The sequence below is a fragment of the Anser brachyrhynchus genome, assembly GCF_964034855.1.
Source record: "Anser brachyrhynchus genome assembly, chromosome: 1".
NCBI lineage: Eukaryota > Metazoa > Chordata > Aves > Anseriformes > Anatidae > Anser > Anser brachyrhynchus.
In genome coordinates this window covers 131083300-131227478 of record NC_137694.1, presented here as the reverse complement: position 1 = coordinate 131227478, position 144179 = coordinate 131083300, and the positions used below count along the sequence as shown (strand labels likewise).

The following is a 144179-nucleotide window of genomic DNA, read 5'->3' as shown; positions in this document are numbered from 1 at the left end:
GGGTGAGGGTAACCTGACATGACAGCACAGGCTCATTCGCCAGCTTGCCAGTTCTCCCCTCTGCCGCTTGGATCTGCAGCATGAGCCGTGGCTCCCAGCTCCTGCCAGTCCCCTTGGTCTGTGTTGTCTGATATCTGCTTAAATAGCTGCCCACTGCTATGTTCAGCTGCATCCTGACTGTTAGAGCTGTTTCTGCCTCACCACTCATGTTGCTGGCTGAGCTGTGCTGTGAAACTAGGGCTGAAATAACAGAAATGCATTTAGGGCATGCCTCAGTAAGAAAGCACTGAGTTGCGTATTAGGCACCACACCCTTAAAATAACATAAAATACCATTATCAGGCCATTTTTTTTCCAGGCAGGAGTGCAGCTTAAGCTCTCTCCTATACTTCACCTTCTGCCTTTCTGCCCAGTGCATAAGAGTTGGACATAAGCATTACTCAGGGACTGATTTGCAGAGAGGGGCTCTGAGGGTCTGGGTGCCTGGCCTGGAGCATCCCCTGGGAGGACGAGCAGCCATGGGAAAAGCTGTCCCACTGCCCACACAGGGCTGCAGCTGCCCTGCTTCTCTGCTGTTTGCCGAAGAGCAGTTCACGTCAGTTAAATACCTGGCAAATCCTTGCTCTGAGGAGTAAAGTAGCTTTGTAGAGGCAGAGATGGTCCGGATGCAGCAGCGGTGCTCGAAGAGGGGCTGTGCTGCCTCAGCGTCTCCTGGGCATCGTTCAGGGGCAATCCCACAACCTATCGCTCATCCTCATGTTCCAACTTGGGGGCTGGGCAAATAGCCCTTTTAATCCCCAAAGCAGCCTGTTTCCCACATGAGTAACCCTTCTGCATGCATGGCATCAGACAGCTCTCAGACAAAAGCCCCTGCAACCAAGCCAGGGGCAGGGTGCTGCATAGCCGAATCCCGGTGACTGCCTGAGGCTACACCTTGGATAACTGACTGTACCCCCGCAGCCTCCTGTCCCAAGACAGGCTGTTTCACTCCCTGGAGTTCAGACCTAAAGAAAAATTGTTGCTTCTGCCACTTTTCCTTCTTGTTCCAAGGGAGGCATGGGCTGACAACTGTTTGAAGCGTGCTCAGCATCGCCAAGGAGGCAAGCACCTGGTGGGCAGGAGCACAGCCTGCATCTGAAAACATCAGGAGAAACATCATGTGGAAAGATGCTGGCAGCTGCCTGAAGCATCAAGAAACTGAAGTGTTTTTGCAAGTTTTAGGACAAAGCATTGAAGCTGAGTGGCTTTCAGAAAGGCAGAGAATATCTTACAACTAGCCAGGTTGAATCAGGATGTTATGAAGTGTCCTGCTTTGTACTGGGGAAGGCCAGTCATATTGAGACCATAGGTTAAGGAGACAGAGGAGAAGCCATGAAGGATCACAGTATGCTGTAATCCTTACACCTTGCAATTACAGAAAGCCACCTTGCCATAACAATGAAAGGGCAGGTGTTGATCCTGTGATATGCAGCTTTCTCTCTTAGGCAACCAGTGTTTCTCATTCCGTGCTCTCTAAGGAGGAGGTGAGTGGTCCCACTTCATTTTAAAATGCCCGTGTGTCCATACATCAGCATCTGCATTGTTGTTTAGATACAGCATTAGTCCAAAGTCTAAAAATCCCATTGGTCCACAACTGATAAAGGCTACATATGGTAATCAGTAGTAATTAAAATCTAAATGATAGGAGAGCAGAAGAAGCTGATAGAGGGATAATACCAGAACAGAAAGGAGCTCATGCAATTTCTCAGAATTAATGTTTTCTTTTTAACCATTGCTGAAGCTAATAAGATGCTTTGACAGCTTCATGTTGTCCTCTCTAAGGGAAAGGGAAACACAGCAGGAAGAAAGAGGACTGACTAGCAAAATCAAACTTTTCTGTATTATCTCAAGTCAAATCTGTTTACTACTAAAGCTGCTGACTTTGCTAAGAACAAGGTTGAACCCATATTGTAAAGAAGTAAGTCCTCCACACCATTTTAGAAATGGTCAGAAATGCAAACATCAATCCAGACACAGAATATCAAGCTATAAATGCAAATGCATTATGGTAAGTGCATCCACAGTGCTTAATGTAATCACAAAACTGAACATACCGACAAATTTCTGCTGGCAACTGCGTGCCACTGATCACTGTCAATGTACTTTAGCTTTATACAATTTGAAATCTGCCAAGTTTAGTCCTTCAAACTGGACATATCTAACAGTGCAAGTTTTCATTAGCAACTGTCCAGTAGCTTAGGAAGCTGCAGTGTCATTCTATTGCATACATCTCTTCTTGCATGCCACATTAAAAGGAAACAAAAACCATGAGAGGCCAAAAGAAACTGCTCATAGAAAACCAAGCACAGATTGCTCATTGCTAATGGATTGCAGACAGTTGGTCAATTTTCTGTAAAAACCTGGCACATTTAAAACAGGTAATTTCATAAGTCACAGGTTACTGCATTGGTGAAATGACCAAATGTCTGAGGGCATCTGAGATGTGTTTTTAAGAGTATCTAGAAAAATAGACACCCACTTTTTATTGGGAGCTATTTTAGACCTGTTTCACTTCTGCCCTAAACTTTAAAGTAAGTCTTTTCTTCTTTCCTTTTTTCTTTTCTTTCTTTTCTTTTCTTTTCTTTTCTTTTCTTTTCTTTTCTTTTCTTTTCTTTTCTTTTCTTTTCTTTTCTTTTCTTTTCTTTTCTTTTCTTTTCTTTTCTTTCCTTTCCTTTCCTTTCCTTTCCTTTCCTTTCCTTTCCTTTCCTTTCCTTTCCTTTCCTTTCCTTTCCTTTCCTTTCCTTTCCTTTCCTTTCCTTTCCTTTCTTTCCTTTCCTTTCCTTTCCTTTCCTTTCCTTTCCTTTCCTTTCCTTTCCTTTCTTTCCTTTCCTTTCCTTTCCTTTCCTTTCCTTTCCTTTCCTTTCCTTTCCTTTCCTTTCCTTTCCTTTCCTTTCCTTTCCTTTCCTTTCCTTTCTTCCTTTCCTTTCCTTTCCTTTCCTTTCCTTTCCTTTCCTTTCCCTTTCCTTTCCTTTCCTTTCCTTTCCTTTCCTTTCCTTTCCTTTCCTTTCCTTTCTTTGAAAAACTTTTATTTGAAAACGAGTTTTTCATGAAAAACTCTTCCTGTCAAGATGTGATAATCTTGCTTGGTCAAAACGGACACACAAGTTGTCAAACCAGAAGCTCTAATGCTAATGTAGTCATTTGCATTCATTGTGGAAATATTTTATTCCAACAGTGATGAAGGAACAAGATCTGAGTCTTGCCCTGAGGCTCCTTGTGCCCACATCACCCTTCTTTTCATGAACAGTGTCAGAAACAGTGAACTAGCTTCAGCTGTCTCCCCTCAAAATGCAGAACAAATGAGGTCCTTTGTGAAGGCATAGTCAGGAAAGTGTTCTTCATGGAGGCCAGTGTGACAGAAGCAAATGTCACCCCTGGAAGAATAAACAGGAGCGTACAGTCTGCAAGAGGGACATGAGGGAAGCCCTCCAGGATCTTCAACACCAGCAGAGCCTCAGGAGGAATACTGCATCCGGGTTTGAGTACCAGAGTGCAAAGTGGGCTAGTAGGGAAACATTTAGAGAAGGGTGCTGCAGACAGGCCACACCTCCAAGGACTTTGTGGAGGATGAGAAGCAAATGCGGAGGTGGCAGGACAGGCTTCAACCTGTTTTTGCCCAACGCAGAGTGAGTGTCAGCTTGTGGGATAGAGTTAGATTTCCTTACAGCAAGTGGCAGAATAGGTCTGGTAACGTATTTAGCATCTGCACACAGCTTGTCATCTTCCCTAAATAACTGAGTAGATGAATAAGGACACTACTAATTTCATTCACACAGCCAGTCCGTGGTCGATGCAATGCTCAAGGTTCTGCACAGGAAACAGACATGTCTAAATTTACCCAGTCCCCAGTCTACGAGCAGCATTTTAGAGTTCCTGATGTCTCTAGTGCTCCAAGCATGTAGCTAATGAGTGGCAGTGCAAACAACTTACTTGTGCATGGTTTGTGTTTATTCTAACCCACACATCAATACTGTCTCATAAGTAAGCTGAACAGAACTGCAACGTCTTTCCTAAAATGTCGACTCACTGGGGATGTGGAGCTACTGATAAACATTGCAGATCATCTTCAAACAGAACTTCTCTGCCTTTACTGCCTAATTTAACTGAATTTTCATTTTTTCTCTCCCTCTCTTCTCAAATGCAGCTCTTGAAAATAAAACAGTTCTGTCTGGGGCACACCACGTCCCTTTGAGGAAATTCATTCGCTCAGCACAAATGTAACTGAAAGCAGACCGACTCATTGCTTTCAGGAAGTATTTTACCATGAAGTATTCTATGTTGCTTGTTTCTCACTTTTCTGTTTATTATCGGGCCTTTCGATGGCAGGTGGTTTAGAGAAAAAAGCAAAACTTACAAACAGTGAAAGTTGCATAAAACCTCTGGGCCAGATCCTCAATGGATATAAATTGTCTTTGTACCATTTTCAGGCTCAGGAGAACAGGCTTTACCAAATCAAAGTGCTCTTTGTTTTCTAATAGGTTTCTGCTGCACAAGGAGAGTAGAAAAGAGATTTGTTTCTTCTGTAGCACTGTGCCCTTGATTAACCTCATTTGCAGGAGCTATTCCAGTTAAAAAGCTAATACCAACACTGACTTCTAAGTGTTGCTGTGTGATACCTGCCTGTTCATATATCATTTACTTCTCTCAAGCCATTTTCTGTCAGCACAGATGCAAGCAAGATGTATGCTGTAGCTGAATTCCATATCATCATTAGCAGAAAATTACACCAAAGTGCTATAAAGTAATTACACTCCTAAGAGGTGAGCCAGGAGGAAGTCAGTGATTAAATGTGTACCACCAGAGTCAGCCTACACCACTTGGTATTTTGTTCAGAGGCTTTCAATCTATTTTCCAATTGCTGGCTAGTGCCACGGGCTGAATCAAACCTTCAGTCGGGCCCTTCTTCATACCGAGTGAATTTTATTCCGGTCCCGTATAGCACAGCACAGGATAACAGTAATTTTTAAACGGTAGCTTGAGGTTGCTCTTGCACCACTAAGCTCTTCTTACTGAAATCTTTCAGAGGCTCTTGCAGAGGTGCTGCAGTTACAGCCATCCATTGTGGTCAGGCTGCAGCCTAGCTATCTGTCATACAAAGAATGTGAAAAGTGCGAAGGTTTAGAAATGATGTGATCTGAATTACCTACATAAAACTCTGCCTGAGTGAAAGACCTTGGAGCAATGACTGAGGAAGCAATAATAATACCGTACTCTGTATCTTCCCTCCAAATGATCTCAAACACCGGTAAGCTTAACCTTTGGCATTCCTGTGAGAAATACATATCCATGTTGTTGACAGTAATTTGAAGCACTGAGATGTTACCATTAATAACTGAGGAGTGAGCAGCACACCCTCTGGGACACAGGGAAGTCACGGTCCTCGTCCAGAGGGGCCCGCTATCAGGACACTGAAGACAACAATCAGAAAGGAGACGAGGTGAGGCAATTGATCTGTGGGCTCCATAGTTTTATTTCACATTTTGCCCTCCTCTCTCCCTCCCTCTCCCAGCTTTGAGTTCCACCCTCTCAGCCTCCTCCCTTCGGCTCGCAGTTTCCCCGATCTCCTCCCCATTCCTCCCGTTCTGCTCACCCCATTCCCAAGAGCCAGAGACAGGTCAAATGGACAAACAAAGATGATACAGCCAAAATGCCAAAGAATTTGAACCGTGGGAGATGAAAAACCTTCTCACCCTTCAGGACATTGGAGGGTCCTTTACGAGGAGCTTTTACCCAGTTTTACCCTGTTCCTGTGGGTGAAGGATCCAGATGCACAGAGTAACCTGAATAAATAAGTGGGCTTTCTAATATTGCCTCCAAACTTTACACTGAAAATGAGATGGTCAGATCCTACCTGTAGTGTTGTGGGCAGCTGTTTGGTGACTGCAGATACCATATTTTTCTTAACACCTTTCCATTCTGTGTGCAGTTACCCACACAGACAACTCTCCTTCACTCAGGCCTAATACTTCTGAAATCAGTAAGAAATTTATTACTGGTTTCAATGGGAACAGGCTTAGGGCACAGATCGCCTATTCTGCGTGCATGACTGATGTCAAAGTAATCCAGCAATGCAATTTAAGGGCTGGTATTTGGTGCCCTCAGCTTCCAGCCACATAGGAAATCCAGGTCTGAATGCTCTCTGCTGACTTACCACAGCCTACACATTATCATCTGGGTAGGACGCATGAAGACCAGTAGCCGCTGTTACAGGTGCTGGACCTTTTCAAAAGCTACCCAGCTACCACATGGAGTGTTCAGCTGACCCTGGGTTCACTACGTCCCTTGGAAATCTGCTCTAGTTTTATTATGAAAAAGCGTAAAGAATTTTCAAAGAACTGCAACATGCCCTCATAAATTTAATGAGAGCCGGACCACTAACCACAGGCTACAACTTTGGAAAATCTCCCCTTTCTTCCAACTTTTAAGTTCAACAAATTTTAAACTTTTGCAACTTTTAATTTCCAGGTCATGTAATCTGTGACTTTGTAAAGTGAAAAACCTGTTTAGTACCAGATCTTTGCTAGTTCTAATGCTATAGTTGACCCCACCACTTTTTAACCTGCTCTTATGGAGGCTGTGAAAGCTTACTTTTTTGTCCCCAATAAACTTAAACTTTCATGCACTGATCACTATTCAATCCAAAAGCATACTGTGAATGAGCAAACAGAAGTCAGCTTACAGAGAAACTTTTGCATATGGCTTAAAAGAAAGCCCAGCAAGCATTGACAATGATAGATGATCTCCCCTGTGACATTCAAGAATAATGTAGTTTCACATTTACATTAGGGAAAAACAACTAACAGACACACTTAAATAATCATTAAAAATTAAACACTTGACATAACGCAGATTTCAACCCTGTTTTGCCACACATCTTTTAGAAATCATTAATGGATATCATTTGAGGTCTTCTCATTTGCTTCGCTCATGAACAAAAGCTTTGTAATGGAGGTTCCTGTGTATCTGTTATCAGCAAAAGGTTCTCTCGAGGGAAATTAAGTGAAAGGACATTTTTCTTGTCTTCATGTTTGACATTCAGGAGTAGTGACGAGATAAGGTAGGCACGGGAGTCTTTCAAAAGAGCGCCAGATAGCAATGGCAGCATTTCATAAGGACGTGAACCGTTCATCATCTGCTGAAAAGACTCCGTTAATGTGACCTGCTTTTAAATCTAGTGTTTCGCAAGGAATCCCATTTTCTATTGTTATTGTTACTTCGCCTTTCTCTTCTAAATTTTCTCTCTCTGTTGACTCTTTATTCTTTCTAAAAACAAGGAAGAGAAAATTGTCTTATTCTATTGACCTGCAGCACTCCACCAAGCTTTCACAGACAGAAAATAGCACATTTAGTTAGAAGGTCATTGTAGGTTACGTACTGAAAGGCATCGTCTGGCGCAAAGGCTCCCCAGCGTCATTTGCTCTTACATCAACTTTAGCTGTATTAGCTCACAACCACCTTTACGTGTGAAAGCAGGCAGCTACCTGCACAGCCTCTTTGCTGCTGTAAATACACCACTGAAGAGGGGAGGCCTTCCCTTCCTGGGACTGGAAACTTTGGTTTAGTGGTTCAAGGTCAGGACTGGGAATCAGAAAACCTAGGGTAAATGCATTTTAAATATGTTATACGTATCACTTGGGCAATTGTTCTGTAAAAAGACTGGAGGTTGCAGGAGTAAAAGCTGGTGCAAGAGAAAAATAGAAAAAAAAAAACCTCTGAATCTGTTTTTTGCTTGAAGTCAGGAAGGACTGCACTACACATCTAGTCTGGCCCTGTTGTACATGTCATAGATTTCACCCAATGATGTGGATAAATTAAAATTTTAAGAAACAGATCAGCTTCTGACTGAAGCCTCTGCTGGTGGAGACTTGAGTGCCTTCAGACTCCTTGACAAACTTCTCCAGAAGTTAGGCACTCTTCCAACCTAGTATCTTTTTATACTTCTGTCTTCTAGACTAAACAATTTCATGGGTTTCACTTTCCTGGCTACAGTTCTCATGACAACCATATTAAAATAGTTAAATAAAATTATCTTGAAAAAAAAAAAAAGATATAATAGAGAAGTATCAGTCAACATGTCACAGTGTTCCTTCAATTCCAGATTTATTCTGACCTTGGAATCTACTAGTTCATAGTTGAAAAACCTGCTGTACTTTACAGCCTGCAGCATCAGCAGTTTCGGAGGATAAGAAACTCAAAGGTCGGCTCCACCGCTTCTTCCTATCCCACAACACATACTGTAACAATCTGACTCAGGACAATCATAGCAGCCTGACTCAGTATAATTTCGAATAATAGTGATATTAAGAATAATAAAATGTTATTGGCCTTTGGGAGATTGTTGGCATTACAAGATTGCTAAAAATAAATGTGGGGATAGTACTGGAAGCCTCTGACCTCTGACTGACTTACCTGCTCTTACAGGGATGAGAGTTCTTTAATTCAAAAAGTGTGGGCACAGAACATAAAGAATGATGGTTACTAAGGTGCACATTCAAAAGAAAAGAGAGGAATAGAAGAGGCGTGTAACTTGTTGCCATAGTAATTCAGAGAAGCTAAGAACTTCTTAGTCCAAGGAGAGACTCAGCAAGTCAAGGGAAGATAAAACATTGTGGGTTACTCAGGACATGAAGATCAAATCCATCGCAGGAAGGCCCCCAGCTGCAAAACAGGTGCTGGGTGAGTAACAGAGGGAAGCATTTGTGTGCTCACTCTGTCCTTACCCTTCCCAAGGCAAATGTTTTTGGTCTTTGCTGAAGATGGGATTTTGGAGGTAGGGCTGTCCTTCAGTCTAACACACCATACACAGTAAAGGATGAATAGGGTAGGGTAGGGTAGGGTAGGGTAGGGTAGGGTAGGGTAGAGTAGAGTAGAGTAGAGTAGAGTAGAGTAGAGTAGAGTAGAGTAGAGTAGAGTAGAGTAGAGTAGAGTAGAATAGAATAGAATAGAATAGAATAGAATAGAATAGAATAGAATAGAATAGAATAGAATAGAATAGAATAGAATAGAATAGAATAGAATAGAATAGAATAGAATAGAATAGAATAGAATAGAATAGAATAGAATAGAATAGAATAGAATAGAATAGAATAGAATAGAATAGAATAGAATAGAATAGAATAGAATAGAATAGAATAGAATAGAATAGAATAGAATAGAATAAGAGCAGAATAGTTCAGTTGGAAGGGACCTACAAAGACCATCAAGTCCAACTGCCTGACCACTTTGGGGCTGACCCAAAGTAGGGTCCTGCTCTGGGAAGACACCAAATCTATACTAGTAGAGAGAGAGGTGTCATACTGCTGTGATGACAGGAGAACAAACAACAAACAACAGAAGTTGCAAGATAACGTGTCTGATCCAGTTCACTGTAAAGTAAATGGCTACAGTCACATGGAGCTCTGCTAATGATTGCAAACTGCAGGCAGCTGTGGCTTGGATTTTTACATGTTGGCAGTGATGCACAGTGAAAACCTAATTAAGAAAATCTTCCAGTTCAAAAAATGACACGTGAGTCTAACTCATTAAGGAAGCTTCATTAGAGGCCAGTCATGTGCTTCCTTGATAACCTGTGTGTGAGCAGGCTGAAGCACTCCCTTTTGTGCTTATTTGAATTAAGGCATTTAACTGGTACTTTAAAGGCCAGTAAAGACAAAATGCCAGGTTTATGAGAAGTCAACACTGTCCTTGGGGCCAGATTTCCAACATAGCTTACTAGGCAACATAGCTGTCACTGTGTCAGCTCTGGTCAGGCTTCCAGGAAAACTCATTACTGGTTTTGCTGAAGTCTTTTCATGACTTATCACATACTTCAGTGCCTGAAGAAGAGATGAGCACTTTTGAAATTCTCTTCTCTAATGTCTGGCTCTTCTATCAAGAAGCCAAATAGCTCAGACCATCCATTTTACCTCTCCAGTCTTTCCAACAGTAGACAGAACAAATACATACTTGTTTTACTCTCTCACTCCCTCAGCTCTGCCTGCAGATGCCATTGAGTTGAAAGGAGGTTTAGAATTCAACCACGGATAACTCTGCTCTCAGGAAAGGCTATGCATAAAGACAAGGTAGGGAAACAGAGGAGGGAGTGAAAAGGCGCCTAACAGAACTGTTCAAGCTCAGCTGAGCTATTCTGTAAACAGGAGGGAAAAATGTTGTCTTTTAGCCTGATATAAAGTACAAAGGATTATTTTAGCTAGAAAAATCATGGCTATTTAGCACAATTTATTTATATTAGACTCATCTGAAATGTTCAGTGACCCCCTTTGAGCTAGGTGTTTTATAGACTCACAGAGCCATGATACTACACAGATACACTGAGGGTAAGTATGGGCTTCAGGAACCAACAGTCCTCCAGTTTTACAGATGAGGTTGCCTAGGTTCAGGGGATAAAGTAACCTGAAGGTTATGGAAGGCTGTGACAAGGTTTAAACTATACATGATCTCAAAGTGTCTGCCCTAACTCAAAATACTGTTTGTTGAATTTTGCTTTTTGATAACAGAAAGGGGGGGGGGGTCACAAATTCATGCAACTTTTCTGAATGCAAAATAAAAACGAAGGGATTCAGACTACCCATCTCTCTATGAAAACCACTTATCCCTCACAAAATATGCTGTTCTTCTGAGGTCTTTTAACATCGCTTTTTGAGGTGATAAGGAGGCAGAAAGGAAAAATCTCTGCAACATACTGCTTTTCACATGTGAATCCATTGCCCTGATATATCTGTGGATATAGTCCACCATACATTCAATAACTTTAATATCATCTAGTTGTCAGAACAATTTACCTTTTTTCAGCTCATCTCCTGTTCCAGTATGATCCTCTTGCTGATGTCAGAACTTTACATTAACCTAACCTTCATGGCAGCCTATGGTAGAAGCTCAACTACTTCTTACTTCCATGGCAGGATCTCAGCTCAGATGAGAAATTTCCATTCCTCATGCCCAGCTCTGAGCCAACAGCGATGGTGGGATCAAAACCTCAACTAATCTCTGACCCACTTCAACCTGCTCACACTAGGAAAGCATGAATAACCTTCTCTGTTTCACCACTGCTGCCACAGGGCAGAAAATGAGTGACAAAGGGAGTATCTCTCTCTCTTACCCTACTGCCAAAGAGCAGGCACCTAGGCTGGTGAGATGTGGTCATGAACCTGTGAAGGGCTAGGTTGCTCAGACTCATCAGGATGTGAACAGAAGGTGAGATGAGGCACCATCTCATCGGGCAGGCCTTCTTCAGCCATACCTTAACCATTACTGTGTCCTCTACTTAGGCTTCTCAAATTGCAGCAGCGCTTTTTCTACCCTTGTCAGTTTTTGACACTATGGCCTTGGAGGGGGCACAGTCATTGGCAGGCTTCTCTCCCTTGGTAGCTATTTGGCTACTCTGTGAGAGGAGATTCACCTACAGCATGCTAAATCTTGAGAACAAAAAGTTCAACAAAATGACAACAAAAGTCTGTGTAAAGCTATTGTCTCTACTTAGATGACCTCCAGGATCAGGCTGTTATCCTCCTTGTTTCCCATACCCCAGCATTACTAAGGCATTTAGTTCACAGTTAAAAAAATTTAAACCCTACCCTCAGAAAAGGACACAAAGGCTACCTTTACCTATGGATGGAGCAAGGACACAGCCATGATTTCTCTGAGGCAGATTTGAAAAGCACAACCAACCCAGCTAACTTAATTTGCCAGTATGTAGTTAGAAGAAAAGCTAAGCTGCTTACTTCTTGCGCTGTTGAATCCCTGCAACAACGAGGAAAACAATTGCAGCCACAATGAGACAAAGAACAACACCAAATACTATAAGCCAGACAGGTGTGGAGGGCTCAACAGGAGGTGCTAAAGTGGAGGATATCTTCAGGAACTGCAGCGTTTTGTCACTCAGTAGGAAGGCATTGTTGATTCTGTTCCGGTTCATCCTTCATAAAAACAAAAAGCATCACAGCTCTTTAAAAAGGTATTTTATAAATAAAAAGGATAGAAGAAAAAAAAATATTTTCATGTGTGTGCTGCAAGCCTGTCAGGGTTGAATTTGATCCAGCATGATGTTGGTAGGATTACACAGACCTTCACTTTAGCATAGATCCTGTCAGTAATCCATAGATACCCACATGCTTACAGGGTTTTGAATACCAGACTTCCTTATTTATTTATCTGAAAAATTGGAAAATACAGATGAGACTTGAAGTACAGTATTATTAATTGTTTCTGGTTTGGACCACATGCTGAAGATTTAGCAATCTAAAATGGTGGCTCTGTTGTCTTGTTCATGAGACATTCAAGGATAGCGTGGGACTGGTGGTGCCACTCTGCAATGCTCAGATGATTTTCTTATCAGTGCCCCTTGGTTCCATAAACTGAACTATCTTACATGTTATAGGCATGTACATCTGCTCTTGCTGCTGTAGATTCTCTTAGATCCACGAGGCACTAGTTATTATTTGGTCCAGAAGAATCCACACCCATTGCCAATACACCTTTCTTCCCTGTAGGATGTATCTAAATGAATTTGTACTTTGCACATGTTTTCTATTATGAGAAACACACTTTTTCAAATGAATAGTACAACTGCTACCCTTGAATGGATATCTTCACTCACATTCATTACTTTTGAGCATTTGCAGTAATTTATGGATCTGAATCTAAGCAGTCTCAAAAGTATTTAGCAGTATCTTTCACTAGCTTTTGCAAAACATTTGAAAATTTTGAGAAAATTTATTACACATATTGGTGTTCAGAGATTTTGATTGCAGTTGTATCATTCACATCATCTCTTTCTTTCATACAATTAAATTAATTTACCATAGAGCAAGTATTTCCTAAGTAATATTTCCCATAAGATATATGGGAAACAAAGGTAAAATTTTGAAAATTACTCTTCTTGGAAATCATCATGTTGACTATCTCTTAAGCAGGAAGTTCTTACCCTTAACGGAAAGCTAGCATTCCTGGAGAGGACTGAAAGCCATGGCATATTATAAGACTCATTATATGGTAAGCCACCTGTGATTTAAAGAGATTTTCACCCTTATTGATATAAATGGTTCATTGTGAGCAGCTAAAGTAAGCGTTGTTCTCCCTCCTCTAATGGCTGGAGTTACAGACTTATGTGCTCAAAGACATGCGGGTAACTACAGGTGCTTATTGTGTTATATATCCATGTATATTTGTGCAAGATCTTGGGAACCATACAGAGCTCTGAGAAGGTTTGCCTTCCTCTTTGTTCTTAGGTTCTGGAGAACCTCATACAATAAAATCCTGGTCCTCAGTAGCATTCTTACATGATGCAGTACTATACAAAGAATTAGAATAATGGTTTAGGATGGAAGCCTGCAATCAGAAGCAATTGAATTTTCAAGTATGAAGCTTTATAGAACACTTTAATTCTTGTTTCTGTGTTAGGTAGGAATTACAACTTTTTAAAAATAGCATATTCTTTTTTGGGTGAGAGACAACAGTTAAAAAAACAAACATGCTATAATAGTATCCAATTTCTCCTGCAAAGAGGGCATATAAAAGACTTAAGTAAATCAGCTTATGCTACTGAATGATTCAAAGAATAACAGAAATGAAAAGGAAAAAAAAATCTGCATTCCAGCACTCTTAGAGAGCTTCAGTGAATAAATAATCTGCTTCCTCCACTAATGCTATGAAACTATTGTTTGGTGTCTCTGTAGGAAACAGTTTAATCTACTCATAAGCTTAAAAGTTAATCTTTCCAAAAGAACGCATACTCATTCATCAGGAATTAGGCATTACACCTCCATAGAGATAACGTGAATTTTCAAGACAAAGTACAGAATGTCGAAAAACAAAGAGGTCTGTTTTCCACTCAGTGCTTGAGAAAGATATGTGAGTTATGCTGCCTGTGGGAGTCATCCCCATAAACCCCTTTCGTAGCTTTAATAGACCATTGAAGTCAGGTTTTTCCCTCTTCAACTCCACGCTCTTGCTTTTATTGGCTACAGAATGTGATATTGAGTAGAAAGTGAACTGATTTGTACCACACGGTATTTGTACAAGTAATGCTCAACTACTGTAGCAACTAGCATTCCAAAAAGAGCTGAAATGAGAATAACGTGAGTACAAGGTTATTTAAGCCAAGCTGGGACACAGCCAGCTCTTCTCATGAATAGCTCACATGAGCTCTTCTCATGTGAGCATTGACTTCTACAGGAAGCCTGAAAAACTGTACTTGATGAGAACCTAAAGGGAGCCTGTGGTTACTAGTCCTGGTGCATGCAGATGGACATATGACATGCAATGAGCCTGAAATGATATAAATCCCTCACAAAAAGGATGGAATTCTGTCATCTGAGGAAGAAGGCTTTCTCACAAATGTAGCAGCCGGATGCCAGCAGTGCTTCTGCCATGCACGGGATACGAAATTACAGTTTGGGCTCTGGGAAGGGGTCTAGCTTTCATCCAAAGCTCCAGCATTAAGAGAGACTCCTTCCACAGTTATAATCCCAAGGTTCACATGCTTTGAATTCTGTGGGCCTGTTAAAAATCCTGCTAATCTTACACGCCTGAAAGAGTACTGACCCCTTGGTGTTTTAACTACTTCCATTAGTTCGTCCTTAAAGAGGCAGAGTGCTTATTCATGGCCCCAGAGAGAAAGCATCCTCAGTCAGCAAGAAAGGAGAGGCTGCAGAAGCAGTGACTGTACCTGATGGCTGCCTCTACCTCGCTTCCTGGAACAGTTGTTGTATTTTTGGAAGAATCCGTGACCACAAACCAAAATGACACCCGATCCGTCACATTGCAGAGCAGCACATTGGAAATTCTACAGATGGTTAAAAAAATAATAATAAAAAAAAATTAAAGAAACATGGGATTAATTATTGAAATATTTCAGATTTTCCTAAAATACTGCTTTCATCTAAGGGGGAATAATCTTCTAAAAAATGTAACGGTTAATGCCCAAGGAAGAAACACCACCCACGGCATTTCCTATTTCCTGATATGATTGAAAATATGTAAGCTTATTGAAACCAAAGTTGAACCTACAAATGAATTTCTGAATCTACTACCAACCTGTCTGGTCTTGGACACACATTTAGTGTAATAAAACAGAAAAATAAATATTTGTATCTTAATCATCTGGGCTATGAAAATAAAGCCATATAATGACATAAACACATTGATGAAATAAGAATTTTATTTTTGACAGCCAGTGCTACAGGAGCCAGACATGGGCGATTCCCCATACAATCTTCAAGTGTGTGCAGTCCCTCTACAGGGTACACTTTCAGGAGAGAGGAGAGGAGGTCAACAGGGAGGAAAGAGTAAAGAAATTGGTGTTATTCTTTTTAACATCTTTCTGCACTGTCAAGCACAGAGTGGAGGCAAAAGGCTGAATATAAACATCATGCTGGGACTGATCTATGCCCTCTAGGATGTGCTATGGCATATTTACTTCATCTGTTTCAAAAGAAGATTACTTGGTTTTATGTGAAGTTAATAGTGGAAGGCTATAGGCATGCAGCTTCTCACGGTATACTATGTAAAAAGTGGGTGAAATGTCTTTAAAATGCCCTTTTTTCAGAACCTTATGAACTTGTAATCTACCACTGGTACTAGTAAGTGTGTTAAATGAACTATAATTAGAAATACCTCGCAGAATGATATCATCATGAGTATTAAAAATAAAGAATTGAAGGCTAATACATGTATAACATAGGGACTGAGAATAGATGGTGCCCTCATGTTCTTCTATCTGTTCCTATTTTATTCATACAACCGAGAAACCAGCCAAACACGTGTGCAATATACAGCAATTGCTGTAAATGTAGCATTTATTACAGCATGGCAAGGAATATGATATGCATCATAGAAGTACATCCAAAAACTTGAAAGACAGAGAGCTGGAGAGAGAAAAATAGAAAACAACAACAACAACAAAACATTCTGTATCATTAATAAATAACCCTTTGGCTCAGGATTCAGCTTTCCTGGTCATGCCCAAGCAGTGAGCAAATATTCCAAAAGCCCACGAGCAAGAGTCAGGACTACTTTTATTGCCAGGGAGCAGCCCAGCCTTGGTTCACCTTTGCATAAGGTCTGCCTGGCCACAAGCATAACAAAGCTGCCCTGACCCCGTCTTGTTGGACCCCACTTGGGACAACTGGACTTCAAATGCTACCTGCTGTTCCGGAGAAGGAGACCGTGCTGTGGGCCAGCAAAGACGAATGCAGCCTCTCTCTTAATTAACGACACTGATGCCCATTATTATCACTGCTTTCAAGGTTTGGAGTGTCCATCATCAAAATGCAAATTTTAACATTTTCTTTCCAGCTTCTGCAATTTCCCAGGCTGCCACAGAGCTCTGTTTTGTAGTGCCATCTTCTGGCTAATTACAAACTTAATTAAATGACTGCTAACAAGACTTCAGCAATGGTCTGAGGAGCAGAAAGCACAAAGTAGGAAAGAATGTAAGGTAACAAATGCTGCCCTTAAGTGCATAGTCTCCAGCAAGAAAAAGAAAAAAAAATAATAAAAAAAAAAAGACTGTTAAAGCAAGCATTGGCTTGTTCACAACAGTTTACTTTGGATATTTTATAGAAATACTTATTGCTAAAAGCTTTTTTGGGTGGTGGGTGCCTTTTTGGTTCAGGTGCCAGAGTGTTTGGGTAGGGCAACCTTTAATTTTACAGAGAAGGTATATATTCCACAGAGACATGCAATAAAGTGGAAAGCAATGATTTTGCAGAGCTGAAATACCCACTTTTACCTCTCAGGAACCATGTCAATTTTGCAAATACAGAGAATTTTCTTGGATAAAACAGGAAAGCCATCCTCTGGGATTTTAAAAGATGTTCACATCAGTTTGCTGGCAACAGTCAGAAGATGAAAGTAGATTTATTCCACTCAAAATAAAAGCAAAGCACAAAAATTACAGGAGGGGGGAAAAAAGTGTCTACTTTTGGCTGGTGGATGACAAACTCTTGCTGACTTCACAGAATACCTAAAAATGTATCTGTGGAGGAAGTTTTCCTTCAGGAGAATTTATAACAGTAGGACCTAAATCTTCACGCTGCTGCAGTTCTTAAAACCGGAATTTCTGTGGTGCACTCATAAACTGGTCCAGGCAGAAAATCTGAGTTCATATTGCTCTACAAATGTTCTCAAAATATGATGTGTGAGCAAAGCTCATTCCCCCAACAGAAAGACACGTTTGGTGGGCAAAGACTGGCAGAACACCCTGGCATTCTCTACAGCCTCAGAGACTCAAATGGACTCTTCATGCTGGGGTCTTCCCTACGTTGCCAAGGCTTTCAGCAGGAGATAGGGCAGTCAGACATCGCTGGGGGCAGTGTCTCCATCTCTGGATGGAACAGCACTGAATCAGCTGGGCAGCAAGACTCATGCTGAGTTACGGAAATTTTGCCTCCTCAATGCCCCCTGTTGTGTCTAAAATCCTTGCCTGATTATCAGCATCTAAAACCCAGCTTCACTGCTGCTTTTCATCAGGGGAATCTGAATGATGCAAATCCTTTCAGGCTCCAAAAAGAATAACACTGTTCACAAGAAGGTCAAAGAGGATTGCATAAACACCAAAATGGACTAGTTCAACAAGCACCAATGTGATCATTCCCTTGCAGCAGGTATGCCTTTTTTTTTTTTTTTCCATTGCTATTTGCACATAGGTTTGATTTGCAGCATGCTGAAGTGTTCGAATCTCCTTATGGAGATTTAGAGGATTATTTAGGGATAAGAAGATCCATCAGAGACTCAATGGGTGCTGGGTGCCTACAGTGGCTGTAAACTAGTGGGAGAAGCATGGGCCCTGAGTCCCAAGTGTCTGTATCTGGCTATCTCTACAAGTTTATTTTGTTGTTCTAAGTAGTCAGAATATTTTTTAGTATCAAAAATGCCTGTCTTAGGAGGACAGATAATGTTGATGAATGTTTTCTGATTAGTTTGTTAGGAAAACTGTATCTTCCTTACATAGAAATGGGGGGAAGATGTACCAAAAGTAGATCCTTTCATTTGAACGTAGGTAAATGTGATCACATTCTTTCTACTCTAAAGATTAACCAGTGTCAGGCCAAAAATAAATGCATATTATTTCAAATGAGTGACAGATTAGGGAAAGCAGGATTGCTAACACAGGCTGTGGACAATCATCTTCTAACACTGGCAGATCAAAGGTTGGCTTATGTAATTCATGAATGTATGTATTGAGAATTAATCAAAAAGCTATACAGAGAGCAAGAAAAAAATTACTTGTGTTTCTCCACTGAACATTAAACCTTTATTTTATCTCTATTAATAATTACTGAGTAGTTCCATGGATTGTGTTTTTTTTTTTTCCTGTTTCACACAACCTTGACAATTTATCAAGCCTTTCAAACATTAAACACAGCTCCACGATTTATTAAATTTTAGTTTAGAAATTAACTTTAGAGAAACTGAGATACAATGTGCCATCCTGTCCACTCCGAGTGGGACCACTTGGTGGTTACACGAGGGCAGCAGCACCAGCACCAGCTGCTCTTTCCAGCGGCACATTCAAATGCTTGCCATCACAGGCTGGCTTTAATCCAGCTTCAGAGTCTAACAAAAGATGACTTTGAATCTCAGACATGATGGGCAGGCTGCAACAATGGTTATGCTGATCCACCAGAAAATTATATGGGGCCTGATCCAGATTGCTGAAGTTAATGACGTTCAGTCTCATGTGGGAGTCAGCTGTGGCTGCTGCTGCAGCGTCGTGGCTTAGAAATTAATGGGATGTTAAAGGGGAGGTGTGTCACATTCTGGTTATGTCCCCGTGCAGAAATTATACTCTGTCAGAAACAGTGTTTGGTTGTAAAAGAGCAGTGGATTTTTCATAAAATTTTCTTTTGTCAAAAATGTTTAACTGACTGGATGCAAAATTTGGGTATATTTAGATGCTACCAGAATGCAGTCATTGGCAACTTGTTTCTTCTTTTATCACAGAATAATTGATCATCTTTTACATCTCATGAAGAAAACCTGCTGGCATTTACCTGTAAATGTGCCCATAGTGTAATGCAATTTATTTGCCACAAGTTCCCTCAGTAGATTAAAAATTCTACCTAACATGCAAAGTAGCAGAAAAAACTGCTTTGTGACAAAAGGTGTAAGATTTCACTCAGTCTAAAGCTCAGTGAGACTCTTTGGGATCGAGGTTGGGTACAGCCTGGCACTTACCTAACTTGTAACTATGTGGGGTCCTTGCCTCTGCCCCAGCAAGTTACACTCATGAGGAAGTTCTGTACTGTCTTAGAAACAGGAAAAGATGTCCACACCTAGCTGCTTGTAAATACTGTACTGACATCTCCTTTGACAAACTGAATAGCAGGAAATTGTTGATGTGTGCAAGCCCACCTCCAAACTGGAGTAACACTGCCAGTATCATATTTGTCCATATGAAAAGCTGTCTTGGTAGGAAATTGAGCTAAGTGAGCACAAATGCTGTGGTTTTTCAGAGCGGATAAACACAGCTTCCATTAAAATTTTAAGTCCTTTCATACTGGATTTTTCCCATTCCTATACCAGACTTTCTAATATTAGTTGAGTCTGCAGACAGCCACGGTACTTGAAGAGAATAAAGTTCACTGGTGTCTGACACAGGCTTTTTGCCATGTGAAAGCACCACAGATTTGAAGGAAGAGAATAATAATTTAAAAAGGGGACCTGGGACTAAACTAAATATATGGAAGCAAATCCTTATGGGTCAGAGACTGAATTAAAATTCTCCTTATTTGAAAACCTGAGAAAAAGCCCTGCATAATCACCTTTAATTAGCTTGAATCTTAAATTCATTTTTTGTAAGCGTCATGTTCATTGTGTGCAGTGGGAACATACTTGACTGTTTTTGTTAAGCTCGGCGTAATGGCTCCTTTGCTCACATAAGGCACCTTCTGAGGAACACGAATAAAACAGTAAGGAACCAAACAATCCCATGACGTGGAGGGGGAGCGCATCTTCTATTTACGAGAAAGTGCATCAACCACAATAGTCATCATATGACTAAAGATAACTAATGTCTTTGCAATTGTGCACTATGCTTCATCTGATGCAATGATGGCCTAAAGCAGGTTTTTTTTTGGAAAGTAAATTGAAAACCTTATCCTCATTAGCATACCAGAGCCATAAATCTTTCCTTTAAGACTGAAAAACAATAAACAAAAAAAAAAAAAGGCCTATAGAAATGCACTCACAAGGTTTCTTGTTTAAGAAAGGGAAGAACACACACACAGAAGATGCAGCCTGCTAAATGGTCTGTCTGATCTGGCATCTAATTTCATAAGTAGCAATGATCAGAAGCCTGAGAAGAATATTCAATGCCTTAGGGTAGATTTAATCCCAAAACCAATTAATGGCTGATTTATGTCTGAACAGCAACATCTGAAAATTCTTGATGCTAGGTAATTCAGCAGCTGTAATATTAGGGAGAGAGCACCAGCACAGCAATCCACCTTCCAGTTCTCTGGCTCAGCTCATCTTCAGCACAGCGCTGAAGCTACACGCTGAGTAAATGTGCACCAAAGCTGCTTATTCAAGGATCCACACCGCATTTCTTGACCTTGCCGATGGGCCCCTTCACCTCTTCCCAGTACGGCCTCCAGAAGGTATCATGTCTTACTGCCAGAGTCTGCTAGAGAAAATTGGCACGGCCCCACTGAGAATGACAGCTGTGCCACTTCACATCAGTGGGGACACTGCTCCAAGGACTGCACGCTGCTTAAGGCAGAGAGAGTGATATTTAACATGTATGTAGGTGTCAAAAAAATACACTGGAACAGTCTGCTTTTGGAGGCTGTATATAATGATTTCTACACGTCAGTACAGCAGAGAATGGCCCACTAGGTGCAGCACTGTTAATAGGTATAAGGCAAATCAGAGTAGATGCTTACTGAGTCGTAGTTTTGGTGGAATATCTTCTCATTGTAAAAGCCACCATTGCTTTGAAGAGGTACTCTTCATTTGCATCCCAGGCATACTGTAAAGGAAGATGGAAAATCATCAGTTTCAGCTTCGGTGCTTGCGGTACGGAGGGGGAAAAGAGTCACTGAACTTGGAATGCTATACTGATCAAGAAAATGAATAAATTCACTGGTTGTGCTATGAAAATAAATTCCTGCCTCTTATTTAGTGTGCAAGGATGACTTCTAATGGCTACCACGAAATGCAATACAAAGTGAAATGAACTTTTCCAAAAACTGAATGAATGGAATGTTTCTGGCAACTGGCCAAACTGGAAATGTAATGCACTTCATGGCAAAGACCAGGCACATTACCAGAATTCTCCCAACACAGCTGCACCAATTGCCTTGACTCTTTTGTTGGATCATCCATGTTAAAGGAGGTTTAAATTCACTCTTAAAGACCAGGCGGTTCTGCCAGAAAAAAAAAAAGCTAACGTTGAAGGTAGTCTGTGGGAGCTGGATGCCAGGACACCAGGAAAAAAAAAAAAAGAGAGAGAGATTGTGGCCTTCTTGCTGCATGCTGTTCTTACAACATGAAGATAGACTCAACTACAAGCTGAAGATAGGCTCAGCTACAGGGAAAAATACTACATCACATTTGAGATAAAAGAAAGAAAACTGCACCGTTACTATTTCAATAAAAAGTAAAAACGGTCTCCAAAAACTTTTCTCTGTTGTCTTGATGAAAAATCAAGCTTCCGTAATTTCAGGTTTCTGACAAAGCTTCCCTAGGTTCCCCTGGGCTTTCATTCCCACATGCAATTCTAATGACCAACAAGAACTGCACCTATTACATTTTTATAACAAAAGACGTGACTGAGGCATACTGATTGAATTTCCCCTTTCAGCAGATTATAAAGATTAATAGTTTCTTGGAATGATATTAGTGGAGGTTAGAGGCAGCTTTCCTCAGTCAATCAGAACACAAATCTAATCTTTAACTTTCAGCATTAAAAAAAATCTTCCCTGTAATCATCCAAAACAGAAAAACAGTGGAGTGGATACTTAATCCCGCTGACAACCTAGACCTACTTTTTCATGGGCCTTTATAACACACTCAAAAAGCATCAATACACGTCAAAAAACAGCAGACAGAACACCACTGAAAATGCCAAATCTTAATTCTGTTTTTTAAATTCTGATTTTGGATGCATGCAGCTGAAACCTCTCTGTAAAAAGGAGGAATCCAACTTCCAGACACCATCCCTCATTTTGCTCTGACATACTGCGGACTGGGAGCCTGAATAGGGAAGGAGGCAGACAGTTAAAGGGCAGAAAGTCATACTGATCATATTTATCATCCCTAAACGAATGACGAGTGGTGAAATGGGCTGAGATACGGTTGGACGGGGACAACAGAGCTGAGCAACAGACAGCTTGAGCAGCATGAAAAGCCAGATGCAGCACTGAGAATCAGGTTTCTGACTCACCACTCTTGCTTTGTGAATGAAGGGAGGTGTAAACCCACTGTGATAATGCATGCCAGTCGGGGAATTAAAGTGAAAACAAAAGAGGACTGTTTGCATAAAAATATTTAAAAGCCCATATTTTGAGCCCACTGCACTGATGGAAATGTAACAGTAATGTCAGCTATAGTATTAAAAGAAAAAGAGACAATGTAGTAGAGGAAGGAATACAGATAAGAACCATAAAACTATTTACCATAATTTCAAAGACATCTGTATTTAAACCACAGAGCACAATTTGCAGCAGTAAAAGGGCAGATCATCCTCTTTTTTGTGTGTGGCACTATTGACTGAATCCCTGCGTGCCATCTGTAGTCCTTGAGAGCAGGTCCAAAAGGACGGAAAAAGATCATTTGTTATCCAGTGGATTAAACCAGCTGTAGAGGTAATTCCCTCAGATGGATAATGGATCATGATGAAACTCCATTTCATGCTTACATGGACACAAATGCAATACCTGTCCTACATACTATATGTACTTGATATGTTTATGTTTAGTGCGCTACATGTATACATGCACAATGCATCATTATGAAGTAGATGGTTTTCATGATGAAAAAAAATAATGATGCAGTAGCCTAGAGCTTCTTTAAGACAAAGTAACAAGAAGGGTACCAGCTGAAAGAGTAAGCACTTTAAAACAGAAAGCATAAACTGCGAGAAATGGGAGAGGAGACTGGCAGAGAAAACCAAGCAGCACTCAGGGGTCTGCTCTAGTGAGGAGAGGGAGCTGCAGAGTGCCTTCTGGGCAGAAGGGTGAGAAGCCCCAGGAAAACAGGGATGAGACAGGAGGCAGAGGAGATGGAGATGGCTGTGGGCTCCATGTGAACAAGAACCTCTGAACATGACTGCTTGCAGGAATATGCGTGGTGGGAAGGCAACCTAATTAGGAGGAAGAGGGCGGCAAGAATGCCTTTAAGGTAATAAATGGTACAGACACAGCTGACTGTCAAAGCCAGTCTTTATTGCTTGCTAGTGAAAGAGGAGGCTGTTGAGACAATGGGAAAAAAAGAAAAAAAAAAAAAGAAAAGAAAAAAAAGATGAGTGTAGATTGTAAAATGCTATAGTAGTTCTCTAAGGAAGACAAAATGTATGTTAGTAGAACAAAATTATAATCTTATAAACTTGCCCTGTGCAACCTGATCCAAATGCAGTGTTGATTTGGCCTTGAGCAGCAGAGGACGAGGGACAACTGAAGGTCTCTTCCCTCCTGAGTGGCTCTATACTTTAATTACCTGGTCCTTGGGCCTTCAGTATAGCTACACACAAACGGAACATGCTTTCTGGGCCCCATTTGGTGGCAAGACACTGCATGTACAGCAGCCTTTCTCCCCCTTACCCTCTGCTGTGGAAGCATCCTGAACACGTGAGCCGGAAGGGAAGTGCACCTTGTTTCACCCGGCTGCAGCCCCTGATGCGCTAGCTCTTTTTGAACTGGTTGAACTAAGAGGTGACACAGAGTTACGCAGGCGTTTCTGTGGACATCACACCTGCTCACTCTGGTTGACTCTGGCCCTTTTGAGCTAACTCTCTACGGCTTTTCTAACTCCGTGCCTAGGAAGCAACCAGTGACTCCAGAAGCCACTCATAAAGTTAACACCATCCTCAGAGAGACTCTGTCCGTAAATCACCTTCCTTCTGTTTAGGTTTCCTCCCAACAGTTAGCCAGCAGTGTCTCTGTCTCTGACATTGTTTTCAAGTAACGTGAAAACAGCTAGATACGTACTATATCTTAGCTGCTATTTCCACTCCACTGTGACAAGAACAACATTAATACACCAAACAGCACTAAACAATAAAAGACTCCCCACTTACTGTTTTTTTCTTGTAATATAAAGTACCTTTAAGATGGTTTGTATCATACCTTTTTGGGGATGAAAAATAGAAAAATTACAAATGGTCAGACAAATCTCGCTTATTTTACTATAATTTCAGAACTAAAAAACACTGATAAAGAGCACTGCTGGGAGCTGCAGTTTTTATTCCTCGTTTTGAGCCTAATGTTTTGAACCAAGATTAAATCAAAATATTTGCAGTTATTATCACAAGGTGTTTCAATAATGATTTTGATATATTTTCAACGACAGCATTGCACTATTTCACTAATTTTTAAAACAATCTAGGTTTGCACAACTGTTTAATTAGTCTCTCACCCAAGAGGATTGACTTCAATACCAATTTCCACAGACAAATACTTTAGCATATACCTTGAACGTTTCTTCTTAATGTATCCGGTTTATGAAGTTCGCAGTGGAATTGGTCCCTCCTACTGTTAAAGTTACCTAATAGTCCAGGGTAGTTTCAGAATGGCTTTTAAGGTCACAGGGAGATTCTCATACCTCCAGTCTCTTCTAGAATGTAATTTATGGTGTTTTGTTTCCCAGGGCTCCTAACAATCAGACATTAGACTTCCAGTGGAGGTGACTGTCCAAGACATTTCATATCTAATTTTATTCAGAGCCCTGTAGCACTGCAGATTTGCTGTAAGCATTCAAAACCGAAAATGAATATTGCATTCGGCCATATCTCATAGCTTTTTAGATCAGGAAGGACCATTTAGTCACCTAATTTCCCAAACTCTTGCATATTACAGACCATTATTGCTCACACCAGCACTCATACATTAAGTCCAAGGACCTGAATTAAGCCAAAGCATTTCAGTCCTCATGAGACTAACCTGTGCACCACAGGCAGAGAAGAAAGGGCACTATCCAAAGCCTATATTAGTAGGGAATTGATGAGATATGCTTGAATGATCTCTACAGATCATGGTTGTCTGAGAGCCTGACATAAAATCCCATTTCATAAAGATCTAACAATCTTTTCCTGCTTATAATCTCTGACATGCTTGACTTTACAATTAGCACTGTCAGGAAGAAATGCTTTTCCCAAAATACAGACTTAGATTTATGCAGCATCTCTCATGCATGAAGTGCAACATCTCTACTGTTTTTTTTTTTGTTGTTGATTTTTTTTTCACGAAAAAGAGAAAGAAGAAAAAGGAAAAGGAAAAGAGAAAAAGAAAAACAGAACAAGAAAAAGGAATAGAAAAATAGAAAAAGAAAAAAAAAAGGAATAGAAAAAGGAAAAAATACTTTGACAGAAAATTATCTTTATGAAAAGGCAAGCTTTACACTTCACTTACAGGATGTCATTTTAAGGAGTGGGCTAGCCAAATGCCATGACTTGAGCAAGCTATTACAATTAACACTTCAGAACAAATTGCTTGTGCTGCCTTCAGAAATTTTACAGTGTGTATTAGTTCTTTTTTGGCAGATGTTTAGTTAGGAAGAATATGTGAAGATACTTTACTTACTGCATTATCTCCCAAAGCTGTTTTGATACTAAGGCGTACTTTGAAAGCATTCTGTGCATCTGACACAAAGAGAAGAAAAGCAAACATATATTGATAGTCACCAAGATAGGATTTTAAATCATTTACTTCTCTAATTATTTTACAGATCACAGTTTCTAAATTTGCCCTAACAGATTACCTGGTTAGGAGAACCAGAAGTTACTAGCATGAATAAATGCATCAGCCTTATAGATTTTCAGTCAGGTTTACCGTGACCTCTTTAAAATAGGTAAGATCAACTTCTGTACTTAATTTGCAAACTCAGCAAAGAAGTGAATGCTCAGAGTAACCATATTTAACATAGATGCAACCAGATAAAATAAAAAACATAAGAAGCCGACAGCTATGTAGGCATAATCTCACAGTTAAATTTCCCCGAGGAAGAGTGGGAAGCAGCAGCTCCAAAACTTACCTGGCTTGCAGAGCTCAGCACGAGCAACAGTAACTACAGAGAAAGTAAGCAGCAAAACCTGTAACATCCTTTCAGTGTGGAAAAGTTGAGGCAAAAAGAAGTAAGTCTCTGGTGTAAAGCACTCTTAAACTTTCTGTGACCCAGGATTAAAGCATCAGCAGCACAAGTGAGCAACCAAGTAAAAGGTTTAATAATTAACCCCCGTTATTTTAGCTAAAACGGGCACTAGAAACAACTGTCTTCTGTTAGTTATTTACTACCTTTATCTGTAGTAAAAGGAAAAAAAAAAAAAAAAGCTGTTATAAGGTTTTAATTTTCTTTCTTCCTGTACAGAATAATGCAAAGCATTACACAGTGTTTTTTTTTCCCCGCATGTGATTTTAGACACATATACACAGGATGTCTGAGACACCTAATGCCAGACCAGACTGCAGCTCTGGTGGCCAGATGCTGTGCTGTTACCCACAGCGCGTGAGGTTCACCTGCAGCGATGCTGTGCCAACAAAATCAACTTCTGAAACATTGCTTAGAACTAAGAAAAGTTATAAAGGCGGAGAAGTACTTTCTTGCTATTGGAGGGTCGCTACAGTAGAAACTGGAATGAGAGAACGTGCAATAGAAGGACTTGATGGGGAAGCATGTATGCATATCGAATAAAGATGTATTCTAGTTTTGTTTGCACAAGACGCTGTGTATACACACACGCACACATGTATGGAAATATGTTAATGATGTACTCTATGCTCTTAGCCAAACAAAGAAATAAATGCAGAGAATGAATTCAGCAACTGAAATGTCTCACGGAGAGGTGAACAGCCTTTGCAATCTAGGCAGCAAGACAGGATTATTTTATTGCACTCTGCTGCTGTATTCCCCCTGCAGCCATTATGATTAATGGTTAGTTCCTAAATTGAAGATTTCTTCAAAATTACTTTCAGTCGGCCCTTTAGCACTGAGAAATGTGTCTTGAGACTGCAGACCCAAAGACCTTCACAAGAATGGCTACCAGTGAAAATATTTTATGTAACCATGGGACTGAATTTATGAAGGACAGTAATCATTATTTACTACATAAGGATACTTGGACGTTCAGGTAATTGAGAATTTACTGATTCACTAATTTAATCTTGTTTTTAGAAGCCACTGTTAAAGGAATTGATACCCCATCTTTAAAAGTCATTAAATCAAGCTGATTCCTGGCCGTCTGTTTACTCTCTCTAGACAACCGGTTCTGAGTATAAAACTATTGGATTTGTTATCTGCTTAGATGTTCAATCTATGTCTATGAAAACAAAAAAGTGACCTATTCATTCCTAATGATGGCTCAAACTAACACACTGTGTCTACCTGCATCAAAAGGAGAGCACTAAAAATACACAGATGCATGAAAAACTACCATTTTTCTGTAGAATGTGTAATTTTAAAAAATCTAAAAAGACTCTGAGCCTCGTTAGCCTCATGCTAAAATCATATGTGTTGCTTCAATAACGAGAGCTTGAACTCTGCTCTCTCTGTGGAGGACATACTGCAGTACACGGGAAGATGGTGGAAAAACAAAGCATTGTTTTCCCACACGCAGATGGAGCCGATTGCCACTGTGATGTGTTGTCACCTCTCCCTGCTGTTGGCCACTGGAAATCAGTTCTTTCCTTAGAAACACATGGAGCCAGTGTCAAAGTACATTGCAGGCACGCAGCGCCCAGCGGGAACAGCCTCGGAGGGTAAGGCTGGATTCCCTGATCACAGCTGCTGACTTCCAGCCAGGATGGCTGATTTTACTGCTTTGTCACGCTGGCAAGCAGCAAGACGGATGATTTTCCTGGTGGTGAGGGGAGGAGGCCAGGAGAAGGGGTGGTGTGATGAATGCCCCAGCTCACAGCTCACGGAGAGTGACCTGGATGCGTGCCAGATGCACCCAACTGATGCCCCACGCGCTTATTCAGCTGTGCATACACAGACCACTGCACATAAACAACTGATTGCTGCACATCTATAAATCTTTTTCCAAAGCTGGCATGGTTTTCATTTATTTATTTATTTATTTATTTTATTTTATTTTTATTAAACAAGGCAGGTGGACACACCTAGACTGGATATTAGCAGGAAACTAACTTCTCTTCGAACCCACCATATTTTTTAACACTGCCGTAAAAAGCACTGTAACTTTTCAGGTTACAAATACCAGCATAATGTAGGAAGACACACATTTTGCCACTTTACATCCCTCCAATAAACCTACTTGTATGGGCTACTTTCTGCCCAGCCTCTTTTCTCCCATTTTGGCCAGATAACGTAGCACTGTTAAAGCACATCTGCCTTTGCTTGCTACTGATTAATCAGCCAGATATCAGTTTGCTTGAAAAAACAACAATCTACATGCAAACAGAACATGCTTTTAATTCAGTATTTTGATGTACTTGATCATTTAATAGTTCCTCTTTTGTATTAACTTTGTTTTTCCAACTGCGGCTGAGCTACGGGTGACAGCCATGCAGAATCCCATGTGCAATCTGCAACTTGAAAATAAAATTGAACTAGTGCAAGGAACTAGTTCCCTTCTTGCACGAAGTGAATTTGTCTGCTTCGCTGAAAATAGCAGTATCATTTTTTTCCGTCCTTGTGACCTCCAGAAGTTCATGCATTATCTGTATGTATATACTTAACAGTATACCGTAATTCAGACTTCGAAACAAATGAAGAAAGGACTGAAATTTCTAGGAGGCATATGACTTGGTAAAACAAATAAAACCCTTCCATCCTCTCAATGTGATTAGCAAGGTACTTTTCTGCTTCTTTCAATGCCTTTGAAATGGAAAAATCCCAGGAAAGTAAAATATTGATAGCCATCATATAAGTTAATTAACAGCTATGGCCAAACTTAACCTCAGTTTTCAAATTTGACAAATTAACAGTTTTAAACTCTGTGGAAGTTAATCTTTAGTCTTAAATAGTTGTGTTCAACTCTTATGAGGAAAGAGTCAATGTGCTACTGTCAGCATTAGTCACTCATGGAAATGTACCTAGAGCACTGCAGGCTGGCTGTACACGGTGCTGTGCAGTTCCCCGAGCGCAATGCCGCACATCCCCTGCAGTCTTCGGAAGCTGGTGAGATGAGGATCTACCTGAATGCCAGCAGCACCAAACAGACCAGTGTCAGCTTTTATAGGTCCAGCCTAAGTCTCACTGAATGGGAGTTTTTCTATTAATATTTTTGGGAACTGTGTGTGGAATGGGACCCATAATCACAGTCATCATTATAATATTGGAGAAGTAGCTTACATTGCCACGGAGTTTTTATCAGGGCTCACAGAAGTACACAGTGTCTGAGAAATCATTTACCCCTTGAGACAGCAGTGCAGCGATTAGGCAGCAGGTGTGGGAAAGATGTGCTCTCTAGATTTTGCATATATCACCTTGAAACATGCACTTTGCAGTGAAAAGCACAGATGGTCACCCACAGTGGGGCTAGCATTGGGAATGAGCAACAGCAACTTCCAGCGTGGTGGGAAATGACGGTGCTGCTGCTGTCGCTGTCACTTCGCCAACCACCGTACAGTACAAGCCATGGCCCTAAAACTTCCTGAGTGTCTCCTTAAAAAAACACATTTTCTCAATCAACCAAATTCACGCTGGTGATTTACTGTCACTTCCCACATATTCGCCTAGTTCCATTTTCTTCAGACAGGAAAATAAAAGCTGTATATTTCCATAAAATAGGTACTGCTGTTCTACAAAAGTGTATGTCAAAAAATAGGATATAGCCTATTTTAAAATAAACTGCATGACTATTAAATGTTTTTGTTTGTTTGTTTGCTTGTTTCCTTATTTTCCCATAAGGCTTGGGCATACAACAAAAAAACAATGAAAACTTTGTATCTGCCTGCACTGGTGGGAAATATGAGGAAAATGGAAGCCAGAGGGATCACGTGGCCACTAAGCACAAATGTGTGCTAAATGGGATACCTGTACTGTGGTTCAGAGCTGGCCTACTGTATGTATATATTTCTGTGCATATATCTTACAAGGCATGTAGATTTATAATGGAATATGGTATGTAGTTTCAGGTTGTATGAGAAACGTTCTCTGTTCTGCAAAGTACAATCAGAGCAGCTCATATCTACCTTCTTGTGATGGGACATGTATATAACCATACAGTGCATGTATATATTTCTTTGGGAAACATGCAAGAGCGAGTTATGCGAACTTCTTGAAGGTCTCCACAAAAATAAGCCATGTCTGAAGAGCCCTCTGTTCTCCAAACCCAGTGTAAGGGCTAAGAATTACCTACTGGAAGACTGCGTTATCTTGGATACGTGAATGGATCTTGCCAAGCTGGAACGGTCATATTTGTTTCTTTCTGACATGAATACTTTCACAGCGCTGCAACAATTAAATTACACGGAACTCTGCACCTATGCTTGAATAGCAGGTGGTTGCTACATGCATAATCCATAAGAATAAACAAAACGGAGAAAAATGCAATTATTTTATTTCTGTTGCAGAAGCATTTCCAGAATTATGAATGTCTGTTATAGCTGATGTTTTTTTGTGTTGTCTTATAAAGAGATCCTCCTTTTCACTATTCAAATTTATAATCTTAAGACAGTTATTTCCACAAATATATTGGGAAAACGCCATAATGAAATGTACAATACTAATGAAAGAAATGAGTGAATTTCTCAATATCGACTTACAGACAATTTAAAGGAGAGTTGTTATGGTATTTACTCTGTTAAAGGGAGGATAAAAAGTTATAGTTGTAGCTCCTTAACAAAATCAGATTTATGAAACATTTGTGCTTTTTCACAACTTTCATGAATGTGTATAGTTCATCAGTTCTAAAATGCACAATACTGCCATCTTCTGTATCTAATGCAGCAAATTGTGTGTTTTACATATTTGTTCTGCACAAGCAAACAGTAAAAGTAATAGTGATGTCAACTCCATTTTAAAAGACAATCTATAATCTGAAACATGGTAAAGTACTAGTAGAAAGGTCATCATCTGAATATTCATTGATCAACTGGCAAACATAGCTGCTGACTATAGTAGTCACAATTGCTCTGAATAACTTCACTGAGGTCCAGAATAAATACGACACTCATTATGCTATTGATGAACAGCACAGTCAATTAGTCTGATTTTTACAAAGCCTGCTCGGGTACACTTCACTTGGACTATTTATGCAGTTTAACACCTCTAGGATATACAAAGTAAGCTCCTGCATTGGGGTTTATGCCAATAATTTAGGTATTAATCAATGATATACATTATTAATGACTACGTAAAACATGGCCAGATGAAGCCTACATATACTTTACCTTCAAATGCTGCCTTCTATAATGCTTGTTGCCAAACAACTGATTACTGACAACTTGCAAATTTTGCCCCATCTAATCTGTGCTGGTCTGCACATTGTAGCTCATATCTTGCCGTGAAATGTGTACATAATCATGAGAGATAGGATTCCTCAGACAGGATGATGAGAACGTATCGGTTTTGTCAGTTAAATTCACAAACATACCTGCTTGGCGTGCCCCAGCTACACAGCTCTGACTTCCCCCAGCTCTTTGGGAAGCCATTAGGCCATAGCAGCCATCTATCAGCCAAGAGATTTTTTTAAAAAAGGCTCTAAAAAAAGGATACCTAGTGGTGGGCATTGCCCACATCACCTTTCCAGGCGTATTTCACCAAGTAGCTGGTGCAACACAGGCAGGTAACTGGCAAGTTACCACAGCTGGGGACTGCCAGCACAGCACAACCCACTGTGCACGGAAAGAGCCCAGCCGCGATGCTGGGCACCACATGCAGCGCTTTACTCGGTTGGGTTGGGAAATTGGTGTGTGTATTACAGTGAAGGACTCAATTGTGACACGTATCAGGGAGGGACTGAGGGGAGTGCACCTTTTTACTTTTTAAACTTAAGGAAACTGGGATTTGCAGTGCTTCCTAAGGCGTTCCCCCTGATTAACAAACGGTTTTGAAGGGGAGGAGCAACGGCTGCACTCTCCATCCCGCTTTTTAGGGCGTGCAGGAACAGTTTCAGACTTGTTTTGTGAACTTTACAGACGTTATAGTTCTAACAGCGTACGAATATCGGCGGAAGCAGCCGCACGAGGGACACAACCACCTCCGGCTGCCTTCCCCGCCCCCACTCCCTCCCCCGGCCGCCGCCATTCCCGGGGGCGCCGGAAGGGATTTGGCGCCCTTCCGCCGCGGGGTCACGTGACGTCCCGTCGGCCCCGCAAGATGGCGGCGCCCATGTTGCTGCCCGAGTCCCCCCTGGGGAAGCTGAGGTGAGGCCGGGCCGCGCCCCCCCCGCCGCCCCCGCCGCGAAGGGAGGAGGCCCCGGGGGGTGCCCCGGGGGGGCCGCGGCCCGATCCCGGTCCCGGCCGGGGCTCGGCGGTGCCGCCGTGCGGCGGGCCCGGCGCTGAGGCCGCCTCGCGGCCGGGCCCGGGAGTGGCGCAGCTACGTGCCGCCATGGCCGCCCCGCCGCCGGGGCCCTGAGGGCCGGGGGGGGCCGAGAGGGTCGGGGGGGGCCGCCTCCGCCGGCAGGGAGCCCCCGGGCACCGGAGGGGCGCCGGGAGGTGGGGGGGTGCGGCTGTGCGGGGGGTGCCGCGCTGGCCCGGGGTTGAGCCCCACGCAGCAGGAGCTGAGAAGAGGCGGGCGCTGGGCGGGAGGGGTGCTCTGGTCAGTGCCGGGCATCAGCCGAGAGGGCGAGGTGGCTCCCGGGCGGTTGGCGTGACAGGAGGTGACGCCGGGCTTGTGTAGCCGAAGGCTGACCGGGCGGCGGGGCGTTGGTGATTGAGGGCAGGCGCTGCGCTCCCTGGTAACCACCGCGCTGCCGTCAGTGGCACGCGCCGTTGTGCGGGCGGCGGGGGCGTAAATAGGCACGAACTCAGAGATGGAGGTGAGTTTGGGGCTGTCTGAGGTGCGCCTCTGGAGCCTTGTGAAATTGCGCGTCCCGAAATGGCAGGATTTTGATCTGCTGACAACGCTCTGAGTGGCGGGATGGGAAGCGCTGAAGATCATCCCTGCTGTTCTGCTGCTGCGAACTGGCCAGAAACAGTGGAGCTAGAAGGAAAAACAAAAAGAAGGGTTTGGTGTGAAGGGATCATTAGATATTTGGAGGGATTTTAACCATAATGAAAACAAGATGCTGTTTCCGAACAGACTAGCAGAGCTATCAGACAAGTTTTCAGGCAAAACACGAGTGTGGCCAAGATTCAATGGTGGAAAAATGGACCTGAGAATTATCTGTGGTAACTGTTACGTGTGCTTTTCATAGCCATGCATTAAAACTGCTGTCTGTGGAGAATATCTAGATAGAAGTGTAGAGGCTTAAAATTTCATACCATGTAAAAAGAGAGGAAGACTAAAATATTCTGAAAGGGGTATCACAGCTTCAGGCCAGGATACGCCCAATTTCTTCTCCCAGATCTTACCTAATAACCAAAGGTCAGACTCTAGGGGAGATTTCATGAAGTTGGTGATAATGCTAAGCCCTGCAGAGTTCAGGAAGGATGAGACTGTGTGTTGGTTCCCAGTGAGGTCGTTATTGCTGGCAACGTGCAGTTCTAATGGCATAGTTGCGGATTTCATTACCATGCCAGATACTCCTGTGGAGTTACTGTTTCATATGAATATTCATTAATTTTGCAGTTGTGAGGTTTGGTGTTGCTGATGTAATTCAGTGTATGTATGACAGCAAAACTTAATTGTTTGGGTATAGTAACGTAAATAATTTCTCATCTTCAGCCATCAAAAATACAGAGCTATTCTGAAAAAAGAAAAGCGGAAAAAAAAGCGGCAGGCACTTGCCAAACTGAGAGACTCTGGTAAGTGCGAAGAGTTTCATATGTTGTCTATTTTTGCTGACTGTGACATCTGATTATTTAGATGCATTGTTTTGTGTCTTTTCTCAGAAGCTACAGAAAAAGATGAATCAGTGTCAGAGGAGGAAGAGGAGGAACTGGAAGAAGAGGAAGAAGAAGAAGAGGAAAAAAAGCTCGAGGCAGAAAGGTGAAACAGCTAGAAACTAGTATATGCTTAGTAGATAGGTTTTTAGTCAATTACATTTTGACAATTTGAAAAGTCTCAATATATTTTATAAAATAGAATTCTTAATCTGTGTTTTATGCTACCCAGGATTTTTCTAATGCATGAATGACTTTCATGGGATTTTCTATTTTAAAGAGTATTAGATAAACTGTAGTTAATGCTGAACTAATAAATTTGAATTATATGCATATCAATTGCAGGAAGTCAGTAAAATTTGTCTAAGTGGCATCTGGTTTCATTGGTAGACAAAAACTGCATGAGCAGTGGTTGCTGAGAGAAGAAAAGGCCCAAGAAGAGTTCAAGCTTAAGAAAGAAAAAGAAGAGGCTGCAAGAAAACGTCAAGAAGAAGAAGAGGTGATGTATAAACTGAGTGTTATAGTTGTGCCTGGTAATAAGGAAAACTTAAATCTTCGTTTAATATCTTCTACTGTTCTGCAGTGTGTGCAACTTTGTTGATGTTGGTAAGTCTGAAAGTTTAAGCTCTGTAGTTTCTTTCATTCTAGATAGCAAAATTAAAAAGACAAAAATACTCTTTAAATGGATTCTTGTTCAGAGATTTAGTGGCTTATGACTGACTGAGACCTTTATGGTCAAGGAGTTACAATACAGCATGATAGTTTTGAATTTGACTGTAGTGATTATAAAGTATTTATTTGTTTCCTTAAATAACTTTTTAAAATCTTCTTTTATCGTAAAGAGAAAGATCAAAGAAGAATGGGAAGAGCAGCAAAGAAAAGAGAGAGAAGTCGCGCAGCAGAAGCAACAGGAGAAGAGAGAAAGAGAGGTGATTCCTGGCAGTGGGAGGATAAACGTGTTACATATCCTCTCGCATTATTTGATGCACGAGTCTATGCATGTTGAAGGCGGATTTTATTCTAATTGCGAGTGTATAAATGTCTCAGTTACTTCTCTCAGTTCCAAGTTGCTGAAATTATTCTTCATTGTTAAAGAGGAGCTAGCAACTCTGTTTACCTGGGAGGATAACTAATTCTAAATCATCGGGTTGTTTGTAATATGTACTCTTTTACATCAGTTAAACATGAAGGCACACTGTGAATGCAGGTTCTGGTATGTGCACTTCTTTACATCTTTATGTTAAAGGTGATCCTTATTTAATGTCCCAGTTAAACATGATCAGTATTGAAGAAAATTCCCAGGGAGGACATGGAATTACGTTGCTGCTGTTCCTTAACAGAGTTCTTAATCAAAAGATACATTACAGCTCTTCTTTACCTGACTCATCCAACAGGACGTATCTTTTTTTCAGAGTTTCCTGAGTGGAGGAAAAAAGTTATACTGAAAATAGTCATTTATAACACTTCATTTATAACACTAAGTGTACATTCTTCTTAAGTTTTAGGAGTCGAATAACCTGGATGTAAGATGCCTGTATGGAAATCCAAAGGGAGGACTGGCCTATCACCAGTAAAGGGTGATTGCAGCTTCCCAGGATCCGTGACACATCAGCTTCTCCACATTAGCAAAAGATTCTAGTTTAGCACAGCTCCTGGGAGGTGCCTTGATACCGTGTCTGGTAGCCGCGCTAGGAGAGGAGACATGAGCACGTGGTATTGTCTCCTGCACTTAATCGCTGCACTTAATGTCACGAGTTACATAACACTTCCATGACGAATGAAAAAAACACAGCAGTTGTGTTTCCTGCCAGTCTTCCTCTTCTGCTATGTATCTATTCCTTTCTTTGCAGAGTAGGGAGAGAAAATGTTGGTCTCATCCCCTGTTGGAGGTTGAGGTAGAGTTCCCAGAACTATACCATGGTAACAGCAGGATTTTTTTCCTTCCCTTTCTTTGTGTCTGGGTTTGCCCAAGCTTCCAGAGGACTAATTTTGTCTCCTGAACTAGATGGAAGCCGTTTTCTGGGTTTTGTTCTGTTTGTTTTTCTGGATTACTAATTTACTGGTCTAGTGAGCTAAATTGGCTCATAGAGGGCATTGACATGCGCTCAGAGGGATACTGTGAGTGCTCAGCTGGGAGTGGAGCCACCCATTTCAGCAACAGAAAGTTAGTAAATTGATTAGACCTGTCTCTTCAAACTGCAGTTTATTCAAATTCTGACTCACTGATTGAAAGAAAAGGTTTATTTTTTTCCCCCTTAAGATGGGAAAATAGTTATTTTGGGTTTGTGTCTTTTTTTCTTCCTCACATTGAATTGTATTTTTTTTTAACTTGCTCCTCCTCTTTTTAGATCTGATTAATTCTCTTCCAAATCAGAACAACAATAATGTATTTTCTTGCATTGGCTATCTTTAAATGTCTTTATTCTTGAAATTTCCTAGAATAATTTGTGAGAACTAATTTCCAGCTAGTCTTGGAGTGTGTCTATTGCTTTGCTCATCCCACTTAGAGGAGGGAAGGGAAAGAATATCCTCATTGTTATGCTCTGTTTGAAAGACTAGATACAGCAAAGCTTACCAGGTTTCTGATATTAAGATTTCTTACCAGTTATAAACTTGGGCTTAACAGAGGCTTACTAAGCAGTGTGTTTTTCTGTGGTACGTAGGATGTTCCAAGTCAAAAAGTTTAGCACAACTAAATGATTACAAATTTAACTGTGACTAGATTGAGTACTAGATCAAGAGATGCATTTAAGTATTCAGTAGTTCAATGATTATCTTTTTTGAAACTGTGAAATTTTTGAGGTTGTCTAGCATTTAGGTTAGAAAATTGTCCACATGAAAGTCTAGTGTGATGTATCCTTTAACAGCTTTGTACCATGTGAAATGCTACAAAGCAAAGTAAAACGTCTGTTTTTAAAGCAAACCCCATGAAACTTTCATTATGCATAATCATTGAGTACTGTAAATTAGGTTCTTAACTAAAGAAACCAGATGTTTTGTGTGTCCTTGGGATTTTCACTAGTCCTGTGTTTGCACCATTTATAGGCAGCTGTGCAGAAGATGCTGGATCAAGCCGAAAGCCAGGTACGCTCAGCGTCTTTTTGAAAAAAGAACTGAAAAATAATTTAATTGCCATCCGGTGTTTGCCTTGTAGCGTGTTGTCCATCTGCTCTCAAGAACCTAATGGCCTGAATAAATTCAATATGTAGTGGTTTGCGTGAGCAGTAAACAATTATTTACTGGGTGGAACATAATTAAGTGTGTTTCTGGCTGGTTGATGGCAGTGCATTTGTGCATGCTCGTTCCTGTTCAGGAGGTCTGAGTCAAAAATGAATCTGAAAATACTGCTGTGTGCTGTATTTAAAACAAAACAACAAAACGCCTGACCCACAGACCTAGGAACAGTGGATTTTTGAATTAGAATTCTAAATAAATCTGTCAGTCCTTCTGGGTAGCAAGACAAAGTTGTCTTATTTAGAATCCCCCATCTGCTTAAAAAACATTCAGCAGCATAGGAGAGCACAGATCCTTAAGGAGAGAAAACTGTGTGGGGGAAGGTAACTGCTGGAGTGCCTGGAAGAATGTGGTTCTCAAGCTGTGTATAGTAAGGAAAACTGCAGTCTTCCTTTGATACTTAGAGAAGATGAATTCAGTTTTTCCTGTTTCCTTAGAGAACAACCTGATACGGTTAAATTTGTGAATACTTGTACTCTGCATAAGTCTGAAAATTAAATTTTAACCTAGTTACCTGTTGAGGGTTGATTGCTATTAGCTACATTCGGTTCTGAATTGCATTTAAGGAGTTTTCTTAGGCAGGGAATCTAAACCTTTATTTTGCAATATGGGTAGAAAAATGCTCAGAGCTATTACCCGACTGGTGCTGAAGATGTATTAGCAGCCACTTCTGCAAGGGCAGAGACAGAAATATTGCATGTTGGTCTTCATGTGGTATCAGTTCAGGGTTCAGTTACTTCGGCAGCATGAACAGTGGTAGTGCTGTTTTGTTGAGGGGAAATTATGGCTGAGAGTCATGAGCAGAACTGGTGGCAGAGTCAAATGCTGCTCATAAATAAACAGTTTTCAATTAATTTAAAAGGAGAGCTTAGGCTAGTTAGCTTTACAGATCTTTTGGCTAATGAAAATTACCTTCTTAAAACCTGTTTTGTTCATGGTCAACCAATGCTTGCAACTTGATAATCCTGATTTGAATTTTAGAAATCTTAATGTGATGGCCTGAGTTGAGCAGTATGGATGTTTTTCATTCCACTGCTACCTGTGAATTTAATTGCTTTTTAATTATGGCCTTTGGCAGGTTACTTTTATTTAGCCTTTCCTAACAGCATAAAAAATGATAGTATTACTGAGCTTTAAGCTTTTGCAAGGACAGATAAGTAAATAGTCCTAGACTTTTACCTGCCAGGTGTAATAAGTGCTGGCATGAAGGAGCTAACTGGTTTAGCTGAATGAAAATAAACTGTCCCAACATTTGTAATTCTTGTGGATGATAAATGAAATTGTTGTTTCAGGAGCAAATATCACAGCTCTTTTCTTTCGGTGAAGTTAAAAAAAAAAAAAAAAAAAAGACACGGTTTGGTTATATTTTATTGTTAATACATAATTACGAATATAGACTTGCTCGTAAAACTGCACAATTATCAAGAAAAGGGGCCTCCATCACCAAAGACCCAAGGCACTGGGTAGCTTTGGGTTTGGTTGGTTGGTTTTTGTTTAAAAAAATAAAAGCTTAAATAGGCTCAAGCTTGCATTTGTACTAATGCAGTGCTCGTAATTGCCTGTGAATTTAATTGGCAGCTTCATTTTGATACTAAATCTTTCTTCTTTTTTTTAATTTTTTAACTTATATGTATTTTAATTTTTTTTTCCACAGCTGGAGAATGGTGTGTCCTGGCATAACCCAGAGCCCCCAGAGAACATAGGAACAGAGAAGGACAGAGCAAATTGCCCGTTCTATATCAAAACAGGTTCCTGCCGATTCGGAGACAGGTAATCAGTTGAATATTTACCAGCAGGAATGTTTTGGAGAGGTGAGAGGCAAGCAACTTCATTAGGTTATGTGCAAACTGAAGAAATCTTGCTTCATAAATCACTTTTATTTATTTGGATGGGGTTCTGTTATTCATGGTGGAACTAGACATTGAAAGGAAAACTGTTGACTGCCTGGAACTGAAGCGTTTATTGTTAAGGCACATTATTGATGGTACATTCTGGTTCCACTGGCCAGACTGCCTTTACCTTAGATCTGGCAGATGCACAGATACATTCAGACAGAGTACATTTGATTTCTGCTATTAGCACAGGCCTGACATGTCAGATGTTGATTTTTATCTTGATTAGTTTGCATACGCTGCATCTTTTAATAAATAAATAAATAGGAGGATGTCAGCTAAAGCAAAACTGTGGTACATCTGCACAGTTGGGAAAGATGTTGTAGTAGCTTCCAGAATTCTCCTATTTGTATACTCTTAAACGTGTGATACACTCATTCTTGGTTCTTGTATACTGCTGTGGGTGCCCTGTCTGGGAAAGGAAATACAGTACAAGGTGAGAACAGAGGAAGGACGACAAGGTGATGAGAGATGAGGAGCAGCTTCTGTAGGAGGACTGGCTAATGCATCTAGGCTCTTCACTTTCAAAGAGTTGATGGAAGAGAGCTGTGGTAGATGAACGTTGAAGTCATGAGCAGGATGGGAAGGATTATTTGCTTTTAGTATGAAACAGCTTAATTAGGTGTCCCCAAGCATTTACCAGCTTAAAAACAACAAAAAAATCTTTCTCATAGGAAACAAATTGTGAAATTTGTTGCCAGAGGACACAGAGGAAGTCAAGGGCGTAAATGAACCTGTACTCCCAGACCCATCAGTGATCACTGAAATTGGTGTCCCAAATGAAGGGTCTGGCTAGAAAATCCCTTCATTTCTGTGCGCGTTAAGGAGGAACAATAGATCAGCAGGGAAAAACTCTGATACTTATTACATGAATGTTCAGCATAAATGAGTAAGGCCATTTAACTAACTTGTATCAATGAAATGTGTGTGATCCGTGTCCTGTAGTTCTCTTTCTCCTAAAAGTAATTTGTTTTAGAGTGATGCATATTGTGGACAGTTATGTGATTACTGAACTCTACAGAAATTTCAATCCCATATATCTGTTTCTATTCTGAAATATGTGTTGAATGCCTAATTAAAACTTTGGGCAGCTATTTCACTGCAAACAGCATTATTGCTATTGAAATTTTAATGCTCAGTTCTTTGTAATCTTTGCAGTCTAATTTTTGTTTTGGAGGTACTTAATGGAGGTAACCTCCTTGGGTTAACTATGAATTGGCTATAAATCAGTTTTGCTGCAAACTATGCATAAGCTTTGTAACTAAGTACTGAGAAACATCGTATGCTGCCCTTCTCTCACCTGTAGTTGTTTCCTCTCCTTCATCTTCCTTCTTTGTCTTCACATAACATACTGCCTTCGTATTCTGGTCATTTCATCCTCTGCTGCTAGCCTCAAGCAGAAGGACCAAGATACAGGCAGGATAAGGAGCGAACAAATAGGGTAGAAGCTGAAATGGGCCACAGTGGTGAAAAATTGAGAGCTGATATTATTAGTAAAATAATGACTGACTTGTCAAAGCTCACTATGTCTTGAAGAAGACAAAACTTTTTCAGACGATCTTAGACTCATATCATAGAATCGTCAAGGTTGGAAAAGACCTCCAAAATCATCTGGTCCATCCCTTACCACCAAATAATCACAATAATATAAATACTAATTATTTTCTAGCAATACTAAATTCTGGGTCATTTGTTTTCCTTGGGGTTGCTTTTGTTCTGTCATGTGCTATCTTTGTACAGGCAATACTGGTTGGGTATAATATTTTGTGTTCCGTAATACAAACACCAGTGAAATGAGGTCGCTTTTCAAATCAAAAAAGATCAAATTCATTGTCTCGTTTGTGTTTTTTTTGGTTGGTTGGTTGGTTTCGAAGTTGTAAATCAGAACGTGTGAGTCAATTCCTAGCTGGCAAGATGCAGAGGGAACTTTCTGTCTTAAGTCTAGGTTGTAATTACTGGTTTTAGACCTGACCTCCCCCAGTTTGTCTGTGCTTTGCCATTGCTAGATAAGAGAGCAGACTAGTCTGACTGTTGCTCTGATCATGTCATGAAAAGAAGAAATGTGTTGGAGAGCGTATGACCCAGTTACTCTGTGAAGTGTTTGAAACAGATCATAAAGCACAGTGAAATAAACATGGGGGCTAGCATCAGTGCTCTTACCAAATCTAAAGGTTTGTGGGGGAGAACTGTATTTTGTGAGGGAGGTAGTTTGAAGATGGTAGACAGCGTGGGAGATCTTAATAGTTTTATGGCTGCCCAGAAGGTGCAGATTAAGCTATGACTTGTATATAATAAGCAGGTTTTTTTAAATGGAAAAAAAAAACAATAAGGTATTCATCCAACTAAAGGACCAGACGTGCTTTCTTTTCCTCAGCCCCCTCCCACCTCACAGACCCCCTCTTCCCTGTGTGCTGAGAACATTACCAGTAAAAGTTCTTCAGTTTGCAAAACGAAGAGCAGGGACTTTTTTTTTTTTTTTTTAATATTGTAAAGACTTGTCAGTATTTCTGTAAAGCCATTGAGAAATGGGGAATGCATTTAAGCCTTGCAACTTTGGCTTTTAATGTTATGGGTATCTATATCTTCTGCAGACTTTTTTTTTTAATGTAAGAATATATTTGTGATTGACAGAAAGCATTAAGATTATTTGCAAACTCACTTCCAAACTTCACTGTTTTAATAACAGTGTAACTTTGATTTTCCACTAGTGGGTTTTCTTTTGTAGGAGCTTTCTCAAAATGGCAGCTGTTTGAAGCTTCAACAGGTCCATCTTCTGCCAAAAGTGCAAATCCTCTTTGTTCTTCTTCTCTGTAACTATCCAGGTGTTCTCGCAAGCATAACTACCCAACGTCTAGTAAGACACTGCTTGTCCGAGGGATGTTCATTACTTTTGGCATGGAGCAGTGCCGGCGGGATGACTACGACACCGATGCGAGCCTCGAGTACAGTGACGAGGAAACCTACCAGCAGTTCCTGGAGTTCTACGAGGACGTGCTCCCTGAGTTTCAGAATGTGGGGAAGGTTGTTCAATTCAAGGTATGCATAGGAGTGTAATAGCTTGTCTTTCTTTTTTCAATTTTTAACATATACCACATCAGCTGTGTTTTACTAGCCTTCGGAGAATTCTGTGCAGCATGCTCTAGCTAAATCCCATACACTTGAGAGAACTGTCTGGTGTCTGCTGCAAACTGTGCATCTCTCACGGCACCTGTAAACTTCCAACCGCTGCTACAGAGCATTCTGGGTGAATCTTCTCTGCTAGTCTCCTGAACTGTCATAAAAGCTAGTGCTTTTATATTGCCAGGTGTTCATACAGAACAACAGTCCACTTAACCTCACAGTCCCTTCTCTACTTAGCCTGTGATAAGCCCCAGAGGGCCCATGGATTAAAACTGCTAGGCAGTATTAAAGATATCTGGGCTAGTGCATTTGTGCCACTTAAAGCTGCACCAAAGGAATGATCCTGTGGAGATACAAAAAGTAGTTGGAGTATAATACCCAAATAATGTCATTTTAGAACTGGTTAGATAAAATAAACTCAAGTGGCAATGAACCGAAAAGGTAGCAGATATTTCAGTAGCAGGAATTAATTTGAAATGGCTGTATTACGAAGAAGTATGTTGTGTAAATGGTGTTGAGATGTGTCATCCAGCCTTAGTTTCTGCATCTGGTTTCCTGAATTTTTTTCCTATTTATATTACGATTTCTCAGGGGGACAAATGAGGGTCCTGTAAATGGAGACCTTGGAGATGAATGCTGCATTTTGACGGTCCCTTGTTGTCATAAAACGTGCAGCTTGGTTGGTGAAAGCTCCTTGTAACAGCATCCCTTTCTGCTTGCCATTCCTAAGTGTTTTTCTGTAGTCACCAGGAGGCATGCTGTGCCTTTTCTCCTTTTGTTTCTCTGTACTGACAGCTGCCTTAGAACAGAAATTAGCATTTCAAGCAAGAGGAAAGTTAAGTTTAAAAAAAAAAAAAAAAGTGAATTTTCAATAGCTGTATAATGAGGTTGTAAGAAAGAAACCTTTACTTGTTTGGATGAGTATCCCACCTTATTTTGACTCGAGGGATATTAGCCAGCAATACTCCATCGTAGAAGATGGGATGTAGATTCCCACTGGAGCGTGGGTTGAAACGCTGTCTTACCATCAAACTCGGATCCTTAAGGTAGTATCTTTGTTGTGTTATGTGCAACTATCTGCTAAAGTTGCACATACTTGGATCCCTGTGGCTAATAATGGGGTAAGAGCTTCTAGTGTGGGGTTTTGTAGCTTCTGAAGTAATTGTGCAACTGTAATTTGATTTTCAAAGGCATTTTCATGTTATTAGAGATGCTTTGGAATTATGTGTTGGCAGCTGGAATCTCAGCCGTGGTTGAGTCTCTCCTACCATTTATAATCGTATTATACTCATCCCTGTTTCAATTGACTTCCATTTCCAACGTGGCACGGGGTTTTATTCTTACTGTTCTTTCTGGGAAGCTACTCCTGAATCTGGCAGATTCTGACAAAATGCCCTTCTTTTCTTTTCCCACCCAAACATGTTGAAGGTGAGGTCATTCTTACTTGTTCTTACACTGACATTGCTATTTATCTCAAATACTGTGACTGTTTACTCTGTAATATTTAATTACATAACTGCTCCTTGTTGCCTCTGAAGCCCTTGCCTAATCCAGAGGTGTACTCTCTGAGGGTCAGGCAGGGTCCAGTGATGAAAGAAGCTGCTTGCCTCATTTGGTGCCGATACTGGAAGAGGCCTGGGGGCAGAAGAGGCTGGGCTCATGGTTCTGCTCTGGAGAACTAACAAGGTCCTAACCAGCTTGGGCCTGCCCGACTCAGCATCCCTAGTAACCAGTAACAAGGTTTTTGGAAGTTAAATTGTGTATTTTTGTGAGGTCCAGATAGACTGTGAATGCTAAATTATTGTGAAAAATGGTGTATCAGAACTGTCCAGTGAAAGCTAGCGACTTCAGCTTTTCTAACTTATCTCACAGGGATGCTGTGAAGGTAAATTGTTCTAAAGATTCTTTTTCCATAATGAATCCCACATTTCCTCATGGGGATACTACCGAATGTTTTCAGAGCAGGACTTGGCAGTCGCGTAGTAGGGTTGGCCCAGAATTAAGTGCAAGACAATGGAGTACAAGCTGCCTTTCGGACTAACTGAAGCAGAGGACCTAGTGTTAATCAAAGCAAAATGCTGCAAACATACAAACGTAAACCAGAAGGCCTTTCTGTTGTCTGAACATCACATTTGACTAAAACTATGTTTAGAAGAAAATAATATGCAAGTTCATATTGATGTGCTGTCATAAATCAGAATGGCTGCCACCTTCACGTGCGTGACTTGCTGTACAGCATCAGCCTTCAGGTGTCCTAACTTAATGTTTCGATCTCCTTAGGTCAGTTGCAACTATGAGCCTCACCTGCGAGGAAATGTGTATGTCCAGTACCAGTCGTAAGTATTCATAGTCTTACCAAGTTTTAGAACTAAACTCCAAAGCCCAGTAATGAAAATTGTTTGTATAATCCAAATATCTGTTCTCATACTGCAATGGGAGCCTAAAATTGGTAACTAACATCCTAAATGCTTGTACAGTGATGATGTTACATGTTTGTTTGTTTCTTTCTTCTTTTTTAAAGGGAGAAGGACTGCCAGGCAGCTCTTGCTCTATTCAGTGGCCGATGGTATGCAGGCCGGCAGCTTCATTGTGAATTCTGTCCTGTGACAAGATGGAAGACTGCCATTTGTGGTGAGTTACATAAACGCTTGTAAAAGAGAACGTGTGTTAATGAAAGAGTTAATGTAGAAGTGAAAAAGGGGGAGTTAATCTGTCACTTTAATTCAGCCAGTGCTTCAGATCGAGTTCATTTCTATTTGGAAGACAAATATGCTTACTTGTTTGTGTAGCTCTAGGAAGGAAAGGGAATATTTGTCCTATGTCACTTAAGTGTTTGAATCATCCTAGTGGATTTGCTTGGACGGGAAGAGAAAACGTAGATCCCAGCTTTGGAAATAATAACAACACTAAAGCAGAAGTGCAGAAAATACAAATTTATCTCTTTCAAAAGCAACAATAGTTTCTCAACCATCAACAGTTCTTAGCAGTAACTTACATTTGACTTCTCTATATTTACATTCTTAGAAAGTTTAGAGTACTAAAAGTATTTATGAAAATAGTTTTAAGCTAAAGCCGTAATAGCCGTCTTAAAAACATGTTAGAAGGTTAATTCCAAGAAAAGTACGTATCGTAAAAATAATCTTGGGTGAATTAAATTGGTAGGCGTTCAGATACTTGTTTTTCTGTTGGAGGAGGCAAAATTAAGTTCAGAAAGTTTCTTTTCCAGTAGGTGCATAATGAAGGTTTAACAGGTCTGGTTCATTTAAAAAAAAAAAAAAAAAGCAAACCCTGATCTGTTGCAGGCTTATTTGAAAGGCAGAAGTGTCCAAGAGGGAAACACTGCAACTTTCTTCATGTATTCAAAAATCCGAACAATGAGTTCTGGGAGGCCAATAGAGACATACGTATTTCTCCTGAACGGACTAATCAGTTGTCTAAAAACTCTGAGAGGAGAAACAGATCAAGCCATCGTGATGACTATTACAGCCGGTCAAGGAGAAGGGGCAGCCCAAGCTCAGATCATTCTTACCGCAGAAACGGAGAATCTGAGAGAAAAAAGAATCGCCGCAAAAACAAGAGGAGGCGCCGGTCTGGCAGGTCAAGGAGTCGAGAAAGGAGGAGGTCTCGCAGCAGAGGAAGGAAGAGGAGAGGACGCAGCCGCAGCAGAAGCTACAGTCGAACACGTAGTCGGAGCAGAAGTCGGAGCTCTTCTCGATCCAGGAGTAGGGGTAAAAAGAGATCAAGCAGCAGAGGAAAAAATAGTGAAACTCCCAAAACAAAGTGAGAGTTAATCTTAGAAGTTGCTAATTGATCAAATGTTGATCAAATGTAGAGCTGACAAAAATCTTTCCAATAGGGCACCAGATACATTTGAGTTTCAAATAAAGTGTTCTTGCACATTAAAATGTTTCTTCCTAATAAAGGAACCTAGTTTACTGTGTGCTAAGCTTCAGAAAATTAAAAGTTTAAGTCCTATATAAGGTGTAAATGTCAAGTACTCTAGCTACTCTGTCCCTCTGAACTACTGCAACATCTGGATGCATACTGAATACAAAATAGGAAGAGAAGTAAAGCTTTTTTGGTATATGCTTATTTCTGTGTAATGTGTGTGTTAAATGTTTACTGTCCCTGTAAGGAGTTAGTACAGAACAGCTAGTGTGCTGTCAATTCACACAACAGCACACTGCCAGTTGAAGTCTGTGTAAAAGACAGCCATTTATGTTTACCGTATGTTTATGGGATATCTCGTTGTAGACAAAGTACCATAATCGTGTTATGCATTGGAGAAAAGGGATCTGAAAGGCTTCACTGTTTGCTTGTACAATACTTGCCCAGTAGGAGCTTTGTGGTCATAAGTGTTGGATTTTTCTCTCTCCTGTGACTGAGCTGCTGAGCTAATTGCCTGTAGGGATTGCAGTAGACTAAAACCAAGTAGGAATTACACAGGAAAACAATCAATTTATTCAGTACCTTAATCCCCAAGTAAGTGTGGAGACCAATCACTTGTAATCCCTGGAGTGAAGGCAGAAAATACTTTGCATACTTCTTGGTTGCATACCATTTGTAGTTCAAAACAACCTGCCTAACCTATTATGGAGTGGGTGGAAAAGTGTAAATCTGGTAACTAAAGATGGGAGCGTAGCTGTAAAGGCTCGAGATGTTGCAGAGTGGCTAAAGAAACTCAGTATTATTTTATACCTGAAGTAATATTTCAGTTTTTTTGTGAGAGAAGGACTTGATATCAAGCCTTTTTTTAGGCTTATATTGCAGTTTAAGGCACCCTACTGCCTAGCTTCCCTACAGTCAAGGTGGAGAGGGGTACTTAAAAATGAGGTTATCGGGACGAAGCTTTTTAGAAATGACAGCTGTGTTAGCGGAGTACCTGCAGTTAGCAAAGTTCTTATTAGCTATTTCTTCAGTTTTAAATGAAAGATTTGTGCTGTTAAGTGGACTATACTTCACACTGTTTAACTTTACGTTTTTAACTCGGGCACTTCGATGTCTGTTTATGCTTGGAGAGAGCAGTTTGTGGCCCTGAAGGTGCGGGTGCCCCAGGTGTCTGCTGTCCGCAGAGATAGTTCTCTCTCTCTTCAGCCTCTCCAAAGAACTTGGGACTCCTGCCTCTGAGTACAGTTCAGACCACTTGCTAAGTTAGAAGTCTCTGAAGTAGGCATGAAATGCTCCCAAATAAGTTTTTGTTATGACTCAACAACATAGCATCAAGTTCTTTAGAAAATCTGGACATCCAAATTCCAGTGTAGTGTTCCTCATAGCAAAAGCATTTTTTTCCCCCGGGATAGTTAAGAGTGAATGACCATTGCTTCTGGATATAATATATATATATATATATTTTTGCTTTTCTAAATGCATACTGCACCTAGCATGCTGATTATACATTTTCCTTCTTTCATGTGTAACTGTTGTCCAATTTGGAGTAATACAACAGAAGTGCTATATATTGTTGTTCAGTTCAAACCCAACTTTCACTATATATTGTCATAACTGTAGGCAGAACTGTAGCTTAGTTAATTTGATTAAATGTTTTAGTTATTAACAGACGTAGGGACTGTAATAACTTTTGAAATAATAACTTCATTTGAAAGGCAGATTTTGCTGGATAGACAGCACTGTTTTAAATTGTATTTGAGAAATTTGTGACAACTGCTTTCTCATAATGTATCTTTCCTGCCTAGATCTTACATGTATGTTTTCCCCAGGGTTTCTATTTTTTTCATAGATGCTCACTTGTCTAGTTGGGGCACTTGTGCACAACGTGGCAAACCGGTACAGTTGAACTGGCCTTCCCCACTTGCTGGGCTGCATCACCAGCAGGCCAGTAAGATGACTTCACTGGTGCTGCCTCGCTCCCACAGCCCGCCTTCTGGTGAACTAGCCTGCTGGTTAAGGCTCTCGGGTAGAAAAGTTGATTTGTGCCACCTGCGGTGTGTTGTACATCTCCTGCCGTGCAGCGTGCCGCTCATGCTGTTGCTGAGCATTGTCTGAGGGAAGTGAATCACCGAGCTCGACCAGAAGTGAAAGGGGTGGTAGGATGCCGATTTTGTGAAGATCTGTGACAAGCAGGGTGAAATAAATGAAACGGACCACTCTAGGACTAGAAACCAAGCGCCAACTAGGACCCATGTGAGAATTCCACAGGTAATTAGGCTCCTTGTCCCCACGGTTTTGTAATGGGATCAGGGAAGCTGAGCTGCTGTATTTTATCTTTTTTTTAAAAAAAAAAGTTCTTAATTAAAAACGTTGCTCAGAGATGCATGTAAAACTTAAATATACTTTATTTCTGCTATTCTAATGGCTGAGGCTTCAGCTTTTTTTCTTGAGGTCTGGATCCAACGTGCTGGCTGCACCTGTGCGCTGTAGAACTGGTAGCTGTAATTATCATTGTTTCACATGCAGTCTGCTTATTACACAGAAATTGAGTGCTGTAGATCTGACATTTTGTTTGCATTTGTTAGCATGAAACCTGGCCTCTAACCAGTTTTTGAAATTAAGAGTTCATGTATTTCAGTAGTTTCCCTACTTCATAATCTTAAGTAGTGTCATATGCATGGTTGTGTTTCCTTATTAGCTGAGTGAGCTATTTATTCTGACGAGACAAAGAGACTAGAAGTCCTTAAATGTTAAGCTCCTTTCTTTTTTTCCAAAGGGGAAGAACCCCAGAAACCACAGAAGGGATTTAAATTTGCAAGGAATAGCTTGTTCTCACCATGTACTATTCTGCATAATCCACATAAGAGGACCTTATAAAGTGAATTCCTAGTAGCTATTGAATTACTACTTTTTTTTAATGACTGCTTAAGGCAGTTGCTTTCAGTCCTTTTTTTTTTTAAATTTATTTGTGCAAGGATCACCAAGAGGCTTTGGATTGATTATGAAAGCAGGTGTTGACACAGAGCTGCAAGAAGGGGGTTAGGGCAGCAGCAGGGGCCGGGCAGCCAGCTGATGGAGTCAGGGCAGGGAGCAGGTGCTGCTCCGATCCTTCTGTGGAAGGAGTAATGTACCTGAGCAGGACCCTGAACGTGGAAGTCCAACTACTTCATGAAAACCGTCCCGCTCGAGGTGATTACCCGAAGTGTTTCATGACAGTAAGCCAGCACGCTTCCTGTGGCAGAAGGGAACACTGACAGGGGTAGGAGCTACTCCTGTAAGCACCAGTAGTATCCCTGCCCCTTTAGGCACCTGGGAAATAAGTTTGCCTTCTGCCAGCAGCACACCCTCATGTTTTCACCGGTGCCTGCTTTGAGGTGATTTCCCTTTCCTTGATGCTTGCTGTGCTTGTTGAGTAGCCAGCTACCACCGCGCAGCTCTGAGAAGGGCTCACGTGTTCACATGCCGAATGCAAGACTTGCATTTTCACACAGCGGGAACAAGCGTACAGGAAGGCCTTTCCTCTCTGGCACTTTCCATTAATGATGGAATGAGTGGTCAGAAAACATTCTGAGTAACGTTTCAGCTTTAAACCCTTCAGGAGGACAATCCTTGATTCAGTTGCATATTACCACATGTTGCATGTTACCATGTTATCAGTAATTACCCCGATGTTTACTGGTTATATACCTGTACCAGTAGCAGCATCTTTGGGAAGTGCAAAGTAACGGTTTTCAGAAGAAATACAGGAGTCTGCTCAGAGATGCTGTTGCTTCCTGTTCTGTAACAGCACTTTAAAAATGTGAAAGTTAGACACTAGTTAAAAACTTTAAAGCTCAATTTAGTTTCTTATATCACTTAAAGAATGCAGCTGATTTTGCTGTCACTGTAAGCTTGTTGTAATTAAAAAAACACTTATTCCACCCATCCTTCTATTCAGCTCTGATGTATCAGCTGAATACAGCATCTATCACATTTAAAAAAAAAAGTATCTGACAAATCCCGTTCAGAAAGCTACTGGACTGAGTAGAAAGCAAGCTGTACAAGCATAACCCATAAACATGGTAATTCAGCAAGGAGGCAGCCACAGCATGACCATCACCCCAGTGTTAACTCAAAAGGAACAGCAGATGTTTAAGAAGGCCTCTTCAACTTGAAGATTCAGTGATCACAGTGAAGGCACTCAGGCCAACAATCCCTTGCCTAACACTTCAGAAATTCTACAGGATTCCTTAGCTTTTTTTCCCCCCCTTCTTTAGCTAAGATAGGAAATTTAAGAAACAAAATTTTACGTCCACATTAAAGAATGCCCTAAAGATGGTAAGTTTTCCCTATGCTTTTGCTGGTAACATCAGGCAGTTCAGTTGCTTCAGAAAGCTGGAAAGCAGGTGAGTCAAGAGAAACTTTTGGATGAGACTAGGACTTAGGACTGTGAATGCTGCATTGACATGTTCGTAATCCCATGTATGGAACTGAACAGTGAGCTTGTATTATCTAGAACCCTCTCTCAAGCAACATGTGATTTGTTTTAACTTCAAGTGAAGTGGCACTACCGCAACAATTTACCATCCACTTTAATAAATTCCATGTTTAATGTGATAAGCCTTCCAAAAACTTGCTAATTTATTGCTTTCTGTAGAATTTAAATGGATGTAAATAACTAATCTTGGACACAGTATTCTCTCACATTTTTTTAATAAAGTGCTCAAGAGCAGGTTAAGCACTGTAATAAAATTTCCCTTTTTTTTAAAGCTGGCACTGAGTAGCCTTTTTTTTTCCCTCTGCAAAAAAAAAATGAACTAATTACATATAAACACAAAGCAATGGTGTAAAAATGGACATTTATTACAACTAAACCAATGTGACAGTACGACGGAGGTCAAACAATTTATTCATCACAATCACAACAAAGCTTAACCCAGCCAAGCACGTACAAGTGACAGTGTAAACTTTAAAAACGCTCAATACGTAGGAAATTGCTTCAGGTTTGACTAAAGGTAATTCCACCGCTTCCATCTCACGCTGAGGGGTATTCTAACACCACTTCAACCTCATCTATCCCTGCACATCATGCACGGAGGAAACGCAAACCACTGCTTGTGTGTGCCTCAAGTTAACCACGGTCTCTAGCAATGCGGTATGTTCAGATCCCACAAATGGCTTAAGCAGACAAAGTTGAACGCTGCGAGTTCACAGGCTCTGCTCCAGCACCGCCACCGAGGCATGCAGACCCACCCCTGCCTTCTGCTGCCACCCACACTGGGACCTAGGTCAGGGAACTTGTGCCTGTCACCACTGACCCCCTTCTGGTGGGTTACATTTAGCCCCCGTCAGGCCAGGCCCACAGCCTGGCTCTCCCCCAGCTGTGTAACTGCTCATGCTAGTGCTGCGCGACTGCCTCCATCAGCCATGCCAAAGCTCAGTTTGGTGAGAACATACGTGGCACTACCTACTTAACTGACCCAGCCCAAACATGGACTTCTACAGTGAAATTGCTGGGAAGGGAAGAGAGGGAAACAAAGCCCGGCATTCTCAGGGACCATGCACGCACACAGAACTCTGCTACTCCCAGGTGTGCCGATACCCTCTCAGAACTCGCAAAGCATACATGAACCACATCTCCTCAAGTGAAACAGTTCGAATGTACAATTAAACAGCCTGCGAGAAGTGTCAAACTATCACCTGATATCACTTTGCCCCATTTGCAGTGAATCTCGTATACAAATCTGGCTTTAAAAGTTCTCACTGCAAATTAGTTGGTTATACCACCGTATACCAGGTAGGAGTTTCATAAGGGATGCGTCACATGTGAAAGATAAAAGTCAAGAAAAGTATTCAAACATGAAGCTGACACTTTTTCCTAAAGGTGCTTAAACACCCATTAAAGCATAACTATAAAACACCAATAAATACAAATTAAGTTGTAGAGTTCAAAAGAAAATCATAAAAACTCCCTTTTGTAAAGCTCCCTCTTTCCATGTTCAAAAGTATCCCATTTTCATTACGTACCTCTATAGTGTCAAAAAGGCTACTTTTTTGTGTGTTTATATTCAGAGCAAGCTAATACTGATTTAAAAATAGTTTCCCTGTTTGTATTTTTAACTACATGCATTCCCTTTTTAATATAGTAACTTGCACAGTTTTGCTCAGATAACTACATGTAAATGCATCTTCACTGCTAGTAAATGATCAGTTTGCAGCTTTCTTGCAAAAAGCATTACCACCTTAACAGTTTTTAACCAGTTTGATATGCAGATCCTAAGAGGATTCTTTGGTATAATGGCAAATTCAGTAGTAAACAGTTATTTCCAATCTTAATGCATCAACTGAAAGAAAGCAGAATTATCACAACTGTTGACTAAAAACATAGATGAACGAAAGTCTTTGGTTGCATAAACACAATTTCTACAATATAACATTTCATACTTGAAGTTGTCCATGTAGTTTCCGTTCATTTAGATATGCTATGGCAATGATACATTTATTTCCTGAAGTCAAGTTTGCTTATAAAAACAGTACACTTACTGAAATCAAATGAAATTTTTCTATAAATGCAGAGAAGAGAGACATTGAGTCAATTTAAATCTAATTCCCTTTCGTTTATCGTGTTTGGACTTCAGTTTCTTGTTCCCTTTTCAAAAGGAGAATTTCTCTTGTAGGCCTGAATGAAGCAGCTTAGCAAAACAGTAATACTGACAAACAGCATCTTACACCATTAGCTAAACATTACAATGAAGGCAGTGAACATTTACAGTATGAAACACTGAGATGTCATCAGCGGAACTGAAGATTTATGTCAATCCAATTTCTTCAAGTACACTACGTGGGGTCTCTGCTTCCTATGGAGGGAAAATTTGAGACAGTGGTAAATGGATCCTGTGCTTCTACTGAAGAGTACACCATACATGAGAGTTAGTATGAAAGATGCTTAATTAAAGAAAAGCTGAAAGACATGAAAATATAAAAGCACTGCAGTTTGCAAACATGGCATTAGCTGCACTTTTCAAAGAGCTGTTAATTAGATTGTCATGGTTCACAGGAAGAGCTGGTAGATTTTATTGCCCTTAAGCATAATAAAAAAAGCAATTCAAGTGTACCAGCAGGGAACAAATCACAACCCAGTAATAGAGATATGAACTGGAGAGGGACAGGGAAGCATCTTGCAATGGAGTCTGCCAGTTATTTTTGTGGTAAAGTGTTTCATGGGCCTCTGCTAGGCTAGAAGGAATGCATGGATGAAAAAGACTGAAGCTACTTCGATACAGTATCCCTCATGCTCTTCACGAAGAGCCTAGACGTTTTACACAGGTAACATGCTTAGCTTAAAAAAAAACAAGTCCAGGTTCCTTGGTACAGCTGGTGTCAATAAATTTACTGTTCTGACAGTGGAGGAATTGCTAGGATTGGAATTGAATTATTCTACAGCAGGTAGAATACAAAGTTTTAGGTTAATTCTATTCTTACAAAGCTTTGTTTATAGTCAGAGCAAATTGTTTTATACAAAACTCCAAAGGGTTATCATCAGTTCCGTATTCATTATTGCTATAGCATCTGAAAAACATATTACTTTGATTAGAAACATTAAGCAGTACTTTGCCATAATTATTAACAATATGATAGTAAATAAAAAGGGATACTGTATCTTTATGGAAACAAGCATTTTTAATATCCAGAGTATGAATAAACTTACTTTAGCATCCTAAAGCAAGACATGTCATGAAGCAGGAAAAAGGCAGATAACAGTTAAAGCAGCAAACAAATGTTTCCTAAACAAACTGTTACCTAAACATTTTTTTTTTTTTTTTTAGAAAAATATATTTTTGGTAAAGTACAAAATTAAAAGCCTTAAATCTTGCAAGCAACACCAGAACTTCGTTTCTACGGACTTTGACTGCGGAGCACAAAGTGATCACATTTAGAATCTTCAATCAATTCAATTCACATGTAAGACTATTTAACACTAAACTAAAAGTTATAATATTTTAAAGGCAAATTCACTTGAAAGTCAGCATTTGAAAAAGTCCACTGCTGAGCATTTTCAGATGGCTTCCAAAATCCAAAAAGAAAAAAAAAGTTAAAACTGGAAGCAAGATAAGCAGTGAATTAAGGATGTAGTGTTTTCTCACTGATGCAATATTTAAATATTCTTAGAACTGCAGTGACCTTGATAAAGCAAGGCAGTATGGTAGGCTAAAAGACTTACTTGTGTATTTAACATGCCCCCCCACACACACCAAAAAGAGACACTGCTTGAAGAGGAAGCTATACCATGTTTTTAATATAACCTGTAGCATTAAATTCCCAGATGATTTTGTTGCATTCATTTTAGAGGATATGCCTCTCCCCTATCCAATAACTTGATGCATTTTACTCCAAAAAATCCTATACTTTTAACCAACTATAGGAACAGAACTCAAGTGGAAAAAGAAGACCTTGAGGAAAACATGAAATCGTGAAACTTCTCACAGATTTCTGGGTCTTGAAAATATCTGTAGTAGAACAATCATTTAAAAGTTTTAAATTGACTCAACAGCAGTAGACATTTACAGTGGTGAAGCAGTGTGTTTACTAAACAACCTAAAGAAAGGTTGCTCTAACTGAAGACAGTGCACTGCTGCTATCTTTAGAGCAGTTTACTATTGCCATCTCCACTGCCTATTCAAAGTTGCAGATGATTTTCACTAGGCATATACTTAATTTAAGATTAAATTTCTTCGAATAAATCAAGGTCATTGGCTGATAATGAATTTAAAGCAAATTATTTCAAGGACATTTGCTACTTGCCCACAGGTAGACCTCACCAGTTAAACTCGGTAAGATGTTAACGTTTTAATACTACAGCAGTAGCCTTGAGGCAAACATGCCTTCTTACATGCATATCAACAATATAATCTCAACAGGAACACCTAAAAGCTAATGTGTTTTGCTAGAATTTCATCAATTATGACTTTTAAGAAACAAATGGAATGGATTATGTTTTGATCATGTTATTTGTTTTAGGAAGTGTCAAACATTTTATGCAATTATGGAATACATTCTGCTTTATTATACACTACCTGCAGCTCAGAATCACCCAAGGCAAACAATGCAAATTTGAAATATATCAGAACACAGATGAGGAAAAAAGCCATTCACATGAGACAAAAGTGCATGCAATACTTTTATTTCAAACATGCCAGGGAAGCTAATTCATTACCTAGTCATTTAGAAGCAAGCAGCTGTATACAGATAACAAGAAAAACAGCATCTCATTACAGCTCAATGCACAGCATTTTAAGCCAACAGGCATGAAATAATGCAGGCTAAAGCAGCATTAACCAGACATTCAGAAATACATTGTTAATGTCTTACAGAAAAAGGCAAACTTGGAAATGGAAAACCACTCCTATGATCTTGTCTTCTATGACTTCAGAATGCTGCAAGTCTAACCCAAATCTTTTGTCCCATCCCCTAAATCTCTCATCTTTATGTCAGTTTAACACTTGAACTGTAATGCATTACCACATATAAAATGTGGAACTAGCTACTTGTAAGCTACTAGCTACTTTTAAGTAGCTAGTTAACCTCTCTAACCACCTCTTTGCTAATTATATTTCAACAATTTTCAAAGACAGCATTGGTTTTATGTTACAAAATACACTCTTCTGCTAGGCTAACAGAGGACGCAATGAGTGCCCTCTCATTTTGACCACTCTTTCTAACTGAAAGTTACTCATCATATTTATGTGTGTGGCAGTTTGCTGATGCACACTGCAGTCTGCACTTAAAACTGTAAATATCAATTGAAGACACATTTCAAGTATGCTATTAATGAACTTAAAGTCTTTCCCATCCTAATCATGTGGGAAACAATGAACTTGTTCTCTCCTTCAGTAGCAGCAATTGTTTAACTCACACCAGTGTTTTGAACATTGAAATACAAATGTTGTAACTTCCAGATTTACGTAAGTCATTCTCGTGGCCCTAATCAATTCTGTCTTCCGTCTGTTTGTAAGGTAAGGCACGCTATTGTACCGGATTCAGCAAAGGATACTGGTATTTGCATCTTAATTAAAGATACTCGATCTATGTAGAATTGTGCAATATTTAATACTTCTGTGTATATATATAGTAGTTCCACACACTACTACTACACTAATATCTCAGTAAATATTAACAATCTACTGATTTTAACTCTAAGTTTAAATACCACCAAAACTCAGTTAAAAGATAACAGGTCAAGTAATGTTACAGTACAGGTGCTGCAGCAAATAGATGTTTAGCTCAGAAAATTCTGCAGAACTTTTAAGCATAAGACTTCAAGCTTACACACAATAAAAAAGTTAAACCATATGCCAAGAAGCACAAGTTTTGTTGAAATGAGACATGTGAAGAGACAACACTGTAAAACATAGGGGGAAGAGGAAAGTACAACAGCAGAGAATGGTTGTGGTATTCTATTAGATTCAAGATGACTGGATTCACCAAGCTGATGATAATGTTGTCATGAGTAAGTCACAGGTCTATCTCCTCTGAAATTCTGCATGCATGATGAATGAAGCCATTTAGTACACTGGGACATTAAAGTATTCATGACGTGGCTACAAAAGAAATGTACATATTCTTACACATAAGAAAAAGGTGGACATATATGCAAGGAAAAAAAAGATTCTCACTTTTGTATCCCTGACATGGAAGAACATTTTATACATAAAATACTGCATTTTTGACTGCTCTAGGTTTCCTAGGGAAAAATCATGGTTTTAACCCCCTGTACTTGCATGCTGGCAGCACCAACGTACAGGAGAGTTTCACATAATTACTCTAGAAAGTTCAGAGTTTCTTCTCAGCCAAAAATTGTTTGAAGCTGAGTAACTGTTCCAGAGATGGCTCACCCTATGTATCTGTTACATGCTAGCCTCTTTGGCAGGCATCAACTTTTGGCTGCTGTGAGAGACACAGCAGTGTGCTAGGTGAACTCCTGACACCACCTACCATATCCACTCTCTCAGACACACACTGATAACAGGCCCCCAGAATGCAACTGCGAAGAGCACAACACACCAAGGTAATGCAGCAGGGGGGTTACTTGATAGAGAAATTACCATTCTTTTAAAGAGCTCCTGTCTCAAAAATGGGAGGAATCTGAGACACCTCTCACAGCAGGCCAAGTTCTTTGCTTTTGAATTATGCCACTGAACTTAATAACCCAGCTCTTTATTTTATCAGCATGAAAGTTAGGACACGATTTGTTGAAAGATGAGTTAGAAATCAAGTAACACTCAACTTTTTTTTTTAAACCCCCATAAAAAAACAATGCCTTGAAGACAGATAAAGTTTTTAAACACAGCAATAGTGATTTAGGAGCATACGCCCCAGATATGCCAATTAAGCACTGTCTGGGAGAAAAACCTCTCTGCATACTAGTTAGCATCTTTCATTTTATACCCATTAAAATCTTCAAAAGTATTTTAGCACCCTATCTCCCCCAATCATTGAAGTCTTGGAACAGAACCAAGAAAGTTCCGATGACTTCTAAACCTAACATTTCTTCTGTCCCGTATTATTTCATGGCAGTATTGCCATCTAATTCACAAAATGTTCAAGGTTTATTTTTTAAATTCTTATCTCCACTTAGTAGAAGTCCCAACAAAAATATCTTAGAGGCTTTACAGGATTTACATTGCTTTTTAAGAATCGGTAACCTGACCATTATTTCATACCAGTTACTTAAAATTATCAGGAACAAATCCAGTAGTTCTCAAACAACAGCTCAGTGGCAGTTGCAAAGTGAAGTCTGCTGTGATTTTTGGCAGAACTAGGAAGAATTGGTGCATAGCAGTGAATTATAAATGGAATTTTAACTCTTAAAATTCTTACTTAAGTCAAGTGTCAGCACACGTTTAAAAATGAGTGTATGAGAGTTGAGGCATATTTTTAACTGGAAAAGGAAACATCAAACTGACAGCATACAGTACTAGCCCCAGGGAGTAGGAGCCTTGACTAAAAAGAAGAGTAATTCTAGAAGCCTCCACAGACAAAACATTTCCAGAGATAATTATGGAGAACTTCTGCTTTACTTACACTGCTGGCATGACATTCCTTCATGAAGACAACTAAAAAACAGGCATAATTGTAACAATCTGAAACACCTAATTTTTACATTTTTGTATTTTCAGTTTTTACCTGTTATCTTTTAGTTTTACACTACCTGATATCAGCAAATAAGGACATGGAAGTGTTCCTTTTTTGTTTATTTACTTGTTACCTTTTGGTAATTTCCAAACTACCCAAGTTTACAACTGAATATTCTATTCCCCCCAACTCCACCCTCCAGGTATTCCCCACCTCTTTCTTGAGGCCATAAACCACTGAAAATAGGAATTAAATATCTCTGGTGTGAAAATACTGGTACACAAAGTTAGATGACTGACTCAAATTAATCTTACGGGATTAGGGTCTCATCTTGACAGAAATGTATTACCTACTGATAAGGCAAGACAGAGTGTCAGATAACAACAGGAAGAAAGTGGTAATTTCACTCCTGGCAGCATTTTAGCTTATGGAACATGTAAACACCACCTGCAACTAGCCTAGCAATAAACTGACACTGTAGAGGTGAATCTAAAAGATGAAAGGGAAGATAACAGTAACTGAGAGATGAAGCAATAGCAGCAGAATTGTGAGATGGAAACTGCTGCAGTTTCAGTGAGCCCTCTGTACAGAGGACATCCTAGAATATCATGCACAGAGGGTCGGCACTGTGGTAGCCTGATAACCAACAGGACAAAAAAATTTTGACAAATTGTATCTGGTCAGAGAACTACAGTACCTCACATGCTTCAACTATGAACTGCTAAATTTCTCGCTGTGCTCCCTGCCACACTGCCTGCAGAGAAGTGAGCCTGCAGGTCTGAATACCAGAAAACATACTTGGGAGGGGAAAGGACAGATGTCAACTTTTACAACCAGCATCTAGACTACTTTGCTTTCCTTCCTTCTACGGGACTCTGCAGACCTCAGACATCTGAGCCTGTGAAGCATGTGCTTAAGATAGCTAAGTAGCTGTGAGTTTATAAATAAGTTCATCTAGCAGCTAGGGAAGAGGTAATGGTGTTCTTACAGAACAATACAATGTCAAACTAACATGAAACACTGCCCCTGAAAAATCACCACTTATTTTAAAAGTGTGTATGTCAACTGTTTATCTGACTTTAACATGTAGATCCTAGTTAGTAGAATCCATTTTTTTTTTTTCAAACTGACATTTGTTTTTGCAGCTCATTTTTAGAAGCTGGTAACACTGGGATTTTCAGTCCAAGTCATTAGAGATTAAGTTAAAAAAATGGTAGAATTTGGGTCACAGAACTACTTAGCCAGCCCAAGCAACATTTTTCTCAATCAGCTTTGTAATGACTCAGCCTAATTAAATATCATAGTCATACAAAAATTAGAAGGGACTTCATTTAATACAGTCCTCCAAACAGCACACCTGTAACATTACTGATATATATATATATTTAATCCGTTAAAGGCATCCAGTGATGGAAACATTTTAACATCCCCCAGGCAATCTACCCAAATGCTTCATTATCATTGCTACTAAAATTTTTCCAAACATCTACTTGGAATTTATTTTCTTGCTGCAATTTTTGTCTGCAGTGGACAAGAAAACAGTCTACTTCTTTCAGGATTAAAGAGACAAGAAATAATTTATGCCTAAACCAAGCTGACTCAAGCTCAGTGTTTTGCCCTGCTGACAGTTCAACAGTGAGAAACGTACTTCAGGAACGCCTGGCATGCCTCCTTTGTCAGGTAAAATTTGCTTAGGTTTTTGTTTCAACTTTCCGTCAAAACCAGCACAAACCCCCATGAATGCAAGCCATGCTAAACTGCAGACAAATACAGTGGCTACCTTATGATAAAGACCTGGTGTTTTGTTGCTTATTTGTTCTTTCCCAGCATCTAAACAAACCCCAAGTGAAAACAGACGAAATGCAGGGCCATGAAGTGCACAGCAGTTTGGGAATGATTCTACAGAAAAAAAACTTATGTGGAAAAGAGAGGGGAAGGATGAGGGTTTCTGTTTAAAAACATGAAGCTCTTACAGTAGAGATTAACATTTAACAAGCACTTCTTCAGTAATTCTTCAGAAGCAATTACTTTTACACTCTACTTCTGAATCTTTATTAGGAAATATTTCTAATGAGAGGCTGCTTTAGGAAACTGCTACTGTTCACTTGAAGTTTCAAGGACCTTAAAATAGTAGGGTAACTGTTTCCCAATCTTTGCTTAGCCAAGTACTCAGAAGCTACAATTACAGGGTTATTGGGAAAAGTCTACTTTACTTACAAGGGAAAGCAATGTGTTTTGCTTCCTCAGAGAGCCTAGAAATACCAACGAGGTCTTCACTGTGTTCAAATACAACTATTAACTATGATATTGTTTAAAAAAATCTGTAGTGATGCTATCTCCAAGTCAAGATCTTGTCTGCAATTTCCTATGCACAGAGGACAAAAAAAGCCTTCAAGATTGGTGCAAATCAGTCAACAAGATTCTCTGAAACAGCAAAAGTTGTCATGGACATGTTTCTCAGCAAAATGTTCTAGCATATGTGCACAATTAGGGTCTAAAACATTACCATTACCTCAACAGACCAGAGCAGAAGGATGTGAGACACAAACGGCAGTGACCTGCCTACCTCCCTATCAAAAGCAGGAGTAAAAATACCAGTGGAAACTTTACGTACTGTAACTGGATAACAGCGGGTGGTCCTGCTTCCTGCTGTTTCTGACCTGCTGGATCAGGGATGATAATCGCCCCAGGAGGCAGTGCTTTAGCTGCCCGTCAGTTGGTACAAAGTGAGCTAGGAAGAATTGACAGGGTCTGAGCTTTCATGGTGAGGGTGGTTCTGAACAGCCACTGGAGGCTTTGCTTTCCCACCACAAGAACACAAAAAGCTTTAGGGAAATACTCCTGCAGAATGCTCTGTAGTATGAAGCCAGAGCCGAAGTTATAAAACAAATCACTGAGTTCTCCTCTCCCAGACAATACCACGGTGTCTGTATGTTTGGCACGTTGCCAAACAATGCACAAAAGGATTCATTTATGTTTTCTTCCATTCTCTTCCAGTCCTGCACTGCGGCTAGAGGTTTACATTACTTATTCCCCTTTGCTTAAGGAACCATTACTTAAACTGCTGGGCTGTGTTTCTGAAGGGATGACCAGAATATGCTGTTGTAACAGCCATGTCACGTCCAGTATCATTCAGCTTCCATGGCAATGGCATTTAAGCAGTCCCACTCCTTCCTGTTCTGCAGCACTTTGCCTTCCTATAGTTGTTTGGACAAATGTTTGCAGGGCCAGTTTGCTAACAAGAAAGTGAAAAGTCGCTGACTATGGGTTTTTATAAATGAATATTTAAATACAAACATGTATCATTTAAACACGATACATGAGGAACACTGGCTTTTTAAAACACACATACACTGGCAATTGTTGAAAATAAAACATAACTTAAGTTACATTATTAGCTTGAGCATATGAATCCAACTCCCCCTTTGCCCACAGCCAACCTTCTTTACCACTGATGACCTTCATTCCTATATATGAGCAGTTACATCCAGGAGGCAAACTATCCCTCTCCCAAAGAATTAATGGACATACTGTAAATAAACTCAAGTCACCCAGAATTCCCTAAGCTTGAGCTCGCATGTTCCTGAATCAGTCTTTGTAGCAGTTTAAGACAACAAAAGATTAACACTCCGAAATAAAAACTCTATGCTTAACATAGGTCTGAACTAACACAGATATCCTTTTTAAAGTTCTAATCACAAGAAAATGTTTACAGTCACAGTATTAACACTAACCTCACCATGAAAACCACACTTTGTGAATAAGCCTACTATTCTGAAGAGAAAAAAAAGCAATAGATGTGAAGAAAAATGTGGAAAGAATCAAGTCGGAACGTTTAGGTTTTCTTTCAGTTGTTTTAGGATATGACTAGATTCATATAAGTAATTCAGTTTTGAACAAATAACTCTTGTTGGCTGCTCGTATTCTACAGATCTAATATGCAAGCATATTAGTTACTCCCCACTCCCCAATACCAATCAACTGCCATATCATGTACTAGGTAACTTCTAAGTGACAAAATGATACATATAACAGTATATTTGATTTTGAACATGTTACAAAACTTTTTTCCTATTATAATAATTTTCTTTGGTCTCGAAACTAATTCCTGATCTTTATAAAGCTGCATACGAAATTACATTTATTACTGCAGTTCCACATTACAAAAGCCGATTTGTCAACTGAAATACTTGTATATCCTGATATCAAATAAGCAGCAGGCTAATTACGTTTTCTCTAGCAAATCATTTTCATGTGCATTTTAAACTTGCCTTATTTAAGACAAAATCTTACCTTTATTAGTAGGACTGCCACAATGTACTCCACTTACGCTTTGGACAAAAATATGTTGCAATGCACTATATATGCAAATAAGCTTTGTTCTGTCATGCAGCATCCGGCACTTGATATACAGTCAATTGCAGCAGCACCCAGTCTTTTTAGGGCCCATTTTCCTCGCACAGCAGATGTAAACAGCCCATTTTCCAGTAAATACACATTTACATGGGTTGATTGTAAGTAAACAAAGCCAAACATCTGTTTAGTTATTAGTTTTGGTATCCATTTCTCTAACTTGCATTATCCCACTTAATTATCGACACCAAAAGAAAGCTAGTAGAAGTCAGACACTTTGAGTTGATGCGGTTAGTACAACAAAGGAAAATAAAAGGGAACACTCAAAGCACTCTTCAAAGACCATCATGCAAGTGTTGCAGAAGGTTAAGCCCATCACCCATTTTTGTTTACCCTTGCAAGGATTTAATTACACGTGCAACAGTCTTTGCATAGCACCCATTTAATCCATGCCACCAAAATGGTAAACTTGGTAGTTACCAATCACTTAGATGGGGGTCAAAAGGGCTAATGTCTTAGATTGCTCTTAATCATAAGATATCCTCAGACAAACCTCCCCAGTCTTCATTCTGGCTCTACAAACACAAAATCAAGCAGCAGTGAAAATGTAGTATTAACTATGTAAAAAAACAAATTAAAACACTATTTACAGCTTATTTCTATTTAAGTTAGAAAATATTCTCCATTTTATATAAAAGTTCAGTTATTTCACTTAAAAATATTTCAGCTATTGTTATTCATTAACACAATTTTATGAGGTCCTACTAAAAGTCCACCGTTAAGAAAGCAAATAAATGCATCAGCAAAGAACATCTGTTCAAAAGATTCCATATAGATGCACTGAAGAATGCATTAGTTTTTCACTTCTTAACAAGCTAAGGATATCAATTCCTTAAAAGAATAAGCTCTAATCAGAAAGCTTCACCTATGCTTGAAGAGAACTTAAAAATCAGTTGTTCGTTACTGTAACCTTAATAGACTGAGAGTGTAGTAGCACAGGATGATATCAAATTTACCAATTTTTCAATTTTATCAATTTAATCCAGTGACCATTTCACACAGCGCTATTACTAACATTGATATTTGAGTAAGTTTTGTTCCATAAAGGGAGATGAGTAACATTCAACTTATCCCTTAAGTAATCTAAACTATTTAATTCAAGAGCTATGTAATGATATTTACTCCTCTAATAGTTACCATTGTTACTTGCTGAGCTGTATGTGACAATCTAGTTGTTTTCATGTAGTAATGCCTGGTACAAGAAGTTGAACATTTTCGCTTTAATCCATACATTAATCATCCATACTTAGATTTCTCAAAAGAAGTGGATAGGCCTTCTCAGACATTTATTGCCTTTTCAAACCAAACTTTCAGCATAAGATTAAAACACACACACTTCCAATGTATAGCCAGCACCAGAACTATTACTCCTGTTAGACAGACTGGTAAAAAAATAGAGCTTCTTCCTTTAAAATAGTATCTAAAAGCTCCCAAACATACCAGCAACATGCCTGACATTTGTACAGATACGAGCACAAAGAAATCAGAATCCAAAACCTGAACACAATGGGATCCCTCCTGAGGGCATTCATTTTTTTTTTTCATCTACTGTTCTGTGGAGCTCTAAACACATCTTCACCAGTAATAAGAGTTTTAAGGAAGGACAGTACTACTGCAACATGACACATCATCTCACACAATTCTCAGACACCAGAGGGAAATGGAATTTTCTCCTCACTATCTCAAGGTTCAAACATCTAACACCGCTCTTTTCAGCATTCTGCCAGATTTGGGGAATGCGTTCTATTAAAATGTAGATTTATGTGCTCATTCAGAAAGAGCATCTAATTCTGAAGATAAGATACTCCTTACTGTCAAGCAGTCTTCTGCAATTGTTCATTGAATTTTTTATGTTTATTGACCAAAAGCATGCGACTAAGCTCCTGGAAACAACTATGGATTATGCAGCAGAGCTAAAATTTTCATCCTATCACCCTGATGCAGTACTTCTACAGACAGAAACAGAAGAGTATCTCTGGAGAAAATCTGTCAGGAGTTCAGTATTGTTAATATACCCTTCACAGTTCTGTAAGGATCACTTGAATAAAAGAATAATCAATTCCACAGTTAGTTTTGTGATGTAAACATTGATTATTAGTATTGCAATTTATATCAGAGAGGGTACTGAATAGTTGCCAGGAACAGCAAGGACTTAACTTGTACTAATTGCCTTACTTGTAATTGTTTATAGCGTTTCAATTCACAAAACAAATTGAACATTTAATGCAACACTTATATGGTAGATGCCTTCCTCATAACTTGAGGATTCTTAGGACCTTCTAATCAGTTTCTGATTTAAGAGAATAAAATTACTCGCATCTTACATGCACACCCTGAACAAAACTGTCAAGAAAAAACATTATGGAGACAGACTTATTAAAATGAGATTCTAAAGGTCTGCACAGAAGTTGCACAGGTGAAGAACAGACTGATTTCTATCATTTTCAATTCAAAATGAAGGATAGGTTAATATCTGACCATGTGTTTCTGGAAAGACAACTGGATTTCTGAAACGTTTAGAAACCAGTGTGCAAACCTATGATAACGAGGTCCTAAGAATCATGAAATCTAGAAAAGCAAGAAATTTCAAAGAGTATTAGCATATCTACTAACTACATCTCTCCAAATAAAGAATAAAAGACTCACATATAGACCAATTATTAAGTTATCAGGGAAAAAAGTCTTAGAATGGGAAGTGGGTGAAGTGTGATATGATGACATCCTGGATACTCAATGCCACTTTTTTTTAGGATGACTTTTAGGTCTGAAAAGATCAACTTCCCCTCCTCTCTCATTTCTACCTGGGAGAAAAAACTGAGATGCAGGTTCTACTACTTGTTTTCTGGACAAACTGATTGCTTTAAACAAAAAGAGTATGATCTGGTATTTGTAGGAAAGCCTATTCCAGAGCAGAGAAGACAGTTGAAAAACATGTATTAAAAATACAGAAGTACTTTTGCATTCAAGGATTACAGACCTGTCTGCTACCACTAAAGTGACAACTAGTTGTAGTTAGAGGTTTGTTCCAAAGAAGTGATATTCCTATGATTTCTGATGATGTATATTCTTAGAGTTCATTCCGTCTGAAGTTCAGCTACATTTGTATTAGGTATGTCAGAAACTATGAACACATCTTCAAAAACAGCTGGCAGGTTTTATCAGTACTTTTAAACTTAGAGAGCTGATGACAAGCAAGATAGCCATAAACAGATCTAGATATGAAGTCAGTAATGCAGTTCTGCACAGATTTTAAGTCACTTTACTTGAGCAGAATGCTACGAAGAGTGAAATAGTTAACTAAACATACACACAAAAAAGACAGTGTAAAAGGGCTGGAAGTTAACTGACATATTTGGAAACACAAGATTTAAGCAGTTCCACACAATTAAAAACTTTGTAACTCTTTAATCTCCTTGCTTTGCATCCTGTGAATGCTGAGTTTAAGAAGCAGGCTAGTTTTCACCACCAGAAGAATAATTCGTATCATATTAGAACAAATTGACAAGTGTACTTTCCTAAGACAAGGTGCAAACGAGTTCTTCCAAAGTGAAGCATATTATATATACAGTAACATCACTCTAGTCAAGTTATGTATACAAGGTTTACTTCATTCAAAAAATAACCATCTGTTCAGCTCACATGGGAAAATGAACAAAAAAGCAACTGACCACTAACATACGCTTTATCTTGGCTTTAAGTAATGTTTTCTGATCAACTATGCTAGTCTTTAAGAACAAGCAATGCAACTTTTTATTCCTAAGACTGGAAAGAAAAAATCTACCCATCAAGTCCAAAGTATATGAAAAAAACAACTATTTCCACATGCATGCATTTCTTCACCTAATACTGTATTAGCACTTACATTTTAAACAGCACAATTAAGAAAGCATGCAATACTTCAAAAAGGAAGTCAACATGTTGAATGCACATTCCAAATTGGACTTCTTTATTCTATTTACGTATAGGCTCTTCTATGAGACTTGCCAAACTGTTTTACATGTCTCATGAATAAATGTAGTTATGCTTTCTCACATCTATCACATGAAGACAGTAGTTTCATTCCAGGTTCTTAACATCTCCAGTCAGCACCATAAGAGCTCACTTTTTTTTGATCTATATATGAAAGTTTTTGACTGATACAACTGGACAAGACATACACTTCATAATCTAACTGCAATACAACCTCTGCCACACATCTAACACCCTTCTGGGACTGATGCCTGAACAGCATTAAAAAATGTCAGCTACCAAAACACAACCACAACTCACTGCATCTTGTAAGAGTTGAAAGAGATTCCCAAGCAACATAGGCCTTAAGTATTCCCTAATCCTTGAGTAATTAACTAATAGCATATGCCTTTCTCCATCACGGTAACTCTCATACAGGTCCCCACAAGTATCTTCTAAAACGTAATTAGAGACCATTATCTGTTTATAATATCAAGCATATAGATGTCTTCAGAACTGCAGCCTTAAGCTGACCAAGCTATCTACTTGAAACTGAGTCAGAGGTTACACATCGCAGTCAAGGCAGTCCACTCCCCCTTAAAGAGAGATTACAACGAAGATTTCATTGTTGGTTCCTGTTTCACACTGAGAGGCATACAGCCAGGTATAGCCAAAGCACAGAACGTCACAGCCAACTTCAGAAGGCAGTCTACTGCAGTAGTCCATATTTAAGAGCTAACGTGAAGTGAGGCTAAGTGAAGACCAAATTCGTGGCATTACAGTAAGTTTCTCAGAAAACTAGTAAGAAACAGGTGCTTACAGGGGCTCTTTCCTAAACCAGACATAGAAACCTTATGCTCTCACCCTCTGTAGGTTTTCAAAGATGTTCTTTTGTCACCGCTAATGCTAACATTCCTCTATTTTCTCATATTCCAAGAGCAACCTAATGCCATCTCCCCACTATTACACATACCTTCAAACCTACTGTTTACAAAGCACACATTTCATCTCCAAGAGAATTTTCACAGCCAAATTTTCATTTGCAAAGATACTCATTCTAAAACTATATCTATATAGCAACCTTAACCATCTTGCACAAGTCAGCTGGTATTAACAATTTAACCACCCTTCTGTATATAGGATGAGGTAAGGACTTGAAATAGCAAAGTAAATGAGGGTGATTCATAGCATAACTATTATTTTTCATGTGGAAGAACTAGTAGATAGTACCAGAGGCCAAACTGCAAGAGCCTATGAAAAACATTACACAGCTTCTACATTTTTGATCATTAATAGAAAAATGACAAAAAATGTGATTTGTGAATACATCCATTTTTTTCGAGATCTTCAAAAAAATGTAATTTAAAGTCTTTTAGACTACTGAAAGCATACACAACCTGTAAGAATAATGGTGAACAAAATGCGGACAATTTCTGAATTTTATAAAAATAACAGATAAAAATACCACGAAGAATTTTCACTTGAAACTAGCGTTTAGGAATTTGCTCCAACCTCAAATGAAGACCAGCAATTCTGTATAAATTTGGTTTCAAATATATACGTAACCGCCTGTTTTAGATATTAGAATTAACTCCTTAAATTCATTTTCATCACAGTGAGTAACCATGAACTTCCAACGAGCATACTAGCTTTCTTGGACCATCAAATAAAAACACAGCAAACTTAAATGGAAAAATGGATTCTCTCCTTTCCATAAAACACATTGTGTTGTGAGTTTCATGCATTAAAAAAATCACAAAATCATGCATGTTTTAGATCTTCCACAGACCACAGGTATGCAGCCATGCACAAACACACGGTGCCTGCAAATTTGCCTCCCTCAGTATAATTGAGTGGATTGCACAAAATACTACCTTTTCAGAAACGCATGCCTCTGTAGTCACTACTTAAGTATCTAAAATTTCTACAGCAAAAGAGCTATAAATAAAATTTCTATAGCAAAACTATCAAACAAGACACACAACAGCATTTTCAACAGACATTTCTAGCAATAGACTTACAGTGAAGCATGGAAGCATTAGTATAGTTAGTTTTTATTATCTAGATAACAGATAATACTGCCAGTTTTGATTAACTGGCTACTGATAAGTTTTCAGATGGTAATAAATGGGAGGTAGGGAACAAATATTTGATCTGAGGGCAATTTTAAGAGCTAGAAGAAATTGATGAAATAGGCTTTAAAAGTTTGCATATTTCAGCCCCATGAACTCTAGCAGTAAGTGAACTGCACAGCACCAAGACCTTAAGGACACAACAAGTGGGTGCTCAGAAACAGAAGCACATCCTGGAAAACTGCCACAAGACTACAGAAGTAGGCAAGACTATTAAGAACGGATTCATTATTCAGCAATTTATGCCTCTGCATTTTCTTTTAACATTACCCAAACAGCCACTTAATGTATTTGTAATTATTTTCCTTTGTGCAAGCATTCTGTGCAGCTTTTAAGGTGCTTCATACATTAATGTATGTATTATTAATAATGTATATTCAAGACTGATTAATAATTTTTAAATTAGGCAATGCAAGTTTTCAGGTCCATATAAAAGTCCCTCTGTTGCACATTATTACAGTGTGACACAGTCAAAAAACAAACAAACCATAACCCTGCAAGAAATGGTTTGCATTTGGAATCAAAACATATTGCACTCCAGTAGTTTTCAGGTATTCTGGGAAGCAAAAATAAACTAGAGGTACAAAAAGTTTCCATTTGTGACAAACTATTATTTTAACAACCTTCTTCTTTAAGCTCAGAATGCACATGGTAGTAGTTAATACAAAATACCATCCAGAGAAAAAGTCAAACTTTTTTGGAAGCTCAATTTCAATACAAAATCAGACCTTTACAGTTCTTATAAATTAAAAAGCATATATATGGAGTAGTTTTGTACTTGACTGATAATTGATATAATTCTACTAACAGTGAAAAAACAATTAGCTTATAAAAACAAACATACAACTACAGTGGAGCCATGATCAAGAGTTAAATTCCAATTTAATCAGAAAAGCGTTAATAGACCTTGACAGAACAAAGAAAATCTCAGGTGGCAAACAGAAGGGTATCAAGTAAAATGTATCAGGGTAAAGCTATCACAGCAAGGGAAAAGTCTCCAGCTGAAAGAGTCAGACTTTTTACATTCACATTTTTAACTTGAATTTACATGATGTAAGTGTAAAAAGAGGATGCTAACTGTTTAGAAAGACTGTCATTAATCCCTATTTTTTGCTTTAGAAGAGCCTTAAAAATGGTGAAAATTAAATTCAAATCCCATGACAAGGAGAATACAATAACTTCATCTAATATATAAATTAAACCTGCATTTGCAGGAGACAGACTGGAATAGGGAACTAATTTGTTATATCCGTTTTAATATAAAGAACAGCATAAGGTTTTAAGAGAAACTGGACAGATTTTTCCCCTTTGTAAACTGCAATAGGACTTCCCGTTAAGATAATTACTTCCAAGTGTAAAGGAGAGACTGACAAACTTCTTCAGAATACAAGCAGAAAATACATGCAAGTATCTCCTCCTTTAAAAAAAAGTATCTAATCTGTGTGTAATGCTGACCCTAATCATAACACTAACTAGCTGCTGACAGACAAGAACTTCAATGTGTTGTGGATTTGTCTGTGCTCTGAAAGAACTACAAACACGATCACAAGGAAAAGAATAGAATGTGATGTGCATCTGCATCCTATTAATACCACAATCAACAAAGGAGTATCACATGGAACACAGAACACTCATCAGAACTAAGCAGTTAACTGACTGAACAAATCAACAAACCAAAGGTTCACTTAAGTGTAAAAACAGAGCAGCTAACGTATACAGGAGTGAAACTCGGTACATTTAAAAAAAATAAGGCTCATCATCCCTGCTAAACCATGCATTTCACTGACACACACAAGACTGATGATATTCTCAGCCTACCAGAATTTTGTGAATTTCACTTAAACATTCGAGAACCTTAATGCTGACCTCAAGGCTACAGCAATTACAAAGAAAAGCACAGAACTGAGTAACAAGAGGGAAATGTTATCAAGTTTTTTCTACACCATTGAACCCCTCCCCATCAAATACTTTCCAACTAAAAAGTCTAAAATGCAATCTAGATTTTTCATCAGAGTTAGTAATGAACAAAGGCATTCAAAGTGAAAAAACAAATGTTTGTACACTTCATTCTGTGTGGTTTTGTGGCAGTACTATTTAGTGCTTTTCCAACTTAGAAACCAGAGTAAGCAACCTATAGCAGAAAAGCATGTCTTTAGAATCTAAAGAACTATACCTGAAGGAGTCTCAAAGGAGAGAGCCTAGCTTCTGGATTTCAGCAATGAAACAGTAAAGAAGTGAACATGCATCAGGTATGACAAAAAACTAAGTGCTGATTAATAAGAAGAATGAAAGACACGTGAACAAAACTAAAGCTGCACGATCTATAATCATCTAGGTATACACACAGAACAGACACTTACATACACAAGATCACAGTAGGTTACAATATACTCATGCCAAACAAGATGAGAAGAGCAGATAATGTTGTAGTATTGCACAATTAGAACAACTAAGCAGACACTACATGCTAGGCATGCTCGACAGCACTGTCTACAAGCTTAAACAGGAACTTTTTCTAATCACAGTCTAGCATGCCCATACTTTGGCCAGAGAAGTTTAATTTGCTTACCTCCTGTAAAAGATCTGCCTGCTCAATGGCTTTGAGAACATTTTTCTTGGAAGTCTCCTGAACTTCCCCTCCCAAAAGGAACTCATCCAGAATAAAATAGGCTTTTTCAAAATTGAAGATGATATCAAGTTCACATACCTACAAAGAACATCAAGCATTACTGCAAAGTGGAAGTATATATACCCTCTTGAGGTGTCCTCTCACAAAACTTAACTTGCTCACAGCTTCACCAAATGAAGATGTTAGCTTCAGGCTATAACTTTTCAAACTGGGCAACAGTAACAACAACAACAAAAAAAAGAAGTTCCAGACCAAAAGGAATTATTTTTTTTTTGCTCAAGTTAAAAAAAAGAGGATTAAAGCAGCTTCTTTTAAAAGCCTTCTCATCGTTAAAGTTCGATTCACAGCTGTCAGTCTGACATGTCTTTCATGAGGCAGAAGATCACCACTACAGTTCTCTTCTTCCCTGCACTATCCAGAGGCAGCTCATGCAATTGTACAGAGAAGTTTTGAAACAGTCACAATTTCTTATTCATCCTGTGCATGCCCTAGTCAGGAGGGCTAGATGGATGAGCAGCAGTGTTCCTAAGCGCAAATGCACACTACTTCTGTTTGGTTTTGGTATCTGGGAAAGCAGATGCCTTGTCTTTTCTTCTCTTCCCCCTCCTGCTAGCTCACAACCAACTGCCTTATTTGAAAGCAGATGTAAGATCTGTTGGAGCATGGCGGAAAGTATATACACAAGAGCAGCACCAGGGAGAAGAGAAGCTGGAAGCCTGGACAGAAAGCTAAGGATTCATAAGATTTTATCTGACCACAAATGAAACTAAGAAATAAAATAAATATAGGCAATTAACACCGGACTAGCAACTGTTCTTCTCCAAAATCATAATTTAATTTTTATATTTTAGCAGTTACATAGGCTCTTATCTGTTTAGTTTAACCAAGCAACAGAAAAACTGTTAGATAAACCATTTAAACAGCCAGTTGATTGTATTTTAAAGAAAAACACTGTGGAAATAAAACAGTGATGTAATATAAAGAGACTGAATCCATAAAAAATAACCAAAAAGAATTTAACTCACACTTCCAAAATACTTGTCAAGAAGTTCTACGTAACGATGAATTATTTCTAGAGTTATTAGTTCGTTGTCCTGATCTTCAATAGCACAGCAGAAATAGAGGCTTGCATATCTGTAAGAACAAAATGTTAGCAACTCATGTTAGCAAAAGATGAGCAAAATGAATACACTTGAGAGGTGTTAAATTCTCACTAGTCCTTCAACTTCACTTTACACTGCTGTTAGTTTGTACGAATAGCCACGCAAGCTCTACCAAAAAATGGCTTGGAGACCAACAGACATGCACACGGACCCAAAGGGATCTGCCTCCCAGAGTCAAGCAAGACTTCAGTTTTTATCATCTTTTAGCTGATGAAATTAAATTAGCCTCATTAGTGTTTGGAAAAGGAGATATATTTGATTCTCTGGCCTCCTGGCAGAGTTTTGAGGCAAGATGTTTTCTCTACTAACTGTAACATCCGAACACTGGTATACTAATCAACAGATTAAATGTTAAAGTTATAGCACACAAGCTACACATATAACAGTTAATTAAAATGCCCTGGGATAAATAAATGGAACTAGCAATTTAGGATTTGGTCTTTAGAGAATTTAACTAATGCCAAAAAATTCTAGGACTAACACTAATGTCATATACCCCAAGCACTATTAAGTCAACAACTCGATCACTACCAACTGTTCTGGTGTCAGGAGAGGCCATCAACTAGTTTCCAGCAATCCACTTCCACCTTGGAATACAGGCAATCATTTCCTTGAATATGATCTTATGTTCCACTTTAACAAAAAGACTATCCAATTCTACCATGCAACACCACACAGTTGTTTAATTCATACTTTAAAAAACAGCTGAGGCAAAACCAAAACGGGAGTGAAAGCTGAAAAACCCATTTGCTCTTTTGTAAAGTGCCAAAACCATATGGCATACGGATACACATGGCAGAAACGAGATTTCAAGTAACACCTGTTGTAGCCACTAATTTATGTGAACCAGGAGTTGCTTTTGTTTGCCCATTTAGAGAGAACTGGCAGCATTAAGCACTGAGTAGCCAACCCTGTTAAAAAAAGTCATTAGGATGTAAACACCAAGTTTAAGATGCACATTCTTTTCCCACACACTGAAATGAATATGCCTTTGTAACATTACAGAAGTTTTTATCATTATCATATTATCTGGGACTCTGTAAGGCCTAAGAGAAACTGACTTTTTTTCTAGAAATCAAAAAAATTTTTGTAGTATGTTGAAATATATCTCCCAAGCACTTAGCTAGCATCATTCATGATGATGCTCAAAGTCTCACTCCCACTCTGCTCTAGTTGATTCAAATCACTGTGACTTTATCACGAACAACTGATCAGATACACTTTTATTCAAAAGTTCTAAACTGTTATAAAAAAACTACTGTCCACCACTTCTTTCCACCCTATCATGAAACCAGACTTGGGGGATAGGGAAGGGCTGTGGAAGAGAGAGGGAAGGTACCTCCAATGAAACACACAACACTAACTCCCTTGCTCTTTTATCTCTTTACCATGGTGACTTGTCAGCTCATCAGAAGTCCTATCTGAGAACAGTTCTTTTGATTTTACACTGCTGTGCTGGTCCCTCACTTTAATACTTCACGGACATTTACAGCCATTGTAGTAGCTTGCAAGATGCTATCTGTATATGGCATCTTTAAACAAAGCTGCTTAAAAACAGTAAAGGAAAGAAGAAAGTATGATGAAAAAATGTTTTCAAGCCTCCTGATTTTTGTTTATTTATTCTTAAGTCTAGTGCCAAGTTAGACTATTTGCTTGTAGAAAAGAGAGCTTTGTACATTAGTTGACATTTATGGTGGTTACCAGCACCTAAGTCAAGTACATCTAAACAAAATGTCCTTCATATACAGATGAGCAGAATTGATTATGAAGCACAGGTAAACCATTCCCATAGTGCTTAAACACAAGTTGAATCACACACCAGTAAAACTTAAATCAAATTTGACTTAAATATTTGAAACATATCCACACGGGACAGTCCTTTTGTGTTTCTCTATTACTTAAGAGTCTTTTTTGATACTCAGAATTATTTTATGCAAGTACAAGAACAGAAGAGAGGGAGAGAGATTTTACCTAACATAGAACACTTTCCAGGAAAGCTGTCTGCTCTCAGTGTTCTCATTTAAAAGAAAATGTAGCATACTTTTGAAAGACTTTATTTGGCAGCTATTAAGCAGAGTACACTTTCAAGCTCTGCCAACTGCAGTCTTGGATAAGGAATACCAAAAAATGAAAACTACTCGTCATAAGACAAAATGGGGCCTAGGTATCTATCCCTATATGCAGAGAACATTACTTTTTTTCTTTCCTTTTTTTTTTTCCTCCTAGTAGTAACCAAGTGCAGATTCACTATGCCTACTTTGCAGACAGTGTAAGATTATACACATCAGCCATCATTGCAAAGGGCATGTCGATACGGGAAACAAAGGTATACATTTCTTAAGACCCAAATTATCAACAGCAATAGTTTGTTGTCATTTTTTCCCTCTGCAGTCCATGGCTTCAGAAAAGCATCCACAAATAGTCTCGAGCAGATGGAGTGTCTATACAAAGATGAGTAAATTTCTGTAGTCAGGCTGGAAAAGTTATTTAACCTACAGAAATGTTGTTTCTTACTAATGAACCTGAGAGAAAACACTTAAAAGGTTCAGTGAAGAGGAAAATCTTGAAATAAAACAAACCACACCATAATGAAATACAAACACAGCCCAGCCTGTAAGAAACATTCTGCCATTGTCATTCCTACTGCAGTTTGAGTTCTCCAGCCCACCTCCGACCCCGTAGGATCCTTAGCCCTAAATCAGCCGTTTACACTCGGTTAGGGAAATATTTTATGATAAACACTGTCTGCTTGTCAGAAAGGGGGACCAGCTCCAGAGAGACCAAGAACAGTTAGGAAAAATCACCTAAGAATGCAATAACAAATAGAGCAAAAAAGGAACTAAAGGCAACACTAAAATTCATGCCTTCAGGTATGTGACCTTACAAAGGTGTGGGGTTTTTTTGTGGAAGGAAAGAAATTTATGAACCTCCCTCCAGCAGCTGCACTACTCCAATAGCGAGAAGCCTCACAACCGGCACGTAATCCTTCAGCCACATTCTCCCCTAAACTCTGCCCACAGCCAGGCTCACCAATTCTGCTGAGTGATCAGGTCACTGGGGGCAGAGCACAACTTGCAAACCCTATCCATTCAATGGTCTTCTACGCGATGAGAGAACACCTGCTTAAAGTCATCACTGACAGTTTGTCACCAGGTCAAGCTGCAAGCCTGAAGACCTTCAGCATCTAAGTTGCTTTGCAAGTTGTGTGTGTAGAAACCTAAAGCCTACAGAGCTCAGAAAGAGCAGAGCTCAACTCAAAGCCACCACCACGCTGCCTTTCAGAGGCACAGGTACTTCAGGCATCCCAAGAGTTTGGGACTTGGTGACAGGTTATCACAGCTGACCCAGTGAAAACTGCAGCCATTAAAATTGTCCTTGGCAGATTGGTTCCTCCTTCAAAGGAGCTGCATGTTTCTTTAATAAGTTCAAAGACTCTAGGACAGGCAGAACAGTCACTATTTAATTAGGATACAGAAATAAACAACAGTAATAAAGCTATCTAAAGTAGGCATTTGTTCCACAGTTTCTTATTTCAGCAAGGCTATAACCCCCAGTAGTTTATAAATGAACAAAATCTTGGTACTGGTAATCCTCTGTAAGATAAAGCTGCTGCTTCTGCCTGGATATATGCAGAGGTCCTCCTAGTACCACAAGAACCAGAATAGTGTGCAGAGAACCTAAGCTGGTTAAAACAACCAAACTTCAGTACCTAATTATCATTACATTCAGTTTTACAGAGACACCTGCTCAACACTGGGGTTACATTTTTAACAGATACAACTGGCAGTTAGATACACACAAGGAACGATACTGATCAGGTCAACTACTGGCCCTTAGCGCTTGCCACATGACTACCAATGGGATCCAAATACTGAGTGGAGACGCACACTGCTTGCAGAATGGGCTCTTTTCTTTGGAGGTGGAAGGTAGAAGGAGAGTTTTAAAACTCCCTCCCCTCTCCCTCCCCCCGTTATCAACAATAACCAAGTCCCACAACCTCGATATACCAAATGCTAACAAGCTAACAAGTAAAATTTACATCAAAATCAGTTATTCTGCAATTTCTGATTTGGAGTGCTATATACTACACAATTAAAATAACTAATACCACCAGAAGCTAAAGCAGTGAATAGCTGAGATCTTAAAAGAAAAAACACACAACCTATCTTAAGTTCCTTTTTCAGAAAAATTTTAGAATTAACATTTAACAATGATTTCTCTGTCAAAAAGGGAAAGCTGCACGAACTACTATCCAATATTGTATGCTCCAATACTACTAGCCAAAAAAACAACAAAAGGAAGAGCAACATGAATTGTATTTGCTAAGTTTCTAATCAGCTGTCTGCAGACAGCTCCCTCTCAATTGTTAATAGATTCCCTTCCCCCCCCCCCCCCCCCCCCCCAGGAAGTCACTTCAAAACTCTGTCTTTTGGAGTCAGAATTTCGTATCCTTTTTCAGTCTTTGGGTGCCTACCAGCCTGAAAAACTCCTCCAAATGAGCTACAGAACACATCCATCCCAATTCATGAGCTATGTCAAAAACAGGGCACCTTACCATCTGCATTTTGATATCTCTAAAGAATTTGTTTCTCTAATGACAAAATAAGGCAACAATGACTGACCCAGTTTTGCAATCATATCAATGCTACATATATGAAACTAAGGAGAACAAAAGTAATCACATATTCAGATGGATTCTAAGGACATACAGTTCTACCTCCTTGAAGTTTCATCCAGAAAGTATTTTATATGAATGATAAGGATGAAATACCACAGAACTAAGGAGGCTAATCAAAGTAGTCCAGCTTTCTTGACAAATGTGAAATATCAGAAGGCAGCAAAAGCTACCAGCTTTTCAATTTTGCATTTGAGTTGGTTTTATTCTTGCAAAAATGTACATCAATGAGAGCCTGGAGTATGCTTCTAATAATGCCAACCATTCTTTGAGTTGCAATATCTAGGTCAATTCTCTTACACCTGAAATGTTGACAGTTAATATGCTCTATAAACAATTATAGCACAAATCAGCAATTTCAGACTCATAATAGCAGTATGTACATACAGCATGCACAACAGCAATACAAACATTTGTAGCTTTTATTTAAAAAATATTTAAAAAAACATTTGCGTCAGGAGGTTGAGATCCTTCCCAATAAGAGACCAGACAAGAACAGACCTTAGTAGTGACGTGCAGGAGTCTTGTCTGCAAGCAAATGTGAGCGCCTTCTGCAATTTCATAAACCACATAGCTTCTGTTAGATGTCTTGCTCTTTTAGCTACCCACTGTTCAGGAAGTACTGGACCTTGACTATTTTAGTTGTCTTCTCGGTATAATCTGCTTCTGAGCTAACAGATCTGCCTTTTCAAAGGGATCACAGTAGTTGACACACTAATTACAGTATGTTGATTGGAAAGAAGTCTTTCCCCCAAAAACCTAAAAGTAGTTGCTGTTTTCAGATACAGGATTTTAAACTATCACCTCTTACACCCAGTCCTTTTGGTGATGTTTTAGCCTAATGCAACTGCCAAAAAAACAAAGTAGAACAGAAATTGAGATGTTAATTAGCTTGATACAAGCTAATCTTAAGCAATTTCATAGGCTAACTGTGCCAGATTGGTTTGCAGGCAGTGAAAAAAGCTACTGCAGTCAGCTGTGCACACCAGCAGTCTAGCAGATGGACTGCAGTCTACACACACATAGCAGCCAACTTCTGTATTCTCCTTGACCACAGACCCCACCGCATGTTACTGAGATGCAAAAACACCACAACTGCCAGCAATTCAAAAAGCCATACACAGATTTCCACCAGTTACCTGAGCAGAAAAGGACATGACAAATAGTTGACGACCATTGTAAAGAGACCAGGAGAGAGAATAGTACTGGAATGAACTCACTACCAGAACAGCTACCACTGTTAGAGACCAGCCAAGGAGTAGAACAGACTGGCCTACTCATGCCCCATTTTTCTGATCTAGCCCCATAAAAGCCCAGCTGAAAGCACACTTGCACGCATCATCGCTTACTGGAGCACACAAAGCATTTGAGCAAGCTTGTCTACATGTATGTTGAAGAAGTTTTGTAAGAAATCAGAAGGAAGAAAAAAAACCATTGTTTTCTTTAAGCACAGCCTTATTGTTTTTCCTCCTGATGTTGGAGAGCTACGCACATCAGATACACTTGTAGCTTTCATGTGCATGATGCTACATGCACTGATGTACATATGAAAGCAGGACTTAGAACATCTCTTCCTTTTTTATTCTACTCAATTGGTACATCGGAGGAGAGTCAGAAACTCTCAGTTTCAGTGCCAGTTCTCTGTGTCATTCCTACTGACAGAACACAACAATATTGTAAGGCATTGAAATTATTTACCACCTCAAAGAAAATAAGAATGCATAAACCTTTTGAAGTTTATAAATAACTAGAGAAGGGAGTCAACTCGAGGTTTAACAGCACCAGCTTTAGCTGGAAGAGATGTAGCCTCCCAAATCACAATGATAATTACTGTTATTTGTGGGGAAAATTATTTCTACACCTCTACATTGTAATACATTCTAAAGATCAGAATAAAGCTAAAAAAAATCTTGCCACACACTCTAGCAAGTTAGTGAACAATTGAGACAGGAAACTATTGCTAAAGAAAATTATACAGTAGTTGTACCAAAAAAAGAGCTAGTCATGATTTCTTAAGTTAGGAGAAATACCTTTGCGTGTTCATAGCAAAAAAACCCCTACGTACTCTGAAACAAGAGAATGCTTTCCTTATTTCTATGAGCTTTCAGAAGCAAGTTACATTTACATGTGGTTTATGAAGCCACTGCCTGAGGTAAATGTTTATGAAATTTAGTATTTATTACTTATTACATCTTACATGCTTCCTATTTGCATGCATTTATTTATTGTAGGCATCTAAGCAGAGAACTAAAACCCACCACTCCTTATGAAAGTAGAAGGGAACCTCATCTCTTCAGCATATTTCAAAACGCATGAATGACTTTCTACACATGAATGATTCCTACTTGGCTATCAAATTAGATTCAAAGGAAAAGTCAGTCTCCTCCATAGCCAGTAGAGGGAAGAAAAAAAGAAATTAAAAAAAGTCAACCATCATTATGTTCTCACTTATTACACTGTTTGTGACATATGGTAATTACAAGGTTAGTGAGAAAGAATAACCTTTTGTAGACAATCTTCAGGTCTCTCCACTCCAGGAAGCTGCACATTTTCGGTTTGCGGGCTAATACTGTTTGAACAAGTTCCCTTGTGATTTTCTTCTTCTCTTTGTCAGATAACGGGACATACCACTTCTGGAGTCTCAGCTTCCCCTGGCGACTAAAAAGCAACATAAACTGCATCTGTTGAATTAGAAGGGGAAAAAAAAAGGATTAATCTCAGTCTCTTAGTTTAAGATCAGATACCTATGAGGAAAACCAAGCAGGAAGCAAGATAAGCTTTTGGATGGCTATCTAGATTATGCATTTCTACAGCGGTGGCAGATGTTACACAAGATTTGAGAGTACCAATAACACAAAGGATTCAGCTGAGCAAGGTCAGTCAAAGCAAAGATAGTAGAAAGCACGCACAAGTTTCAGAAACACAAGTCAGAGCCGCCAGGCAGCGAATACACCCAAAATCCTGACAAACTGCGCCCAGCCAGCCTCGGTACGGTTGCATATGAATTTACGACAGAAAAATAACTAAAAAACGACACAACCACCTCGTCCAACACCCAACCTCCTTTTCAATTCACCGGCTTAGAGCCTTGCAGCAGGAGCAATTTGCACTTAAGATCTCTCCGAAAAGCCTCAGAATACTTTAAGAGGCATTAAACCTCCCAGCGGAGCGTCCTGTGGCACAGCAGAGCCTTGCCTCGCCTCGCGTTACACAAAAGGAGCCGAGATTAAGCGTTTTCCCTGCGGTCCTATGTTCCAGGGCTCGCTTCCTCTCACGGAGTGATGTTGCAATTATATTTTAAGAGCAACTTGCCGGCTGGGCTTCCCGGCGGCCGCAACACCAAAGGAAACGGATGGTTTTTTTTTTTTTTCCTTTCCTCCTTTCTGCTCCAAGTTGAGAACCGGGCTGAGGAAGTTTCCCGGGCAGCCGCGGAACGCGACGGGAAAAATAATGATAAAATAAAATAAATTAAAAAAAGAAAAAAAGAGAGGCTAGTCCTGGGTGCCGAGCCCTCGCAGCCCCCCTCAGCCGCCCTCCCGGCCCCGGCTCCCCCCCCACCTCGCAGCCGCCGCGTCCCAACGGAGGGGGGGCAGCCGTTAACGGTCGCTGCCCTGTGGAGATGTGAGGTGATGGGGGGGGGGGGGGGGTCCCGGGGCTCAGCGAGCCGTGCCCGCGGACGCGGCGGTGCTCACCGTGCCCCGGGGACGGGAGGAGGAGGAGGAGGAGGAGGAGGAGGAGGAGGAGGAGGAGGAGGAGGAGGACGCAGCACTACTGCTGCTGCCGCCGCGGCTGCCGAGCGGCACTGAGGGGAGGGGGCACCCGCGCGCGCGCACCCCTACGGCCGCCCCGCCCCGCCCCGCCCCTCCCTGCCCGGGCAGGGGCGGGGCCACGCGGAGGGGGGGGGGGGGCAGAAGGAAACTTTACCGGCTCGGAGCATGCGCGCTGAGGGGTGGGAGGGGGGTATGGGGGAGCTCGCCGCCATCCAATCGGAGGGGTCCGTCATGGCCAATGGGAGGGAGGGGGCGGAGCTGGCGGCGGAGGTGGGAGGGGGCGGTGTTAAGGTTCCCCGCCTCGCGCGGCCCGCGTTAGGATAGGGCAGCGGCCGGCGGGGCAACAGCCAATCAGAGGGCGCGGTGCGGATAGCGGTTCGCCAGCCGCCAATGGGACGGCGAGGCACGGCGCCGGGGTGGTGACATCAGTCAATCAGCCGCCCGGAGACAGAGGCTCCGCCTCCCCGGCCCCGGGGGCTCCTATGGGGGGGGGAGGAGGGGGTGCGGATGGGGCGCGCATGCGCAGCGCCGTGTTTCCCCTAGCACGTGCGTGCCCCGCGTGGCGGGGGGGAGCAGAGGCGCGCGGGGCGGGGCGGGGCGGAGCGCGCCGCAAGGCGACCGTTACCCGGCGGCACGGCGACCGCTACCCGCAGGGGGCTGCGCCGCCGCTCTGCCCCTTCTTTTTTTCTCCTCATAACGCCTTTTTTTCCCCAAAGTCACCTTGATTAAATTCGCTAATTAGATATCCTGGATTAGTCACAGTTTGTTTTTTTTTTGGGTGGGGAGTTTGGCAGAGGATAATTTTTATGAATTGTGCATTAAAACAGCTAAACCTGTATTTTTTTTTTTATTTGCAGGGATTTTTTGTGTGTGTGTATGTTCTTTTCTTCTCAGTTCTGATGAAGGTTGGCTAAAATTGCATGGTGTAAACACACTCTGAAAGAAATGCAGAGAAGCATCTCTTCAGACCAAAATTGGAACACCTTAAAAAAAAGAATCTTCTAGGTTTAGGTTATAAGTTAGCAGACATTTCTTCTCAGAAGGAGTAGTCAGGTGTTCGAGCAGGTTGCCCAGGGAGGTGGTGGCGTCACTGTCCCTGGGGGTGTTCAAGGAGAGGTTGGACGTGGTGCTTGGGGACGTGGTTTGGTGGGTGATACTGGTGGCAGGGGGATGGTTGGACCAGGTGAGCTTGGAGGTCTCTTCCAACCTTAATGATTCTCTGAATTCACCATTCACTCTTCCACCCCACCACCAACATTAAGGATGGAAGTAGTCAGAAAAGGTTATTTCTACCAGGTGGTTGTTTAGTGGCATAACGTGCTGATTGACAGCAAGGGAGAAAGCGTGCTCCCCTCTGCACCTTTCTGGTAGGAGCCGCTCCAATTGCTTTGGGATGTGTTGTGCTTTTATTACTTTTTATTATTGACGCTTTAAAAAAAAAAAATCTATTCTTCTGGCTACAAAACAGCTGCGGCAGCAGAAACCAGTGCTGGAAGTGCTTTTGTGTAGAAATGTGGGTAGTCAGGAAAGCCAGTTTTCTGGCATTTCAGGGAATGCTATAATCAATTGTACTTGAGGAAAACTGCAGATACATTACTTTACCATTTTACAATATATGTTAGAGCTGTAAGAGAAAAGTGATACCAGGGAGAACGAGGCACGCATGAAACCAAACTGGGTGGAAAAGGCAGTCGCAATGTCTCTTAGGAAGTGGGAATTACAATTGGAGGTGCTCATTCTCATCCTGTTTAATTTTGACTTAGCAAGCATCCTGTTCTCATTTGAACTTGCCTTCCATCAAGTGCAAGGACAGATGCATGTGGATTTGGTAGCTCACAGAACCTACCATTTCACTGGTGTGGTATCGTTCTGCTCTGTGTATTAATTTGTCCTCAGTAATTGTGCAGCTCTGCTTGTTCCTTTTGAGGCGATTTCGTGGTCTCGAGCACCCTTTTGTTCAGTAAGCATTCTTAAGTGTCTCTTTCCTAACCTGCACTTTGCTATCTGTCCTTGAATTTAGCATCCTATATCCCATGAATTGTCCATTAGGAGTGCATACACGCTTCAAGTGTTTCTAGATCATCAAAATCATTATTTAAGCCAGCAACCAGCTTGTGTTTCTCTTCATCTTGGCTACTTCCAGTGTATTAACATCATTATAGTAATGAGAGCTCAGAAATGAATTTCTGAAGTAGTCACTCCAGACCTGTATTGTGATTTGTTGCTTCCTAGCTCGGTGAAATATTTCTGCGTACAGATGAAAGCACACATTCTGCAAATGCTTTGTTAGTGAAATTCAGCCGGACTACATAGATGATTCAAGAAATAGATGTATTTTGGTGCTGTAAAAGCAAAGTCTTAAAAACTCTGATTCTTTCTGGATCCTGTGTCACCTTTTTCAGTTTTTGTTAGATTTCCTGTTCATTTTTATGGTTTCATCCAATGATACAAGTGCATTTTTCTCCGGTATTTCTCCCTCCTGTCTGTTACATGACTGGATTTCTACAGGCTTTAACCTGGATTTTCTGAGTTAAATCCCCTCCTGGTCGGAATCTCTCTGCTACATGCAGTTTCAGGTGATGTGCATGCGTGACCAACCAGTAGTATGTCAGGCGTGGTGGGAGCAGTGTCCAGCCCTGTCAATTTCAGCTGAAATTTGTCCTCCTCAGCCTGTTCCTGCCTCCTCATCACTGTTTCAGCCGGAGGATGCAATGTTCTCAAGCCTGCATGGTATTGCCACTTGTGTGATCATCCTTTAACTCATTTCTCTCAAAGCGAGCCTGCTTATTTTAAGCAATTTAAGGTGTGATTCCATGGCAGTTTCAGATGATCTGAATCCCAGCTTCTCCCACCCCCTCTTCCCATTCCCACTTCCATGCTCCCATCTCTTTTCCTGTGCTGCCATAAGTGCTTGTGCTACCTCTCGCTGTTGCAGCAGGGAATTGCCAACAAGGCTTATTTTGGCTGTACAGGTGAGGAGAAAACAACTGAGTGAGCCAGTCTCGGGATCCAGTACCTCTAGCAGGAGGGCAGTGACAAGAAGAGGTAATGCTCTCCTTTCTGTTTGTGCTGTTTCTTTCGGGAACTTCAGATGACGTTCTCTTTGCATTTTTTTTCCCAGTGTTGTGGTTTGTACTAATTACCCCTCTTTATACCTACTCCATTGTTTGTTCCTGTAAGAAATTATCCTGTCGCTTACCTATTGAACTAGCAATATACTAAACCAGCTGTAATTAGCAAATTGATAAAGATGCATATGATGCTTAAAACAATAATACAATAGCCTCCGTGTATTCCACAAACCCATGACAATGCAAATGTCATGCAGTCTAATTTTAGACATGACACTGAGTCTTCTGTTCATTAGCCTTTGTTTATTGCTTTACAGCCAGCTTTAACAAGACAGATTTTAAAGAACAAACTCAGAATTTTGATCTCTAAGCCGTGAATGATAACCTCCTGTTTTATTAGTGGATGTTGTTTTTGTGGTTTTTTTTTTTGTTTTGTTTTTTGTTTTTTTTTAACTGCTATAGTTATAAAATCCTTTGTACTCCATTTCAGATGTAAGGCAAGTCTTCAGCGGATATGTCCATTGACCATAAGACATTTGGGGTCCCCGCCAAGAGCTTCTCCCAAGATTATTTCCAGCATGGCTACAGACACAGAAGAGAACTGCCTGGAGCTGGGAAGAGAAGCAGGGAGGGCAGGAGGAAGGAAGCTTACACAAAATAAGATTAAATTTGCTTGACTTTCCCTGGTATGGTTTATGTCAGTTCTTGGGTTTTGATTTTTTTTTTTAATTAATTAGAATGTAGTAGTTTTGTCTGGAATATGGGTCTTGTACAAATGTTATTGAGGCCGACATCTTGGCATTTGGCACTTCATGCACTGTTTCAGTGCCAAGACTAAAGCCCCTAATAACATTTTGTTGTGTTTTCTTTGTTACACAAAATGATGGGTAAACTGAGAGGCTTTTGAAAAACAAACTGTTTATTAATTCTAATGGAAAACTTGTTTATTAAATTTTAATGTTTTGGGTTTTTTTTCCCCCAGAAATGCCACCCAATATTTGGTAAAGAAGGACTTTACTTCAGCCTACCTTTCCACTGTCTTCACCTTCCTAAAGCAGAGGCAGCGTACTTTAAAAGTGCATACTGTATCTTTGCAGGTCTCCATTAAAGTAGTCAGTGGATGTATCAGTGAGACTCATTTTATTGTTAATTTATCTTCTTGATGCACAATATCAGACTCCATTTTCATTGACTGAATAATCGTGGAGTCATTATGAAGGCAATAAGAACTGAGTTACTAGCCTTGGAAGTGATTACTGCTAGATTTTTGCCTCTTAAGCCTCCAAACAGGATGTTGCATTATTATATGCAATTCTCTTCCCTGATGTACTGTCTGAGCATTGGCTAGACTATCATGTACCACTCTGATTCATGCAGAACACTTAATCTCAGTGGAGCCAAAGTAAGTATACATGAGATCGTAAATGACAGTTTTCATTGCCATGCTCTTTTTTTTTTTTTTTTTTTTTTTTTAACGTGGTGCTCTCTGTCTTGATGAAATACTATTTATTGCAAACCAGGGGCCTGATTGCTAGATGCTACTAAGTCATCAGATCCTACCTGGAACCCCTACCTGCCTGTTTTTTCAGGGTAGGAGTTACAGGTCATTGAAATCCTGTTAAATATGATTGGTTTCTAACAGTTGTATATGCCTCTCCCTCAGGAACATGAATGTCAGGCCTCATGTGTGATAGGCACAGCCACAGATTGAGCATCAGGGGTGTTCATTCCCGAAGTTGACTTTTCACAGCTGGTTTGAAGCTGAGGCATTGGTCTTTTGGCCAGTTCTGTGAATTACAGAACCTATATCATGGCTTACACGTATAATTTCCCTTGGAAAATAAATACCTACTTCTGAAAATACCTCCTTTCTGCATATTCAGGTAAGGGAATGTGGTAGCTGCCAGTCAGCCGGGGCTTCCCCTTGCTTACCACGTTCCTCAGCCTGAGCCTCGCGCGAGGCACAGCAGCCATCTGAATGCGGCAGCACCAAGCCAGCTGGCAGCATTTTGTGCGTTGGGCTAGTGAGCAGCAGGGTTCTCTTTACTTGTGTGATGCTCTTATCTTTCTTGTTTCAATGTTTATATTGGAGCAGTGTGCAGAGGAATGAAGAAGAAATGAGCTGCTCCACAGAGATTTATGAAGAAATTGTCGCAACTCTTAATGCCCTTTCCTGCTCCACTGGTACAAACGGTGCCACAGTGCAGCAAAGAACTGAGTGTTTTCAAAAGCAAGTGCACAAGGAAACCTGGCTTTTCAGCCTCACAGAGTGCTTGCTTGGGAGGGAGGGAGAGGGAGAAAAGGAAAGCGAGGAGGATTTCTAAGGCTGTGTCAGTACTGTACTTTAAGGAATCATTGAATAAAGCACCTCACATACATCTTGCTCATCCTCTGGCACTCCTAAGAAAGCAGCAGCTGCGACTGCAGTTTGTGAAGTGGCTGATGCTGCAGGTTAAGCAGTAAGTACTTACTGGATCCATCCCCTCAGATGAAGAAGTACTTGGGCAGCCTTGTGCGGAGCTGCTCAGTTTTGCCCGTGATGAGGAATTTCTCTTATATATCAGAGCAGTGCTCTGGTGTATAAAATGCAGCATGTGGGTTTTCTGAGCACTCTTTGATCACCCTAAATCCTCTCAAGCGCTCATTTAGGCATGTATGTCCTCCTCCGTCCTCCCTGTGAGACACACCCGGCTGACGATCCCACGAGGTCTCTTGATCCTATTCTGCAGGGAACCTGGTCCGATATAGCTCAAAAGATGCTGTGTTTTGCACGGAGGAGATGGTCCAGTTGCTGGCTTCTGATGTTCCCAGATTGGCATGCTGATTTCTATAACCAGGACAGAAGATACACGGTTGCACAGCCTATGTCCTAATTATGCAGCAGATAGAAACTTTTCAGGGAAACTTGGAAACTAGTATGAATCTGAAATGGTAACCCAAACCTAAAATGTTCCATGTTATAATCAGACTCCTAAGTCTTCCAAGCTACCACACTGATCCTACAGTATTACACTAAGCTTTCATTTCAAATCCTTTTGGGTAACTCAGTTCAACTTCCTCCATCTTTCTGAAGAAAATATATTGCATGATCTGCCTAGTTCTTGCCAGTAACACAAGGGGACGGCATACACCGTAAGGCCTTCGTTTATTGCCATTTTCTTTTTGGCTGAACTGTGTAAAGAGTATGGAACCAGGGCAGCTGAAGGCCTGTAAACCATTTACTTCCATATTTTGAAGGCTCAAGAAGGATTTAAACGATGCATAGATTTTGTGCTGGCTGTGTCCGCATGTGAGGAAATTTTATCCACATGGATTATGGTTCATCAAGCTGTCTAGACTCCCTCTGTCACTAAAGCCTATCCTTGCGGTGCCACATTTGTCCTACCTTAGGGCTGCTGAACAGCCATTGCAGTAAACGTCTTTGCCAGGGGGTGCGTACCTGGGGTCTCTAGGTTTCAAGGGATTTTGAAGAACTAAATGGCATAGGGAACAAGAGTAATAAAGCTCACTGTGAGATCTTGTAGAAGGGGGATGTGGCTTTATAAAAAAAAAATCTCTGTAAACAGTTGACTGTGCCTATTTACATTCTTGAACCCCCATACCCAGAAGCACCAAAATAAATCTGTCCAAATGGTCTAGCCAGGGTCCCATGTGTGATCACACACAGGACAAGGAAGCTGTTTGTTAGGCCCTCATTGTTCCTCTGAGTTTCTTCTTGATTGGAAACTTGAATTGATTTTGGACTTGTTTTTGTTTTTTAAAAAAAGATGATGCTTGGGGTCTTTTGCCTTCACAAATTTGATATGTCTTATCTGGGTATTTTATGTCTCTGGACTTGATTTTCTTGCCTGATGTTTTATGTCTGTTTGTTCCTTCTCTTCATTTGCATACCTGTGTTTTTACTGCATGTTCTGCTTCTGGTGCTTCCACACGTATATGCACACATTTCCACCCACACTCCATCAATACCAATCTTACTTTTTGTTACAAATTACTGCAAGATAATTGAGTAGCTCCTCATTTTTCCTTGAACACTTTGTTCCTCAATTGCAAGCTTCTCTTTTTATTTCCATCTATGCAGTAGCATATCAAATACAGCTGGAAGCATGTCCCCGTAAGAAGACCCCACTTAGTCCCTGACTTTAGGATTCTGCCCTGTTCTAGTGGGTCATTAGTGGAACAAAGCTAGAAGGAGATTCAGTCGTTTGCTTAAGTCTGAAAGGCCAGTGTTTCAAAACTGCAGAGTGTGCTATTAACAAGGATGAATCCTTTGGCAATGCATCCTTTCTGCTGCAAAATACTTGCTGTGTGGAACCTAAGACCCGTATTACAAATTCATGAATGATTTTAATCCATTCTGGCAGCTTTCATAAGCATTGCAGTCATCTGGAAGCAAAAAAGATCATTAGTTTGTGCAAAATAATACAGCTATGCTCATATTTGATCTAGTTCTCTAGTGGGAAAGGAATACTTAAACTTTTTTTAAAAATTAATCAAGATAGGTTTCTACTATATTATATCTAACAAATCTATTTAGAAGTCATGTTCAATAAGACATAATAACACAATGCAGAATATAAAAAAAAAAAAAGTCTAAAGTGTGCACAGCCACCCTCGATGTGCTAGAGGAGTTGTAAAATCATGTTGTAAAACTTAACTACCACTTCTCAGAAAGTGACAATCTAATAGGAAAATCTGGCTATCAAGAATTCCTTCTTTTCATCATCATCATTTTTAAACAGTTGCCCCAAAAATGTGAGTTTCTCTTCGAGCACTTTTAACTTTTGGGGCACTGCTTGTTGCAGGCACAAAATTATCAGGAAGGAAATCAGATCTGAGAGTCAGCAGCATTTACTTCCCTGGGGCACTATGGTGCAAAATGATAGCAACAGTCAAGAAGTAACATTTATTTGTTGTGGTAGGTGCCTGAAGAAGTACCCAACAGCTGATTTTTAGTACAATTTTCATATTTTTTTTGCCAGTTAGCAACTGTCAAGATACTTTATGATTGCAAGTCAGAGAGGAAGCGTGTGTGGGAGAGGATGCATTGAATGGAGTATTCCAGAGCTGCTGTGAAGTTTTCTGTAATACAATCAACCCCGATGTAAGACCAAAAGTAAAGATCAGACTTTCAAAATTCCAGCTCTTATTTCTATAGAGCACCAAGCACAGCTGAGCTTTATTTGAGGCTCCTAAACGCTATGAAATCTCTAAATTCTGTCAGTAGAGCAGGTTTGTCCCACTTGCTCAGATTTGCAAAAGGAACTCATGTAAAAAACGTTTATAATTCATCTCTCTTCCCAGTCTGCCATGAAGAATTTGTGGTTTTACAGCTTGTTTTGCCACTGAATAATCAGAATCAGGCATCCTTCCTCTCTGCTCAGTCATGAATAATTTGCATGGAGGGGTACCAAAGAAGAGTGTAGTGAAATCAGCCCCAGGCAGCTAAAGAGTCTGAAGAAATTAAGCCTGTGCATAAACTACATGTAGACTTAAAAAAGAACAAGAGACCCATGCCTGAAACAGAGCAACAAGACGGCGAATATTTAGGTTGGTTTATATTTATTTACAAATGTTGGTAGCAGATGGTTACCAACATTTCATCAGTATGTCTGCTTAAGCAAACTTAAAAGCTGTAACAAACAGCACAATTTATGTAGCAACTCGCCTTCTTTAGCCCACTCTTAACTTGCATTGCCCAGAACAACTCCCATTACAATTCATCACACAGCTAAGTAGCTAAAAAAGGGAAGAGATGCAAGAGGAAAACCAGGAAAGCAGCATGGCTGTCCAACACTAGGGATCAGTGGTTTCTCCACCATGGATTGCCTGCTTTGACTGATAGTTCTGTGCACAAAGAATCGTTTTCAGAAGATTTCTTCCTCTCCCACATATGGAGTGTACTTTGGTTTTTAAAGCTTATAGAGGTTACAGAAGCAGATACTACCTGAGCAACCAGATAGGCATAATTTATCTCACTGCTTTGTTTGTAAGGGAGCATATTTAGCAGACAATCTGAGCCAGTCTGCTTTTTTTTTACCACATTACCCTTTTATTTTCATGCAACACACAAGCTGCCTGAGATACGGTGATGACTGACAGATGAGGGTGGCTAGTCTAATGGATGCCTCTGATAGATATTTGTTAAAAAACTGCTGTCTAAATGAAATAAATTAATAGAAAGGGAGACTCTCAACTGAAATTCCCCAAAAGAATGCTTCACACCTAAGAGTACGTCCCAATGAAACTGTTTAACTCAGCTGGGCTCCCCTCTCTCTTGAACACCCAATTCACTCACGAGTTCAAGAAGAAAGATTATGTTTTTGCAGGCAACTGGAAGAAAATACTTGTGATACCAAAGTGGAGATGGAAGAAAACATCAATTATATCACCACAAATGGGATGGGCAATATAATGAACAAACAGCGATTTAAAAATGGAAACGTGAATGCTTGCTCTGTAAATATTTGGACTGGAGCTGACTTTCCTGTTCCTGTTCTAGCTAGTGGCAAGGAACAGGGTCATGCCCTGTCAAAGGATGTCACTCTAGATGGTGCAGATGAAGGTAACACCATCATTTCCCTGTCTGACTTAGCCTCATAGTCTGCCTGGTGTCAGAAACCTCCATTCAGCAGGAGCCCAAAGTGCGTGTGTCCATGTGTGTGTGGGCTTCTGTCTGAGAATGCATTACCGACTATACAGTTATAAATCAAAAGAATTACCAACTATAGTCTTTTGTTCCTTTCTGGGAAAATCCTGTATACAGGGGCTGTGCAGCCTCATAAAAAGCAGGTGGAGTCTTAACTGGTTTAGAATATGCTGATTTAATTGATTACATTAAAAATATTAAGAGACTGAGAAAAAAATATTCCTTTCCTGTCTCATTTATATGTAGCAAATGCTCAAAACAACTTTTTATGAGAGTGAGCATCGACTTAATTAGAAGTGGCGTGCTTTCAAAAGATTCCTTCTGCGTGATTCGACGCATCACAGAGCAAGTTTCACTTAAGACGAGGACATGCATATTTAGATCCAAGGCTTGCAGGGCGTGCCTGCTCTGTACAGTTCACCGAGGTCCACCCTCAGAGTTAAGCAGGTCTGAGCTTACACATTAGCCCAACTAGTGAGCATTTCCATGCCAAGATTTGAGCGATGCTCTTGTTCCCTCATTGTTTCTGTACCTCATTGTTTTGGTACATTCATGCGCAGTGGAGCACAGAGCTGGCTGTGTGCTGGGACCCGTCCGTGTGCCACCCGAGGCAGCCCTGGCACAGCCAGGGGTGGCAGGGATGGGACAGGGATGCAGGGCCACCAGCGCTCTGGTTTGCCTCTGCCCTCGCTGCCCAGTCCTAGAAACAGGCTAAGTCCTTTTGGGGCTTTAAAGCAGCGCCAGCCTGAAAACACCAGACTGAAGAGTGGATGATGGATGGGGGCAGGCTAGGAACTGGCTGGGAGCCCTGAATCACTCTGCAGTTCAGGCATCACCACACTGGAGGAGACTTTGGCAGCGTCCATGCTTACCTTCCAGCTGAATCATCCCGCTGGGCTGGGCTGAGCCGCACCTGGCCAGGGACAGGACGCCAGAGAAGGAGGCTGCCCTGCCAAGGGACGGTGCCTGGCTGGGACTGGGGCGAGCTCTGGGGCTGGGGCTGCCGCTGGTTCCCAAGCACGGGCACCGCCACCCTCCTGCCTGCTGAAGGCAGATGCGTCTGGTCCGTCTCTGAGAAAAAAGCAGATTGACCAGACACAGGGTCAGGAGGTTTATGGGGTCACTCTTTTCCCCTCTGCGTCGCGGAGTGGAGCCAGTGCCCTGCCATCCCTTGGGAAGCAGAAGCTCGGAGCCCGGCCATCAGTGGGTGCAACTGCTGCCACTGGGCTCGTCTTAGAAGTCGTGGGTAAATGACATATTTAGGCTACAGCAGATCACATTTTCATTAGTGGTGCTGCTTCTGGAGAGGAGCGCTGAGTAGTAATCATTATTATTGCTTTAGCAGATTGTATCTGTGCGCCGCTGCCACCTGCCACTCTCCATACCACGCTGCAGAGACAGCCCTGGCTTTAAATCCTAGTGGGTGACCTTATTATCAGCTCCATGTTTTCGAAGCCCACAGAAGGCTGGCCCCGAATTATACAATTTAGAAATAAATACACTGGAGACTTCCTTTTCCTTGCTGCTTAGCTTCTGGGTCTTTAGCATCCATACAGGTCATTTTTCATTTTTCTCTCTGCAGCAGGCTAAGATATTAGGTGAGGGAAGGAAGGGGGGGAGAAAGGAGGGAAGGGCAGAAGGAAGGAGGGAAAGGAGAGAGGGAAGGGAAGAGGAAGAGGGAGGGAAGGGAAAGGAAAAAGGAGAAAAACAGCAAGAAAAAAGAAGAGAAAAATATTTTCTACAAAATCACATACAAGCAGAGATAATGGCATTGCCAAGACCTGGTTCACTGAACAAAAGCAAAAAACAAAGTAAGTAAATATGTTTTATCTAGCAACAGCTTACCAGCAGAAAATTATCCACGCCAACACAGAAGTTATCAGGGTTGGCAAGGCACCCCATTCCCTTCCCATAATTTGTCCAGCTGGTGTTAGTGAACTTAAGATTTCTTGTCCCCTCAGTGCTCATGATTCCTGGGCTCCAACCCACGGCAGTCCAGGTGATGAACTGCCTGGGTGGTGAATTTTATTTTATTTTTTTGCTTATTTATTTTTGAAGTGAGACAGCTGGGATTTCAGGCTTTTCACTCGAGTGCTATCTTTACTTTCTGGGCTATTGAATGCGCAAGTGCAGAAGGCCAGAGTAATTCGGGACCTCTGGCTTCCCTACCTGGCTGAGTGTCACAGAGATGATACATCAGAAGGGGAAGACAGTGGGGGATCCAGCAATAATTGCTTGGGTGGTGCTACAAAAGCACAAAATGGTGGTGGTGGAAACACAATGTTCCCAGCTCTGTCTGGATGGCCAGCCTCCCCACGACCTGTCCAGGCACTCATCTGGGTCAGCACGAAATACGGCACAGATTGTTTGGAAGGCAATACTTTGTTTGTATCCTTATGCTGTATAAATCCCTGTGTTCACTGATTCAATAGAGGTGCACAAGTTTACACCACTGGCGAGTCTGGCCATATCTTTAATTTATAATTCAAACTCATTGTCACAAATCTGGAGAAAATGATTCCAAAATGTGATTCTCTGCGCTGGGAACAGTGTCATTTAAATGCAAACTGTGGCTTGGCCACGGTCAAAGGTTTATGGCATGCATTGTTTCCATTTGAAATGTGTAGAAAGAATGAAATTTGTAGCTGAAAGCCTGATAATGTGGTTATCCTTGTTCAATTTTTTAGCACCATCTGTTCTTCCCAAGTAAGAATTCCTGACAAATCATGTGAGCGAAAACTTACTTTATTTCTCCGTGCAGCAGACAAACCATTAGAGTTACGGAAATCTGGTTGGGCAAAGAAATATGTTTATAAAATGATTGGTTTAAGTCTTTGTTGTCTGAGAAAATGACTTTTTAATGTACTGACAGCTGTCTCCCTCTGGCATGTTTTCAGTTTAACAGTTTATGTTGGAGCCAGATCATTTGTTTCATAACTGGCTGCAGCATAACAAACAGCACTTTTAAATCTCCAATCAGCCCACGTGTCACATAAATGTTATTTGTCCCGATTGGAATACCTTTCCAATAACTACTTTTTCTTAATCGTGCCTGAAAAATGCATAAGTAATATGGCCACACAAAAGTCCTCTTTTAAGTCACGTCGATAAAAACGTTACATGCCTGAAACGTTTGGGTATTTTAATAGGTTGTCTTAATTTAGAGCTGAGGCAGCTACCCAGCACATTAATGCATACTTATTTATTTGCTAAAGTACTTCTATAGTGCTTATTTAAATACTATCTAGAAAACAAATATTATTTTCTGTTCCCTAAAGCCTGTTTCCAAAACACAGCGTGCTGGACATGGTGCAGACACAGTCTGCATGCTTACAGGCTGAGCCAGGGGGTTAAGCGTCTTCACCGGGCTTCATCTCTCCATCTGTATCCAGTGGTGTCCAGCTGGATCCAGGCTGGTTTTGCATGGGTGAGTACAGAAGTCTGGCCAGAGTTTGGTGTCCGTCCTCCCATCCTTTGTGCGCCACAGCGGACGTCTTCACCTCCGCTTTGGAGCAGCACCTGTCCCTTCAGTTGAAAACTGCAGTCTGAACACAGAGATCAATTCGTATTAGGGGCAGCTGGAAGTGGCACAGAGGGAACTTTTCTTCATTTGCATCTAAAGTGGTGTTCTGACATCACTGTAGCTCCTTAGAGGGTCCTATAAACATGGTATTTGATGGACATGGCACAGAAAGGACAACAGCAGACTATTATGTCTGGTTTTGGCAGTGTGACGCTACCTTTCCCTGTTCCATGGGGAGAAGAGAAACTTGTAGGTCGATTTGATCTTTTTTGGCTTAGCACATTCTGCGCACTGCAGTGCCACCCATGCTCGTTTGGTAAGGCTACCTTCCCATCATTTTGAAGAGATGTTACTGATTTTATTAATGATTAGATCAACTCATCATGCAACGAGAGCAGTGTTCAGGCATCTCCTCGAGACTGGAATATGTTCTTTGATCCTGAACCATAGCATTTGTGCCCTCTTCTAAATCCTGTATTTCAAATAAATCTTGCAACCAAGGTGGGAAGGATCTACCGCGGGTAGAAAATTGTCTTGCTAACCGAACAGTGAATGACACCATTCCTGGGTGTATTTCTGTGGTGCATTCTGTGTCTGTGATCTATCCCTAGGCTATGTGCACTCTGAACTGTAACATTTATTTCGTGTCAAAATAGTGTGCTTATGGATCATATGAAAACAGAACAAATGTTAAAACCTTTGTGAGCTTTACACCAGCGACGAATAGATGCATAAGGAAAGAAGAATATAAGCTCCCTGTAGAAATAAACATCTAGATAAAGCATCTGCAAGGGAAAATGTGTCTGGAGAATGGCTTTTTAGAGGAAAGAAAGAAGCCCCATTAAATAAGCAAGCATTTGTCAGCTGCCTGCCAGGGATTGCAGCTGTAGGTAGGAAAGCAACTTCTGACCTGTGGCTCTCTAGATTCTCACCCTAACCTGCAACAGTAGCGGTGTGACACAAAGGTGAAACCTGGAGCTGCACAGGCAGCACTACTGCGGTTGTACTGACTGTGCATCGTATGGCATTGACTGTCCCCTTTCCCTACGGTGACTGGGGAACCTGCATTAACTCTGCTTCAAGCTAAGGCTTGCTTTTAAGCAGAGGACTTGCCACGTCAGGTAGGCTGACCTTCAATGGCAAACGAAGCTTAATGGTGAGAAGGGGAGTGATGGGGGTTATGTGGATATCTTGGATGATATGACATGGACTCCTAATGTTGAAACTCTGGGAGAACCTGCGTTTATGCTATTTAAGCTGAAGCTGCACCTGTACTGACCTGCAAATGTCATAGCTTTCATTTGATCATTCTGCCTGTGGGAACCCGAGTGGAGAAGAGGAAAAGAGGGCAGTTCATATTTGGTTCTAGCCCTATTTCAGGTCCCAGAACTCCAGAGTGCTCCCAGATTTATGAAGAGTTCTATTCTGAAAGTCTTATCTCTCACATGCAAGCAGAGGACCTGGTCCCAAAACTATGTGGAAAGATCTCAAATCTGGGTCAGTCTTGCTCCCTCTCTGACTCAGGAAGCTCTTAGTCATGGTAGGTGGGCAAAATAGTCATGTCTCTGTATAATATTCTCTTTTGGGGAGCCAAAAATTCCCCACGTTTTGGGGCTGCTAGCACATAGCATTCAAGTTGGGCTTTTCTCCAGGTGCATAAGAAGATGGAGCAATAGCTCTCCTGGGTAAAAACAGTGCAGAGTAAAAAAAAATGAAATTGCTGCAATAGTACAAAGAAAACATTAATAATTCTGAATATAGATTTATTACCAAAGTTTATAAAAAAATCTCAGTTCTGTGTTTAAAATTGTGGATGCTCTTGCAAGATACTCTCAGCTCTGACATGTGCCCTATAGTATATTTTTTTGCAGCTATTTAGATGAAAATGGAGTGTCAGGAATGTCACATTGGGTGTGCGTGGATATGTAATAACATTCACGAGCTTCTGTGATGACACAAGCTTTGTAGAAGCTCTCCGACTATAGCAGATCTCAAATAAGTGATTGTTCTGAATAAATTGTCTACGCTATTGTTTTCCCACTGCAAACAGAACAGAGCCATTTTTAAACAGGCTGGATAAAAAATGACATCGAATTCACTGTGTGAAAGGAAAGGACAATTTCAATTATATTTTCCCCGATATTTTCTGAACACTTCTCGTATTTTTTTTTTTTTTTTTTTTACTATTGCACAATTCTTTTGATTCAAACCCAGACAAGGCTTTGGAAAGTGTTGCCTCCCGCTAATAAACATGGGATTTGCACACAGTCATTCACTTAATGTTTTGGAACAAGGAGTCGCTTATGCAGCTAGACAAGGGGCAGAGCTTGGGAAAACTTTGCTATGGCACTTCTCCAAGCCACAGCTGAAGAGGGCTGTGCTTTTGTTTCTTAGATTTCGGATGCTAATTGCAGCAGGATACTTGCACAGCACATTAGTGAAAGCCTTCGGTAAGACAAAGGTGCTACGGCAGTCAATGTTCATGGTTCAGCAAACAAGCTGAAGCCTCAGTATTTTGCTGGGGAAGGCGGGGCTGTCTTCCTGATGAGCCCGTGCAGTGGGTTCGTGACCCCTCACGGTCATTACAGACCCCACGTCAGATTTTGTGAGAGGGTTGCTGTCGAGCCGATGCAGATGATAGCAGCCCGCCTTCTGAAACTCTCGCTGCCGTTTCAGCTGGATGCGGCATTTTTGCTGTCTCAGGTTGTGATTTACAGAACATTTACAAGATATTTCGCTTTGGAGTGAGCAGAGCAGCAGCAGCGAACCAGCGGAGAGCCGGGCAGCGCGCCCGAGCGCGGGCTGATGCGCACCCGCGCCCTGAGAGGGGCAGCCTTCGGGAAGACCGTGATTTACCACCTCTCACCCATCCAAACGCGTTAATGTTTTAGGGGATGTCACGGGCCACTCCACCCTCCCTGCGGGACATTTTTCAGCCTCCTCACCACGCTGCCCTGTGCTCCGGGCTGCCTGTAACCCCAGCTGGGTTACAGCGGGGAGGCACAACTCAGGCCAAGAGGGAGATTTTGAGCATCTTCCAGCTAGCAGGCAAAATGTTCTTTCCCTACCGCATCCCTCACATCGAGTTTAAACCCTAGCTGAGAAGCCGGGGCGCTGCCACACACCCCAGGGCACTCAGGGAATGGGCACCTCTGAGGCTGGAGAAGGTCCTTGCTCCTGTGTCAGGTCCTCCGTTAATGCAGAAGTATGGTAGCAATAGAGGATAACTGAGACTGGAAAGGTGCTACCTAATAGGGCACGCAAGAAATAAGGGAACTTTCATGTCTAAAGCCTGCTGTTTTAAACAGCAGTGTCAGCTAAAACGGGTGTGTTTTTTAATTTAGCTTTCATACTATATCAGTTCCAGAGATGGTCACATTTTCTCTGCGGTGATATTACCAAAGTAATTCTCAGCTGAGTCCGTAGCATTATTTTGTGTCACATCACCCTTAGATAACTGGAAACATACCATAAATATTAGGCATCTACTGGAAATGAAGAATTATAGAAAACACTTGCCTCATCCTTGAAAATGACAAAATATTTTACTGTCAACAAGATCAGCCACAGACTGTCTTTTAGTGTAATTCGCAACCAGGAGGTTCTCAGATAGGTTGTAATGATCAGCCTCCCCATTAAAAGCCTCAAAGCGCCTGCATTATACTCTTGATGGATTGTGATTTTGCTGTTGTTGTTGTTGTTTAATTAAGGCAATTAGAAACATTAGCACAAGATTTTCAGCAGAAGCCAGGAACAGGAGGAACCGCAGCTTGGGTGGGGTGAGAGGAAGACGAGCTCCTTGCTCTGCAGCTTGCTGCGGCCATCCCGCGCCCCTCTGGGCAGTGCTATGAGCACTGCTCTGCCTGGAATGGATTATTTGATTTATTGAAATGCCCACCGCTGCTTCGTTGTCAGAAATAGTTCTGCCCATTGCTAAAGGTTACTGTGAGAACAAGATGCCATCTCGTGGTCGGATTTTCATCTCGCAGGTCTGAGCTTGCTTTCCTGAGAAGCTAGTTAAATGGTCCCTCCAGCTTAAAACTAACAAAATAACTAAACCAGCGTTTTCAGATTTCATTATAAACCCAGGTCCCCCACTAATACCTGAAGGCTTTTAAAGTAGAATGTTCTGCTATTAATCATAACCCAGAAGCGCATTTGGAGATAACAATCATTTACGAAGTTATGAAAGCAAAATGCTGATACTTGCGATTTATTTTTTCAAAGTCGAGCAAACATATTAATTTTGCAAAGTGTAATGATTTTGTGCAACTGCTTGGAAAAAGGTAGTGCAAGCATTATTCAAGGGAAAGCCTATGATTCCCGTAATTTAGGTTGATGTAAATAGGTGGTAGGACTACCTCATCTGTTTTCTATATTTCCTTATTTCTGAACCTCAGGTACAACGCTGAGTGATAAGAATACCAACACACATAATCTGCCTGAAGTACAAAGCTTATAGGCTTCGGGAGCACTTCCTAAATGCGGATTTTTGTCCAGTCACTTATTCAGGAGTAACTTGTGAAATTAAGAATCAAAGAGTTGCATTTTATACACCATTCCCAATGTTCAGATATGTTTTATGCAACATAAAACTCCACTTTCTTGTCTGAGCCTCTCAGGAAATAAAGTAAAAGCCAAGGGTGTGATTGCAGAAGTATGTTAGCGCTACAGGACAACTGCTGTCAAGGTTTTGTCACTAGGGCTGCCTCACAAGCTCTGGAAGGGGAACCAGGACTGGGGACCACTGGAAGTTGGAGCATCAGGTTTCTCATAGAACCCCGTGTTCGCCATTGTTTTTCCTTGACACTCATGTACCTGTCCCTCTGGTGTCGAAATCGATTTTCCGTCCTTTTTTCTCATGTCCTCTCCATGGTCACGTAGGTAAAAGCACAGGGTGGCACAGGTTGTGTACCCATTATATTGTTTTCCTTGCACAGAATGACGCTTATCCCCGATAGCTGAGACACTGCTTTGTACAGGTGGGGAGGAAGATAAATTCTCTTTAAGTTGGTGGACCTCTTCAGAAAGCTTCTCCACAGACGAGACACAGCCTGTAGGGAAGAGGAGAGACTTTATTCGTCCTGCCAGAGTGGTTTAGCCAACTCATCCACTGTGGGTTCCTCATCGTCTTTCTAGTGGAGGTGCCCCCTGCACTAGATGCCTGCCCATATCCTCCCACTCTCCCTGCACTCGTAACTATCCTGCCTCAGGACAGATCTCTGGATGACACTCTTAAGTAGTTGTTTTTTCTTAGACAAAACCTGAAGTGCGTTCAGGAGACATAATGATAAGAATTTGCTGATCTGAACATCCCAAGGATAGTCGAAGTTTTGGAAAGCTACCTTAACTCTCCTGGAGGAGAAGAAATGGAGAGTGAACGAGTGGGAAAAAACATCTTCCCCTGACCCTACCTCAGAAGCTATTAACAATTACACCTTTCACGCTTTTTCTTCAGGGAGCCAACCTATGGAGGGGTCAGGGGGAGATGTCCAACAATAATTTCTTTCTTTAAACTTATCTCCTTGAAGCTATAACTTCTGGTAATTTCAAGGCTTTTGACTTGCCTATTGTGAAAACAGCATTTCTTTTATGAACAGCGCATTCTCACAATTTCCACTTAGTGAAAGTAATGATAATGCCACCAGTATCTATCCAAATCTGTTTCTACTTACCACAAGGCAAAATTTGAATTCACATTAAGGCACCTTACTATTTTGCAACTCCTTCAGGTGTCCACAAAGAATTATGCCCCTCCCCCCCCCCAAAAAAAAAAGACTGAGCATAGAGGTATGATTTAAGTTCACACCAGAAGACATTCCTCTCACTGCAGTACAGTTCAGCCCCACAAAGTGCCAAAAAACACCTGCCAAATGTATTTACAAGTTAGTTTTACATATTGGCATTATTTACTTGTCTGATCTTGCATTCAGGGCTTGATCTGTCTGGGGAGGAACATGTCATGCCGTGCAAGGTTGTTTGGTTGTATGACTGAAAAGATGACTAAAAATTTTTGAACTGTTTGTATAGAAGCAAAATACAGAAGAGTATATTATCCCCAAGGGAACCGTAGAAACTACCTCTTGCTTCTCAGGTTCAAAGTTTTCCCTTAAAAGGTGTAAGCATCTGTTAAGGTGTAAGAAAGGGTGTAATCAGCTGCTTGAGTACAATTCTTATGGATACATGAACATTCTCCTCTCCAATTTCCAACTTGGAGTGCAACATTTTTCATCATACTCTTAGATCAGAATTCTGATTCTAACAATGGTTCCTAGGGCAAATTTCCAGAGAAGAGAGAAGCAAACCAGTTCTGACTGCTAGGGAAGTGTTTGTCCCCCTGTACTCGGCTCTGGTGAGGCCGCACCTCGAGTACTGTGTTCAGTTTGGGCCCCTCGCTACAAGAAGGACATCGAGGTGCTTGAGTGAGTCCAGAGAAGGGCAACGAAGCTGGTGAGGGGTCTGGAGAACAAGGCTTACGAGGAGCGGCTGAGGGAGCTGGGCTTGTTCAGCCTGGAGAAGAGGAGGCTCAGGGGAGACCTTATCACTCTCTGTAGGTACCTTAAAGGAGGCTGTAGCAAGGTGGGGGTTGGTCTGTTCTCCCACGTGCCTGGTGACAGGACGAGGGGGAATGGGCTAAAGTTGCGCCAGGGGAGGTTTAGGTTGGATATTAGGAAGAACTTCTTTACCGAAAGGGTTGTTAGGCATTGGAATGGGCTGCCCAGGGAAGTGGTTGGGTCACCATCCCTGGAGGTCTTTAAAAGGCGTTTAGACGTAGAGCTTAGTGATATGGTTTAGTGGAGGACTTGTTGGTGTTAGGTCAGAGGTTGGACTCAGTGATCTTGGAGGTCTCTTCCAACCTAGATGATTCTGTGAATGAGATGGAGATAGCAAACAAATGTAAATGAAGAAAATAAAGCTTTTGGGCAATGACAATTATTTGAAAACATTTCCACAGGCTTAAATTGGTTGAATCATTGAAAGTTAATTAATGTAAACTCAGGTTGCATCACTGAATTTGAAGTAGTAAGATAGGCTTGCACCATTGCAGAGCCTCAGTCACAGTTTAAATTGGCACTGCCTCTAACTTCACAAGAAAGCACATCTTTCTACCTTGTCAGCTACTGGCAGACCTGGACAAAAAAAAAAAAAGAAAAAAAAAGTTGTTAAATTTAAAAAGTAACATTGTTTTTAGGACATTTTGCCACATATGTAATATTTAGTAGTAACCAGACAACAAATGAAAGGGAAGATGAAACAGCGGAAGGTACTTGCATGCCCTTAATTTATGAGTATATGCTCATAAACTGTGCTTGCCCAGAAACACTCCTGGGCATTAGGACTGACACTATGGGGTGGCTGATGTCCATGCCAGGTCACCATCTGGACTTCAGATGGAGGCAGCTCTGTGCACATGGCCACATGCTGCTGTTGGTGCCTGGAAATAGCTCTGGGGGAGCACCCAATGTGGCACAAGGAACAGTTTAAGGTAGGTGCTTTGCCATGTGCCCAGGAACCTGCTTGGCTTGACCAGCACAGGTGAGCAGAGAGCAGCACAGGGGGCTGTGCATGCAGCCAAGGATGAGGGAGGGGAGGAAAGTGAAGGTGCAGTGATGGGAAATGCCTGGCTCGAGTCAGCCCTGACAGCACTGTGGGCTCTGTCCTGATGCCCCAGCAGGAGGAGAGGAGGTGCAGCCAGCCCTGAGCCCATCTCCATGCCTGCGCTGCAAGGAAGGTGACGACAGCCAGGTGTGAGGCGAGAGGAGCATGGAGCTCTGCCAGGCCAGCCCCGTGGCAGCTCCATTTGGCGGGTGCTGCTGCGTCTTAACTGGTGTCGATTTGTGGGAAAGCATAACAGAGCAAAGGTGTGAGTGCAAGCAGAGGATACAGGGAAAAGAGAGATACTGTACTGCTGCCAATTGATTATTTTTTTTCTTTTTTGGCAGCAAAGAGGCTTTTATTCTCACTGCATAACAATGAGGGCTTCAAAGCCCATATAAGTGCCTGTTTGCCTTTCCTTTTACTCTGCATTGCAGCTGGCATGCCCAAGTAAACCAGCTTGCTCTGAACACACACACTAGAGATTGCCCAACATCATCAAAGCAGAAGTGGTACTTTCATGTGCTCCTTCACGGCAAGCAGGCATCAGGGTCAGAGAAGAAAGCCGAGGGTGTGCTTGTGTTCCCATTCCTCCCAGATGTGTCCTCACCTGTGGCAGCTGAGGCACAGCAACCAGCACCGTGGGCTTCGCTCAGACCTGCCAAAACGGAGAGGAGCTGAGTGAAATGCAAACTGCCAGAGCTGGTCACTGAGCTCCAAGGGGCCTCTTTCCTTACAGGTGCTTCTGCCTGCAGAGGCAGAATTTCTCTGCAGCTACACACTAATCTGAAAATTTAAGCAAGCTATCATGTAATTTTGTACTAGATGTTTGCTCTTTTCTTTCTGTCCTTTTCTTTATTTTTTTTTAATCTTCTGTAACACTGATAGACATTAAAAGACAAAAGGCAAAGAACAATTCAGTGAAAGTGATTAATTCCCTTCCACCCTCTATCTGCCAGCTATATGACAGGTAGCAAATAGAGCAGCACTGCATCCTGCCTTGGGTCAGGTCAGGACCACCTGCTGCTGCGAAGTCAGCATGATCAGGAACCAAAATATCCATAAATGTCAGGTGTATCTTCCACAGGCGGTAAAGGTGAAAGGAGCCCTTGTGCTCACACACACTGCTCTTCTGCCCAAACAGGGCATAGAGCTGTTCTCTGCTGCTGGATGACAGCCAGTTTAGAAAGACACAATTTCATTTTATGTGCCTGTGCAATTCCCCTGGTAAATCATTCCAGCTGTTAATTTCCTTACTTCAAGGAAACTGTGTCCTATGTTGAGGCTGAGTTTATCTACACAAAGTTTTGCTTCCAGCTACTAAACGTTGGTCAGCTGCTGGCTGCAGGATGGAGAGCCAGGGCTGGAGACAGCTCTGCAGGTTTCAGGGGAAGAAAGGAGAATGTGTTCCTCCTTCACTCCCCAACAAAGCAAATTCACAGCTCTGGCCATTGATGGCAGTAGTTTGCAACCATACTCATGTCCTCCTCCTGCCCCTCCACCATGAATTCACTCATGGCTGTAAAAGCAACTGTCATGCCAGCACTTTTTAACGTGTCTATCTAAAATGATTGTAAGACCCTTTCTTGAGCAAGGTGAATGACTCAATCCCTCTGTACAAGCTGAATAAGTTGATCCCTCTGCATCACTGGAATCCCCTCTCCATTCTGGGTCATTTTCTGTGTTCCTCCTGCGAGTTCCCTCCTTCCCGCATGCTCCCTGGAGGCACGTTATTCTGGCAGCACTCTTACCATTGCTGCATACAGAGGCAAGATCACTTTCCTGCCTTAGCCCTCTTTAGGTGTTGATTTTCCCATACTATCACAATAACCAAGGCAAGGTGAAGGACTCGTGGCTTTCTGTGACAAGTAGACCATTTCCTCAGCTGCCACAAACACATGAAGGTGTTTCCAACAGGATGGCTGAAAAGTCTCCCAAAACCAGATTCGCCCTCAGCAGGGTGACTAACCACAGGCCAGGCCTGGGGCTTGTCTTCTGCTGTGACCTCTTCCACCCTCCTTTGGCTGGTCATCCAGCACTGTCAGCGCAGGTCTTGGCCCCAAGTTTTCCTAATCCAGCAGGTCAAACCCCTCAGATGTTCCTCCTAAAGTTCAAGTTTCTGGTTATTTCTGAATCCCAATAATGCTTTGCTGACTAACAGTTCAACAGTTCATACTTATTTATATATGCAAACTTACGTGACCCGTATTTTGTTACTGAGGAAGCTTTTAGCAGCCTAAAATCAGAGAGAAATACTTAAATCTGGGTGCCACCAGGGCATAGCAGCCTGGAGAAACTCCAGTCTCTGGCACCCAGCCGCAAACCACCATTCCAAATGTGGATTTCTGTGGCAAAACAATCTTCCTGAATACAGTCAATAAGCTCTTACCAGATCCGGCCCCAGTTACAGTTTATTTTGTACAAGTTTGTTATGATTATTTTGCCACTCTAACAATGTGGGTGATGCTAATGAGACACAGTTACAGCATCTCGGTAACTCTGCTTGAAATGACACTCAGAAAGATCAAAACAGAAGACAAAGGTTAATTGAAAACTCGCAAGGTCATCATCATCCTCCCATATGCTAGAACTTGCTTCTTGTTCGCACTAGCTGGTTTTCCTGAGTATACAGCCAGCAGACACTAGTTTTCAGGATTTATGGCCAAGTAAAATGAAAAATGTTCATTTTCAAAAAAAAAAAAAAGATATCCAATAATATTTATCTGCAATATTTCATAACTACTAAATCTGGGAACAATGCTAAGAACTCGGAAAAAAAATTCTCTTATTTCAACTTACTTTATGTTCTGACAATAATAAAAAAAAAAATCTGTTGATTTAGAATATCAAATAGACATCTATATCAAATAGACATCCACTTTCCTGCCTTCACCTCGGAGGTATCGAAAAATATTACCCTGTCAGTTCTACTCAGACCCAACAAGAAAGGATTGCCTCTCACAGTATCAGCTCACAGCCCAAGCTAATCCTTTTGTAGCACTTGTCTCTTAATATTTAACAGGCTCCAACGTGCTCAGATTCAGTGGCCAAAAACCTCGTTTATGAAGTAATCCTGTAGTAGAATTCCTATTTGGTTTCTAACACTTAATCTTTGCCTTTGTGAAATACTTTTGATTACTTAGAAATTCTGACATGACCTTAATACATGTCTCATAAAGAATTATGGCAGAAGTGACAAGTTAATTTCATAGTGCAAAATATGAGCAGTAATGGTTTATTGGTAGAATTTAGTCACAAATAGGAGATAATTTTTCTAATAATATCAACATAATTTTATCTCTTCAGTTAGTATTAATTTCTTTAATTTCCAGTTGTTCTGATTCTTTATGTGTATTTAATTATTCCATTCCCCTAACTCCGGAATAAATATAATATATATTTATCTATACATAAAATATTATCTATATTCAACAATTAAGGGAAAGCAATGCCATTAGGATTGTAAATAATTGAACAGTAAAATCTATGTCTTACAATAAGCCATGAACTGAAACTTAGTTAAAGAATGTCTCCGGCTCCCTTTCTAATTTTAAATAGATTTAAACAGTATATTCCTATCAAGCACATAATTTAAATGCATCATCTTTATTAATTCTTCAGTCATCCATTGTAAAAATGGTAATCTCAGTAAATTCACTTGGTAATAGTACAGAATCTCCTGCATAGGAATTGCACAGTATTCAAAATGTAACAATGAAAGCAGAATCGCTTAGCTCTTCAATGCATTTTTTTTTTTTGAAAAACAAAAGACACTTTAGTTTATCTCTTTGTCATTTGTGTGTCCTATGTGGGGAAAAAAAAAAAAAAAAGCTCATTAACTATGTGAAACATCTGTCCACAGGCTTTTTTTTTATGGAACCAACAACTGTGAAATCTGGTCTCCAAATCTACACCAATTTCTTTCTCCAATTTTGGAAGCGAATGAATAGAACAGGTAATATCAATACCTAAATGACCTTAAAGATAATAGAACAGCCAAAGACTTCAGTGAAAGAATCCATTCCCCCACCTGCTGTTGTCATGGAGGGTGAGTTACCAGTCTAGCACGTAAGATGGAGGCCATACACAATACTGATGCGTTCCCCTTTCTTCTACCCTCCTTTCTTCTACCCAAGGTGTTTATGGACCTTGCACAAGGCCTGGCTGGGAGAGGTTCCCATTGCAGGATAACTGGGCAAGAGAAAAAAGCCCATTAGATTGCTTTGGTTGTGAAGCCTTCCTGACCCCCTGTAGGCTGCACTGTGGGAAACCTCTGTAACTTGGAGATCTGGCCTGTGAGCTGTCAACGTGTCAACCTTGATACACGTCAATTCAGTGACACAGAGCACTGTAGGGCTGGGTTTTGCTGGGAAAATTGAAGGGATGGAGATGCTTCAGGACTGCAATGCATGCATCACAGCCACAAACAGGTGTTTGGCTTGCAAGACTGGGCTATAGCTGGGATGTATGTCCCCAGCAGGATGGGCATCATGCCCTTCACACCAACTGTTTTGCTCTACGGACCTGCTCCTATTCACCTATGCTACCTGTTAATTAATGCAAAACCTCATTGAAGAGTGCTACCCTTTCAGCTTCCTGCAGGCCCACCCCAGCCTTTGCTGTGTGTGTTCATTTACCTCAGCTCTACCAACCAAAGGTGTTTGGTGGCTGGATCACTGAAATTATCTGTGTCAAGGATGAAAAGGAAGTTTCTATTTTGCCAGGAGCTGAATGTGGTGGTTGGCACAACCAAGAGCACAGTGTGCTGCAGTTCAGCACAGGAGTCAACAGGCCAAGACTGGGGAAAGATGCTCATCATACTAGTGTTGATGAGAGTTTGAGAAAACATCATTTTCCTTGCAATCTGACAAGAAGCTACAGACTTCTTTCAAAACACCTTTCCCACACCATCCTCTCTTTCCTTATTTAGAGAGGTTAGTAGGAGTTTTTGAGGTGAAGTTGGTCAGTTTAGGAAAAATACAAACACCACTGATAGCTGACACTTGAAACTCAATAGCTGTGCCAAGGTTGCTCAGTAAGAGTAGATATTACATTGCTCATTATTCTTCCATGGCCTGGCCCCCTGATCTATTCACGAGGGTAAAAGTTACTTAATACATTAACTGGAACCTCTGCCAGGTTTTGGACTGATATAATTCGTGGACGATGAACTCTTGTAGACCATCATTAAATTCCCTAATAGGTTCTTTAACAAGCTGCTGTGGAGGAAAGTTTGCCAAGTCTGAACAATTTTTGCTCAGGGCTTTTCCACATGCTTCTAAAGCCCTGGATAAAGCCTGAGAGGTTAACAGAAAGACCTCACGAAATACTTATTATTTCTCAATAGACGCTTTTCACATAGCATCTTCCTGATTTACCTGTGCTCTCTTGCTCGGTGAAACTATTGAATGTGTAAGGTCCAGATGATCTGAAATAACTCATAGAGTAGAAGATTCTATACACTAAAATTATGAACTGAGTTAAAAAAAAAAAAAAGATTAGTTACAGTAGTGAACCTGCCAAGTTGACTGAAGCTACTTATTTTCTTCTAAATTAACCTTTGATTATTAAACCTATTTGATGTCAGAATTGAGACTGAAATATTTCTACATCGACCTTATGAATCAGGCAAACCTGCATCTTGCTGGAATAGCTAGAGGCAAAATGACAGAAGTAAACATTTTTCTAGAAAGATTTTGTAGAAATAAAGGGCTATTTACCAAGTGATGTTTGTCTGGATGTCTCACTAGAAGTGTCAGCAAGAATAATTAGAGGAAACTAAGGTTTCCCAGCACTCCAGCTATTTGTAGATACATAAGCAATCTTTCAATGCCTTGCTCTTTTTTTTTTTTTTTTTTCCTAAGGAAGAGAGTGATAGTCTTTTTGTTGTTGTTCCTATAACTCTCATCATATCACACAGTGTTCCTGAGGCTGTGGTTTACTGGTCCCTCACTGATTAACGTCTGTCAGGATGGACTTAATCTTGTCTTGATAACAGATAAACTTAATAGCAAAACAGCAAGTTTATTCTAGAAATTCAAATGATTATGATATTTTATTACAGAAATTGGAACAGAAAAAAAAAAAAGAAAAATAAATCCCTGAAGTACAATTCTCCATGATGCTTAACCATTAGAGCTGGTCCCACATCTCAGATATCATGAGGACCTGGCAATATAGTCCCCCCACATCAATAAGCATGCTCTGTGACTTCATTTTCTCTTTCTTTTTCCAAAATAGTCTTCTCCCTACCTGTCTTGTCCGTCTGCAGGGTGCCCATCCCATCTTTTCTTGTTTGGCAGCACAGATTTAGCATCACCGGGCTCTTTTATCCCACTTGGCTGTGATCATTTACGGTTTTTCCATTCCCTCTCCTCAGCAGAGAGCCCCATCCTCTTCTACTCACCCCTGGAACTGGGTTCTTATATTCAAGCTACAAAGGCCTTAAATGGGACACATCCCGGTCCCAGAAGCTCCTGTGCACATGCACTGATGTTGCAGTCCTTACCAAGCAGAGATTTTTTAGCTTAAAAAGCCTTTTTGCTATTCATATCATTTTCAGGATTGCCACAGAGCTTTATAAACCCTGTGTTGTAAGGTTCATAGTGCTGATACCTGTTTATACCCACTGCTTGCCCAATGGTGATGCTTTGCCAAGACTACAGGTGACAAATTAGTGACCAATGTGACAGACTTGGAACTGAAATGGAAGTATCCTATTTTGCCAGTATGTCCCTTTTCCCTCTTCCCCTTTCATTGTTTTCTAAGTGCCTGCTTATGTTTTATAAACAGATCACACAAGCTCAGCTGCAGTGGCTGGGCAGAATGGGAGAGCTGTTTATGCATTGAAACTGCTGCCTGCTGCCAAAATCTCTGCTGAGCAGAAGCTTCCTGGAGGTGTAAATTCCTGCACTGTGAGAAACGGGAGCTCTACTGCCAGATCCTGCCATCAGTCTTGTCCCCACACAGAGAAGTTTTGCGCCATGCATAGCTCTGAGTGAGGTGCACTGGAAAAACCGAGCCCTGACAGAGGGAAGGCACCAGGGACTCTCCAGATTGTGAAACCCTGCTGCCATGAGAAACAAGAAGACTTCTTGGCCAAGTTTTGCCATGGTACTTGCAAGAAGCCTGCTGGACCATCAAAGATCCTGGAGGCTTTCTGAAAATGTGGCTGTGGATATTGTTCATGCAGGTTACAGTTTATATCCGGCATATGCTAGCTAACTTGAGTCTTTCTCAGCCTCTGTCCTTGGGTGTCCTCTTCATTTGCCTTCAGTACTAGCTGGTGCTCTGGGGAGAGGTTGGCACCTGCCTCCTTTTCAAATGTTCGATTCACAAAGATTAATAAAGATGAAAGATGCTCCATCTAGCAGCCACCTATGAAAAGCTGACGACAACTTGGTGCAAGTCTGGTGTCTCCTAGCAAATGCAGATCAGCCAAGAGGATAGAAGCTGGAAAATCAGTTGGCCTCACATTGTCAAGATGTCCTGGCAAGAGCTACCAGGGAATACGGTGGTTGCAGAGCAGTAATGAAGCTTCATCAGGCGTGGAGGAGAGTGCTGTGATGGAGGAATATGTAATCCCGACAGGGGCTAGAAAACCAGTTCTCAGGGGAGGCAGGAATTCTCTCTGCCCTCAGTGAATAATTCAGCTAGGGAGTTTTGCTCTGGGAAATTTGTGAAAGCAGCAGAGCTTCATGTATGAAATGGTATTTCTGAAAGCTTTACCCATTAATTTAACATGCCTTAGCTCAATTTCAGCCTTCCTTATACCGTGCAGCCCGTCTTCTGCTTTGCTGGTCAGGACTGATGTACTCAGTGGTGTGAAGTGTACCAACTACAGCAGGTCTCGATAGCTCTCTTCCATGGCAAAGCAAAAGGGGAGCTTTAGAACAGCAAAGGAAGTCACACAGAATTTCCAGTGTACTCAGCAATTTCTTATTCATTCTGTGCTATGCAGTATTCATTTATGGATAAAGCTTTTATAAGAGCCATTTAAATATATGATTGTAATAAATATTCATAACTCCTTTTGCAAGGTTTTTTTTTAGAAATGTACAGAAAACCAGCAAAGGTATTTCAGGACTTCCTTTCTCCATGAAGTTCTAGAGATATTAATGTTTGTGAAAAGCAAAGTTCAAAAGGGAGTCTGTAATCATGAGTGACAGGCATGTAATATAATGCTAGTTCAAATTGGACTTTATAGCCACTCTTCTAGAATGCAGAACACGTGCACGGATATATCAAGTAAACTGGGGCTTGTATTTCAAGAAGTACAATCTTTTTTTTTTTTTTTTTTTTTTTAAACTAGGTTCCAAATATCATTGGCAAATATACTTTAAATACAACAACCTAATTCCACTGATTAATACTGGGATGTTCAATACCAAAATAAGAGACTCATATAGGAATCTAATGGAAGGGTAATTCAGTAATTCTAGGAAAAGGATAATGGATACTGTAAGATCCAGGGCCTATTGAAGTTTTACAACTGTCATGGATATTATGTTGTTACCCTGCTGCTCTGTACATATATCTTCAGTGTATCCACTGAATGTTTTGTATGCTGGTGAAGTGTGTAGGTTTGGTGTACTCCACGAATGCGGGAGTGAGACCCTAGAAGAAAGAAAGTTTCAGTAAAAGTGAAAAAGTGACCTGGACATTTTCAGGACTGAAATTAGAAGAGAACACACTCCTCTACCAAGTCAAAACATTTTGACAAGCTATTTCATCTAGCAGCGTCAGCAGGTATCTTCCTGCCTTGCAGCAGGAACATGAACCATTTCAGGAGAAGAGAACTCACCCTGGATTTGGAGGCATACCTTTCTCTTTGATAAGCAGCCCACATTTGCTGAGTTACAACACTGAAACTAGTATAAAAGTGCAAATGTGCCAGACTTGTCAAAGATACCTGGAAGAGCTGTCCAGCCCACATGTGGCCCAGTTGCCCAGAGCTGGAACTGGCCACAGGTCCACAGGTCACAAGAGCAGCCCTGGTCACTCCACAGTACAAGAGTTTCCTTTTTTCTTTTTTTTTTTCTCCTAGCAAAGAGACTTTTGGAAGCAGGACAATGTAGCAAGACAGGCTGGAGAAGAGAAAGCAATGGAAAAGACAGGGGTGGAAAAAGTACAGAAGTACTGAGGGTCTTGGTGACTGCGGTGTAATGAGAGGCTTAAATCTTTCAGCCTATTTATTTTATCTAAAAGTAAGTTCAGAGTCATGTGATTTCTGCCAGTATTTTCACAAGAAGAAAATGCAAGGCACTAAAGTGCTTTTTGATCCATGAGAGAAAGATTCAATGCTGTTCTGTATCAATGTCTAAGGAAGCTGGACTCAAAAAAAAAAAACAAATAAAAATAAATGGTGTTGAGAAATGAAGTTAAAACACTACAACAAATTCCTAAGGGATGCCATCAGTTTACCTTACTTGGCATCTTAGCCAGGCTTGCTATCTCTAAAGAGTCTGCTTTTAACCACTACGATATTTTGTGCTATATATATATATATATATATTTTTTTTTTTTTCTGGGGGGGTGGGGGAGGAGTTGGTTTTCTTTCCTTTCAGGTGATGGCATATCGGTAGTTTTATTTAGTGAATAAGTCTAGATGCAAAATTTCCTTTTGTCCTTTTAGACCTAAACTCTTTGGACATATAATGTGGAGAAGTGGCAAGGATAACAAGAAGATTGGAGCTGAGTAAGACGAAAGGACCAAGAAGAAAAAAAATGGATGAAGAAGGGGAGGGAGAATATGGGAAAGAGGGAGCAGGAGCTCAGCTGTGCAGCTGAAATATTACATCATAAACCAGAGGGGACCCAGCTAGACCACACAGCCTGAGACTTCCCAGAATTCATCATTATTTAAGCTGATGCTTCTTCTTTTAGGAATAGAAAGACCCCACAAATGAACTTGGTTTTATCATTATCAGCAATTGAGTAGCACCACATCTATTGACAGATGTTACCATGACTGAGTACATTATTTCTTAAGAGAAAATGATACAGTTTGTCATCAAACGTGCTTAATCATTTGTTATATGAAGTAAAAAAGAACAGAGACATTATCTGTGAAAATGATGAGTGGAATGTTAAATTTTCAGTCTATTTGCTAAGTTATTCTATTTTCTTATCTAAAACATTCTTTTCATGATTTAGTGAAGCGAAGAATACTTAAATAGCAAACCTTGACTTCAGTTTTACTGCCTCAAGCTTCCTATTAAAAAAAAATCAGCAATAGGTTCTTCAGTTTCTTCTAAGTGTGATTCCCTTTCTTGAGGGTCTGTTTCTGTAGAGAAGGTTTTCATATTCTTTCTCATGTATGAAGACCCCATTAAAGAAATAGCCTAAGAAATTCAGTTCCCCAGCACTTCATTTATGAACATCATCATTTCTGGACAACTAAGCACATGACATTTCATCCTACCAGTACCAATCTGCAAATCTTTCTTTCCTCTAAAATATCATTTTCACTGTCAGGGAATGGCAAATAAACGATGAGACAAATGGTAGACAAGTCAGGTTTGAAACATCAAATTTAGGGATGATACCAGCAGAGGGCAATAAATAGACACCATCCCTGACAGGCAGCATTACAACAGCCTGGAAGCTGGAAGCTCAAAGCCTTCTGGTTTGCCCATCACTTTTGAAAAGCAGTCTTGGATTCCTTCAAATCCTTCAAAAAAATCCTTTCAATCCTTCAAAAAAAAAAAAAAAAAGAGTCAAAGAAAAGTGGCTTTCCTTCTCAAAATTTGTTTAACTGACACACGGACCTTTGATAAAAAGCACTTTTTAAGTACTCATAACCAGCCACAGTAAAGAATATCAATTAATAAGTGGAGTGAAAGTCATAAACCATAGCATGCCCGGTTGAAGGCATTCTCCCACAGCCTGTATGTGTGAAGCAGTCCAGTAAGTGCTGCATCAACAGCTCTAGAAAAGCTACCTGTTAATTTGATTTACAGCACCTCCTTTTCCTTTTAGTAATAAGAAATACAATTTTAGAATCGACGCAATAAACAGAAATGGAGGCTGAATAAAACTCAGTAATTTCCATCCACTGAGATGCAGAACACTTCATGGCCTTCAGTGTGTTTTCTTTAAAATATTAACTTTTAGGTTGAAATACCTTTTTTTTTATGTACACAACATACACTGGTTTCATTCTTTTTCACTTCAGTATGATCATGTCAAGGGACCATTAACCAATCTTTAACGTCCAGCTTGCACATTTTATCGTTTGTTGAGAAGATGTTTGCTAAAACATAGAAGAAAAAAACAAATGTGCTTCTGTTGTAAGGAGACAGAAAATGCTATTTGAGTTCCCTAGGAATCTTGTTAGATAATTAAGTGCCTTAGGCCTACTCAACATCTCCAAACTTTTCAGCAGTTAAATTATTTACAGGTAGTTAAGACCAAATGTTCCACTCTCCATCAACTGGGATGCTGTTTTGTGTGTCTCAAGGCTATTTTAAGGCAGATACATTAATCTAAGGAGCCTTGCAAAGAGAAAAAAAATACTTTTTTTCCCTGTTCTGGGCCATGCAACCCCTGTGGCTGATTTCAACTTTGATAATGCAGATAGGACCCAAGGCTGATATTCAAGGATGTCAGATGATAGAAAAATAATTCTGCTCTAAGCATCTTCCATGAAAATATTGTCATCCTAAAACTGATGTTTTAACGATTCATTTTATTTCACTGATCTGTACCCTGACAGTAGAAATAGTTTCAGCGGGTGTGTCTGAATGGCTTTATTGGGTCTCCATTGGGGAATTCTGTAAGGTAAAAAATGTTTGTGTTGTTACACCTTCCATAATGTTGATAGTGCTCTTCTTTTAATGGATACAGTTGATACAGTTGCCGCTATTAGATGAAAATCTAACAGATTTCTTACAAAGTTCTTGTCTAATGAGTATATTACAGATACACACATGAAATTAAACAGCACATTATCCTACCTGCACAGTAGCTACCTCTGCTACTAAATGCACATCATCCCCGCTGTGACCATACAGACAGGTATACTTCCTTCAGAACTTATTTCCTCCATTGGTCCTCACAAATAACTGCACTTTGGAGCCTGTCATTGAGGTCAGAAGAAAAAGTAGTGTCCAGTTAGCAACAGAGCTCAAGAGGAACATACTATGGGACTCACCCAACATCATGGATATGAACCAGGGCTCTTCTGCTCCAGATTCTCTAACATAACACATGCACCCTGCCCAGCCCTACAGACAGTCTCGGGTGATGTGAAGAAGGAAGGGTCTTTACCCAAGTATAAGAGAAAACATTCCCCCAGATCAGGCTATGTGATCTGATGCAAAGATGCAAGGCTTAGACCCAACTGATGACCCACTAGATCATCGGGAACAACCCTCCAGAATTCAAGCAGAATGAACAAGAATATCTCCAGTTCCAGAAAAGAAAATGAGCCTCATGTGCTCTCTTCACCCCACCCCCCCCCCCCACCCCCAAAAAAAAAAAAAAAAAAGTCGAAGTGGGTAGGCAAGGTCCAGGGCTGCCAGAGAGAGGTGCCTTGTCACCCTCACTTTGACTGCTCTGCATGAGGAAGGGTCTGCCAGGGGCCTGGGCCTGGGCCCGGCCACAAGCAGCTCTGGTCTCCACGGCTGGGGTGGTTCTCGACAGCAGGGCGACAGACCCTCCTGAGGAGCAATTTAGCAGTGATGTACAATTCTGAATGGGAATCAGACTCTTTGGGAAATTGAAGGTCTATGCATGTTACTTGGAAAGAAAAGATCTGCAGTGCTGTTCTGCAGTAGTCATAGGGCCATGTGCAACTTGCCAAGGCCATTGCTAAAGACTGTAGCAGTGGGGTTATACTGAGTTGAACCCTCACTTTGCCTAATCCAGTAATTTGGAGCTAGAAATAGCCAACTAATGCTCTCTGTGCTCTAAAAATACAAGGGCAGGATATGGTACATGTCTATAAGAAACACAGTGGCTTATGGAGAAAAAGGAAAGATATTTTCTCCCTGACACCTAAATTTGTGTACATCCCAATGGATTATAAAAAGTGAGAGAGACAGGGGAAGGATGTCCTAGCAGCTAATTGGTATTCATCTGTCTCTTTCTTAAGCTAGAGGAAGTATTAGCCCCGTCTGCCTCTCTAAAGGATTGTGGACACTGCTCTGCGCCCATAAAGGTACAGGGAATGAGGTCTTGCAAGGAGGAACCATTCCACCTCCTGCTTTAAAGATAAAAAGAAAGCATATCATTTGAGAGTTGAAAAAAAAGAAATAAAAAAGTCATTTGAGAATCAGCTGAAATTATTTGCAAATTCCAGCCAAATTGACGGAATCATTTAGAGTACTGAAAAAGTGAAAAGTAGAAATATTAGAAGCATTTTTGACAATTAAACAAAATATTGATTTTTCTTGTCAAAGTGAAATCTTATTTCGACTAAAATGTGATTACATTGTTACTACACCAAAATGTGATTTTATAATGTTTATAGCATCCTGGCTGCTAAAATAATATTTTTGTCTTTCTTTGTGGATCTGTAGATCAGAAGCCCTTTGATTATAGACAGGGTAATGCATGTTTTGGCAGCTTTTCTTTATTCTCACAATCCAAAGACTTCTTATTTTTCAGTGCTTGACAGCTCTCTTCATGTTTTGTCCCAGAGAGAAACAGAGATTTGTGTTACTGGACAGGTGATGGGAGAAGTAGAAAAGCAAGACAGTCTAGGGAGCAACTCCAGGTCTCTCTTTGAATTAAGAGTTCAGGGCTTTAATCACTGAGTGTACAAATTGCCTTCTCCTCTGGCAGCAAAAATCTACAGGAGTCGATGGTGGGATAGCTCTGCCTATGTGAGACTGATTAAGTCCGGAGCAAGTTAATGCAGAAGAAACAGGAAATATTATGAAGGTCTCATCATCTCAAAGGTTAAATGAAGCTCTCCTGTCTTCTTAGGTAAATATGAAGTAGTATAAAGGAGACAGAGGTGGCGGCGGGCAGCCTGGTGCTGCCAGCTACCTGAACTGTCTGAGCTGCCTGTCCCGGCCAGCACATCCATCTTTATCTAAACCTGGGCTAGGATCTGGCTGTCAGTCAGGGACAGGCCTAGGCTGTTTACGCTGCCAGTCTTTTCATACAGTGAGCCTCATCTTTAAGAAGCAATCGCGCTGCTGCAAGTAAGAGTGATTTGTTCAGCTTCTTAAGAGCTCTTTCTGTGCTAGCCTTTCCAGGTGAACAAAGGGTTAGACCAGCTATCAATTTATACTACATTGCCGAATTTCAAATGTCAGGTTTGCAGAGACAAATTAATGAGAGTTTGGCATCACACACATTTCTGAAACGCTCGGGAAAGGCTGCTTCTTGCTTTTAGGTATCTACACGCCTGTAACAGTCTCATTGTTGGATGTTACCGTATACCTTTATACCTCCTTCTCTTTTTCCAGGCATGTCATTTATCTTTTTATTTTCGGAAGAAAGTTCTTTACATCTGCTTCCAGTCCTGGTAGCTCGTTATATCCTACAAGTTCGAGAGCTGCTTAACTAAGTTTTATTCTCATTTGGGTTCTTAGAAATTTTGTTCAAACCCTCAGCTCTCTGTTGTACAAGCTGTGTGAGCTTTCCAAGTAAAGCACATTTTCCACATCTCGGATTTTCCTTTTTGCTCCTCTTTGACACCTGCTTTGATTTTTATTTTTTATTTTTTCATATTTATTCTTTTAGTACCCTGGGAAGCCAGGGGCAACAGAACATTGTGGAGCTGTATGCACACCAAAGAGGAGGTGGAAGTCTCTCCTTGTTGCTGGGGGGGTTGTCACTCCTGGGGCCATGGTTTTGCTTTCAACTCATTGGTGACACTGGATATTCAAGTCCAGCTGGATAAAAAAGCTTCAGGAAAGAGTCACACCTTCTCAGGACAGAGACCTTGATGCAGTAGGGATTCCTGTATTATTACCTGCACAATATGATGTAGTGTTATAAAAACATACACCTTAGACTATTCAGATCGTACTGTAACAGTGACCTATCACTTTACATTTTTTTAGCACTAAACAGGTTTTTTGTCACCTGCAGACTCCATCAGCACTGCATGATTAATGGGTATTTTCATTTCTTTTTCCTGCTGTGTGAGTCATCAGTCTTTACGAAAGGCATGTTGTCAGTGTACTGTATTTCAGATATATTAGTTTTAAATATTTATAGACAAGAGAAGAAGAATGTGCCATGTTGCCAGACAAAAAAGGAGGTTCACAACCCTTGGATTGTTTTTCACTCAGAGAAAAGGGGAAGAAATGTGGAAGAGAAAGGTGGGGAAAGAAAGGAAGAATTCCAGTAGTGGCAAAAATCCCTTTGATCCTTAAAGAGGTTTAGGCCCCGCTTCTGCTTTTGTCTACACCATTTTCCACACCAAGGCAATGTGATAGACCTCACTGGAGGAGCTGTTTTGCACCGTAAAGAAAGTAAAAGGAGAACCAGGCTCTCACAAGGAACGAGGAAAACAATCTGACAATTTTCTTGCGGATGGCACTGATCACTCACCTCTGCGGTGGAGAGGAACAGGCATGCTTAGAAAACAACTCATCTCAACACGAAAGACTTTTAGACCAAAAGGACACTAACCTAGAGTGGGTGTCGAAAGACCTGAAGGGACACAGTTAGATGAGATGGATGCTATCTTTGATGATCAACATACTGTTAAACATTTATTTATGATGAGGGGTGCCTCATGTTGCAGTTGATGGAGGGGTTTGGACTGTGTTTAGCATGCCGCTTTGCAAAATGCTGGTGCATAAAACATGAAGGTGCCCTCTTGAATCCAAAGGAAATATACTGAGCTCCTTGCTTTATTTTGCATGTGTGCTCTTAGCTGCTGCCTGCTGCCAGCAGGCTGGCAAGAAGACATAGTGCACAGTCGGCAGTCGGGGGCTGTGCTGCAGCAGGGTTGTTTCAGGCCAAGTGCATGGCACCCTGTGGCCAGGAGAGGGCCACCAAGCCATGGCAGTTTCACGGTGGTTTGCTCTTACCGAAAAAACATGCTTTGTAAAAGCTTAATTGCAAAGTCATTGAAATTTGTGGACGTCTAACGCCAGAGAAACAACGGCATGCTTTCTCGTAGGAGAGGAATGAAAAAGAGACCTTCATTCAGATCTGCTGCAAACGTTGCTTTTTGGAGAGGGGATCAAAATAAGGAGATGAAAAGTGCTGTGAAAAGTGCAGGGGTCCTTGCCTTTCACTCCAGCAGCCTCTGTCTGACAAATGCCCAACAAGCCGCAAGGCTGCTAATCTATGCAGAGCTGCAGATGTCCTACAGATCAAGTGGAATCACCTGTACCTCTTCCTACCCTCTCATAGTCCTAACAGAGCATGACAGATTAGCAAATGGACTACCCACTCCAGCCTACCCCTAACTGAACATGCCTTAACTGAGAGAAAATTGATTGTCAGTGACTGAATAGGAGCTAAATTATGTTTCAAGCCTGATTATACGAGGCACTAGGGGAGGTGTCTGCCTCACACAAGTGTCACCAAGAGACTTCCATGCACTGTGGAGGCTGGTGTGCTCAGCCCTGTTCATAGCTATTCCTTGGGCAAGTGCAGGCAGCCCATGCTCCTCAAATCTAATTTTAAGCCCCCACAGGATAAACACAGATCTAGTCATTCCTTCTGCGCTGGCAGGAGTTGATAGAAGTGTAGAAATATAGCTTGTTGCCAGTGCTCCACAATGGAGTGTCTCCAGCTTTCCTGTTTCTCTTTTTACTCCCAGGTACATCTAGTCCTCTCTCCAACTCTTTCTCACACTACAGAGTTGTTATTATTTTTATCCAAGATAGTACACTATTAATAAACATATTTGGCCTCTGAAAAAAGTAGGTGAGATCAGAACTGGGAAGTGACAGATTATATGAAGCAAGGTGAGAAGGGAAATTCAGCGGGCACAGACTCCAGCTTTCGGAATCTCCTCCATGTCATTTGATTAAACAAGCTATCAATCCAGAGACAGGAGAGACAGTCAAATGTGCCTTGCTCCATTTTTCACACACATCAAGGCTGTCCCACTGCTGTGCTACTGCTTCAGCTGTTGAGCAGGGGCTGATAGCAGGCAAGGGCAGCACTGTCTGGAGCCTCTTGCAGCCTAAGAGCAACATCCTCGCTATGCTGTTTCAACACCCAGAACGTGTCCCACACCAGCGATTGCAAGGCAAGACACAGAGCAGAAGGTCCTGAACTAGCAGGGTCCATAAACATGTGGCTCAACTAGGTTGTTCCTTGGGAAAGCCCATCATGAAGAGGCTCCTGGTAAAAAAAAAAAAAAACTCACTGATGAGCCTTTGCTCATGGCTCTGTTTGCATTTAGTTGGTTTTGATGGGCTTCTGCAAGTCAGGCTGGGGTCTTGTAGCCAGGAAAAGCTACTCAGGGAGCCTACCCATCCAGGACCCGAGCTCTACACCTCGAACCCTTACAACTTCATGTCCATATGAGACTATTCAGGTGGGTGAGGAGACATGGTCAGTTCTGCTCATGGGGATGGGCTGCTGATACTGCCAGGTACCACTATTTCCTTTTCAGTATGTTATTCTACAAAACTGTTCTCGTTCTGAGAAGAGACTGGCACTCAGATGTAAATGTCTGCCTTGGTCTAAGCAGGATGGAGATGAATCTGATAAACAGGAAGCATTATTTTGAAGGATTGCCTTTTGATCCCACAGAAAGTACTTACTACTTCCTTCTCAAGATGATGAACTCTGTATTTAACTTATGAGTCAGATGTAAACAATACTTTTTTTTTTTCCTCCAAAATTTACTTCATCTTCTGGGTTGTCATGCCTTGATCCTGTTGTTTAGTGAAGTTTCAAATTTATGAAGTTTGTAGCTTGTATAAAATTTGTTCCTTTAAAAAGTCAAACAAAATCTTGAATAGCTATCTTTACTGCTAAGATCCAAGACATCTTTACCAAAACAGACAAGCTTCTCCATAATTACAACCTCTGTGTGGTAGAAACAAGATAAATGGTAGCCATGATGACATCATCTAGAGGAATCATTCCAAAAAGTGATTGACACATTCTTTATCTCAGCTTGTCTAATTTACATGTTTATTAATTAGCTAGAGATGATATATATCATCTTGCAATAAACTTAGTGTCCTGTGTTGTTTTCGTTTAATTTCATTTGCATATACCTCATGATAGCATTATCTTACACATATATCAAATATTTTCAAAAGAAAGCAACTTGTCTCATTAAATGTCTTACCCACTTTAAGAATTAAAGTAACTTTTCTTTCCACTTAGTCAAAGCACATTCCAGCTCTAACAAATTAACATGTCACAAAGCTGACTGTCCTATACCCTTATGAATAAAAAGCAAACTGTCCACATCAAGTGTAAATCTCTTTCCTCTATGTACCCCAGCAAGGCTTTAATTCATTAGACCTCACAGTGCCAAAATTCCTTTCTCATTATTAAGATGGTACATGGTAAGACTACTATGTAAACAGGCGAAAACTTCTCCTTCAGGTGACTATTGCACTACATGCAGAAAGCAGCTGTTCACCTTCTCTGTGACATGGCTCACTGTTACTATTTTATTCTGAGGCTCAAATTTTTTTCATGCATTTTCTCTGCCATTTCAAAATCTTAGTTCCAGTTTCTGACGCTATTGGTCACTGCTCTAGGTGAAGTTATTTTACTGGTCTCATCATCATTCATGGCTTTACCTGGCCAGTTCCCAGATCCCAGCACAAGAAGTTTGAATTCCAGACACTGTTTTTGAGATACAGACTAAATTTACAAAGGAGATTACTGGTTGCTGTATTAGCTTTCTGTTCAGAGCGGCTTTCAAAACCACCTTCTTTACCAAAATTATTGCCATAGGTTAATACAGCACAAAGAAAAGGAAAAAACTGCAATGATTATGTCAAGAAATGCCTGCTTCTCCAGCAGTGACAAAAGATCTTGATGTCCACCATCAAAATTTATTGATCTAATTTGCCCATGAAATATTTTGATAGCATCCTGGCACATGCTTTAAAGGCATATAGACACAATCTACCCTCCTGCAATTAGACTAGAACAGTGGTCAGTGCTTTCGTGAAAGGAGGTCTCCATCAGTTGTCTCCAGCAAAAGCCCAGGCAGTTCACAAAAGACAAAGAAAAAGACATTAAAATGCTCTGTTCCTGTTTTGGCAGAGCCTTTTGCATTTCCATATGGAGAGATTTAGTGTTTTGGTATTGTACATGGCAGTACACTGTCCCTGGGATACCATTAAGACTTTCCAGAAAGGAGCTAAAAATTCTCAAAGTTATGTCCTACATCAAGACCAAAAGAAAGTAGGGGTCAAAAGATACTACTTTCTTTAAAAATTACATACTATACTTTTGTGCAGCCAACTAGCACCATCGACAGTCAGGAGAGACACTAGAATGAGAACGTCATAACTGAAACTAGAAAAAGACCACAAAAGGTATTTTCAGAGCTCTTCACATTTTCCTTTTATATGCTACAAAACAGCTTTCTGAGACTAAGGGAAATACACAGACAGATCAATCTAGTCTGCCAATATGATTTTAGGGGATTGTAATATAATAACAGTGATTCATAAAGTTATTATTTTGAGTATGTCATAAAGTTATTATTTTGAGTATGAAGAAGTGGAAGTGGGAGAGGTGATGGGAAGATATTCAAGAATGACATACATTGCTGCAAATATATCCTGCATGCCATTTGATAATTCCAAGTCGAAACCAGTGCCAGACACACTGAAGCTGGTGTGCCTCTGCCCTGGTCATGCAACAGCAGGACTTCCTTCCAATTTCGAAAAAGTGGAGAGAGGAAGAAGCTTACCTCTTCCCATTACAATCAATAATGTATTGATACCAGGTTTTGTCCTGAGTGCTGTGCAGGCTGAAGTTGTCATTTAAGCTCTTTCTTGCCACTGCCTTTCAGATGCAGCCTGCGAAGAGGACAAGAACATCCTCTCTTCTCACACGCCAGACTCTCTTCCTCCCACCTTTTCCTCAGTTCCTATTTAAATCCTGCTTTGACGGAAAAGGCACTGTTCCATTTCTTTCATGGAAGTCCTTTCACAGCCGGTCATCTAGGACAGACTGAGCATAGGCATTAAGATAAATACAGTGTAAAGTTACTATATCCTGTCCGAGTCCTGTGCTGTGCCTGTTCAAGTTTTCTGAATACAAATTTCTTGCAAAGTTCATCCCCAGCCCACTCTGTAAATACTGACCTGAGGTGAGGATTCCCAGAGCTTTGATGTGGATCTGCATGAGACTTTTCCTTAATGTAAGAAATTCTGGAAGAAAAATTGCTGAAGTGAAAACCGGGTATTGGCCTGCAGAAAAACACACACAGAATGTGTGTCATAGGAAATAACATGACAGAGGACAATGGCTGGCTCTGGGGAGGAGGAACACCCAAAAAGTGGGGAAAGATGTCAAGACAACACTGGACTTACTATGAAACAGCATAGACAGAACTGTACAGAAGAAGTGCAGCAAGAGTTTTCCATGCTGAGCCTGGGTAGCAGATGGTAGCTGTGAGTGAATAAATACCTTTTGTTGGGTTGCCCTCGTGTGCAGGAAAGCTGTGTACTGCACGCATTGCTTCCAGAGCACTTGACTCCATGATCCATTTTGTTGCCCAGGAGAAATAACGCAGAAGACCCCATAGCTTGGTTAATCAACTGGGTCAAAAAGGAGTAATAATATGCATAATGTAACAATTAGCTTTTGGCAGTATTTAATATATTCACTCTGGGAAAGGTTTGCATAATGGTTCTGATTAATATAAATGAATGAAATTTTAAGGAGTTTGTCAGCTGTCCTCCCCCTAAAAAGCAGAATGATTAATGATAGCAAAATTATAACAAGAAGGTAATAATAGCTTACACTTAGCTTTTTACATTGTAAGGAACTTTACAAACATTCACTAATTGATTTAAAGCCTCTGTTTATCCTGTGGTGTGAACACCAGGAGTATAAGACAAATGTATTAACTGGAGAGACTGTGAAATTTGTCACGCTCCCTGCTGAAATCAATGTTCCACTTCTGTGTTAGAAAGGAGAAGTATTAGGCTCCTAAGCTGTTTATATTAGAGTGCGGATATTTTAGCTGCCAGGAACCCCGAAGAAACCATGCTGTTTATTGCCAAAGCTGATGCTCTCCTAGCGAAGTTGCCTACTGTTTGCAACAAAAGAGACTTCCATTGGCCTGTGTACTTTTAAAAGCCCACTCAGGTGTGGAAAAAATGGGCTCTCATAAAATACAATAGCACTAATAAAACTGATGGCTAACACACTTCTAGAGCCCTCATACAATTGTGAGGCCACCTCCAAAGTGAAATATTAGTCACTGTGTGCAGGGGTGAGTGTTTTAAACTCAACCTTCGCTTTCTAAAAGCACTCATTTTCTGCAAGATGACCCTGCCTGTCTTCGACAAAGCTTCCTCACAGCAAGGAAAAGGATATATCAGCTTGGCTTTCGGAAAAGCTCCATTTCAAGATCTGAAAGTAATTGCTACACTTGAATAGTCTAAGTGTGGGTACATCTCCTTTTGATCTACAACTGCATAAATCAGCATTGCAGTTTGTATCTCATAGAGAGGTATTAACGCTGCCGGACTGCTTGGCAGTTCTTGCTCCACTTCTGTTTATCTTTTGTAAAGGTCGTGTTCCAGTTTGCAGCAGAATTGGCAACAGAGGCTGCTAGCAAAAAGGCTTTTTTGTATGGAAGTGTAAAGGATTTAAGAAAGGAACACAACCCTAAAATAACTAATGTGGGCATTTCACGGGGACTGCGTGCTCAAAATTGTCCTTGGCTGAGAAGCAATATTTTTGGACCCTCTTTTGAACGTGTGTTTTGTTTTGTGTTTTCTAATACCACACTTAACATCAGAGCATGGAAGACAGAGTAACTGTGAGTATTTCAAATACCAAATGTGGTAGCCTTGGTAAGCAGGGTGCTGGCAACCACAGCACAGAAACACTTGAACTGCTGCTGCGTGGAGCCAGCTGGTGATCAAAAGCAACTGTCCTGTGCTGCACTGCTGGACTGAGCTAGAGGCACCAGCCCAGCTATTTCCAACTATGCGGCTTCAAGGTCCAAGCCGATGTGCCCTTGCAGAGTGATGAAGCACCGTGGGAAATGGCTGGCTTGGTTGAGGTTGGAAGTCACTGCACAGCATTTGTTGTGTGGTGTCAGCATCACGTGGGCTGAGCCTTCGCGGTACACAAAGCCAGTGTTGATAGAAAAACATACTCTGTATTTGCCCACATACGCTCAAAGACAGGTTGCTGCACGGGGTACCGATTTGAATTTATTAAGCTGAACACACTTCATGCCCAGATGGCTGTGAGCCCTTGAACAAGCAGCTTCACTTCTCTTTTGCCCCTTTGTGTGATCCAGCTGATTCTCCATCCCTCTGGAGGCAGTGCTGCAGTAGGTGAAGGAAAAGGAGAGCTGTGTGTTGTTTGTATAACTGACATGCTAACATGAAATCCATACTGAGTACCTAGACAGTTACTTGGTTCAGTGCCTTCTGTCCATTTCTACTTACAGTTCACATGCAGATACTGACAAAGCAGCAGAAAGCTGATATGTCCTTGTGATGCTCCAAGAGAGAAAGACCAGGGGTGATGGTGCAGTTTTCCTTTGTAAGTTTTTGGTTAAAAAAAAAATATAAATCAGACTATTGTGAATTCCTTAGAGTGAATATGCTGCAATAAAAAGTCTGTAAGAGCAAGAATAGAGAGGTGCTATGTTTCTAAAAGGCAGGCTTAACTGCCTGGGTACAGTCCCACACCAGTGCAGGCGTGCTTCCTGTGGGACCTCAGCTAATGACAGACTTAGTGGCCATCATACCTAGATCCCCCATACCTAGGTGACACACGTTTTCAAGTAGCGTAGACATGCCACTAGTTGGTTTTAGCTATGTTGTGCTTGCAAGAGAAACTAATACAAGCTACAAATACCTGGCATTCTTCTCTGTTGGAAAGACTGCGCAAGGGAGGCCTTTTCAACATCATGGACTAGATCTGCTCTGCTGGCACACTCAGGAACTGCCTGGGCTCCCAGAAACCCTCCTGTGAGCAGGTAAAGGCAGTATCCTGTCTCTGCTGGTCAATGGTGTCGTGGGCAAATGCCTGGTCCTCAGGAGTGCCGTGGGCTTCATTTGGGAATTAGGAAGTCTTTCTCTGCTGGCTCCTTCTTCAGACAATCGCTAGTTTCTGCCTTTTCCAGCACTAATCCTAGCAATTTCCTTCAACACCTCATAGCATTTCCTGTTGCTGCACTTCATCTTTCCTAGGTATCTTCAGCCTCCTGACAAAATCTGCTGCTTCTCCTGGACCTGAGCAAGTCCTGTGAGGCTTCTTTAAGTGTTTTCTCTCCAGGCCTCACACAGTGAATACAGAGCTTGACACTTAAACCTAAAGCTCACATTCAATTCACTTGAAGACCTTGAATAACAAAATTTAAACATTTGATTAACAACAAAAAAAAAGACAAATTAGCTCTAACAGCTATGGAGATAGGGAACACTGAACAAGAAAACCTCACTTTTCAGCTATTGAGGATCCATAGTGTTTTTCAGAGGACAAGCTCCCTATCAGCCTCCAATTCATACTTGTGATTTGAAAACATCCAGTTCAAAAGGGCAAAACAGAGGCTAGAGTTATGACTCTCCCCATTTTATAGAAGGGAAAAATGAGAAACAGGCAAATTAAGTTCAGGCAGTAGGACACAAAAAAAGACAGCAGCAAGACTCAAATTGAAATGCAAGTCAAATATCTTAATCACAAGATTTTCTTTATATACTGAAGATTTACCTACTTCAACACTTTCTAAAATAGAAACAGGTTTGAATTAGAGAAAAACAATGGTAGATTGTGTGGGACTGTCACTAATAACATTTTTGCATACTGATCATTTTGCTTGACATTGTTCTTTCAGATGTCAAAACCATGTAATACAAGGTCGGGGTAAATGTGCGCACTAACTCTGTCCCTGGCTCATAAGGTGCTTAATGTTTTTTGGCTTTCTTAGCTGAAAAAAAATGCATTGCTTTAATATCAGGAAAATAGTCTTGCAAGAAAATCATTTCTCATTTATCCAAATGTTCATTTCAACTGATGAGAGTCAGAGGACCATAAAATGACATTCTAGTCCTGAGTAAACTGCATTTGAAATTCAGTTAAAAAAAAAAAAGAAAAAGATATCAAATTGAAATCCACAGCAGTCATGCCCTTAGAAGTCTGTGTGTTGGTGTGAATCTGCCCTGCTCTAGTGTCATCATCAATTTAAAAGCATCAAGGGGATGGAAAACAATGTCTGAGACGTTTTCAGGGGGTGGGGAGTTCCTGTAAAGAAAAGCTTAGTATTTGGAGGAAATTAGGAGAAGACCTGTGTGTTACCCACTGCAGAAATGGGGCTGCGGGCTGAGGACTTTTCTCTGTGTCTGAGAGGACCTCCCAAAGGCGGAAGCATTGGATAAGGCCACCCATTTGCATGTGCCTCAGCTGAAGGAGTTGAGTATCTTGCCTAATTTTACCTGGGGAAAACAAACAAACAAACAAACAAACAAAAAAAGAAAATAAACAAACCAACAAGCAAACGAACAACACCAACACCACCAACAACAAGCAGAGCCATTTTTTGTTAAAATCTTACCCTTGTTGTCAACCAGCTCTACCAACCACAGTTCCCTGTCAGACAGCCTTGAGTCTGAGGTGTTTAAGGCAGCATGGTAGATACACATTGTTCAAGGTTAAACACAATGCAAAGAGCTTTAAAAGAAGGGATTTCTATGAAAATAAATAAATAAGTAAATAAATAAGTAAAATGAAATAAACAACCAAAACACCACAATACTGAAAACTAGCCCCAAAGTGCTCGTGATGTGTCACAAAGCTTATTTACAAAGCACTCAGATAAAATGCACCTTATAAAAACATGTAGATATCTTATGTGTCCTTAATCAAAGCTTTTTGAGGATGTTTTTGGACCTGTGAGTCAACAAACATTAGTCTTCCTCTTTATAAAGTCTTGCTTCTCTCTTCCAGCCAGCCTCCTTCTTCATGCACCTGTGTAGATGTTTTTCTCAATGACCTCCACTCCAAGTCTTCCTGCATTTTAATTACTTTAAGATGGAGTCCTGAATGTTAATGATACTTCAGTATATTAAATCTCTGAATAATTAAGGTATTTTTTTTTTCCTCACTCCTTTGGTGATAGTGATTTGTATTCTATGCACTAAGTTACAAAGCTTGACAGCTAAAGCTTAATATATTTTTTTCAGTTTCAGAGACTGAGAAGTACTAATTCAGACAGTCATTGAAAAAAATCTCAAAACAATAGTATTAAGAACTGATGATCATATTCAGTAAGTACATCCACAAGGAAAATCACATTTGTCTGTGTATTTATGAATAAATTTACCTTTACTTTTATTTCAAATTATCTGATGTTTTTTTCTGTGGTTCTTATCAAAATTGTGCCTTGGTGCTGCTTTAGGAAATGTCACCTTTCTGTTGGTATAGGGAATTTAAAATAAAGCTGCTTTGCTAGCAGCTTGGTTGCAGTGCAAAATGTTCATTTCCCTTGCCCTCACTTTTAATGCTCTATCCAGCTTTATGCAAGGTGGGTGGAAGTTTTACATCTATTGCAAATGGACACAGCATGTCAAACTCTTTCTTGACTGACTAGAAATCCAAGACCATGACCTCCATCCAAGAGACTCTCTTGAATTTAAATACTATTTCCATGAGTGTATCGACAACATTTATGTTCAGTCTTATACCTGATGCTTTTAAAAACCTTTCTACATTTACTAGAAATGAGTGAAAGCACTGCAACTTAGAGATGAAAATTCAAGGTAACTCAGAAAAGTAACAATTGGAAAGTTTTGACCCCATATTATACATAATACTTTAAGTATGCTTTCTTCTTCTTCTGTGTCTATCATTTATTATTAATGAACAAAAGCTCTACAACTTTGAAAAGGAAATTTAAGTCAGTATCTAAAATATTAAGCTGGAAAATGAAGATGAGATGTCTCAGAGGTACTAATTACTGAGATTGGGAAACCCAGTGTGGAAGGGGCTGGAAATATGGATTAATATGGTATAAGTCAAGGAAAACTTTACTAACTGGAAGAACTGTAAAGCAATAATATAAGGATTGTTTCAAACAGACTGTTTTATTTGAGTATGGGGATATTATGAGAAAAAGAATTGCATACACCAAGACCTCTTGTGTACCTTAGTTACATCAAAACAACCTTATAAATTTTTATAAAGTGTCTGTAAGAAGATAGTTATGTAATTAAAGCCTATTTCTTTATTGGGATGTTTGCATCGTAGGACCACCACTAACCAGCACTCCCCCCTGGGTTTAGTACAAACAGTTTTTGTCTGCAATATCTTACATTGATTGTAAACTCATTTAGGACAGGGAAAGTTTTTTTTCTGTTTGTACTTGCATTAAAAAAATATATGGGGCTGATGCCTCTTTAGATTTCAACAGCATAAATACCTCTTGACACTTTACTTTCAACAATATGGTTTAACTGAGAAACAACACATGGGCTTCAAGCACTTCTGCTTGTATTTTTTAAGCAAAAGACAGAGTTTGAAAGGTGTGCTCTTTAGCAGCATGTGGGGAAGGGTAAGTTAAGATAGCCAACTAGTGCTATCCAGTGGACTCGCAGCACTGCAGCATTTATTTAAAACCACTTGAATATGTATACCAAAAGGGGAAATCCGCTTTTATGTTAGTTTTGCAAATACACACAAATTTGGCATGAACTAGGCAGGAAGAACTTTCCTTGGAGAGATGTACTGAGCAAGAAAAGGCGAAGCAATTCTGCTGATTTCCCTCCTCCACCTCTATGCCTGAGTCCTGAGAGACATTGTGAACATGGAGGTAGTTACCTAGTCTCCCATGAAATTATTTATGCATTACAACAGTGTTTGCAGGATGAGGCCTTAATGGCCTAGGTCTATATCTGTTATTAACCTGTCTGAACAAGTGAAGGTGAATGGTGAAGATTTTGCCACAAATCTATACTGATTGATTCAATTTTGTCTGTTTATTTTGAAACAACTGGTAACAAAAACGGTCCTGCACCACATAACAGGCACAGAACAATTTTATGATGTCAACAATAAATCAAAATGAGTCTTGTAACCTTATATTTCTATGGACAGCAGTCAGATTACTGACTACATTTGCCAGGTGTTGACAAGAGTATTCTGCCAACGTACCACTTCTGCAGGAGTGACAATGTTATATTTAAAAATAATAATTTGAAAACAGATAAGGAGAAAATTGCATAGAAATAAAGGACATCAAGGAGGGAGAAAGGTGGAAAAAAAGACTTGTTGTGTGTTATGATACTAATACTTGATATAAAGGCAGATGAATTGTCATTGGCTTGATCATACAGTATGATCAGCAGCAGCAGCAAAGTGCCAGAAAATGCCAGTCTCAGGCCTGCTTGAAGAGGTGTTGTCCCTGTGCTCCTGGAACGTCACCTTCTGAGAGAGGCTGAAATACCATACTTGTCTAGGAAAGGGAAAGTAATGAGAAAAGAACAAGCAACATGTTTAGACCTCAGGAAATAAGTAAAACAAAATCTTTTGTACTACCTTTCAGTGAAAGCTTGGAAACTGTCAGTTTATCTTCTGCATTTTATTGTCTGCATTTGTTCTTATGCATTTTCAAGCAATTGAGCAGTTCTGTAGTTTCTTATTAATATTTTGCAAGAAGGAACAAAAAATACGTTAAGACACCTTTAAATTAGATTTTTAAATAGCCACAGACCTATTAAAAACTTGCAGTGAAAATTTTTTTTATAAAATCAACTGATTGGCCTCCAGAGTAATGTTTTTTAAGGATAAACACTATTAGCTTACATTTCTCAGTGTTTCAAGTTCGTTTATCTTTTTTAAGGTAGTTTTTAAAAATACATTAAGTTCTACTCATAATCATGGACTACACAGCCTCAGAAAAGATTTTATGGGCCACAGCTTCAGCTAAAAGCTGACTTAACCTTTTCTGTTTATGGGCTGCAATATTGTTTGGCCATCTTTTCTGAAGTAAGCATCTAATTAGAGCCCACATGCTGAGAACAGTGATTCCATATTTGCATTTAGTTGTTGCAAATTCTCATTTATAATTTTCTGTCCATTCTATTTTGTGGGAGCTGTTATGGCATTTGTGAACACTGAATGCTATCAGTGTAGTATTATTAATTCCCATACCATATTAAAATCACAAACTAAATAAGGATTTGTCCGGTGGTGCTGAGGACTACTAATTGAGATGTTTTTTCAGAAATATCTGATCCAACTTGTGATACGTATGCATGAGTACATGATTTTTTGGTGTGTTTGTGCTACTTTAAAAAAAAATAAATCATCCCCATAGAAATAGACCTCCACAGCTTTAGAGCAATCTTTCCAACCCATAGTTAATAAAATTAAAAAATTACAAAGCATTTTGGGTCAGAGACCCAAAAGTATTTGGCACCTGGTCTTATTTGGGATTTAGCCCATCTACAGAATTCCATCTAGGGAATTCCAAACAAGGTAGCTTAAGACTACAAGAAAGATCTAAAGGAGGAGCATGAGTGCAGACGTGAATAGATATGCTTCTTGGCTGATCTTACATCTGAGAACAGAACTAAGGTTAGAAAGGAAAACGTTTGGGGTTTGAGTGGATTTATTTAATTACTTACATAAGCCTATACAATGTTATATATTTCAAGTATCTTATGAACTTACCCACCTTTGCAAGTCCTATTATTGTGCAGTTATTTCTTCCCCTGCTTTCTGGGGTAGATAGGTGGTGTTTTTTTTTCAAAGCTCTAATAAGAAATCTTGTCCTCTGGGACAGCACCTGTCTCCTAGAATAGGCTGTCACAGAAACTAAACTGAACTGGGGCAGTTGCCGGTTGGTTTAAGTGCTGAGGTCCATAGCCTTTTGGAAAAATTTACTTTGGTTCTGGGGTTGCTCCATACTCTATCACCACAAGTGTAGTCACCTTGAAGGAAAGGAAAAGGGGAAGGTGAGCCCTTAGTCCAATACTGGCTACATTACAAGAGGGTGACAGGTACGTGACAGAGGTACCCACAGAGCTTCCCAATAGAATAAATAGATTAACAAGTGTCATTGCCCTCCATTTAAGCTACAGGGGATATTTAAGCCACTGCAGATGGACAGAAACAATTAATATAAAAATCCACTTGTGATACTTTTTGATTGCCTAATTACACATCTACTGCTTTAGTGCCTAATTTACACTTAGAATACTGTAATTTGCCTTGTCAGGTGCTTCTTTGTATTGTTCATTTCACTGTGCTAAAATAATTGCCATCATATACTTCTAAGAGAGATTGCTTTTGTTGGACCTAACATTTCCATGAGATCTTTACAGTCAATTGCCATAGCCTCTCCCATTTCTCCCTACTCTGAGGTATGCCTTACATACGTACAATAATTTCCTTCCATCTTAAATATTCCCACTCCTGGCAATATGTCAGTATTTAATCTCTTTGAAATATATATTTTTTTCCTAGATGATTTCCAGGGCAATCACTCTTACAGGCAGACTTCAGATAATTTCATAAAGAAGGATTCTATCCAGTGTTTTTTACTGTCCTTTTGGGTTTCTAGCTCAACTGAATAATGCCACAGCCAACAACCTCAAAAGCGAAACCCAGCTGAGAGTTCATACTCAGCCCATCCAGTTCCTCCATGGTGTCCTTCACCTTAGTGTGTAGCCTGTGCACCCATGAAACCCAACAAAACTCCAGTAAATCTACAGAGGCTTCCCTTTGATCATTTTGCAGGCTGTGGAGGTCTTTCTGATGATCTGATGTCTGCACCAGAGGCTCACCTTTCTGTAGCCAGTTTGGATATTTCAGATATGTCAACACACTTCCTGACTTGCTCCTTGGAAAAGTTTGTTCTATATTCAGTTGTTTACCAACACTGTCTGCAAAAAATATCTCTACAAATACAGTTCATAAGAGAGAAGGTAAGTTTTCCAAACCTATTAGCAGGAAAATAGTAGAAATGATCTGCTGACAATAGTTAGCCTATGATCTGAAGTCATTCCACTTAACATTGGTGCATCTTTTACCACATATTAACTGTGCCACCCAGTTATGTCAAACTAATGGTCCTTCCAATCTGCTAGCTTCATTATTATAATGGACTGCAATGGATACCCAGAGCTAAGCTTTAAGAAAGGGGCAACAGGTCCACATGAAGTCTCCAAGCTTCACAGCAGTTCACGATCCCCCTGAAACACAGGTTCTATCTGCATCTTCATGCTACTACTGATGACAGATATATTTTTTTCTTTTATCATCTGATTATTTTTGACTTCACTCAAATTTTTGGCTTTCAAAATTGCCTCTACTAGTAAGTTACCAGTTTAATGACTTGTGATTTGGAGAAAAATACTTCCGTTTGGTTGTTTTAGAGCTCTTGTCCATTAATTTTACTGGGTGTTTCCAAGTCTTGAATTATGTCATTTTTCTGTTCTCCTCTTCTGTGATTTTACAGAGTTCATAATATCATTGTTGAGCTCTTTCTTTTCTGGGATTGAAAGGTACATTTTTATTTGCACCACATTTCATGGTGTTTTATTTGCAAAGGCTTTCATGAGATACTAAAACTGAAATTAAGCTTTTTGATTTAAAAATGGCATATTTTATATCCTGTGCTTATACCAGAAGAGATTGCTTACTATTAGATGGTACTACTATTTTAAAATAAAGTATCCTTTAACAGCAGTATCTAAAGTATCCTTTAACAGCAGAATAAAACTACTGCAAATTTCTGTCATTGAACTCCAATATTCATATCACATTACTGAAGAGTGAACACCTCTGCATTGTACTGGAGCAGAGTTTTTTTTCAAACCTATCTGAGAAAAGATTTCCTAGATTAATTTACAGATTATCCACATTTAAATATTAAATATTAAAACAAACTAATATTTAAAGTGTATTAGTAGATGTCATTTTTAATTACACGCTTTTCATTGTTTTTACTGAACACTATATAGGTAAGTGCTGAATAACCCTTTGAAAACACTGTCGATGAGATGTGAAACATCTGAGACCACAACCTATTATTATCTACACAAACCTGAATCAATTTATGTTATTGTTTAACATCTTAGAAGAGCCTTTGTTGTATTAGAAAAGCTCATATACATCAGTAAACTGAAGAGCCTGCTGTTTTCCCCTGGGTACCTTACTATCTGTTGTTAATTTTCAGAGAAAGCTGTTGATGGACTTACCATCTGTGATTATATCATTGCATATGATATACTCATAAGCATTTGTAATTAAATTCCACTGTTTGGAAGAAATGGGATCAGATTTACTAGATGATGCAGCAGAACCTTGTAGTCAGGGATCAGGGTTTTAAATAACACAGCTCCCTTTTCTGCCAGATGCGTCTTGAAGAACAATCTCCTAGTTTTCAGTTCTCTGTAGACCTTCCGTTAATGCACACCATTTAGAGCTGGTTGAATTAAAAAAAAAAATATTAAAAAATAATAATTAATTCTCATCAAACATGCTATAATTAGCAATTAACATTATGCATACCACCCACCTCTAAAACCAGTTTGGGGCTTGTTGCATATTCCTGTAGCTGTGTAGAATATAAGAATATATTAGAATCCATTGTCTATGACAGAAACTTAAAATAGGGACTGAAAGCCAGAATTTTCTGAATTCTAACCCCAACATTTCCACAAGACTTCCACTTGTTTTCTGAAAAGGATCATGAATTTTGCATGCATCCTTTGCTATAAAATGAATATGAAATGATTTGAGATCCAGTTAAATACTCACTGAAAACTTAGCTGGCTTCAGTGAAATTTTGTCCAGATTTTTGTTTAGATGTCAAAAGGTGGATGAAATCCTAATGTCAAGCTTTCTTCCTGAGTTCCAATGCTGCCTATAAAATGATTCAAATATATGCAAGTATTCCCACAGGAGTTTGGGAGGATTCCTCAGTATGTGCTTGTAAAAGAGAAGAGCACCAGTCCTATAAACATCTTCATCAGAAGTGTTTATCTTGGCTGTTATTTAGCTCCAAGGAAATGAAATATTAATTGTGTTCCTAAGATTGCCTTAACCCTCTCTACCTTCCCTGCAGTAAGTGAAGTTGATAGAGCAGAAAACACTCATATTTTCACTGGACAGGGTCACATTACTGTCCGATGTTTTGTTGCTGTGGTGTTTTTTAACACTCTTAATGGTTGCTGCTACTTTTAATTTCACACACACACAGAAAAAAATCCAAAACTCTGAAAATAGAGTTTAGTAGGAACCCTTATCCTGTGTGCAAGTGGCATGCCATGATCCCAGGAAGAAAACTGTTACAGAAAGTTAAGTTTATTATCAGTATGTAGGAAGACTATATCATTTAGGTATTCTATAAGTTCAGAACTGGAAAACAGCTAGATCAGTTTGTTCATTCTCCTGCTAGTTTGAGATGTCTCTTGTGTTCTGTACATGCAGTGATTTATTCATAAAGTGATTTATTAATGGGATGCTGGAGATCAACACAGCTTCAGGCTAGTGAGCACCTTTTGTGCACTGCTGAGCAAACCTGCGCCCCCTTGAATGTGATAACATTTAGGAGCACAGGCTGGATTCGGTTCCTTTAAAGTTTCAAAAACACCTATTTCAAGCTACTGAAAATGTCACTGAGATCTCTGCCTACCTGCCGAAGGGCAACTTCTTGAGTTCTTGCTTTGTATTTTCCTTTCACCTGCTGCAATTATAATGATCTGAACTTTACATGGTATTTCTTTATGATTTTAAGAGCAAATTCCATAGAAAGCTTACAATTAAAAAAATAATTAGGTCTTGAAAGAACAATTTGTTGCTTTGCGTCTGACGAGGCCTATTAATCTTTCCCAGTGAGGGCTGCAGACACAGTGGACATCAGCAGTTATGTTGGATTGCCAAGGCTGTAAAAATCAAGACAAATGACTGCTTTGTTTAAACCCATCTGTTGTTGATGGGGCTAAGAGAGGTTTAGCTTCTAAGTGGTTTCGTAGACCATATATGTCCACAACACTCACTCATTTTAGCACAGTTTGGAGTAGTTTTGTTAGCACACTTTGTTTCATGAATGTTGTTTTACAAAATGATTTGTAAAGGCATTTCATCATTCATGTTATTAATGGTGTTGGTGCCCTTTGTGGCGCGTAAAGACAAATCAGTCATTCCAAAAACTACATGTCATGTCCTAGTTTTCCTCAAAGAAATTTAGAGGTTATTGGAGGCTTGGCAATGGGGCATTATAGGCACTTAAACCTAAACTGTGGTTCTTTCACAGTCTAGTTGAGACGATAAAGGCGTTTTCAGTGTGTGGCTGGAAAAAGAGACCTAAGCTGGGCTGGAAATATAGGGACCCAGTAAGAAGAGGGAGAGAGTCATGTGCTGTGGAGATGCTCCTGGATGTCTGACACAAAGCTCACCCACCAGCTTCATAGCACGAAAGGGGTTTTGCATTTCTCCTGGTTGCTCTGGCTGATCAGACTTGAAGGCTCAAGGGCAAGATGGCACAGCCCAAACACACTTTTCCTTGGCAGAGTTGCCACGATGGCTGCCCGGGTTTCCATTCTGAGCCAGTAACTGAACACTGATATGGCCATTTAGCTGGGAGAAGTAAAACGCATGCGCCTCTTCCCCTCAGGAGCCTTTCTGGCAGTCACAGGCAATGAGAAGTTCATCTTCAAACTCTTCAAAATAGGGTTTCCTCATATCCCCAAGCCTAATTGCTATAATTTGCAGGTGATCACTTCCAGTGCTTCCTCTTTAGCACACCCCAATGGTCTTTGTCCCTCAGCTATCACATTTTTTTCTGAGAACATCATTACCTGATCCGGTCACCCTGTGAATAGGCTCTGAGGGTGCAGTTCCCTGGGATAAAACATGGTTATCAGGATGAATCTGATTTAGGCTTCCATTTGGTAATTTCATTCTCTCTGGCTGCAAGAGAAGTCGTAACTGGTGACTGAAGATCTTCCCTAGAGCAAAGCATCATTTAGGAGAAAAGAGTCAGGGAAAAAATGTTTTTCCACGTGGAGGTTCTGGAAGGACCCACCATCACTTTGCTTCCCTCACTGCCTTTCTCTGTCAGAGCTTCCTTCCCTGCCCTGGAGGCCCAGGGACCCCTCCCAGCTGCCCAGCGACTACTGCGGGGCAAAATCCTGCCCAGCTTAAGCAGCCCTTACACACCATCCTCACCTTCAAGCTGCCTGCTTGCTCCACTGGGTTTCGTGTCTCTCCCCTGCCTGCTGATGGTGGCAGGGAAGTGGTGGCAGAAGGATGCAGGCACTACCAGCCTTGGGCAGCATCCCTCCAGAGTCTGGAAAATGAAGCTGCACAACCAGCTTTTCCTCCTGCTCCCTTACTGCTCCACACAAACACATTTTCTAAGCGACTGCTGTGCTGTTATGAGCAAAAAATAAAAAATAAAAAAGTATGTATATAGATGTTTTCATGTTTTATACTTCTCCACCTTACTTCTTTTAGTTTCCATTGAATGTATATAAACAAAGCATATAAACAAGATAGGATATGCTTAAATTATAGCCACAATGACTGTTGTGGTTTTGGTTTGGTTTGGACTGGTGTGGTTTGGTTTGGTTTGGTTTGGAAAATGTGAAGCCATGGTAGGACCATTTTAGAGCATTTCAGCAAAGCTTAGATATGTAAATAAAAAATGTTTAGCTTGGAAAGAACAAGCAGATAGTGCAAAAGAAGCAGTGCAGACAAGATCCAACTTTTAACAATGCATTAATTAACATGAATGGCAATCCCTCCATGTATTTCAGCTGAAGAATATTTCAAAGTAGACTATGGCTATGCAGGACCTAGTATCTGATGACACAGACATAGGAAGGGTTGAAAAGTTCTTAGATTTTCTCTCTAGCCTAGTAAACCATTCAGTATTAGGTATATGTTAATAAGTTGCTAGGCCATAGTTATCTTGGTATTGACTCAATGCTATTATTTGCTATTTGAAATACATAAAATAGAACATAACTACATAATAATTAAACAAGAAGGGAAAACATGGTTTCCTGGAAATTAATCACATCCGACCCTTCACTGGCTGTCTTATCTAAGCAACACAGGATATTGGGAATACCAGCCTGCTGAAATGTAATCTATGAAAATACACGTACAATATCAGCTTACACCCATAATTGCTGATAGTAATCATGTATAATAAAACTCTTTGTGCCTCTAGTATTCACCAAGTGTAATTTAATATTTTTCTAGGCAACAACTTTTCAAAAAGGTTAAGTGCCCAACAATACAAGAGGAAACTTTTAAATGTCTGGCTTTTTTTCCCCCCATCCTATGAAAATACAGAAGCAGAGGTGGGGGTGGGTGCCACACGGTGCCCATCTGCCTTTTGCAGGTAGCTGGTCCTCACACCATCAGATTTTTAAGAATGGCACCCAGCTCACAGCACATCTGGTTGAGAGGGCTGCTCACAGCCATGACTTACAGGCAACCTTGAGTTCACTGTGATAGACTGAAAAAGTGTCACCATTGTTAAATGATTTGGGAGGACAGTGAGGAGGAGAGACCAAGACAGATGTGTTGCACATTGAAAAAAATAAATAAATAAAAATCTTTGGGTTTCCTTATGGAACCTGGGTAAATAAAAAAACATGATGCAAATGTAAGTGTGGGGAGTACATGCTTTAGGATATGCAAATGGAGGGGAACATCAAGCTAGTGTATAAATGAAGGTGGTTATAGAGAATGAATCTCTTAATGTTCATAATAACTTACTGTTTAATGACATAAAAAAGGATGATAATCTTATTGTAATTATTGATTATAACAATGATTATTGATAACAATGATTATTGATTATAACAATGATAAGGGCAAATCAAAAATTATATTTGAAAGAAAAAAAAGAATTTTAATTGAGGATGATTATTTTATGTTCTTTTAAAAAGACAAAGAATTAAATGTTTACAAGGAACAGGAACCTTTTGTGGGTAGGACTACACTTCATTTCACCTATGATTTTTATTGTACCTACACCCACATACAATATTTTTACAATATGGGTCAGAGTATATTCTATAGATTACCTTTAAACTACACACACAAATATTATGCACAACTGCAGTACATCCTCTAATATGTGCAAAAAGAAAATTAGATTCCCTGACAATTTTTTTCTCATACGAACCCCAATTGGTATTTAGTAAACAGAGTCTAGCCTGACATTTATTCTGTGTGGTTAAAAAGCAGCTAATGATCAGGGAAAATAGATGATGCCTTGTCTATTTCTCATAGTGTGCCCCATAAACGTTTCAAGAGCAATCCTCCCATGGACTAGGTGACCTAGACTCAGAATAAACTGTCTAGTTTCCATGTCATTATTCCCTCCCTCCCTCCCTCCCTCCCTCCTTTCCTTCCTTCCTTCCTTCCTTCCTTCCTTCCTTCCTTCCTTCCTTCCTTCCTTCCTTCCTTCCTTCCTTCCTTCCTTCCTTCCTTCCTTCCTTCCTTCCTTCCTTCCTTCCTTCCTTCCTTCCTCCTTTCCTTCCTTCCTTCCTTCCTTCCTTCCTTCCTTCCTTCCTTCCTTCCTTCCTTCCTTCCTTCCTTCCTTCCTTCCTTCCTTCCTTCCTTCCTTCCTTCCTTCCTTCCTTCCTTCCTTCCTTCCTTCCTTCCTTCCTTCCTTCCTTCCTTCCTCTCTCTTCCTCTCTTCTCTTCCCCTCCTGTCCCTTCCTTTCCTCTCTTCCTCCTTCTCTTCCTCTCTGTCTCACTCCTTCTCCTTCCCTTCTGTCTTAGCAAACCATACAGAAATTTGGGGTATAATTTAATACTGGATTTTGCATGTGAAAAGGGGAAGCAGCTGATTGAGAACAGTTCTATCAGTAGAACTGGATATTGGTATAGGTTAAATAAAGTATGCATTGACCAAGCTTCTCAGTATAATCCCAAAGTTGTTGTTTCCCTGCAGTTTAGTTTGAATAATTCCATGCAGATACAGTTCTGAGAAGTTTACTTTAAATAAGGAGAATGAACTTTGGATGTTATGGATACATAAAAGCAGTTTCATTACACAGAAGGTGAATAATGACCTTATTTGTTTATTAGAAAGGAAAACAAAGAAATGTTGAGTTACGTTGTTTGTGTTGTTTGTTCAAATTGTTTTTGATTAATTAGAGTACAAGGTTAAATTGTAATAATAATAGTATAACCGTTAGTAACATGATAATAAGTATTGATGTAAGTTTGATATAACAGAGTGATTTGTGTTGCCAATAATAATTAGATACCCTAATGTTTTAATCAATAAGATTAAGAAATGCTTGGAAAACAATATGTAATATAAATAAAATGAGGTATAAAAGGCAGACTTAAACAGTTTTTCTTTGGTGCTGTCCCCGAGGTGATGTTTCTGGAGACAGCAGTGTCGTTCTGGTCTGCCAGATGGTGAGGAAGAAAAACAAGGTGAACAAGTGTACAGGCTGAAGCTTTGGTGGCAAAGAGAATTGTTTAGCTTCAGCAATAAAATAGTATTTCCTTTTCTTGTTGGCTCCTGCTTTTCTAAGACTCTAGGTTTTTATGAGGATTTCGGTGTGATTAAGCAGAGATGATCCTCCCACAGGCCACAGGTATTGTTTAGTCTGCCCAACATTGTGAGGAGCAAGATTTGAACCTAGGTCTTACCTTTTTCCTCTTAAAATCTGAGCACGTGCCCTAAACTATCCATTCACTGTTTATCACACTCAAGCTTTCTTTATCACTCGGGCCATTCTGCATGTCTCTGCATGAGTACAACTGAAAAGAGCAATATAATGAAAAAAATCAGGTGGAGATACCAGGGATTTTAAACCTGCTTAAATATATTTCAGTGTATCATGGGTTCTACCTATGGATCTCCTTAAAAAAGATCTTTTCAATGTGGTCATCTGAACAAAATTTAGCCAGAGTTTTGAAACTTGTTACTCTCATGAATGCTTCTAAAACATGAGTGGTACTGTGTGCTTGGAGCACAGATGATAAGAGGCATGCCTTACTTTTTTAAAAATCATGCACAATATCACATTTACTATCATGTATTCCACAGATATTGAACAAGGTTCTCGTGAGAAGTTTTCTCTTTGCATCTTCCCCCACAGCTCTGTGGTTCATCCAATCTCCTGCAAGAGGACTTGGACATTCAGCCAGCCTCATTTAAAGACCTTCTCTTCCAGGGCAAAAACACTCTTCGAGTTCCCAAAACCTTCCACTAACATTAGAGAAAATGTCTTCTATCTCACCCTTAGCCTCACCTTTAATTTTCTGTTTCAACAAATAGTGCTCAGTATCCCACCTATGCTGGATCTACAACTTGAGGTTTCTACCACCCCTTTCCTAATCTCCGCTCTGTTTTCTCCTCTCCCCTGTGATATCTCTTTCTTTGTACAAACTGCTGTAGGTACCTACATATTCTGCATATCTCTTGAGTCCAGGGTTGCGGTGCCTGGCTCCAACAGGATCCTGCAATGGAGTTTAGATGTCTAGGCCTTTCCACCAGTCCTTGGTGAGCATTGTGCTCCTTCAAGGGTCTCACCTTCTTAGCAGAGAGCTACTAAGGAAACTGCAAAATATGGGGTGATTTTTGATCGCTCTCCTCCTGGAGTCACCTTACCCAAGCATTTAGCCTTACTTGGAGTTGTAAATGCTTGGGTCCTGCTCACAGAGACCTTCCTAGAGTGTGGAAGGTCTGACTCATTTTGTGCAGTTTCTGCAAGTTAGAGTAGGAAACAAGTGGCACGAAACCCATGCTCCATTTCCTCCTCAGTCAGAGAGGGTTCAAGCAAAGATCAGTAAGTGATAACTGGTATTCAGGTTCCTAATAAATGTTAATTACTGTTAAATCAGCAAAAACTGTTATTGAGAGAAGTCAATGTGAATAACACCTTGTACCTGGCAGGAATAGGAGAAGAACAGAGTCTACAGATGAGTCTTGTTGAATCTTGTACCTCTGCCTGTGCTCCAGTTTCACCAAGAGGCACGACAAGAGTTTCCCATCCAACATACACCCTCTGGCTGTTTGAGGCTCTCCCTTGGGCATGAGGCTTTGGGGCTGAGAAAGGAATTAATGTGAGGTTCGACACGTGCATGGTGAATCCCATAACCACCAGGCTACTATGGAGAGTGGGACCTACCTCCAAGGACGCATCTGAATGAAGGCTGCTATGGCAGCTTGGCTTGAGCCATTTAAAGTGCCATCAGGCGTTTTAAAAGGTATTTACTGGACAAGGATCTCCTGGTAATGAGTTGGAGTTTTGTGACTGTCCAATTCCTCTCGTAGTCACAGGAAACCTTCAGCAGGATCTAGCACCAGCCTGAGTAGGCTGGCTATTTCTCTATGTTCCCAAGGACCCCGAGAGCTTTACTACTGAATATGCAAATATATCCAAGTGATTGCTGGATAAGCAGATTTCTGCAGCACTTTCTTAATCTTGAGTCCCTAAATTTTCCCTGCAACCCACTCTTAGGAGACATAATAGTCTCCAGATTTCACCCTCTTTTATGAGTTCCTCCCTCAAGTGCAGCAATCATGTCCATGGCTGTGTGTGCAGGGATTTGCTCATGCAAATACGAATCCTGTAGATGGACTTTGGCAAAAGTGTGTGTGCCATCAATATTTCTCAACTCTGCTTGCAGGAATTGTTCCACGGATTGGCACCATGTGAGTGCTCTCTGCAGCAGCATCCTCCCCACTCCACTGTTTGCCTTGCTGATGCTTCACTGATTTTTTTATAGTTTTTTTTCATTCTCCCTTTCCCTACAAATTTCAGTGGTGTCGGGTGTGGATTTAGCTACAGCTTAGTGTCTTTTACACCTTGAGCTGTTCAGTACATTCATCTATTAAGACCCACTATTGAAAAAGACTAGGCGCTACATTTACAGACTACAATTAGGCTGAATTCAACCATTTCTTCCTGCTCCCAGGAGTGCAGTGAGCATTTTTATTGCAAAGGATGAAGTTAACACTAGAATAGAGCTTGGTAATACAGGGCTTGGTGATTAAAATTCTCTGAGGATTGTTGCACTGTAATAAGGAAAATGTCCTTGTGTAGCAATTTCTGGCTAAACGTTTTAGAAAAAGAGAAGACATTTTCCCAAGTGACAGAGAATCTAATACTGAAAAAAAAATCATGGAGTATTTTCTGCAGCTGACAAAATCTGATTTTCTGTCGAATTTAGAGATTCTCTGTGCCTTGCCAGTGAAAAGTCCAGGAGAACAGGGGAGGAAAATAGAATTAATTTTCTGCTGTAAATAAAGTCATCATTCAACTGCTCACCCAAGGAATTCTTGGCCAAGAAGCTAACAGGCCTGCTTGTTATGGAATATATTTACATTTTAACTACAATAATAAAATTCCCATATTAGGGCTTCATTGGAAGCACAGCTCTGCTTCAGTTCCTGTGTGGTATCAGACTCCATGGGCAGATTTGAGACACGGTTCACGTACCATGTACTCAAGCACACTCCAGAGCACAGAAATTATTGTAGAGAAGCAAATCTACATGGTTTGTACTGATATTTTCTGCTTTGAGAGAAAAAATACTGGGAAAAAAATAAAACAAAACAAAACAAAAAACTGTTCTAAGAACACGTGGTACACATGAGAACTTCATGTGGTAACACATGAAGGAGTAAGAAATAATTTGTGTTCTATTTAAATTTTTTTCTTGCCTGCCTCTACTTTGTCTACAATGCATTTGTCTGCTACCTCCTACTAAAAACAGATTTCATTATGCTGCCATTAGTGGCTATGCAATTGACTTTCACCACATTCTAAGGCTTATCATCTGAGGGAGGAAAGAGATGACTTACCTTTTTTAACTAGGGATAAGTAAACTCATTTTCAGAAGATAAAAGTTGGTCCAGACTATTTCCCATCTCTTGAACCAAACCTCATGCATTTTCAAGTAGAGAAAATTTGCTAAAAATTTGCCAGAGTCTAAAGCATTTTCTCCTTGAGTAACCCAGATGATTTCAGCAGTACAGAGCCAGCCTGAGTCAGGGAGCTGTGATTCGATAACAAAATGTATCTCAACTAAGAGAAAGGACACAGGGACAGTTTTAGTTATGTATGTGGGGTGACAGCCTTGAGCAGGTACAAAAAGCATGCATATTAGGGAGTCACAACTGTCTCCTTATAGATCTTACGATTCTACTTCTCTTTTAATTTCTCATGGACTAAGAGTAATAATTGCACTTGTTTCACAGTGTATCAGATCCCAGTCCTTTCCTTGCCTTTCCTTGCCTTGCATTGCTTTGCCTTTTACCTTTCCTCTCCACAATTCACTTTTATAATTAGTATAAATTGTCATCCAAAAAGTTTTAATATGAGAGTGATTATTTTGTAAAAATAATACCCAGAGGTTATGTTTACTCTGTCTCAAGAGCTCCTCTAAGAAATTAACTCAAATATCAAGTAGAGTACTTGTGTTTTGCTATCAGTCTTTTCTCTAAGTGCTTTTCTTACTTGCAAAAATTGTGATGCATATTCCCTGGTTTGCCCACTTTCATTAGTGTTTAATGAAGTCTCCACAGACTATGTGCAGCTGCTGTTTGTATTGTGCAGTTCTGGCATCCTGAGTGATTTTGCATCTACCTAAATCAAGCCAGAAATTAAAAATGTTGGAAGCTTTGTGAGTGATGCTTACCCATCAAAATAATGTTCCTTCCCATGCATTTTCTTCCAGAGCAGTATGAATTTTGCATGTCATAATGTGAGCAAAATATCATCAGAAAAGCAGGAATGTGAACACTATTTGTAAATGAATGTAGTAAAAGGTAGGAAAGACTTGCTGGGTCACAAAACACCATAGCTGTACTTTGTGAAGCAGATGTTTTTCTGCTGTTGTTGGGATGAGACCTGGTGACAATGGTAGGTCTGAGCCTGGGACTTTCCCTTCTGCTGGGTACACCTGGAAAGAGGTGGGATGTGTGCGAGTGCCCTGCTGGCAGTGGCCGGCTGCCCCCACATGGGGCCATGCGCAGCCCCAAGCAACAGCCACCAGCAGCCACCCCAAGTTTTCCAAGGATGAAATTCTTCACTCAGAGGATGGTGAGGCACTGACACAGGTTGCCCGGAGAAGCTGTGGATGCCCCATCCCTGAAGATATTCAAGGCCAGGCTGGATGGGGCT

General features: G+C 40.4%; 3 protein-coding genes and 1 long non-coding RNA gene across 8 annotated transcripts; 2 read left to right on the top strand and 2 right to left on the bottom strand.

Annotated features, from left to right (window-relative positions):
• Nucleotides 1-5488: 5488 nt before the first annotated feature.
• On the bottom strand, nt 5489-26373 carry CLTRN (collectrin, amino acid transport regulator). The gene is made up of 6 exons (XM_080589586.1): nt 26229-26373; nt 25778-25836; nt 20924-21009; nt 14704-14820; nt 11759-11953; nt 5489-7301 (listed from the first exon to the last, which is right to left on the bottom strand). Exons 1-6 carry the CDS (start codon nt 26293-26295, stop codon nt 7145-7147), a joined length of 681 nt encoding a protein of 226 aa, XP_080445712.1. The 5' UTR covers nt 26296-26373; the 3' UTR covers nt 5489-7144.
• A 5527-nt stretch (nt 26374-31900) lies between these two features.
• ZRSR2 (zinc finger CCCH-type, RNA binding motif and serine/arginine rich 2) lies at nt 31901-51026 on the top strand. Its single transcript, XM_080575799.1, has 11 exons — nt 31901-32524; nt 33987-34066; nt 34154-34250; nt 34535-34643; nt 34987-35073; nt 37190-37228; nt 39033-39148; nt 42093-42306; nt 44671-44726; nt 44912-45021; nt 45693-51026. Exons 1-11 carry the CDS (start codon nt 32478-32480, stop codon nt 46172-46174), a joined length of 1437 nt encoding a protein of 478 aa, XP_080431925.1. The 5' UTR covers nt 31901-32477; the 3' UTR covers nt 46175-51026.
• A 74-nt stretch (nt 51027-51100) lies between these two features.
• AP1S2 (adaptor related protein complex 1 subunit sigma 2) lies at nt 51101-81189 on the bottom strand. 5 transcript variants are annotated; one of them, XR_013944832.1, is made up of 6 exons: nt 81042-81189; nt 79852-80030; nt 72537-72645; nt 71452-71589; nt 63223-63317; nt 51101-53114 (listed from the first exon to the last, which is right to left on the bottom strand). XR_013944832.1 is itself a non-coding variant. In XM_080575800.1 (5 exons), the coding sequence occupies exons 2-5, from the start codon at nt 80028-80030 to the stop codon at nt 53067-53069; spliced, it is 474 nt and encodes a 157-aa protein (XP_080431926.1). In that variant the 5' UTR covers nt 81042-81189; the 3' UTR covers nt 51101-53066. The 5 variants fall into 5 exon arrangements, 3 of the variants coding, with proteins under 3 accessions (XP_080431926.1, XP_080431927.1, XP_080431928.1); XR_013944833.1 differs by lacking the exon at nt 51101-53114 and adding an exon at nt 55423-56855; XM_080575800.1 differs by lacking the exon at nt 63223-63317.
• Nucleotides 81190-81302: 113 nt separating this feature from the next.
• On the top strand, nt 81303-88311 carry LOC308187637. Its single transcript, XR_013944834.1, has 3 exons — nt 81303-84164; nt 84681-84876; nt 85173-88311. It is a non-coding gene; the product is annotated as an uncharacterized lncRNA (long non-coding RNA).
• The last annotated feature ends 55868 nt before the right edge of the window (nt 88312-144179 follow it).

What these genes read in the sequence shown, in the direction of transcription:
- ZRSR2 (XM_080575799.1), top strand. Translation starts at nt 32,478, where the DNA reads ATGGCGGCGCCCATGTTGCTGCCCGAGTCCCCCCTGGGGAAGCTGAG. An exon ending in TCCTGCCGATTCGGAGACAG is followed by an intron (nt 39,149 to 42,092) that starts GTAATCAGTTGA and finishes GTAACTATCCAG; the next exon opens with GTGTTCTCGCAAGCATAACT. An exon ending in ATGGAAGACTGCCATTTGTG is followed by an intron (nt 45,022 to 45,692) that starts GTGAGTTACATA and finishes GATCTGTTGCAG; the next exon opens with GCTTATTTGAAAGGCAGAAG.
- AP1S2 (XM_080575800.1), bottom strand. Translation starts at nt 80,030, where the DNA reads ATGCAGTTTATGTTGCTTTTTAGTCGCCAGGGGAAGCTGAGACTCCAG. An exon ending in TTGACAAGTATTTTGGAAGT is followed by an intron (nt 71,590 to 72,536) that starts GTGAGTTAAATT and finishes TGTTCTTTGTAG; the next exon opens with GTATGTGAACTTGATATCAT. An exon ending in AGGCAGATCTTTTACAGGAG is followed by an intron (nt 53,115 to 71,451) that starts GTAAGCAAATTA and finishes TTCCCTCCATAG; the next exon opens with GAAGCAGAGACCCCACGTAG.
- CLTRN (XM_080589586.1), bottom strand. Translation starts at nt 26,295, where the DNA reads ATGTTACAGGTTTTGCTGCTTACTTTCTCTGTAGTTACTGTTGCTCGT. An exon ending in TGCTGAGCTCTGCAAGCCAG is followed by an intron (nt 25,837 to 26,228) that starts GTAAGTTTTGGA and finishes TCTTTGTGTCAG; the next exon opens with ATGCACAGAATGCTTTCAAA. An exon ending in GGGATTCAACAGCGCAAGAA is followed by an intron (nt 7,302 to 11,758) that starts GTAAGCAGCTTA and finishes CCTTGTTTTTAG; the next exon opens with AAAGAATAAAGAGTCAACAG.